The following is a 105,560-nucleotide window of genomic DNA, read 5'->3' as shown; positions in this document are numbered from 1 at the left end:
GGTGGAGATGCTTACTGAAGAAAAATGACATTAACATTAACACTGTGTCAGATGTAGTGCTAACCTGCTGCGTTCTGCATAATTTCTGTGAATTCCACCGGGAGCAATACCTGGACAACTGGGACTGTCCCCAAGAATGCGTGGAAAGACCTGTTGTTGACAACAGCGATGACAGTGTGTCTGCTGTTTCCATTTGTGATGCCTTGCTGTTTGCAGGAACTAGTTGCTGTATTAATGTAAAACTTTAAACGTTTGCTCCAAAAAATTTAAACATGTAACTTTAATGAATTCAGCGAAAATGTTTTTAATGTAATTGTTATATTTGTTTTGTTCTGTTACTTTTTTTTATTTTATTTTTTTATATAAAACTGATTAATACAGACAACTACAATAGAACAGAAGTCTGAACAATTGAACAAATAGGCTACTACAAGTATGTTGTTTTAGTCACAGAACAATACATAATACAGTAAAATATTTACAACATTCTATAAATACATAAATAATTTTAAAACTATTAAATAAATTCATTCAAACATTAATTTGTTCATGAACAGTACTCATTTTTTTTCATGCTTAAACATTTCAGGCTTCAGAACTTAGTTATACCGGATAAAAAAAAATTGAAATGAGAATATGCATAAATCAAGTCAAATGCCTGCATTACAAACATGTCTAGTCACCCAAAACTGAAAAAGTTGACATCATTTACTCACCCTCATGTTGTTTCAAACTCTGTATCCAAAGTCATGCATACATGAGGGTGAGCAAATGATGACAGAATTTTCAGTTTTGGGTGACTTGTCCCATAAAACCATCAAGGTTTTATAAGTAGGTCATCACCCTTTCAAAAGGCTCCTCCTCATCACTATAACTGTGTGGCACTGTGGATGGTTTAGCATCTCGTGAGACAGCATGAACTGATGATGTTCCAGGCCTCCATTGGTGAGTAAAGGGCTGACGGACAGTTGACTGGGCACCATGTGGAGGAAATATACTTGCTAAGATGTTGACATTGCCCGCATCTCCCTGGTCATTTCCAACACTGTTTGTCTGTGCTGAAGTTCTACCTCCTTCTCCCACTCCCTCTGCATTTGCAGCAGTTGCTCCTCTCTGGCAAATAACTCATTGCCTGAGCATGGTCTGCCTTAGACATTTTTCTTTTTTTCCGCAGGGGGATGGCTTGTCATTTCTGGTGTACCTGAAGATGAGAAAAAAAAATTAAGACAATGATTGTACACAAGTTAGATAGGATTTGACTAAACGTCACATGCATAATAAATGATCGTTTTGATTTGAAACACGTTCAGAATAATTGCTGTTTATATAATTAATAATGAGGTTCATCAAAATAAAGCACATGGAAATTTACTCCGCATTCATACTGTTACGAACCCGGTTCGTGGCCTTCCGTCTGATCGCCACCAGAGGTCACCCTTCCATCATATTGACTCTCACACTACACAGACTGTTTCACATTACCTTGCACTACAATTCCCATCAGCCATTGCACTGACGACACACACAGCTGATTGCACTGATCACACACCCTACATAAACCATGGACTTCTTCTTCCTCTTTGCCGAGTATTGTATAGTGTTTTTCACTGTCCAAGCGATAGCTACTCTACGGAGCCCAGTTTGTTGTCATAGTCTTGCCTTGCCTGTTTTTCCCGTGTTTTGATTCTAGCCTGTGTTTCCTGCATTAACCCTTGCCTGACCGTTCGGACTCTGTTTGCACCTCTCTTGGTTTATAGCTTGTGTACCTGGATTATCTCTCTGCCTTGCCCCATTGGATATTGTTCGCCGATCGAAGACCCACGCTTGCCCTAGGACTACTCTTTGTCTTTTCCCTGCCATACCTATTTGCCGTTGTTTGACCCTGCCTGTGATTTGACTATATGTTTATTAATAAAAGCTTGCACTTGGATCCGATTGCCTCTCGTCTCTTCGGCTCCGTTACACATACATTAATGTATTAAGCTAATGAAATTCAGTGGGAAGAATTTCTAATTTTCCCCAATATGTGTTTATTTGTCCAGTTGTAAATAAATACAATTATATTCATAAATAAGTACATATGGTTTTAGAATAATTTACTTTAGGCCTGCATCGCACAGATATATACATGCGAATATTAACTTGTTGGAGTGACAGTGAAAGAAAATAGTATAATTTTAGTCATTTTAAACTAGCCATTTATGATATATTACAATTTTCATCTTAACGTAAGAGTAATAAGTGACTGAAATCAGAAAACTTACTCCTTGTTGGCAGACAAATGTCTTCATCATCTCCATCTTCGGTGGTGCTGTCAGTTGGAGATTGTGCTCTTTCCTCTGTCTGTGTCAAGCATCCAACAGCATTTACCGGCAAAGCACAGGGACGATGTCCCCAGATATTATCACACATACTTGGCAGTCATTCCACTCGTGTTGTTGTGGTCTTTGGGTTTTAGGTAAAAACTTTTCAGACTTTTGAGCTTAGCTGTAACCTGCTTCTTATCTCTCTGCACACCGCGAAGTTGAAGTCTCTCAGCAATAATACAGTATACATTGCTGTCTCTTACAATTCCGTCAATTTGCCTGTTAATTTCTTACTCTGCTCTTATTAAAATAAGCTCTTTTACTTCTTTGTCTGACCAGTTGTTTCCCCTATTGGTAGACATTTTTTTTTTTTTAAATTAATGTTACAAACAAATGGAGCTAGCTTACTGTAGGCTACGTGTTTTTGGCTAGAACTGACAGGCGTCCTTTGGGTTGTCATGACAACGACGCTGCTTAGAGCGGCACTGTTTCGAGTTTTATTTACACTGAATCAAAACAGAATTGCGTCGCCTTTGATACTAGGGACTGAGGTGGGTCAGACCCAGATTATTTTAGGTCTGCTTTTATGCGGCATTGCGTCTTTACACTGAATTCTGAGCAGACACAGACCCTTTAGAGCAGCCTTAAATCGGCTGTGTAAAGATGCCTTAAGATGTTGAAAGTACATCCACAAGGACTACAAACTAAATTGATGTGGATGTCAATGATAATTTGTCCCGATCGGGGGTTGTGGCCCGATCCATGGCTTGTCGCAAGGGATTTTTTGTCCTTAAAATCCTCTATTGTGTGGTGTAATTATGATTATTTAACTGCTCCCGATTGAGACGGACCCAGTCAACAATTTGATCTCACAGTGATGTCACCATGATCTCCCAGGATACTCGTGATGAGGTCACAATGTGAGGTCACAGTGAACTAAAAGTGTAACCTCACAGCGCCCTCACTGTGTGCTCATACTATGGTCACAATGTAAGGTAAAAGTGCACTCACTGCACAGCGACTAGATACCCAGCATGCATTGCAGCATGAAGCATTTGATTGTCACCATTGTTGAGATTCATACACCGATTATTGATGTCTCTCTTTGTTTTTAAATGGCACCATAGTTCAAAATGTTTGTGACTTATGCTTTTAAACTCATTCATAAATTACACTTTTTGACCCTATACTGTATAATCAAAAAGCTGTTATATTAAAACATTCAGATTAATAACATTTCACGAAGACTGCATAGTGAATCTAGGTGATGATTTTGTTATTATTAACAACAACCAATATCATCTGGTTGCAGTCTCTTTTTGGTGTTACTTGCCATAACAAATGTGCTTTACAAACACAGTTATAGCAGCACAAAAAAATATAATGTTATAAAGTCAAGGGTCAAGAGCCCAACTAAAGCAAACACTACTCACTTTGATGGTAACATCAAACAAAACAATAAAACATCTAATTCTCAATAAGCGCTTTTGTAGATATCATAAATAAAGTCAGTCTGGTTAGTAATGAGTGGAGCTGGTGATGCTGTTTGTGGAGTTGTTTAATCTTTCTCTGCTGAGATCATGAGAGATTTAATGTCTTCTTTTATTTCAGTTGATTTCATCGAAGGCTGTGTCTGGAAGTCAGTTGTATGTTTGGAGAAGGTTCTTATAACAGAAATCTGTTAGCTGGGCGTGCACTCATGAGCTCATCATGTGAGAGCACTGTAATATCTGATGATAGTGATAGTGTTGAGAAACAGGAAGTAGAATGTCCCCCCGGTGACTGATATTTGAACTGCCTCCTCTCAACCTGCTCAACATTTTGAATTCACAATGAGCTCACATATTACTCACACTAGGCTTGTTTGAGATGAGCAAAATCTGCGCAGAACCGATCACCGCAAGATGCATACCGGTTAGAAAAGTGTCCGAGTTACGTCCGCCTTGCTCTGATGTCATGCTGACGTGTGCCAAAAAACTTGTGTGTGTCGGTTTGAGCAATTGAGCGCAGTTGTTCTCCACCGACTGTGCTGATCAAAAGCATGATAGGAAACAACTGACTGACGACACAGCTGAATGCTCATTGGTTCAGACAACCGTGATGCTGCATTCTCTTCTAAAATGTTTTACTTTTAAAATCTGATTTCATGCTATTATGTATTTAAATTGTGCATGAATATTCCCAAACACTGACAGTTGTGTGAGATATGTGACAGTTGTCATATTTTCTATAAAAATCTAAAATACATGTTTGAATTAAAATAAAAATGGACGATAAATACGCCTTTCGTATGGAATTAAATAGCAAGCACTTTCTTGTTCATCATATTTATATTCATATAGAAGCAACAGAACTGAAATTATATCATGTTTATCAGCAGCACAGCATATGAGTGAGAATAACGTGATATCTGCCTTTGATCTCGTTGGTATCTGTTCTTCTTCGAGAGGTCAGAACTGTCCGTCTTGACTGCACTTATTTCACTCCTCCCCTCACTGCAGCCGCCTACTCTCACCTACATTTCAGGCGAGGCGCATCTCAAACAAGCCTATTGTGAGTATCACCGTATGAGAATGGTGTGATCTCACGTGTTGACTGGGTTGGATTACATAGCTTTAGTTATTACTAAACTAATAAATAGAATGTAATGCATATTTAAAAACTGGATATTTTAAACATTCAGGAAACATTCAGAAATGTTTTCATAACATATATTATTGTTCGCTGGGTAGTCCCAACACAAAAGAATTTAGAAAACTACCATTTTGCATATTTAAGTTCTAATTGAATTAGGTTGTGTAATGCCACACCAGCAGAGGGAGCCCTTGCCCAAATACTGACTGTTACCACTCCCTGCTTCCTCTATGGTGACTTCCTGTTTGGCAGCCATATAAAGAGGGCCATGCCAAACAGGCCTTTGTGGACCTTTCTTTCTCTTCTCATATTTCAGACTCATCACCTATGTAAGTTTATTTGATATCCAGTACAGTAGGTGGTGCTAATGCTCCTAAAGAGTTAGTCGCTATTAAACAAGAAGAAGAAGAAGAAGAAGAAGAAGAAGAAGAAGGCCTTTGCGGAAAGGTGTTTGTTGCAAGAGTTTGTTGGAAGTAGGAAATATAGTAATTATTTTGTTAATTTAAATCAGTGGGCTAGGAAGATGGGATTGGAACAGGGAGGTATTGCAGAGCATATAGGATGGTTACCTATGACATATTGGGTGATGCCAGAGTTGAAAATTGAGTTTGCTTTTTCTTCAGGAAAAAGATAAGATGGAGGTGATTCCAAGAATAGTGGTATATCTTAATTCAATTAATCAGAGTAGTATAATCATTTTTACAGATGGGTCTAGAGATCCAGTTAATGGGAGAGCTGGGTTTGGGGTGAATGTGAAGATAGGGTTGAAAATTGGCCGACGTATTTTGAATGGAAGCTCTGTTCTTACTACTGAGTTAATGGCAATGGTGGATTGAAGAAGCCAGACCGAGAGAAGTTTTTATCTGTTCTGACTCTGCAGCAGCTCTGGAAACTTTAAGAGCAGGAAAATCTAAAGTTTGACCTGATATTGTAAATTACATCTTGAGTGTGTTTTTTTTTTTAGAGTTGGGTTTGCTTGCAATATCACTTTCTGTTGGGTGCCTGGGCATGCTGGGGTGATAGGGAATGAGCAGGCAGATTATATAGCGAAGGAGATCTTAGGAAGATAAATAGATATCCATGTATCCTTGGGGAGGGTGGAATTGAGGGAAAGAGTTAAAGTGGGCTTAATAAAAGAATGGCAGAGAGGATGGGAAAAGGAAATCATTATTTTTCTATGCAACCTAAAGATAGGAAAATATGTTTTTGTACTTGTCCATCCCGTAGGGACTCAGTTAAACTGTGTAGATTGAGGTTGGGGCACTGTGGGTTATATTGTAGGAAGGCATATTCCTGGATTATGTGAATGTGGGTGTAGGGAGTGAAATTATTTCCTTTATGAAAATAACTCCTCATGAAGCCAAAACTTAGGAACTCTTACAATGCAAATGTCAGGCCACAAAACAAACTCTTCAATCAGGCTTTGATCTCTTTGTGAAGCCAAACACCCAGAAACTCTTACAATGCAAATGTCATGCCGCAAGACAATAAACTCTAATCAGACAAGAAGATCTGAGAGAAAGACCATTTGATCATCGGTCCATTGACCCATCCTTCCCCCCTGGGCTCATGGTACTGGTTACTGAAAGTTGACAAAGAAATGCCGAGAACTCAAGTTGCTACACTTACATAAAATATTTACTATATCTTAAGAATTAATGATCTTAACCCTTTCATGTTTGGTATCATTTTAAAGGTCTCTGTGTGATTGGTAAAATGGCCTTAATTTCACAGTAGTCACTTATATTATGGGAAATATTGGAAACTTTGGGGGCGATCTCCTTTCAAAACCTGATAAAAAAAACATTGCTCTACAGGTGTGACCATTTGGGGCATGAACAGCTCCTACTGAGGTTTCTCATCCCCCATACACTGATCTAATCTGTTTTGGGGCAGAGAATAAATGTTTATGGGCCTTTTGTTCTGGTAGTATTTAAGGGAAAGTTGCAAATCAGTCAGCACGATTCTGTAGCTAGAATGAGCCCATAGTGTGTGGTGTGTCTCTACACTCCATACTATGTATTTTCTAAAGTCTGGTATGCATCATTTACTCTTAGATTAATCTTTGAGAATTTGATGTTCTATATTGAGATGATTTGATATTTTTGAATTGGTTATATAATTGGCGTGATTAGGGTTGTAACGGTATACCGGTATGACGGTCTATCGCGGTTTGAACGTGCACGTTATCGTAAACAATTGCATATCTACTATTAAAAAAAAAAAATAATAATAATAATAATCTCACCCGCGTATATGCAATTTATTTCGGCTGCTTCACTCTGCATTCATGTGGCTTCTTATACGCACTTGCAGCGGAGGAAATAACAGAGACCGAGATTATATCTAATCTCCATCCCCCACCGAAAAAAAGTTTAAATCTGCAGTAGGGGTGTAACGATACACGAATCGCGGTTGAACGATTCACGGGCATTTTCCAAATGGAAGTGATCATCCCTATCCCCTTGGAGTGGGGACTTGGGAGTGAGCAGGGCACGTGCGTGTCATTATGTAGTCGTTTGGAATGCACTTGGTGAAGGGAGCGTAATTTCCTCATTATCTTCAGCTGGGATGTTCCCGTGACAACGCAGCACGGTGTGCGTCAGCAGATGTCGCTGTTTAAATGTCAATAGTCTTTTTATTGTTGTTAGCATAACTGTTGCAAATAAACATGCATTTTATATTTTAAAAAGTTTTTAAAATATGCTATATAATATATAAAATAATATATATATATATATATATATATATATATATATATATATATATATATATATATATATATATATATATATATATATATATATATAAAAACTTAAATATTTATTTTTTATGCGGTTGTCCGCCAGCGAATCTGCTGACGCACACCGTGCTGCGTTGTCACGGGAACATCCCAGCTGAAGATAATGAGGAAATTACGCTCCCTTCACCAAGTGCATTCCAAACGACTACATAATGACACGCACGTGCCCTGCTCACTCCCAAGTCCCCACTCCAAGGGGATAGGGATGATCACTTCCATTTGGAAAATGCCCGTGAATCGTTCAACCGCGATTCGTGTATCGTTACACCCCTAATCTGCAGTATGGGAATACTTCGGATATATAAAAAAAAAAAAACGAACGTGGGGTTGTCCTTGAGGACAGAACCAATTGGCAAAAAAATGTGGACGCAAAGTGGCTGCAAAAGTAGGCAATACATCCAACATGTTCGCTCGTATTCGCGGACACCATCCCTCCGTGCAAATAAAGGTATGTCGCATTTATAACAAGTTAAAAGGCCGTATAATTTCCGTGATGCAGAGGGAATCCTGGTGCAGTCGTGAACATGGGATTTACAGTATAAAGTTAACGAGGTTGTCACGTAAAACGCGCTATCTGATGGATGGATAAATCAAAAGATATGAGTGGCGCCGTTTTATCTACTACATATTGAAGTATGCATGCATGACACTAATGGTGTTTTCAGCGTCTACATAAACATGAACATCAGCAGAGCTGCTCTGAGAGAAAACCTAAATAAACATTTCCCAGTTTTATTTGAGACAAACCATTGTCAAATACACTCTGAAACTCAAAGGTCCGCTACAACCCGTCAAAATAAGTCATGACTGAAATATATTAGCATTTTACAATGTACTTAATTTATAACAACAATAATAATAATAATAATAATAATAATAATATTCTTTATAATAATTAATTTATTTAAACATTATTTTTAAGGAATATCATGTTTGTCCATGTTTTAACTTAGTATACCTCTGTTGTGCAGCAATTTGCCGAAAATAAAAGTTGTTAAATTTTAATTTGATAACATTTTAAAACATTAATTAAAATGTTAAAGTGTGATTATAGATATACATAAGGCTTAGCTTTATTTAAAAAACCCCCCAAAAAAACAATAATAATAATTCACAAGGGAGACTTACTTTCATTAAAATCGTTTCAAGTTTGTTGCAATAAAGGATTTGTTCACTCAAATAACTTCTTATTCTTTTAAGAGTCATTGTTACTGATAAGAATTATTGTTTAATATATACTGTGATACCGTGATATTTTCTGAGACGATTATCATACCGTGAAAATGTCATACCGTTACAACCCTAGGCGTGATACAACTTTACCTGACCAATAATAAATTGTTATATTTGACTTATTCTGATCTCTTCTGAAATCATTTTTTTCCAGTAGATTAGAGTTGTAGTCTAGTGTTTACACAAGTCTGCGTCCAGGACAGATCATACTTAAGTACCAATGAATGAAGCGGGGGCTCGTCATTAGGGATCTTCTGATTTCTGTCTGTCACTGACTTAACAAGTTACAGTTTTCGTGATTATAGAAAACGTACACTTTTTATTATGAGCTAGCAGGGTGCAGCCTATTTAAAGGTATTATAGTCACCCCTGTATCCTCTGAGTAAGATCAACTGGCGAGTTTGTGCCGTGCGTTCACAGTTGGCCAGTGAATTGCTAAGCGACACTAGGTCGCTAATGAACGAATAATTGAAAGTATGGGATTTCCAGAATTATCAAATATCTAAATTAATATACAATCGATATCGGTGATCAGTTTTTAATTAGAAGTACAGCCTAAATTGAATCACTTGAAACTGGAGTCAGATCAAGCACGGAGCTAGACTAAAATTGAAACTAAATTCAGAGGTGCAAGTAAAAGACCGACCATGCATTAAACCTTCGACCAGGCCGCTGGATTCCGTTGTTTGGAATAGCGGGTGGATCCTTGCATGGGAATATGGAAATAGTAGGGCATGTTTTCTTGGAATGTAGGAAGTATAATGTAGAAAGAAAAACTTTTTGATAAATTGGCAGAACTTGGAGTTGAAGTGTTTTCTGTCATTTCTTTGTTTGGTCATAGTGACAAGCATAAACTGATCTCTGAGGCAGTTCTTCAGTTCATGCATAATACAGGACTATACATAAGAATTTAGTTCAAACGTTGACCTGTGGAGGGCAGTAATATGCCCAGCAGCGTATTAACTGCCGGAAAAATAGAAGAAGGTCTTTACGAAGTCTTTTTCAACAGTTATTGGACACTGCTGAGTGTTTTCTTTGTCTTGTTTTTGCCTTGCCTGTGTTTTAGACTTTGGACCGTTTCCTTGTTTTATAATTGTTTGCTGCCTGCCTCCACCACCGCCTATGTTTTGGATTACTCTTTTGCCTTGCCCTGGATATTGTTGTTTGCTGGTGTTCGACCCTGCCTATCTTGACCACGATCTGTACAATAAAGCTTGCAATTGGATCTTATCCCTGTTGTCACGCTCCAGTTGTTTTTTACAGGTTGTTACAAAATTTTAAGGAGTTGTGTCAAGCACTGTGTTGCAAGATATACACAAACACGACTATAAAGGTAAAGTCAGTTTAATAAATCCACAGTTGAATATTGCACACAGAGAGAACTGCTCACAACATATCTTAATATTGACAAGACCCAACAGGAACTGAGGAACTTAAGTACAGGTACAGAAAAGGATTATTAAAAAACACAACTGAACTAAATAAAGTAATAATCTGAAACGATGACAACTAACAACAAGCAGGAAAATAGAACAAAAGAATCCAAGAAACTAATAAAAACAAACTAACATGACCGAGACATAGTGTTGCATTAGCTGATTTAAACAGGTAAACTAAAGCAGCATGAGACAGACATTTCAGTCAACAGGCTCTTCTGAAGATTTCTGCTATCTTCACAGACATGATAAACATTCTTTAAATACATACCTGTAAAGAAAATGTCCTTTTCAGAGCCAAAAAAAAAAAAAAAAACAGTTTGTCCTGAAGCGATGTGTTCAAAGTGTTGTTCGACCTGTTCTGTCATATCAAGAACTTTGCATGAAGTTTTGCTTTTTTTTTTTTTTTTACTTTTGGAAACCAAAGTTGTAGAAACCAAACCTGTTTAGTCTGTCATGTTTTGTGCCTTTGCAGTTCATGATCATATTAATGAACATAATTATTTCACAATCTTGTTTCACTTTTGTTTAATAAATAATGTGTTGGGTCACCACCCAGGTAAAAAAAGAAATACACTTCAGTACTAATATCGATGCATTTATTATATATTAATTGTACATGTCTTTTAAGTTCATCTTAAATGTGTTATTTTGGAACAACCTAAGCATGTTCACTGCTATTTAAGATAGGCTTAAGATCAATTTTAATTCAATTGCAATATATACTGCTTAAAAAATAAATAAAGGAACCCTTTGTATTTAGAGTATAGCATCAAGTCAATTAAACTCCTGGGATATTGATCTGGTCAGTTAAGAAGCAAAGGGGGTTCTTAATCAGTTTCAGCTGCTTTGGTGCTAAAGGGATCATCTTATACCCATTTTCCATAAGTTGATATGGTTGTTTAGGGTCTTAATGAGAAGTCTATAACATACTTTGTTTAAAATTTCTCAGTGGCAGTGTAAAACAACACCTGTTTAACCCATCAAAAACAGCTCTGTTCACAGCAAGCCGTTATGGTGCATTTCCCTTTAAATGCTAATGAGCTCCGCTCACCCCGCCCTTCTCTTCCATGGGGTGATGTGCAGTTCTTTGAGAGACTTTAAACTTTAGCTGCATTCAACATGAAAATTTCAATTTGCAAAATTCATTAAAAAAAAACGTATACTAACTTCCGCTGGAGGTGAAGCTGGATCAAGAATTATTCAGAGGCGTCATGCCCATTCTCAGATTTCTGAGCCAAGTGGATTTTGAATGCCACTTCCAAAAGACAAAAAATAGCCAAATTATATTTTTTATATTTGATACAATCACACCGGAGTGATTAGATCGTTCAGTGCAGCACATCACCAGCTGCTAAATTCAAACCTTCGTTCGCTGACTGGCGCTGAGCCAGACGCATTTCCCAATCACACATTATTCTGTTGAGCTTATGAATGCAATGGCCAGTCAGAGGCGTTCAGATGAGTCATCATGTTTTATTCACTCACTCGCTGACTGAATTCTCTGGCGAAATCTTTCATCAGAAACAACAAAGTGCAGATGTGCGTACGAATGTAAGTAAGATAATAATTTCAGTGTAAACAGCTTCAGTGATTTTAATGGGAGTTTTTGAGAGAGCCAGAACTCTGGCTAGACTGAATGAAAATATTTTTTGATAATGTAAATGTTCTTTGCTCTCTGTAAAATGAAAGTGTTATAATTAGTAACTTACAATATTGTTATTAAATTCACATTAAATACAAAGTCAGTCATATTAAAAATATTTTACGGCATGACACCCATATCTGGTACTTAAGTAAAAAGACGTGTTTTTATATGTAGTTAATAGATTACACTATTAGTGTACTTTACCCATCACCCATTGTAGCTCAAATAACAATCTATAAAGGTGCAAAACACATTTACCTACACATATTTGAGACATTTCCTGATTGGAAAAAGAAATAAAAAATTAGCCTATATCAGTGCTATCATGGCTTCTGTGTGCCACATGACAAGCCCTTCCCAAACCCCAGATGTCGGGAGTAAATGACAACTGCTATGTCATTATTACATCCAACAGCAGAACACCTCAATCGTTTAGGTGACATTCTTGTCTACTCCTGCTCCAGCGTCGAAAGGGTCTAAGGTAAAACACCAGCATCAGTCGACAATTGTGAGAGGGGCCTTGGCCTGTGTGACATCACACAGCCAAGAATCTGAGAACAGCTTGATTTTAGAAAGGGGTCATAATTTATCAATATTTAAAAAAAACAACAAAAAAAAAAAAAACACTGGGTGTATTTTTATCATTATAGGGAGGTTGTGTACATAATCAGTCAGTGTCACTACTGGTAGCATGAGGCAATACCTGGACCCTACAGAGGTTGCACAGGCAGTCCTACTCTAGGATAACACATCAATACGTGCCATTGCCAGAAGGTTCGCTGTGTCTCCCAGCAGTCTCAAGAGCGTGGAGGATATTCCAGGAGACAGGCACATTCTCTAGGAGAGCTGGACAGGGCTGTAGAAGGTCCTTAACCCATCAGCAGGACTGGTATCTGCTCCTTTGTGCATGGAGGAACATATTGAGCACTGCCAGAGACCTACAAAATGACCTCCAGCATGCCACTGGTGTGAATGTCTCTGACCAAACAATCAGAAACAGACTGCCTGAGGGCCCAACGTCCTCTAGTGGGCCCTGTGCTCACTGCCCGGCATCGTGGAGCTCGATTGACATTTGCCATTGAACACCAGAATTGGCAGTTCTGCCACTGGTGCCCTGTGCTTTTCACAGATAAGAGCAGGTTCACCCTGAGCACATGTGACAGACGTGAAAGGGTCTGGAGAAGCCGTGGAGAACATTATGCTGCCTATTACATCATTTAGCATGACCGGTTTGATGATGGGTCAGTGATGGTCTGGGGAAGCATATCCATGGAGGGACGCACAGACCTCTACAGGCTAGACAATGGCACCCTGACTGCCATTAGGTATCGGAATGAAATCCTTGGACCCACTGTCAGACTATACGCTGGTGCAGTCGGTCCTGGGTTCCTCCTGGTGCACGACAATGCCTGGCCTCATGTAGCGAAAGTATGCAGGCAGTTCCTGGAGGATGAAGGAATTGATACCATTGAATGGCCCCCACGCTCGCCTGACCTAAATCCAATATTAGAATACCTCTAGGACATTGTTTCGGTCCATCCGACGCCGCCAGGTTGCACCTCAGACTGTCCAGGAGCTCAGTGATGCCCTGGTCCTGATCTGGGAGGAAATACCCCAGTACACCATCCGTCGTCTTAAACTGGCTGCACACTAGACAATTTAAAAAATCTTAACCGATTTTAAAACATGGGAGACCACAGAGATGAAGACAGTTTCAACCGATTTTTTTGCCTTATAATCCTCTGAACGTGCACACTAGACTGTTCGACCAGACCACGAGACCACACACTTGATGACTGTAGGGACGATTTCACAGTGACACGAGATCTCAAGATCAAATGAGACAATTTACATTGTCAGCTGGCTCTCCTGGTGTACATTCTGCTTCACAGTGAAAAACAAAGTATAAAAAAAAGAATATGGGCGACGCATTCTGCTTTTGTGGCATTTTTGTGGCTGCCAATTTTCAGCTATAGAGGCATGCAACATCCGGTAAGTGACGCTTGCTCGCTCTCATTGGCTATCGTGGGTATCACGTCAGAGGCAGCCAGATCAAGAGTCGTAAATATCAAACATGTTTGATATTTACGATTTGAGTTTGGGAACGCTCCCCAGTCGACACGTGAGATCACACGATGATCACAGTGATATCACACCATTCTCATTCGGTGATCCTCACAGTGTGAGTAATATGTGTACTCATTGTGAACTCAAAAAGATGAGTGGGGTTCTTATTTCTGTTAGACATCTACAAAAGCGCTTATTGAGAATTAACAGAGATTTAGATTGTTTTATTGTTTTGTTTGACGTTACCATCATGGCGAGTAGTGTTTGCTTTAGTTGGGCTCTTGACCCTTGACTTTATAACATTATATTTTTGGGGCTGCTGTAACTGTGTTTGAAAAGCACATTTGTTATGGCAAAGAAAACCAAAAAGAGACTGCAACCAGGTGATATTGGTTTGCTACCAGTGGTGTCAAAAGTATTCACATTCATTACTTGGGTAGAAGTATAGATACTACGGTTTAAAAAGACTTCTGTAGAAGTTGAAGTATCAACTCAAGCTTTTTACTCAAGTAAAAGTGTAAAAGTACTGGTTTCAAAACTACTTAAAGTATAAAAGTAAAAGTAACGTAAGGGGAAAAAATGCCATTAAGGACAAAAGCTTAGGCCGCGCCACAGGGGCCTATTGTGCACTACCCCACCTGCTCAAAAAAACATTTTTCTAAAGGCCATAATGGCTATAATGTTATATTAAAATGTTAATGTTGAAAAATTTGGGGATGCACTAGGCTACCTGTTTCAGCTGCATATATGCCCATTGAAAATTAACACATTTATTACAATGCAAGTACATTAAAGAACCATATATGTGTACTACTGAGCATTAACATGTTTCATGGAGCGGAAGATATGATGACTAGTTGCCTATAAGTATTGTTATGGTGCAAAAAGTCAAACTTCAGAGGCATGTCATCAATAACCTTTATTGGAATGTAAATGTACATCCAAGCTTAGCTGCAGGAATCTGTGAGGGCAACGGACAAGAAAATTGGTGTACCCAGGGCAGGCTTAGTAACAGTTACCCTTGTATGGTTGTCCATGTACAATAAAAGTGATTAATCAAAAAATACAAATGGCAACAACAGGGTAATCTACATCAGGATCTACATCAGTTAAGCACAGAACATGCAACAAAGAGTTACCAATAGGCTTTGAGAACCAGCTGATTTTGCGGCTGAACAAAGTTCTTTGAGCCAATGCATGCTCTTCTTGGCCTGAAGATCAGCCCTGCAACACTAAACAGTCTTTCACAGGCTGCTGAGGCAGGGAGTGCCGTATTAAGCTTAAGTGATAGCTGGCACACAGCTGGGAAGGACTTCAGTACCTCTACTGTGTCTCCTGGGCACCCCAGGTACGCATCCAACTGCTGGGTTGTTTCAAGAGGGCCGGTCTTCTTCAAGGAGGAAAATAAGTCCTCTTCCTCAGATGATTGGGAGCCCTCACTGATGTGATTCTCGGCCTGACAGTCCAAGTGGCTTCTGATATAGTCAAGGCCTGTGGAATAAAAAAACAAAAATCAGGACAATTTAGACCATATGACAGTATTGTAATTGAAATGACATTTAATGACACAAACACATACACACACTATCCAATAGACAAACTCATTTCACTGTCTCCATAGAAATTACACGTATTAAGGGGAAGTTGAGAAGTGAGACACTTACCAAGTTTGAGGATATTTTCGTCACTTGTCCAGCAGGTCTTAAATTTGGGAACTAGAATGGCTGCGGCTATCAGCTCTGGATCTGCAAGCATCTCGCCAAAGCGTTTTTCAAGGCCTGAAAGAAGTGCGGCAATCAAAGGTTCACAGAACTTGGAGGCGACGTGAAGGTGCTGGAGCTTGGTCCTTAGTAGAGTTATGGTGGGGACCAACCATCCCATCTGCACACTGGTTTCTCCCTGAAGAACATCCAGTGCCTTTGCAACTGGGCTCATTGTCTTCGCATATTCTGCAAGAAATGCAAGTTCCACTGGAGTAAACCTGTACAAAGAAGAAAAGAAAAACACAACATTGAACATTTAGCCTACGTGATGTAGCACCTTCAACTGGAGGAACTGATAATTAAAAAGGAAAAATATTTTCATCTGAGACTTTTAGTTGTGTTGCTACAAAATCACATCCAGAGTAAATATGGGGACTGTATATTGGCATAGTGTATACGTGTGTTCTACATTATTCAGTTTTAAGTATAAAACTATGACTTAATCTATTGTTAATCACTTCGTTAACTGAAAGGCAGAAAAACAAGCACTTACTTAGGCGTGTCTAGTTCACTGCAGACAGCTGCAAAGGCTCCTTCGCCTTGTTCTCTTGTTATTCTCACTATTCTTTCTACGGCTGAGAAGAGTGAATTCCACCTTGTAGCAACAGGCCTTACAAGTTGGAGTTTACAGTGGTCTTCAATTACTTCAGATGCAGTGGTTGATCTTGAACTTTTGTTCCACAGGCTAGAGCATTTGGCAAATGTGGACCTTGACACGCGCTTGTACAATGAGTTGACCTCTGCTTTTGAAGCATCAACTGTGGACACTAAATTGAGGAGGTGGCAGGCGCAGCGATGGTGCTTGGGTAGCTGGTATTCCAAGTAGTCATCTTCGTCCAACAGGGTTCCGGCATCAACAAATTCAACACCCTCAACGCTTTCCTCTTCTTCATCATAATCATCATTTTGGCCACCATCATCCTCTTCTCCATCACCCTCTCCTACAGGTTCAGGGTTGTTGTTCTCGTCAGTCTGCCCATAAACTCTGAAGGCTTTCAGGAAGTTTGATCCATTGTCAGTTGTAGTGCGAACGATCTTCTCTCTTATATTGAATTCTGTGTGAATATCATTTAGGGCACCAGCCAGGGCAGAAAAGGTATGGGACCCTTTAAGTTGCTTGCATGCCAGGGCAGCACAGGATCTCTGCATGGTCTGGGGGTTAAACCAGTGCGCAGTGACACCAATGAAACCGCGACGGTGTGCCGTCCAGCAGTCTGTTGTTGTTGCTATGAAATCAATTTCACTAAGCGCAGCTTTCAGTTTTCTTTTCATTTCAACAGAGGCCTTTGTGACTTTGTTTACAACAGTATTGCGTGTCATGACATTTGTATTTGGCTGAAGATGTTGCACAAGATTAATGAAGCCCTGTTGCTGAACAATGTGTGGTGGGTGCAAGCCTTGGAAAACGAATTGGAGGACTACTTTATCCACACTTGCCTGGGACACACTTCGAGTCTCCCACAGCTTGGTTTGTTTGGAGGGTGGGGCCAAAGAACCTTCAGTGGATGACTTCCTTTTGAGGGCTGCTGAAGTAAGTTGCGCGTACCTCTCTAGACGAGTGGGGTGTTTCTTCTGTGGAGAAAATGAATGCACAGGCACATATTGAGATTCATATCATTTCTCTCAAACCACAAGCTCAGACTATCTAGGACTTCCGCTGTATTAATGTCATGCTTGAAGTTCATGAATGAAGGTCAATTATGTTGAGCAGACCAGAATATTGCCACTTAAAGCTGTTTTAGGACCACAAGCAGCTGCTGGCATGACTGAAAAGTAGCATTAAATTCATTTTAAACAGCATTTGGCTGATAGTTGGTAGTTGGGCCTATTACCTCTTTACAAGGACCCATAGGGCCTGCCCCACACAGGCGCGCATTCTCATACACAGACAGGATCATGACTATCCTTAGTACATGCTTTATCAACCAGCAGTAGCCTACAGCTTTGCACAATTAACTTACAAATATTGCATATAGTAATAATATAAGTTCAGATAACATTTGGTTAAAGTGGAATTTCAAATCTCACATAGAGCCCACCAAACGAGTTTGCAACGTTGAATCATAGCCTACTGCTATCAAGCAAACCATGGCATGTCTTGGCATGTACCTAGCCATAGCAAACATTGCAAATTTACCATTATTAGTACATTACTAGGTCACTACAATATTGTCAATAATCGACTGATAATAACAAAAACTATAGCTTTGCACAATTAACTTAGAAATATTGCATATAACAATAATATAAGCCCAGATAACATTTGGCTAAAGTCGAATTTCAAATTTGTCACTAATCGACTGATAATAACAAAATTTCAGCTTACCTCAATATGCTTTTTCAAATTAGACGGCGAGTTTTTGAAAGCCATTAGCTTGTGGTACTTGGGTGCGCAGAGCTTGCAGCGCATTCGAAAGGAGTTGTTTTTGCATCCAACCATTTCAAAAAATTCTTCCAGGTACGGCTAAGGATGTATAAGGGTTGGCTGGTCATCCTGGCTACCAACCTCCTCGCTGGTGCTTGGTTGGGACATTTCGCTCGAGTTCTCTTCTTGAATGTCCTTGCTGGAGTGTGACGTGATTTGTGTCATGTGCAGGTGCGATGGATCGCGTACAAACCAATAGGGTGTCGGAATGGTATATGTTTATACTTCTCATCCAACCACAATCAAATTCACTCTATCCGGATGGCGCGATTTATCTGGATAGGTTTTTTTTTTTTTTTTTTTAATGATGACAAGCCGGAATGAAAAGCCGAAATGAAACAGGAGTAACGAAGCTATTTTTAAAATGTAAGGAGTAGAAAGTACAGATAATTGCGTAAAAATGTAAGGAGTAGAAGTAAAAAGTCAGCTGAAAAATAATTACTCCAGTAAAGTATAGATACCCCAAATTTCTACTTAAGTAAGGTAACGAAGTATTTGTACTTTGTTACTTGACACCTCTGTTTGCTACTGATGATAACAGTGCAACCATCACCTAGATTCAGTATGCAGTCTTCGTGAAAAGTTATTAATTTAAAGTTTTTAATAATAGCTCTGTGGTTATACAATATAGGACCCAGCAGTGTCATAATCGTTTATGAAGGATTTTAAAAGTATGATAAAACACAAACATTTTGAACTACTGTGTCATTTAAACACAAATAGAGACATCAAGAATCAGTGTATGAATCTCAACAATGGTGACAATCAAAAGCTTCATGCTGCAATGCATGCTGGGTACCTAGTCTCTGTGCATTGAGTGCACTTTGACCTCACATTAGTATGAGCACACAGTGAGGGTTACACTTTTAGCTCACTGTTACCTCACATTGTGATCTCATCACGAGTATCCTGTGAGATCATGGTGAGATCACTGTGAGATCAAATTGTTGACTGGGAAATTAATGGAAATTTTATTTGATTTAATACTTCAATATTGAATTTAGGCTTAAACAGTGGTATATACCCTCATTCACTATTTCCTCAGTGGTTCCCAACCACACACACACACACACACACACACACACACACATATATATATATTTAAATTCATGTATCATTGAACATAGTGTTCCATAAGATATGTAGCATTTAGGTATTAATATTTACACTTTAGGTACTAATATGCACATTTAAGAAACTAAAATGCACTCTTTACGGGAAAATAAGGTACAAAGGTATGTCTTTTGAAAAAGTACACGCCCCATTGACAGCTTGCGTATAAGTTCACAGTACTAGCCCTTCCCTGGAACCACATTCCACCATACATTTTGTCATGGTTCTCTGTGCTATATTTCCCTGGCAATAAAAGAGTAAATATGTTGACACTCCTGTTATTGTGTTCCTGCTTTTTTTTAACAGACAACTGCTGAATTTTAGCTCTGTGATCAAGAACATCTATAATCTACATTCATCTAAAGTAGAAATGAAACAAAGCTAAAGCTAAAGTGCTATTACTGAGGACAGCTGTGTTTGTTCAACTGCATGTCATGTGGGAACGTCGTTTTCAGAGCGGTATGGACATGTTCTTCACTCACAAGCTGACATAAAATAGGAGAACAACAGACATGGTCACGCCATCTAAGAAATCAAAAGCACCAGGTAATCATGAGTTTATGGACATTATTACATTTCAAAATCGTTTCATGTTTTGAAGGATTTCGAAGTTGATCATTTCCATGCATTATCAGTCTGCAGGTTAAGACCCTATGCATTACTACAGGCTTGTGCTCTTTGGACATTGTTTTGTTTGGTAAGTTTGTGAGACATTTTAAAGCAGATGTTAAAATAATGATCAAATAAATAAGCATTTTATTTCTGCCTAAAATAATCAAATAAGAGCTTCATTTCTGCCTTACAAGTTAAGACTGTGTGGCATTCAACTCAATTTGAACTGAGAAATGTATTCTTAAATTCCAATTGAATTTATAAATCTGAATTTAAGCATCATAAGCAAACAAATGCACAATTTGAATGTGTAGTAATTTGTTTAACAGCTGTAATTGTGGTTTTAAAGTAAAATAGGCTTTAGCAGGAATCAATGAAGTTGTATGTTTGATATACGCATGCACTTTTTGAAACATTTGAGATGTTTTGTTTGTTTGTTTTTCTCAGCTCTTAATTACATTGCACAGTTGGATCATAATTTGTAGGCTAAATATTAGAAAATCACGCGATTATTTCTGTTTAACACACAGGCTTCGCCCGGGGGACAGCGTAATGATTTTGACTAAATACTTTGCCTAATTTGTTTCTTGTTAGACATTAAACGCGGGTGTAAAGGAATCTGTTTTCTGAAGTTAGGGGGAATGCTAGTCCACTACAGAACTCCAGCAAGAAGTGTGACAGGAGACAGATGATTGTTCAGTTGTTTATCTTCAGGATGTGTCACTTTACATTACATTATCAAGCATTGTACATTCATTAGGAACAGAGGTGGTAAAATGTGGTTTAGTCTGAAATAAACAAAAAAGATATATCAGAATCCGTTTGTAAACAGTAAACAAACATTTACCTCAGTATACATCTTTTTATGTGTTAATGTTAAATACAACATGAGAAATGGCGTTAAACATATTCATGCAAATTACACGCACATCACTTCTCCACATGAACTGAACTACAGTATGGACCGATGACAACAATTAGACATGCAGCGGTAACATTATTACAATATGACAGATAAATAAAGATAAATGAACTTACATTCATGCACGCACATTTAGGGTAGAGTGGGGGAAAACGCAAAAAGCCCCCATGGGTGGGGTATAATGCCCCCCAGTCAAACAAAGCAATTTGCTTGAAACATTTACAGCAAAATCAGAGTACATGCAGTTTTAGCTTAAAATAATAATAATAAAAAAAGAATATAATCAATAATTATGGATTACAAAATTATAATAGCCTATTTGAAAAAAAAAAAAAAAAGCTGATGCTAACTGGTTTGCTACCTGATGCTAGCTTGAGGTAATTTTAAATATAAAGTCCATATATTTTGATTCAACTAACTAGTTAGAATATATTTGATGGAAAAACAAAAGTATTTGATGCTCAGAACAGAATAACTACAGTAATTGCCCATTGCCCCATGGGGGCGTTTTACCCCACCTGGCTGGGGGCGATTTACCCCATGTTTGCGAAAAAAAAAAAAAATGTAATTCTGAAAATATAATTATATTTTTATTAAATAACACCTACTCCCTATCTACAGGCCCAACTGTTCTCATATCATATATAACTGTGATGTTCAACAAAACAACAAACACTTTCTTACTTCTGAAAATTATGTAATATTGACTTTACTGTTTTTCCCAAAATAACCACAAGATAGTTTTACCCCATGGGGGAGTTTTGCTCCACCCTAAACCTACCACTCATATGGCAGGCAGAGAATGAAACCGAAAGTAAGCTGGAACCGCTCTGGCGGAAAAGCTACAACTAGGTCAAATGCGTATTGACAAGACTACCCTTACAAATGATTATGGAATGTAGTACAGTGGGTTTAAAATTATACATGTAAGACAAGTAAATGTGTTTTATGAGAGCAGTAACAGTAAAGGGACTTAAAGGGATAGTTCACCCAAAAATGAAAATTAACCCATGATTTCTTCTCACTCTCAAGGCATCTAGAGATGTATATGACTTTCTTCTTTCAGATGAATCCAATCAGAGTAATTTTTAAAAACATCCTGCCTCTTCCAAGATGTATAATTGCAGTGAATGGCTGTTATTGGATTGGTGAATAAAGGCCTCCTGTAGTGAATCAATGCATTTTTGTAAAAAAAAAAAAAATCCATATTTACACTTTTTACAAACAGTAATCTTTAGCTTCTCTTACCTAACTGTTGTACACGCATTCACAGTAGAACGCCATTCCCGACGGATGACGTAGGACGTCAGTGTAGCATAAGCTCCGATGAAAGATGACGAACGCGGAAGCGCAGAAGAGAGAGCAAAACAAAACACTGATTTGGAAAATGAGGATTTGTAATGAAAAATGTCTGACTGTTTACAGGAGCAAATAAAGCAAAGTTTCTTTTAGCAAAGAAAAACCAAACGTTGTTTCTTGTGAGACTAGCATTTTTTTCACTGGAGCTTACGCTATGCCTACATCCCAGCTAACAAAAAAGAATGCCCCCTAAATTACCTTTGTGAACCTCTGTGACCTCTGTCCCCTAAATGACTCGGAACGTCCTTTAATGGCTCGTTTCCACCGAGCGGTACGGGTCAGTACAGTACGGTACAGTACGTTTCAGGACGGAACACCCTGATCAGGCTTGCGTTTCCACTGCCAACAGTACGCTAACTTGAAAGGCGTGGTGTATGCTGGAAAGCAACGATCGACAATAAAGCGCGACAATAAGCACAACTCTGCCTCTTTTTGTTAAATGTCAGTTTTAATAAACAATAATAGCCATTATAAAAGTATAAGTACAAAGTATAAGAGGCTTATATAAGAGGGAATAAAGACAAAAGCAAACAACTCAGTCAAACATATGCTACAAAGTCAACGCTGTACTACGGTAAAATTCAAAATAAATATTTAAAGTTAAACATAACTTTTGTGCTCAGCCAAAACAATGACCAGGAACAAATCATAGATTCATGAGACTACGAATGCCTGTTAAATATACCCAAAACGAATTGTATCTCATGGTTAATCACTACAGAGACATCAGAGCCAGCGGCAAATGTCGGAAGGCCTAGCCGTGCGTAAGGCTGCTCTAGCCTGGAGCTCCAAAATCGGTATAGCAAATTTCCAAATAGGCGCTATCTTTATACATTTCATGACACGATAACAGTAATATTTTGAAAATTATGTGGGTTTTTGGGCAATGACGTTTCACAAGTCCACAAGAACAGACAAGAACGTATATTGAGAAATGGCTATTGTCTGTGAAAATATAAAATCATAAAATACACTGTTATATTTTCTTGTGTTTGCGCACTCTGATGTAAATATGCCAAACACGGACAGCAGAGCGGAACGAGTGAAGGAGAAGCTTTATCCCCTTCAACCAATCAACTTCTGCAGTGAGTTTAGCTCCACCCTTTTGGTACCCTTTGCTGTGCTAGGTACCCCAACGGAAGGGTACCAAAAAAGTACAGTTCGCTATTTTGGTACCATTCACAACTTCTGACAGTGGAAACAGAAATAATTGCGTACAATTGTAAAGTTGCGGTGCTCCTTCCGTGTGCGCATGCACATTTGTCAGCTGTCATTAGTCCGTTGGCAATTTTTCCCATTGTCTTCTAACCAAAAAAAAAAAAGGAAGACATTTAGCAGTGTTATGATTTTATATGTCTAAGAGTATTGTTTGTCCATTGAAAAATAAAAAATAAAAAATTGAAAAGACTGTTGACAATTTGGATTTAGACCAAGCGCTCCAAAGATTAGTGCACATATGAAGATAGGCTGTCCCAAACGGGCTTTCTGCCGTGTCTCAGTGTGTATTTTTACCATATGGAAATTCAATACTTAAGTTCAATATCTGTCGATATAGATACTTTTAATCATTTAAGCTTTACATGCTAACGTTAGCTTCGAAAGTGTTCATATAGTGGTCAGCAGCTGTACATGACGGACAACTTCAGCAAACGTTTAAAAAGGTAAACTTTTCATAAAATGTAAACATTACGAGATACACAGTGGTTACGGTAGCTAATGTCTACAAATCTAAAAGTAAAAATACGAAAGCGAAAACTCAAGGCCGTGTCAGAGTAAATCACCGGGAGGACTGTTAACTGTCACTATGCAGCTGAGCACTGCCATGAATACATGCACGTACCCTAAAGTGAAGTCATGCGTTTGATTGTGCATTTGATTGTCACTTGCTTGTATTTCCCAATGTGGCTATTATATTACACTTTTTTTTTGTTGTTGTTGTTGTTATTTGAGCTGCACATGCTTTACCAGTCTTAACCCTGAAACAGGCAAGAGTGGAAAACGATCAGCAAAAAATCATTTCATGTCACTTTTTATATCATCTGGACTTTTTGTAATATTTGATATATTTTGGATTTTATGGGTTGTATCTTCCAGGTCACGTTGCCTGTTTAGGGTATAAAAAACAGCCCGAGTCATCAATAATTCTATGATTTATTTAATGCAAACAAATATGGATTATTTAAAATATGCTGCAGGTATGACATGTCTAAGTGTCCTAAAATTGAGGCATAGACATTTTTTGTATTTTTAAATTTTTTAACTGTCTCATCTTTATCCTCAGGCGTGGGCAATTCCTTGAGGTCCACTGTCCTGCACAGTTTAGTGCCATCCCTAAACAATCATATAATGTAATTTATGTAACAAAATATAATTTATGTAATCCTGAAGACTTTTGTCAGATTTTTCAGATGTGTTTGATCAGGGTTGAATCGAAACACTGCAGGATGGTGGCCCTATAGGAGCAGGGTTGGACACCCCTGTTCTACCATAAAATAAGCTGTGTGAAACCCTGCAAGAGAAAAATCTTGTTAAAAATGCAAATATGTAATCAACTAAATGTAATATTATCCATTTTACATGCAAATGCATTTTACATTGCACAATTTTTAAACTCAAGATAAATAGAAAGGGGACTATTAGAATAAATAGAATTGGGGGCATATTTCAAAATGCGATAAAAAAAAAACATGAACAACATGACGACTCAATTTTCTTTTTCAACATCAAGACAATGTTCACAATTAATACTAATAGTTGTATTGCATTTTTTTTGCTGAAAAAAGATTAATGTATGCCTACTTTTTACATTTTTTGAATGCCCAGCCCCATGGGTGGACATGTTGGCTTTAGGTCAAACTGACAAAACGAGCACATAAAATTTGAACCAAGTGATGTGACCCCCATAGTCCAAACAACCTCAACTATGATAATGATAACAGTATTGGATGAAAAATTCTTCCTCGTGCCTCCTACAAGAGACTAAAGAGTATGTATCTTGTGGTACACGTTGCCTGTTTTAGGGTTAAGTGCAATAACTAAAATAATAATTTTCCTAAAGTAAATTGCCTTACTAAACAGTTTTACAGTTAACAGTTTTATTTGTCTTACCCGTGTTATTTTCCACTTTCTTATCCAGCAATGTGCTTTTCCAATTCTTCATGTTTTCTTTGGCTGCATTCATCAGTCGACCTTATTTTCTTCATGCGTGGGGAATACATAGCCTAGCCATGCATGAAGAAAATAAGGTTGAAACCCAGGAGCTCTACAAGCATGTTAGAGTGATGAATGCAGCCAAAGGAAACTTGAAGAATGGAAAAGCACAATGCTGAAATCACTATATCCCAGCTTACAGGTGCGGTAAATGTATTTTAACACTGGAAAAGGTACAAATTCAGCTTTAAGTAATCTCATAATTAGTAGTTGGGAAGTGGATGGCACGTTTGACAAGCATTTGGGGGCTCGAGCCCCTGCCCTTTTTCAAAATTATTCAAAAGTGCCCCTCTCGGACAAATAGCAATGATACTGTGGTCACTAAAACAAAATGCATTTGAATTCTAATTAACATGACAATTTGTACAAAACAGTAACTAATCGCTCAAGTCGGAAAATTCCTGTTTATCTTTTACATATCTGTCAATCTGAGGCGTAGCTATGGGTTTTGTGTGTTTTGCTCGACTGGCTGATATTCCAGTCTGTTCAGAAACCGATTCTCGAGCCATATATGGTTCTTTCAGTGAGTGCCTATGGGTCAACGGAAGGAAAAAAAAACAAAGCTAGTGTGTCGATTTAATTAAAAATCCATAATTATATATTTTAGAATAGGCTATTACATAATTCAATAATGCCCGTTTGTCATGTAGCCTATAATACACCAGCCAAGCATGATCTGGCACAAGAAGTTCACATTTCATTTGACAATAATGTGAAGTGGAGTGGTTATTTTTATTTATAAATCAAATTACGAATGGTGATATTTATGCAGCATTATGAATGTGTCTTATGGTCATCAAGCCTGCATTTATTTGATCAAAAATCCAGAAAAAAAAAAACCTGTAGCCTAATATTGTGAAATATTATTACAATTTAATATAATTTTTTATTTTTTTTTAAATATACTTATACTATTTTAATAAAATATCACTTATTTCTGTGATTCAAATCTGAATTTTCAGCATCATTACTCCATTCTTCAATGTCCTTCAGAAATCATTCTAATATGCTGATTTATTATCAATTTTGGAAACAGTTGTGCCGATTTATTTTTATTTATTTATTGGAACCGGTGATACTTTTTTGGGGTTCACTGATAAATAAAAATGAAAAAGAACAGCATTTATTCAAAATAGTAAAGATTGATATTGTTAGAAAGCATCTCTATCACGGTTTCTATCAATTTAACAAATCCTTGATGAATAAAAACGATGAAAAAAAAAAAAGTACTGACCTCAAGCTTTTGAATGGTTGTGTATATGGTTACAAAAGTTATATTTTAAATAAATGCTGTTCTTATTTAACTTTTTATTAATCAAAGAATCCTGAAAAAAAAGTATCACAGGTTTCCAACATTGCTAATAATTTTAAACAGTATTGCATAAAATGCATTAAGTAAATAAAGTAAATGAATAAAGTATATTAACATTTTGATCAAATAAATGTAGGCTTGATAACTATAAATGACTTCTTGCAAAAATATAAAATAGCAATGTATCCAAACTTTTGACCTATAATTTTATTCGACCTGGTCTCATGGCATTTACGGACCTCGGTGCACTTTTTAGCGTGACATGAAATACGTACCAATAAGTACATATCACTGCAGTTTCACACAAATTTACAGAGTTGCGATTAATAAAGCGTAATTTTCGCACAATTACTTGAAGAATATAATGCTATGACTTCAAAAAAATATTAATATGCTGGGATATTTGAAAACTGATGCTTTTGAACATTAGCATCGCACACATCCAGCTTCATATCTATGGGTTTTCATAGGTGACAAGTTTGTTCGGTAGCTCACGGAATACGGAGACGGACTTAGGAGACGAAAAGCACCGCTTCGAATCCCGTGTAACTACGGTTCGACAAAGCAGTTAAAATCTGCGTAAAAGGAAGTTCAGATGGCACAGTTGCATCAGCGAATACGTTTTTATATCAGTTTTGCATTTGTTAACACTATCGGGTAGGTTTAGGGCTGGATTTGGTGTAGGGCATATTTCCAACATGATAGAGCATTAACCTTTAGCGACAGTCCCCGGATATTTGAATTCTGAACCGCCACAATACGTATCTGAAGCAACGTAATAAAAAAAACAGCAATACGTATCAATATCTACGTAATAAAAACGTGCCAGGGTTCGCATGTTGAACCTGTGTTTTAACGCTACTCAATGGACATTTCTATTTGAAACCGCGGCGAAATGAGCATGAAGGTACATAAAACGGTGTCGCACAAAAAGTGCGCAAAAGGTACGTATTTTTATGAGACCAGGTTGATTTTATTCCCTTCATATTGCCCCTTTTTACATTTGAGCCCCTGCTCCTGAGGAACTCTCTGCACGTCCCTGGTGAATAATATCTTCGTCCTCTCTCAGGCTCTATGGGCATTGCATGATGGGAACCACATCAAACTATTTCAGCCCACCAGACCTAAACCAGTTCAAAATAACAGTTCATCCATAATATCCGCGTTTGACATGGGAATCAGTGATGAGGAGTGGGAAAGACTACAGAAGGCTATTGACTGGCCTATTCCAGATCAAGAAATCACTCGTCTGGATCAGAGCACGAGTCCAGTCCACTCAACTTTCTCTATTGTGGGACTCAAAGAGAGTTACAAAGTGGGAGAAAACATCTATGTTACTATCACAGCCAGAGACCACAACAAGAATCTGAAAAGATATGGAGGAGATTTTTTCAAAGCAAAACTTTTCAATCTAGAGTTAAAGGTATGTTATATTATAATATATTATTTTAAAAATACATTTTTTTTTTCGTATTTAAAAAATAAATATAGTGTTTCACTTGCATTAATTGTTGATGTATTAGCAAAATATTACACATTATGTTTAGGTTTAAAAGCTTGAAAAATGTATTTGCCAACATATATCAGAGGTGGATAGTCCAGGGGTCAGAAAGTAAAAGTCCTGCCATGTGTTTATTCCACCCATGAACTCAGCAGCTGATTTCACCAGAGGAGGAACCAAGTCATTCCTTTCAAGTCAAAAGCAACGTTAATAACGTTAACGTTAATGAGATAATTAAGTCTAATTAAATGATGATTGTGCATTAGTGATGAACACCTGCTGTTACTGAGAATTACAGAGGATCAGATGTTGATGTTTTATTGGTTAAAATGATGCCACCATCATGGAGATCAGTGCTTGCTTTAGTTGGGCTCTTGACCCTTTTTAATAATTCAATATAATTTGCTTTTAAACAATTGCGATATTGTTTCACAGCAAACATTTGTGCAATGCTGATTTAAAAGCAGATGAGTTTACACTTTTTGCTTTTCAATCATTTGCATGAACATCATGGAGGTGTCTCAGCTGACTGTCTGTCAACAAACCAAACTATTACAGAACTGCGAAACAAGTCCTATTAAACACTATAATGCTTAAACATTGGAAAAAAGAACTGTATTAGCTCAAGCTTTTAGACATGAACACTTATCATATGATTCTCAACAGTGGTGACACTATTTATACTGCAGTGCATGATGGGAGTTTTTACTATGTTGTTACCCAGCACGCATTGCAGCACAAAACATTTTGCTGATTGTCACCATTGTTGAAATTCATATGCTGGTTCTTGATGTATGTGTGTGTCTAAATAGAACGAGAACAAAGTTATTTTGGCTGTAACCATCCATCTCATATAAAAACAGCTAACAGCTGTTGACTGTAGGGCACTCTTCTTTACAACAGCACATGCATTGCTATAGAGTAAGCTCTAACACAGGATTCAAAAGTCCATCTAAAGCAGACACTGCTCTCCGTGATGGTGGCATCATTTTAACCAATAAAACATCAATATCTGATCCTCTTTAATTCTCAATAACAGCAGGTGTTCATCACTAATGCACAATTATAATTTAATTAGTCACTTAATTATCTCATTAACTTTAACTCTTTGAGAACTTTGACTTAAGACTTGCTTGCGACTTGAAAGGAATGATTTGGTTCCTCCTCTGGTGAAATCAGCTGCTGAGTTCATGGGTGGAATAAATATATGGCATGACTTTTACTTTCTGACCCCTGGACTATACACATCAGCCAGACATCTAGCGTCAGTGTCAGTTTTGGCAGATCATGTTAGTCAAGCTTGCATCAGCTGTCTCTCAGCTGATCCACATCTACCTATAGGGATGCAACACCCATCACAGCATTCATATATAAGGTCCATCAGTTTTATCACCAGCTCCACATTGCTCAATAGCTAATTACCCACCTCCATCCCCGACTCCTCTTGTCAGTGAGGATTCGGCCTTCTGAATCTCATTTGAATCAGACTAAGTTCTAAAATGTTACATTAGATAAATGTATTGCAGATATCATTAAAATTCAATGATCTGTTCTGTTTACCCTGGGGTTTATTGCTGCTCTCCCTGCTCTTATCCATGCTAGGCTGCATGGTTGCGGAGGGAGTTTTTGCCCAGAACAGAACCATACCGCCAATCCAAACTGTATGCTAATTGTCAGTCATCTTTGACGATAGCAGTCCTGACAGAAATTAGTTTTCTGCATTACAGTTGTTCTTTTCCATTCTTCTTGAAGGCGAGTGTGTACGGGGAAGTTGTGGATCATCGTAACGGGACTTACTCTGTTGCGCTTCTTCTGCCCTGGGAGGGTCAGGCACAAGTTTCTGTACGTCTTGAGCACTCCAGTGAGGTTGTGCAGATTCTTAAAAAATACAGAGACTCTTCATTCCCACGCAGCCACTATAATGGCTACTTTGAAGGGCCAGGACTCAATAAAACCAGGATCAGTGAAGTAGTAGAATGTAATCTTAAGTGGGGTGCAGATGGAAGTTGGAGGAAAGGCGACTGCTGCTGTGAGTATAAGGATATAAGAACAGGGACGGTGTGGCAGTGTGAGAGACCGAAGGAACTTTCCTGTGACAAACTGGTTCATCACTCATACGGACATTTGGAAAGCCCATTAAATCATTTTGAGCAGCAGCTTTTTACAAAGTAATGACTCAAAATAAATTCTAAAATAATTGTATAACAAACAAACAAAAGTGTGCAACATGTGTCTGTTTTTTTTTTTTCTCCACAGGAACTTAACAAATATTGCTATTAGCGGAGACAAAAACATCATAAATGTCCTTCCCAATACTGCATCCATTGGTACGTTTAATGGTCTCTGAACATTTTGACCATCTCATTTCCTGTTTGAAAAAAAAAAAAAGAAATAATCCCAGTCAACAATTTGATCTCACAGTGATGTCACCATGAGCTCACAGGATACTCGTGATGAGGTCACAATGTGAAGTAACAGTGAGCTAAAAGTGTAACCTCTCAGCACCCTCACTCTGTGTGCTCATACTAATGTGAGGTTAAAGTGCACTCACTGCACAGAGACTATACCCAGCATGCATTTCAGCATGAAGCTTTTGATTGTCACCATTGTTGAGATTCATACACCGAATCTTGATCTCTCTCTTTGTGTTTAAATGACACAGTATTTCAAAATGTTTGTCTTTTATCATGCTTTTAAAATTCTTCATTAACAAGTATGACACGCTGGGTCCTATACTGTATAATCACAGAGCTATTATAATTAAAAACTTTAGATTAATAACTTCTCACAAAGACTGCATACTGAATATAGGTGATGGTTGCGCTGTTATCATCATTAATAAATCAATATCACCTGGTTGCAGTCTCTTTCTGGTTTTCTTTGCCATAACAAGGGTAACTTCAAAAACAATAGCAACCAAAAAAAAATACAATGTGATAAAGTCAAGGGTCAAGAGCCCAACTAAAGCAAACACTACTCACCATGATGGTAACGTCATACAAAACAATAAATCATTATCATCAAAATCTCTGTTAATTCTCAATAAGCGCTTTTGTAGATGTCTAAAATAAGACATCTACCCCCAACCCCAACATTTTGAATTCACAATGAGCTCACATATTACTCACACCGTATGAGGACGGTGTGATGTCACCGTGATCACTGCATGATCTCACGTGTTGACTGGGATAGCTCTTTTTTTTTTTCCAATGGCAAACCATAATTAGGCTTGAATTCCTCTTTTTGTTTATTGTTTGCAAATTGGTTTATGGCATTAATATTTGTCATTGTTTACACATTTAAATTGTCGCACATATGGCGTTTCAGCAAATTAAATATTTAAAGGGGTCATGAACTGCCTTTTGTTATTATTTTGTACTATTCTCTGAGGTCCACTTATAATGTTGTCAAGATTTTTTTCAAAAAATATCATTAAAAAGTAATTTTCCGTCCTGGTTTCGACCCCCTCATCAGAACACTCTGTTTGAATATGGGTGGCAGAATGTAGATTCGTAAGTAAACGCCCATTGCTATAATTGGCTAACAGTTGTGTATATTTGACTATCTACGTCCTTCACAGATGCATGGACGCCTAAATACTCAGTGCATATCAAATGATAGGTAATAACAGACAAAGCAATAGTGACCACATTAATAAAAAAAAAAGTTACTCACACTTGTGTGTTGCGACATTACTGTCGAATCCAATAGGCACAGCATTCTCTTTTAGTTCCAGTCTGAAAATCCTGTGTCGAATTGTGCTTCGTTTTTTAAACGAATCCAAGTGGATATAACTGCAGACCGGAGATCTCCAAAATGGGGCGTTAATTCCAAAAGTGGGCAGAACCTCCAAAATGGGGCGGGGTCTCTTTGCACAAAGACTTTCACCATTGGCTCTGGCTTCAGCCAATTGTTATTGACTTACATTTCAAAATAACACTTTATAAATTAAACATTGTTTCTAGTTTTATCTAAAATAAAATATGATATATAAATCAATATTCTCCACGAGAGCAGAGCCCAAAGCTCGTGGCCAGTGGTGTTCGGACCCGAGTTTGAACCTCTGCTTAATGATATAAACGAGAATCACTCACAAGCTCTCCCGCGAGCAGTCTCAGTGCAGCGCAGGGGAAAGATTTTACTCTATCACTTGGTTTTAAGCAACGGGGGCATCCCGGGTAGTGAAGCTGGGTGTAACTAAAAAGGTGCCATTGTCCGGTGAGGTCCGGTTGGGGAGTTATGAACGGCTCGGCTCAGATCTCATATCGCATAATCATATTAACTGCTTATCTCCTGAACTGCATCTTTCTTTTCAGCGCCAATCCCGCCATGCAGCCAGTTTCACTGGGTAAGGTTTGAGTAAAGTGTGGGGTAGGTTTAGGAGTTAGCATTTTTTGTAGCATAGTGTAGGAAATTAAATTAACACTGTGAGTGGCACAACCAATGAAATCTTTAGAATCAGCTGTGAGGCGGAGTTTGCGCTGAAGTTGATTGGGAGAAAAAAAATTGCACATGCGTGTCATGTGCCTGTCTGTCAATGGGAGGAAGCCACGCCCTATTTGGGAGCTCCCACCCCGTTTTGGAGTTCCCGCCCTCATTTGGAGATCTCCAGGCTGCAGTTATACCCTTCTCAACGAATCTGTGGTAAAAGAACAAAGGACCAAGTTCTTACTGATCTTCATTAAAAGTTCATCCATGCACAGACTATGTTTTTCCACAACTTTCCGAAGACAACCAGATGTTATATATTGGCGAGTCTTTATCGTTTGGTTTCTGCATAGACCTGCATTTGCCTCTCTCGTTATTTACACTATGCGTTTGAATCAGTGGGCGGGGTTAAACAGGCCACATTGTAGAAGCACACGTTGTGGACATACACATCTTATTTAGGGAACGCTCTGCCTCTATTAAAACTGCTTCTACAGTGTCTGAATTTAAATCTTTGTTAAAAACTTTGTTTTAACTGTTAGATGATCCGGTTGTTTTAAGGTTATTTGTTTGTTGTACTTATGTACTTAGCCTATGCAATACTAAATGCAGCGCTTAGATTTGTCAATTTTTTTAGATGTTTATGTTTAGGTTTATGTTTTATGTACAGCACTTTGGTCAACTAAAATTGTATTAAATGTACTTTATAACTAAAATTGTATTAAATGTGCTTTATAAATAAATTGAACATTGAACATCTGCGGTGGCAGTGTTTAGCTACAGTATTACATCATATGGCACTTTTCCACTGCGTGGAACGACTCGGCACAGCTCAATAACACAGGTAGTGACAATTCTCTCCCATCGAACAGGGAATGGTACGGTTTCCTTGACACATTTTGGTAACGGTGCGGCTAACTTAGCTGAGGTGGTACTAAAAAAAAAAAAAAAGTACCAGGTACCGTACCCAGTGGAAAACCCCCCAAAAGTGAGCCGCACCGAACAGCACCATGCCGTACAATGGAATGGAAAAGCACCAATAGAGGCACATTCCACAACCTGTCATTTTGGCAGATTGGCTTCGATATAAGCCATTTTAGACTAACGAGAAAGTTTTGAGTTCTGAAACTTACAGAATGTTTTTTGAATACAATGACCTCTTATATGCCAAAAGATCAAGAGATTTTTGATTTCTCAGTTCATGACCCCTTTAAGCCATAATAAACACAATGATGGTTTGAAATAAACTAAAATGTCACATGAAGTAAAAACATATATGAAACCAATTACAAATAAGAAACATTTTATATAATGACATATATCTTTGCCATAGAAATATGTTATATATCCTCAAGTCGGGACTCAAACTCGGGTCGCTCGAAGCATAATGGCATAAACATACGCACACATTAACATACAGATTTTTGTATGCATGTTGCATATGTAAACAAAAAATATATTGTTGACATGGTTGCTGCATATAATATCATATAAAAAAATCATTATATATGGTTGACAATTATACTATGGGTATGTATGTTATACAGTACATTTATATCTTCATCTACCCAGATGATTTATATATGTGAAAATTACAGGTGGCCTTATAGATAACATATATGGCAGTATCATTCTTCGTATACAGTAGGGCAATATGTCATGTTACATTTCTGTAAGTGTTTCTTTATTTTGTTTTCCAAAAAGTCATGGTCAAAACATACATGGACCACATATCAGAGGACAGATATCATCTGAAATCAAATGTAGTTTCAAAAGAATTCATATAGCTACAACAGTCTGACTTTTTTGAATGTTTCTTTGTTTAAGGCACAATGGAGAAATGCAGGTCTGGCATGACAACACCAGTTCCTGCGGGATTTTATTTGAAAGATGTCTGGAAGTCTTTTGTATGCAACACTCGACAGTTCAGTCCTGCTCAAATGGGATACTGTCTTAAAAACAAGATTGTCTATTTGATGGGAGACTCCACCACAAGGCAGTGGTTTGAGTACTTAGAAAGAAATGTGCCAGGCAAGTGTGACTCAGTTTTCAATATTCAATTTAAGACTTCATAGCATGTATATTATAAATTAAACAAGGTACTGACATACAGAGGCCCTGCAAAGTATATGACCACTTAAAGGATTAGTTCACTCCTGAATTAAAATTTCCTGATAATTTACTCATCTCATTTTCTCCTCCAACGTCAAAACACTGGGTCGGTACTTCTGCCTACGTAACGTGTGACCTTTCCAACGTGACTATGTAATGCATGAGAAAATGACCAATTATTTTGCTAGATAAGACCCTTATTCCTCAGCTGAAGCTGCATTAAAACTGCAATTTGCAACTGCACATTGATCCCAATGGAAGTCCACTATATGGAGAAAAATCTTGGAATTTTTCCTCAAACCTTAATTTCTTTTCGACTGAAGAAAGAAAGACATGAACATATTGGATAACATTGGGGTGAGTAAATTCTCAGGAAATTTTAATTCTGGAGTAAATCAATCCTTTAACACAAAGATGTATGAATATAAAAATACCCAAAACTGCTGAACTTTTAAGGCAAAATTGCAAAATGTTGTTATGAAAATGGCATATAAAGGTGAAGTTGGTTCTGAAAAAAGCTCATGTAGATCTTGTTTGCAGACGCTACTTGGTTTAATATTTTGTATCTAATGCAATTTTAACACTTCCCAGCGTGCAATAATGAATTCACAAAGGGTGCTTGCACATTTAGGGTGGACTTTATTCTGAAAAAAATATGAATTCATAGTTTTTAGTTGCAGCACTGATGGTTAACATGCATTACTCTCACTCTTGAACTCTCTCGAGATTCAGCATTTGTATTAAAAATGACATTTTAACACATTATACCAAGCACAAAATATTTAGAACAACATATCTGCTGTATTCTCAATAAACAATATTCGTGTAATCACATGAACTCATGTTAACACGTGCAAACTTGTAAATCAACGCATACCACAATTAATACAACATACATTTGCTTCACTTACTATTCAAACTTATCAGGAAATATACACACAAAATTATAAATATTAACCTTCATCCTTCCCTCGGGTCATTTTGACCATTTTATTTTTTAATTGAGTGTTCATCTGAGTGGCACAAGACTTTAGAATTTAGAACACACACAAGAGAGAGAGAGAGAGAAAAAAAAAGAGTGAATTTAAGGATTTATGTCAGTATACTTAAGAAAATTACAAATCCTTCCCTCGCAGGTTATTTTTTACCCGACCATAGGAATGAATGGAATGTCGAAAAAACTTTTTTTTCCCCAATTTTGTCACACTTGAACATGGATCACACACACAAAAAAAAAAACAGAGTGGATTTGAGAAATTTATGTGGGTGTACAACCCGAATTCCATAAATGTTGGGACATTTTTTAAATTTGACTAAAATTTAAAAAAATAATAATAATAATAATAATTTTCCCTGTAGTTTCAAGCCCATCCAATGCTGAGCACTTTGAGTTTTTCTTAGATGAAGAAGTGAGACTCTTACATTATAGGTCGATAGTTGACGAGGTGTACCTTCTGTGTTGAGTACCGCTACACAGTATAAAAAACAAAACAAAAAAACACCAGTGTTAAATCAACTCTCCCAGTGTTTATATAATCCACACTCAGAGTGTTAAAAAAGTAACACTGAAGCAGTGTTAAAGTTAATGAGATAATTAGTTTAGTAATTGAGTGATGATTGAGCATTAGTGAAGAACACCTGCTGTTAACAAACTGAATCACTGAAAGAAAGAAAGAATATCAGAAAAAAAAAAGAGATGAGACGAGCAGAAATACAAGAACTACAACTGACATCAGTCACAGCCTTAGATGAAATCAACTGAAGATAAAAGACATTAAATCTCTCAAAATCTCAGCAGAGGATGATTAAACAACTCCACAAACAGTATTACCAGCTTCACACGTTACTAACCAGATTGACTTTAGATGTTTATGTTTTACTTTTGTTTGAATTACCATTATCGAGGTCAGTGTTTGCTTTAGTTGGGCTCTTGACCCTTGACCCTTGACTTAAAACATTACAATTACTTTAGCTGCTATACCTGTGTGTTTGTTTAGACATTGGTTATGGCAATCGGTTGTTGATGGTTAGGTTTCAACGAAGAAATCATCAGCATTTAGTGACTTTCATAACTGATTTTTTTCAGAGTGTAGTCATTGATTGGTTAAAATTTTAGATTTTGCTGACATAAGCTTAAAACTGATGGATCAAGCTTTATATTTAAATTTGAAAGACTTTCAAAAGTAAATTGGCATTAGAGGCTTAAAATTGCATTGTCACCATTGTTGAGATTCATACGCTGAGTCTTGGTGTCTGTATGATAATCAACATATTCAGATAAACAGATTCACTGTGAACATTACAAAACATTCTACTAAAAGTCACAACAAAATAGCAAAACAAAAGGAAATAGTAAGAATAAAAGGAAATACTAAGACATTTGCATAATTTATTCATGTTGCATTACATGCTGGGAGCCATGGATGAGTTTTGATCGGTGCTCCCAGAATGCACTGCAACATGGAGCTTTATTTTGAGTGTCACCATTGTTGAGATTCATATGCTGATTCCTGAAGTCTGTTTGATGAAGAAAAGCAAAACTTTCAGTGCAAAATAAGTTTCAAAAGTCTTTCAGATTAATATGAAAAGTGTCACATTTTAAACTATGCATATAGGCTCCATAACAAAATTAACTAATAAATTTACCAGTGACTAATACTCCAAATTACATCCGTTACTCAAGCCATTATATGCTGATTACATCTTTATTGAAACATAACCAGCCCTGATCACATTTTCTATTAGATGTTTCTTTTTTTTTTTTTTTTGCCGTAACTAACATGTCTAAACAAACACACAGCTATAGCAGCCAAAATAATTGTAATGTTTTAAGACAAGGGTCAAGAGCCCAACTAAAGCAAACACTGACCTCGATAATGGTAATTCAAACTAAACTAAACCATCAACATCTAAAGTCAGTCTGGTTAGTAACGTGTGAAGCTGGTAATACTGTTTGTGGAGTGGTTTAATCATCCTCTGCCGAGATCTTGAGAGATTTAATGTCTTTTATCTTGTGTTGACTTCATCTAAGGCCGTGGCTGAAGTCAGTTGTAGTTCTTGTATTGTAATCCGGCTGGTTTGATATCCAATTTTTTTTAAAAATCATAAAAAAGCCACCATAAATATAAAAAAAAAAAATATATATATATATATATATAGGCCTTCGGGTCATTTTGACCTGTGAGGGAAATATTTGTTACAAAATTTGAGGGAAGGATGAAGGTTAATTTACTACGCTTAATCTCACACATTTTTCACCAGCTTACTAGTGATGTGACGTTCGGCACAGAGGCTTTGAAGCTTGTACCAAAAAAACTAAAGATCTCACAGTGAAGCACTGTGCCAGAGCTTGATTCATTTTGCCATAACCACATGATCTGTGACCAAGGTTATTTTCGTAAACGAAAATGATTGATGAAAAAACAATTTGGTAAACTGAAATAAAGTAATAATTAAAACTATATGATCGTTTTCGCAATCATTACATTCTCACCCTTTGACGGAAAAATATATGAGCTGTGTGACGGTTAAGGGAAATAGGCCTACCTGTAAATGGCGCATCACTCACATGGGGTTATCTGACGGAGAGACGCAAAGCAGTTTAAAGCAGAGTCCTGCACGGGTCCTGATTGTTAAACATGCACCGGCAGTACACAGCAAAATCCCCAGTGTTAATTTAACACTCTGAGTGTGGACTCACTGAACTCATATAAACACTGAAGCAGTCTTAAAGTGAATGAGATAATTAGGTGATTAACTGAGTGATGATTGACCATTATTGAAGACAGCTGATGTTAACAAGCAGAATCACCAAAGGAGAAAATCTAAATTTCATTGGCTCCCTTCATGCATTCTGATTAATGCATTCATGTATTCATGAATAAATTATGAGCTGATTTGTCTTTGTAATTTCTTTTATTCTTATTATTTTCTTTTATTTTTGCTGTTTTTATGTGACTTTTTAGCAGCTTGTTTTGTGATGTTCAGAGTTGATCTGTTCATCTGAATACGCTGTTTGCCACCGTAGTTGAGATTCATACGCTGATTCTAAATCAATAAAGATAATATAGCTCAGAGATCAGACTCTAAATAAGTTAAATGATTCAAGTCAAATAATGATTACGTTAAAACATAATCATCACCACCCGATGACTTTTGCTCTTGGTTTGTCTAGCTGTTATAACTCAGTTACAGCAACTAAGCTAAATTTAAAATGAAAGGGTCAAGATCCCAACTAATGCAAATACTGACTACTATAATGGTGACATACAAATTTTGATTTTCTTCTTTGGTGATTCTGCTTGTTAACATCAGGTGTCTTCAATAATGGTCAATCACCACTCAATTAATCACCTAATTATCTCATTCACTTTAACACTGCTTCAGTGTTACTTTTAACACTGATTCGGTGTTTATTTGAGTCCAGTGAGTCCACACTCAGAGTGTTAAATTAACACTGGGGATTTTGCTGTACAGCAGACCCGTTATCTTAGAGCAGCACTAATTTATTTCTATACCAGGCCAGAACCGTTTGACCAAAAGACCTACAACATCAGGTAGGCAACATTATTTATTTTCCCATGTAACAAAAACAATCAAACCAACATTAGGCAAGTTGGTTCTTTGAGGAAAAACAGACACACAGCGCAAAACATATTAATGAAATTAATACTGAAATTAATAATGAATTTTACAATACAGTTTAGGGCAGAGGTCTCAACTTCAATTCCTGGAGGGCCACAGCTCTACAGAGTTTATCTCCAACCAGCTCCAAATCACACCTGCTTGGAAGTTTCTAATATTCCTGAAGACCTTGATTAGCTGCACAGTAAAACCTCCAGTGTTAAATCAACACTCCCACACTCAAAAAAATGATTTGGTCTAATTTGCGCCAGTGTTCATGTGTTTCCACACTACAGAGTGTTCAAGTAGAATTGAAGCAGTGTTGAGTTAAGAAGATAATTATGTGATGATTGATCATTAATGATGAACACCTGCTGTTATCAAGAAGAATCACCGAAGGAAAGAGAAACACAAGAACTACAACTGACTTCAGCCACAACTCTTTTTCACTTGGCTTCGCTGGTTAAGCTAAGTGTGTTTTAAATTATCACACAATTAAAGCAATCAGCGTAATATTAACACCAACATGTCAAGGGTCAAGAGCCCAACAAAAGGAAACACTGGTCTCTTTGATGGTGATGTCAAACAAAACAATAAAGCATCTAAACCTCTGTTAATTCTCAATAAGAGCTTCTCTAGAAGTCTGACAGAAATAAAGTCAGTCTGGTCAGTCTGATGCTGTTTAATCAGATCTTGAGAGATTTAATGTCTTCTTTTTTTTCAGTTGATTTCATCTTCAGCTGTGGCTGAAGTCAGTTGTAGTTCTTGTGTTTCTCTTTCCTTCGGTGATTCTTCTTGATAACAGCAGGTGTTCATCATTAATGATCAATCATCACATAATTATCTCCTTAACTCCAGCACTGCTTCAATTCTACTTGAACACTCTGTAGTGTGGAAACACATGAACACTGGCGCAAATTAGACCAAATCATTTTTTTGAGTGCAGTGTATATATAATCCACACTCAGAGTGTTACAAAAGTAACACTGAAGCAGTGTTAAAGTTAGTGAGATAATTAGTTTAGTAATTGAGTGATGATTGAACATTAATGAAGAACACCTGCTGTTAACAAACTGAATCACTGAAAGAAAGGAAACAAGAACAGAAAAAAGAGACGAGGCGAGCAGAAATACAAGAACTACAACTGACTTCAGCCACAGCCTTCGATGAAATCAACAAAAGATAAAAGAAGACATTAAATTTCTCAAGATCTCAGCAGAGGATGATTAAACAACTCCACAAACAGTATAACCAGCTTCACACGTTACTAACCAGATTGACTTTAGATGTTGATGTTTTAGTTTCATTTGAATTACCATTATCGAGGTCAGTGTTTGCTTTAGTTGGGCTCTGGGCTCTTGACCCTTGACTTAAGAATTCATAATTCCTTTGGCTATCATAGCTGTGTGTTTGTTTAGATATGTTAGTTATGGCAAAGGGGTGTTGATGGTTAGACTTCTATAAAGAAATCACCAACATTTAGTGACTTTCATAACGGATTTCATAGCACAGTCATTGATTGTTTAAAACTTTTGGTTTTGTTCACGTAAAATAAATAGCTTGATTCTTCAGCTTCAAAATTAATCTGAAAGACTTTCAAAAGTAAATCGGCACTAGAAACTTAAAACAGTATTATCATACAGACATCAAGAATCAGCGTTATGAATCTCAACAATGGTGACAATCAACAAATTCAGATAAAAAGATCATCTGTGAATAATACAAAACACGCTACTAAAAATCACAAAATAGCAAAACAAAAGGAAATGGTAAGAATAAAAGAAAATACTAAAACAGCTGCATAATTTATTCATGTCGCATTGCATGCTGGGAGCCATGGATGAGTTTTGATTGGTGCTCCCAGAATGCACTGCAACATGGAGCTTTATGTTGATTGTCACCATTGTTGAGATTCATATACTGATTCTTGAAGTCTGTTGGATGAAAAAAAAAGTTAACTTTCAGTGCAGAATAAGTTTCAAAAGTTTTTCAGATTAATATTAAAATTGTCAGACGTTAAACTATATCATAAGCTAAATTAACTAACAAATCAAGGGGAAAGCCTTGGAGCTTTTTGGGTTCAAGGGGAAAGCCTTGGAGCTTCGCAAAGCTTCCTTTCACAATCACTAGCAGGGATAGTTCACCCAAAAATGAAAATTTGCTCATTATTTTTTACACACTTGCTTTTCCAAAGCTGTATGAATTTCTAAAGCTATGATTATAATATTAGTTTCATGTATCTTTATTAGGCATAAAGAGAATGGACCTCCACACTCCTCCTGCAAATGGCCCACTGATGGCTGTTGAGTTGGAAAATAACATCATTATTCACTGGAGGCCACACAGCGTTCCTGTGCGATTTAGTAAAATGCCTATTACTAATCTGCACTATATCAGCAATGATATTGATGAATTAGCCGGTGGGCCTCATGTAGTCATTGTCTTCACTTTCTTTGCTCACCTGGTTTTTCATCCAATAACATTTTACGTGTATGAAGTGGCCAAAATCCGCCAGTCTGTGGTTGCACTGCTGAGCCGCGCTCCAGAGACCACCGTTATCATCAAGTCTGCAAACACTGCTGGACTAAAGGTACACTTGCTCACTTTCCAATCCTACCTTGTTTTCAACAAGAAAAACAGTATGGTACTTGTTATGGTATTTGTTGTACATGAAAGTCTACAGTGTTGGGGAAACTTACTTTAAAAAGTAATGCATTACAATATTGTGTTACTCCACTAAAAAGTAACTAATTGGATTACTTAGTTACTTTTTATAAAACATAATGCATTAAGTTGCTTCTACTATTGTTGTCTGGGCTGAGCTTGCTTAATTGTCTTTAATAACAAAAAGCCCAAAGATTATTTTTGGCAATCTTTCACACCAAAACTAAAATTAATAAGCCTCAGGCTGAAGGAAGTGCCTCTGCACCTCGGTTCACTCCGAGCAGAATCAGTGTTTTAACATTTCTGTTCTTGTGTTCCTTCTGTACAATTACCATTCTGAAACTTGTTTCAGTACACTGTTACGCCCGTTTCACACCGCAAGCGTAAGCTTCGTGGCAGCGTCACGTCAGCGTAACTACAGCGTCACTGCAGCTGCAGACTCGTCAGAGTATTCACACTGGAAGCGTTTGTTCAGCGTCACAGCAGCGGCTCCAAAGCGACATATTTCTTTACAAAGACAACTATAAATTTGTTTTTAGAAGTTGGTAAGTTATAAACTTTAAAGTTTTGAAGTCTTGGGGATTAGCGTGTAAATGGTCAACAACAAAATACATACTCAAATACAGAAAGTTTATACTGTTGTTTTTTTTCTTTTTTTTTTTTTTTAATAATATATACTTTTACCCATAATCTCCATTTCTTATAGAAGCTGTCAATAATGAATGAATAATGAATTTCTTATGTAGGCCTACTGTATATACTCCATTGTAACTTAAGATCCTGAGCAAGATGAATTGTCCATTGTGAGTTTGATAAAATGCTTTAAGTTATAATTTGCTTATGGCAATTAAAAATGAAAAACAAGTTAAAATGGGTAAATCTTCTATACATATTTTTGATTGTTCATTTTCTTTCCTGCCATACTCCAATTCATCTTAAAACACACTAGACATGCTTATTCTGTGCATTTTTAGCACGTTTTGTGTGAAATATTTATTGTCCATCAAAAGTGTGCTGTCATTTTAATTGAGCGTGAGCGGCACAGCAAAAATAGACTCGGCGCTGAAACCATCGCGCTGCTCCTGCTCCCAGTGTGAATGCACTAATTTGTTAACATGGGCGGCGAAACGAAATACGCACTGCTCACGCTTGCGGTGTGAAACGGGCGTTAGACCGTAATATATTGGCAACACTGTTGCCAGCTAGTTACTGTAGGTCAAACATCTACACTAAAACCTTGCCCTGTAAATTAATGCTAAAATACTGGAAACACTGTTGTCATTAATTTACTGTTAATTGTGCAGTTATTTACCGTAGTCTAGTTTACAGTATTGTACTGTAAAGATACAATGGACTAAATTAAAACTCATGTTAACTAATTTCATTTTTAGAAACTGAATTCCTTAAATTAGCCAACTGCCAATTAAATTCATAAACTAAATTTTTTAACATGAACATATTAATACTTTGAACTTATTTCATTTGAGTCTACTTAGAAACATTATTTCTTAAAGCGAAAATAACTAAAGAATACACAACCATTAAAATATCAAAATCAAATTTATTCCAGATAATAGCTTTTAACCACAGCACCCATGCATGTGCAACTGGAGCTAGCTGAAAGATTTTCACTGCATCAGCAACTACACAATGACTGTCTTTAAATAAAACAATATTAATCATATTATCAGTGTCTTTTGGGCTTCTCCTGGACTGAAGGACAGACTCTACTCTTCAGCACAATGGTAACCTCACAAAACTCAGACAAACAGAAACTCTTCACAGTAAAACCACAAACTGACTCATTGAAAGAGAGAGAAACAAGAACAGAAAAAAAAGATGAGCAGAAATACAAGAACTACAACTGACTTCAGCCACAGCCTTAGATTAAATCAATGCACGATAAAAGAAGACATTAAATCTTTTAAGATCTTGGCTTAGGATGATTGAACAACTCCACAGACAGCATTACCAGCTTCACACATTACTAACCAGATTGACTTTAGATGTTGATGTTTTAGTTTTGTTTGAAGTTTCCATTATCGAGGTCAGTGTTTGCTTTAGTTAGGCTCTTGACTCTTGACTTTAAATCATTAGAATTACTTTGGTCTCCATAACTGTGTGTTTGTTTAGACATGTTTGTTATGGCAAAAAAGCCAAGCGAAAATGTTTTCAGGTGTTGGTTATGCTTCAGTAAAAACATAATCAGCATATAGTGGCTTGACAATTAACATAAAGCTCCATGTTGTAGTGTATTCTGGGAGCATCAATCAAAACTCAGCAAGCAGTGCGACGTGAATAAGTTATGCTGTTGAACTGTCTTAGTATTTTATTTTATTCTTACTATTTTTACTATTAACAGGGGTTTAAATCTAATGCTTGTTTCATATGAGGTCACCATAATGGTGATTCGTGTTTCAGTTAGTTGGGCTCTTATTATTAATCATTTGACTTATTTGGCTGTTGTGACAGTGTGTTTAACAAACGCATTTGCAGTCCATGATAGTTTGCTATGGTTCACAATTATGGTGTAATGGCCTGATTCACTGAAGTCATTTGAATCTATCAGCTGTGCAATTTAATGCTTTTACGTTATAAACCCTGTTACTGCAATGTGAGTTGCAAAATCAGTTTGAAAGCTAAAAAAAATTAGCATGAAGAGATATCAGCAATCAGCGTGTAAATGTCTACGGTGCAGTTTTATACAGCAAACATGTTATTGGCACAACACAATCGTTTGAGTCAAACAGCATTAATGAATCAGGCTATTTCATTATGTTTGCAGAACCATCAATAGCCGACTATCGTTACCTGATCTCATTTGGTCTTTATTTGCTACTATAAAAGTGTTTAATAAACACACCATCACAGCAGCCAGCAAGACAAACTAATTGTAATAAGAGTTAAGAGCCCAACTAATGGAAACATTAATCTCCATTATGGTGACTTCAAATGAGACAAACGTTAGATTTTAAACGCCTGTAGATTCTCAATAATGACTTCTGTAGACATCTGAGAGAAAGCCAGTCTGATTAGTAATAAGTGAAGCTGGTAATGCTGTTTGTGAAGTTGTCTAATCCCCCTCTGCTGAGATCTTCAGAGATGTAATGTCTTTTATCTTCAGCTGAATTAATCTAAGGCTGTGGCTGCAGTCAGTTGTAGTTCTTGAGTTTTTGTTTGTCTCTTTTTTTTCTGTTCTCTTCTTTCCTTCAGTGTTTTTGCTTGTTAACAATCTTAGACAAGCTGAGAGGACTCGGTAACACTTTAGAATAGGGAACACTTATTCACTATTAACTACGACTTTTCCCTCAATAAATTCACACTCTTGAGTGTGGTCTCACATGTACTCCCAGGAGAGTTAATTTCACTCTGGATTTTTTGCTGTGCAGAGGCAGCAGGTGTTGGGCCACAACCTGTAAGTAAGATTTAATCATTTTAAATGTATTTGCATGTATGAAAATTCAGACGTAATGTTTTAGTTTTATCAAGGACGTAAACAAATGCCAACGCTGCACAGCAAAAAAAGAGTGAAATTAACTCTCCTGGGAGTACATGTGAGACCACACTCAAGAGTGTGAAAGTGTTAAAATAAGAGTGTTAAATTAACACTGAAGCAGAGTTAAAGTAATGAGATAATTAAGCGATTAATTGTAGTGATGATTGGCCATTATTGAAGACACCTGATGTTAACAAGCAGAATCACCAAAGGAGAAAATCTAAATTTTTATATCACCATTATAGTGGTCAGCGTTTGCTTTAGTTGGGCTCTTGACCCTTATCTTTTTAATATTGTATTTTATTTGGTTGTTGTAACTGAATTACAACAGACAGACAAGCAACAAGAAAAAGGAAAAAAAAAAAAATTGTATATTATTTTTTTCTAAATCTCTGAGTTAGATTTACATTGTTGATTATAGCAGTCCTGTGATTCATTAGCATAGGATTTCTAGCATGTTCAATACAATCAGAGGAATTTTTTAAAAAGGTGTTCGTTCAAAAATCTTTGAAAAGAGTCTTTCATTTAGACACACAAACATCAAGAATCAACCTGTGAATCTCAACAACGGTGACAATCAAAAAAGCATGTAGCAGTGCATTCTGGGTGCCACCAATCATAACTCATCCATGGCTCCCATGATGCATTGCGGCATGAATGAATTGTCTTAGTAATTTCCTTTATTCTTACTATTTTATTTTTGTTTTTTATGTGACTTTTAGTAGCTTGTTTTCTAATGTTTAGAGTTGATCTGTTTTTCTGAATATGCTGTTTGTCACCGTTGTTGAGGTTCATACACTGATTCTTGATGTCTGTGTGTGCCTAGAAGAAAGATTTCTCTTTTTTTAATTTTCTGAACAATTTTCAAGAAATCCTTTTAATAATTGGATACTGTAGAGTCACAGGGCTGTTAAGAGCAACAAGGTAAATCTGACTTTTTTAGGTTCAGGCTCTAAATGAGTTTGGTGATTCAGATTAAATGATTATGTGAAAACTCAACCAACATCACATGAACAGTTTTTTTTTTTCATTTCTTGTCTGTCTGATAGAACTCAACTACAACAACCAAACAAATTCTAACTTTGAAACTGTAAGGGTCAAGAGCCCAACTAAAGCAAACGCTGACCACTATAATGGTGACATGAAAATTTAGATTTTCTCCTTTGGTGATTCTGCTCGTTAACATCAGGTGTCTTCAATAATGGTCAATCATCACTTAATTAATCACTTAATTATCTCATTAACTTTAACTCTGCTTCAGTGTTAATTTAACACTGTTATTTTAACACTTTCACACTCTTGAGTGTGGTCTCACATGTACTCCCAGGAGAGTTAATTTCACTCTGGATTTTTTGCTGTGTGGCTTTAGTAGCCAGTTAGTTAAATGCTATTTCGTGTGTCTATGACAAACGCGTACAAACATTTTGGACCCGAATTTGTAATTGTGTACTAATTTTGTAAATGTATTTTCCATGTATACTTTATGACGTAATTTTTCGATTTGATCAAGAACGTAAACACAAGCCAACGCTGTTTGGTTATAGTAGCCAGTTAGTTCGATGCTATTTTGTGTGTATAAGACAAACGTGTACAAACTTCAAAAAATTATATGTAATCACAACAGCAAACTTCCATTCAGAAACGTTTGTAAGAGCCGTGCTTGCGGAAGTTCTGCTTGACTCTCTTCATTACCGCTTTCTGGGTCTGATTCTGACTCAAACTGATACAGCAATATTGACACCATTATTTACATTTGACCGCAGCACATGCAACTGTCGCCCGTGAAGGTAATGGGCGTGACTTTCCGGACAATGTGCAGTACGCTGTTTAGCCAATCACAACACACCGGCCCAAATAACCAATCTGAGCGCATAGCCTGTTTCTGAGGGAGTGGTTTCATAGAATCAGGAAGTCAACCGGTCGTTCAAATGACAGAGGAGAAAGCGGCTTACAATAAAGGTGAAATATATGAAAAATAAGGCGTTTTTTAACAAACGAAACACGAAGACATGTTATATTGCACCCCATAAACACAATCAAGCAAAGAAAAAAAGCAGTAAACCACCCCTTTAAGTTTAGGTATTGGGTAGGATTAGGGATGTAGAATAAGGTCATGTAGAATAAGGCATTAATATGTGCTTAATTACTACTAATAAATGGATAATATTCTCTTAATTTGCATGCTAATAAAGTAACTACACTGTAAAACCCAACAGTTAGGGTAACTCAAACCGTTTGAGTAAACCGATTGCCTTAAAAACCTGACAAGTTAGGTTAACTCAAACCGTTTGAGGAAACGTATTGTCTTAAAATATTTAAGTTTTTTAAAACTAATAGTTATGAGTACTCTGAACTTATTTCAGTTGAGTTCACTAAATAAGATATATGCCCAACAAGTCACGGTAACTCAAACCGTTTGAGTAAACCAATTGCCTTAAAAACCCAAGTTAGGATAACTCAAACCATTTGATGAAACTTAGATTTAAAATCTTAAAAGTTTTAAGACAATAACAATTATGAGTACACTGAACTTATTTCAGCTGAGTTCAGTTAATTGATTAATTAAGTGCTGATTGAGCATTAGTGATGAACACCTGCTGTTAACAAACAGAATCACTGACAGAAAGAGAAACACAAGAACAACAACTGACTTTAGACACAGCCTTAGATGAAATCAACTGAAATAAAATACATTAAATCTCAAGATCTGATTAAACAACGCCACAAACAGCATCACCAGCTCCACTTATTAATAACCAGACTGACTTTATTTCTGTCAGACATCTACAGAAGATCTTATTGAGAATTAACTAAGGTTTAGATGTTGATTTATTGTTTCAATTGTTCAACCATGTGTTCTTCGAACATATTTGTTACAACTCAAAAGCCCAGAGAAAATGATTAGTAGTTGGTTGTTATGTATTTATAATGACAATCATCTATTAGTGGGCTGATCTCATAGAGATTGAACATAGACTCATTGTGTCTAATTTCTGATCGAATGAACATATTGATTATAGTAAAAGTGATTCTAAGAGCCACTGGTTCTGTGGTAGTCAGTTAATAGAAAGGACTTTCTAAACAGTTTGACTCAATTAGACTCACACAGACATCAACAATCAGCTTGTGAACCTCAACAATGGTGACCATTAAAAAATAAATTTAAAAAATCATGCAGCAATGCATGCTGGGAGCCATGGATGAGTTTTGTACTATGCTAGTACCCAGCATGCATTGCAAAATTATTATTATATTTTTTTAATGGTCACCATTGTTGAGGTTCACAAGCTGATTCTTGATGTCTGTGTGAGTCTAATTGCTACCATCGATTAAAACTTTTTGTGGACAAACTGTTTAGAAAGTCCTTTCTGTTAACGGAGTATCCCAGAACCGGTGGCTCTTAGAATCGCTTTTACTATAATCAATACATTAACTTAACCAGAGGTTAGACACACAATGAGTTGTGTTTATTCTCAATGAAATCAGCTCAGTAATAGATGATTGTCATTATAAATATATAACAACCAACTACTGATCACGTCCTCTGGGCTTTTGAATTGTAACAAATATGTTTGAAGAACACACGGTTACAACAGCCAGGGAAAACAAAAAAACTATTCACACAGACGTCAAGGGTCAAGAGCCCAACTAAAGCAGACACTGATCTCTAACATGGTTACTTCAAATGAAAATAAATCAACATCTAAACCTTAGTTAATTCTCAATAAGATCTTCTGTAGATGTCTGACAGAAATAAAGTCAGTCTGGTTATTAATAAGTGGAGCTGGTGATGCTGTTTGTGGGGTTGTTTAATCAGATCTTGAGATTTAATGTATTTTATTTCAGTTGATTTCATCTAAGCGTGTCTAAAGTCAGTTGTTGTTCTTGTGTTTCTCTTTCTGTCAGTGATTCTGTTTGTTAACAACAGGTGTTCATCACTAATGCTCAATCAGCACTTAATTAATCACTTAATTACTTAACTGCAATGTATATCTTATTTTAGTGAACTCAACTGAAATAAGTTCAGTGCACTCATAATTGTTAGATTTAAAAACTTAAAAGTTTTAAGACAATAAGTTTCATCAAATGGTTTGAGTTATCCTAACTTGGGTTTTTAAGGCAATTGGTTTACTCAAACAGTTTGAGTTACCCTAACTGTTGGGTTTTACAGTGTATGCTGTAAAAGCTGTGCGGACGCGACTCCATGAGAGATGCGTTCGTAAGCGAAACGTGAAGTATACCCGGGCCTTAAAGAGATAGTTCACCCGAAAATGAAAAATCTGTCATCATTTACTCACCCTCAAGTAGTTCCAAACCTGTGCGAATTTCTTTGTTCTGCCGAACACAAAGGAAGATATTTTGAAGAAAGTTTGTAACCAGGCTGTTTTGGGGCACCATTGACTTCCATAGTAGGAAAAAAAAAATACAATGGAAGTCAATGGTGCCCCAGAACTGCTCTGTTTCCCACATTCTTCAGAATATATTCCTTTGTGTTCAGCAGAACAAAGACATTCATACAACTACTTGAGGGTGAGTAAATGATGCCAGAACTTTCATTTTTGGGTGAACTATCCCTTTAAGTGTTCATTTAAAACTGAGGATTTTTCTGTGAGGTTTAAAGGGTTAAAGATGTAAGATGAAGAAAAAACAACAACAATAATAACAACAACAACAACAACAAAAACAGCATGATACATAATTTAACAGTCATAAACTGTAATTAATTTATGGCTACAAGCTGTAGAAAAAAAGTAGCATGCTGGCAATCTGAGCTGCCAGTAGATTACTGTTATTTATGTGTTTTTGCACAAGAGAGATCTGTTAGTTTAATTTAGTTTTGTGGGTCACCATTGTGCTGGACAGTAGAGCCTGTGCTTCAGTTAATGATGAGCCACGAACACTGATGTTCTGCTGCTTTATTTAAAGGCAGTAAATGTGGATTTGTTGATGCAGTTATGATCTCTTTGCTAAGTAGTTTAATACATAAATGTTGATGACATACTGCAAAGATTTGAGTAAAATTCATGTTTTGTTGTTTCACAATTACACATTAACCTCTTAACTGTCACCGTCCACCCTGTGGGACATCTACCTTTACTTCACTATTTTACAATTAAATCCTAATCTAATCATGACAAACTATATATCGTTGGAAAGGTCTAAGACTCCTAAATAGGTATTTTACCACTTTTTCTGTTAAAAAATTATGTAGGAAAAGTAATAGATTAATTTATGACCAGAGGTGTCAAATCCAGGGTCAGAAAGTAAAAGTCCTGCCATGTGTTTATTCCACCCATGAACTCAGCAGCTGATTTCACCAGAGGAGGAACCAACTCATTCCTTTCAAGTCACAAGCAAGTTTCGAGTCAAATCCCAAGACCTCAACGAGTTGAGGTAATTAAGAGATAATTGAGAGACTAATTAAATGTTGATTGTGCATTAGTGATGAACACCTGCTGTTATTGAGAATTACAGAGGATCAGATGTTGATGTTTTATTGGTTAAAATGATGCCACCATCATGGAGATCAGTGTTTGCTTTAGTTGGGCTCTTGACCCTTTTAGTAACTGAGAATGGATTGCTTTTAAGCAATTGCAATATTGATTCACAACAAACATTTGCACATTGCTGAATTAAAAGCTTGAGGAAGCAGATGAGCTTACACTTTTGGCTTTTATGTCACTTGAATGAACATCTTGAAGGTGCCTCTCTTTGGTTTATTTACTGACGTTCAGCTGTTACAGAACTGCAGGAATTTACTATTAAACAAATGCCATCGTAATATTAAATATTGGAAAAAATTAAGAATTATATTGCTCAGGCTTTTAGACATGAACACTTATCATACGATCCTCAACAGTGGTGACAATAATTATTCATACCGTGGTGTTACCCAGCATGCATTGCAGCATGAAGCATTTTGTTGATATTCATACGCTGGTTCTTGATGTCTGTGTGTGTCTGAGTAGGACTGGAGTTTAAATATTTAAATGCATTAGATTTAAAATTCTTACTCTATAACTGCTACAGCAGTAAATTCATTGCGTACTGTGGTTTCACAGAGTTGTTTATTCAAAAGCAGAACATAAATTAAAAAAATTAAAAATGTTGTATGTGTACATATATATATATATATATACACACAGTATATTTGGATGCAAACAGGTAAGCACCTGATGATTACCTCATCATATGAAAACAACTAACAGTTGCTCACTGCACAGCACTGATCTCTCCGCTTTACAACAGCACATGCATTGCTACAGAGAGATCTAACACAGGAGTCAAGGGTCAAGAGCCCAACTAAAGCAAACACTGATCTACATGATGGTGGTATCATTTTAACCAATAAAACATCAACATCTGATCCTCTGTGATTCACAGTAACAGCAGGTGTTCATCACTAATGCACAATCATCATTTAATTAGTCTCTCAATTATCTCTTAATTACCTCAACTCATTGAGGTCTTGGGATTTGACTCGAAACTTGCTTGTGACTTGAAAGGAATGAGTTGGTTCCTCCTCTGGTGAAATCAGCTGCTGAGTTCATGGGTGGAATAAACACATGGCAGGACTTTTACTTTCTGACCCTGGATTTGACACCTCTGTTTATGACAAGAGTGCACCTGAAAAAAATCTACATCATGACATGAATTCTGACCTTTGTCACAGAAAGTCTTCTTAGTTGCCTTTTTCTCTATCACGAATTAGAAATCATAAGAAATTATTTATCAGTAGAAAACTTAAAATTTCAAAATTCATCCTTTGAAACCCATTTTAAAATCAGACATTGCATTACCATGTAAATGGTACATTAAAATCATGTTACAAAATATTTTCATTCATGAATTATAAAAAATTAAGTTTGGATAGTGCACTATAATGTCTCTGTTCAAAACTGTGGGTGACAGTTAAGGGGTTAACTGATTGCAGATTTATAGTAAAAACATTTATTTTTAGTGGACTCAAATGAAATAAGTTCACAGTAACAACACTGTATAAATACTAGTTTTTTAAAACTCAAATAGTTTGAAGCCACCAGTTTCCCAAATGAAATGAGTTACCACATGGTATTATAATGGTATTATACTGTTAAAAAATAAGGAGAGCTGTAAATTAACGGTTGAAAGCTGTAAATTAACAGTACAATATGGTTGCCAGCATTTTTACCATTATTTTATAGTGCAGTTTTTTTAGTGATTGTTGAGTATTAGTGATGAACACCTGCTGTTAACAAGCAGAATCACTGAAGAGAACAAGAACAGAACACTGAAAATAGACGAGCAGAAACACAAGAACTACAACTGACTTCCAGCCATTACGCATTATTGTACTTATTAATCATTTTGAATTTGTCATACGTCTACAGAAGCTCTTATTGAGAATTAATAGAGGTTCAGATATCTGTGTTTTATTGAAGATGTTTTTGTCTGAATTACTGTTTTAGTAGTCAGTGTTTGCTTCAGTTGGGCTCCTGACCCTTGACTTTTTAATATTAGTTATTTCTTTGGCTGTTATAACTGTGTATTTACAAAACACATTTGTTACAGCAAAAACATAGTAAGATGATCAGTGAATGCTGATTATATATTATGGTGAAGTGCTCATCATGTAGTTCCTTGATTCACTAATTTCATCCAATGTCTAATTACACTTTATTTTGATAGTCCACGTTAGACATTCTACTAACTATAAGTAACTTTGTAACTACATATCAACTACGTGTCAACTAATTCTCATTAATTTGCAGCTACATGTCTACTAACTGTCAGAGTAGACTGTTAGGGTAGGTTTAGGGCAGGGATGTCAAACTCAGTTCCTGGAGGGCCGCAGCCCTGCAGAGTTTTGTTCCAAACCTGCACCAACACACAAACCATGTAGTTTTCAAATAAGCCTGAAGGACTTGATTAGCTGGATCAGGTGTGTTTAATTAGGGTTGCATCTAAACTCTGCAGAGATCCGGCCCTCCAGGAACTGAGTTTGACACCCCTGGTTTAGGGTTAGTAGAATAAGTTGATATATACTTGCAAAGTTTCTCATAGTCAGTATGTTGTGCACCCATCAAAATAAAGTGTTAGAAGTTATAATGCAGACAGTCTACCGATATTCTAATGACTGCTAGTTGACATATAGTTGCAAAGTTACTGACTGTTAGTAGAATGTCTAAAGTGGCAATAAAGTGTTACCCTGTACTACAACAAGTGTTACAACAGCAATCAGTTATAATGAAGGATTTTTGAACACATTGTGACACAAAAAAAACTGAATCATTGAGAAACACATAAAAAAAAATCAGCATATGAATCTCAACAATGGTAGAAATTAAAAAAACAAAAAACAAAAAAAAAATAAAAAAAATAAAAAAATAAAAATGTTTAATATCACAAAACAGTCTACAAAAAGTCACAACAAAAACACCAGCAAAACAATATATGCAAATAATATTAGGGTTGGAACTAAAATCTGCAGGACACCGACCATCCAGGAAAAAAAACAAAAACTGCCAAATTTTAACAGTAACATACTGTATTTGTCATTTTCGAGGAAGTAGCCAGCTGCAATATACCGCGAATTAACAGCATTCAAAGTTGACGCTCAGAGGGTGTGTTTCAAATCACATCCTACACCCACATTCACTATACCCTACATGAGTTTACTAATGTATAGTCCACCTGGCAAAGATAATGAACATGTAGGGTCAAAAATAATCAAAGACTTCTACTTTCCTGTCCCTAACATATCTTGAGTAACAAAAGGGCCATTTGGCATTCCTGAAGGCACAGGGGTGTTGATAGTGCTCAAGGCCTGTAGGCCAAGATGTGTATACATCGGGGGTCTGCTAATTGTCACACATTTTGCACAGTGAGTGCAGCTGTAATCTGCTGATTGGTCAGTTTCAATGTCTCACATTTGGTTTTTGGTCACATAGTCAAGGAAGGGATAAAATAAGTTTGTGACTGTTGCTCTGTCTCTTTTCTTTGCTGGAGCTCTTCTTGAGGCTCTGCCCTCTCTCTCTCTTTTTCTTCCTCTCTCTGAAGCACTGTAGGGAAACCTAGGGATGGGCAGATGAAGCTTCATGAAGCCTCATTAAGCTTTTCAGCTTTTCAGCCAAGTGGTCCACAAAAGGGTTAATTTCTGGAGCCTTCATTTGCTCACAATACCACCTGATGGCCAAATAGTGTAAAACAAGCAGATATATTACAGACAGAGGTGTAAAGTCCAGGGGTCAAAAAGTAAAAGTCCTGCTATATGTTTATTCCACCCATTAACTCAGCAGCTGATTTCACCAGAGGAGGAACCAAGTCAGTCCTTTCAAGTCACAAGCAAGTCTCAAGTCAATTCCCAAGTCCTCAAAGAGTTAACGTTAATGAGATAATTAAGAGACTAATTAAATGATGATTGTGCATTAGTGATGAACACCTGCTGTTACTGAGAATTACAGAGGATCAGATGTTGATGTTTTATTGGATAAAATGATACCACCATCATGGAGATCAGTGCTTGCTTTAGTTGGGCTCTAGACCCTTGACTTCCTGTGTTAGATCTTTCTTTGTAATACTGTATGTGCTGTTGTAAAGCAGAGAGATCAGTACTGTACAGTGAACAACTGTTAGTAGGGGTGGGTGTATCAATGCCGATGTTGGTATCGTATCAATACTAGCCTGATAAGATCAAAATTTTAAGTTAATTTTTTTTCCTAAACACTTAATACATTGTTTAATACATCCAACGAATTGTAGACATGTCTGTGGGTGTATATTCTGCTCTTTTCATATCTCGTATGCAAACATCGCTATTCCTCCCCTGCTACACTGTTTTGTTGTCATGCCATCACGTGACCCAGCGGCTCAAGCGCAAGCGGATACAGCGAGAGATGGAACGGTAGAACTCTGAGCTACAGAAGAAATGAAAAAGGGAGGAAGGAAATCCTTCACATAGTGCATATTGTATATAATTGTATACCGAATTTGTCCTTTTTATGCAGTATCACTGTAAGGTGTATACTGAGTTTGGCCTTTTAATATTATTTCTTAATGCATTTAGCCACTTTAAATGATTTCATTATAACGTTTTCTATGGGAGTAAAATGCTTAACATGTAATTTAGCATGTTTGCATATATATTCTGGGCTCAGCTGCTTGCCACATATTGTATTTTATTAACAAACTGTATACCGAATTTAGTCTTTATTTATTTATTTGGTCTTTAGCACGGTCTTCCTTCATTGCACCATATTAAATGTTTAATATAGGCCTATATATTTTTATAAACTATACCGAATTTGGCCTTTTCATATCACAGTTTTTTTTATTGCAATAATAACAAACAAATATTACAGTATGTATAAAACAAAGAGAAAATACAGTACGTACGTAACATCCAAAAATCCTTTCAATAACGAGTTATGGTTTAATAGGCCTAGTTCTTTGTCATATCACTATCTTCATTCAATAAGCCACTTACATTAAACTTATATATATGTTTTTATATAACTTTTATATATATATAAACATAAACATTTATATGTTCATGTTTTAAATAACCAACTCTGTGAAACTACAGCATGCAATGAAAGTACTGCTGTAACAGTTATAGTGAATGAATTTTAAATCACTCAAGTGACTTAAAAGCAGAAAGTGTAAGCTCATCTGCATCTTAAACTTTTAATTCAAAAATGCGCAAATGCACAAATGTTTGTTGTAAAACAATATTGCAATTGCTTAAAAGCAAACTATTTTCAGTTATCAAAAGGGCCAAGAGCCCAACTAAAGCAAACACTGATCTCCATGATGGTGGCATAATTTTAACCAATAAAACATCAACATCTGATCCTCTGTAATTCTCAGTAACAGCAGGTGTTCATCACTAATGCACAATCATCATTTAATTAGTTTCTTAATTATCTCATTAACTTTAACTCTTTGAGGACTTGGAATTTGACTCAAGACTCATTTGTGACTAGAAAGGACTGACTTGGTTCCTCCTCTGGTGAAATCAGCTGCTGAGTTCATGGGTGGAATAAACACATGGCAGGACTTTTACTTTATGACCCCTGGACTTTACACCTCTGTCTGTAATATATCTGCTTGTTTTACACTCTTTGGCCACCAGGTGGTATTGTGAGCAAATGAAGCCTCCAGAAATTAACCCTTTTGTGAACCACTTGGCTGAAAAGCTTAAAGCTTCATGAGGCTTCATCTGCCCATCACTAACTACAACTGACTCATCATCTATAGGCCTAATTCACTTGATCCCATTCAATTTGTAACTATATATGAGCATTATTTTATGATTAAGACATACCTGTAGTGCCACCACATAAGATCAGTCAGAAATGATCAACCACAAATATGAACAAATATCAATTTTAAAATAATAAAACTGTTTGTGTCTAAATGATGTAGGAGTTCAAACTGAGACATTAATAATTAGCATATAAATCTTAACAATGGTGACAATCAAAAACTTCATGCTGCAATGCATGCTGGCTAGCAGAATAGTACAAAACTCACCCATGACTCCCAGCATGCTTTGGGGTATGGATAAATTATGCCGCTGAATTGTTCACTTATTTTCTTTCATTCTTACTATGTGCTTTTATTTTTATTTTTGTGATGAGTTCTAGTAGCATGTTTTGATGTTCAGAATTGATCTGTTTATTTTTTTGATTGTCATCATTGTTGAGATTCATATACTGATTCTTGATGTGTGTGTCTAAACTACAAAGTAGCTTTTTTTTTTTTAATGATAGATGTGTTTTAATGGTCTTTCATAACTGATTGCTCAGCAGTGTTTGTTCTTTTGCTCTAATTAATATCAACATTAGGAATGGGTGATACCACGTATTTTGTTTTCGATACGATATGATACTTTTCAAGGCCAGTATTGTCGATACTGATACAATACTTCTAAACTGAACTTTTAAATTATGATAATTATTAAATTACTAAGAACAAAATGGGTAATGATACCCACTTAACTTTATATTTAAAATGCATTCTAACATTCAATATGCCTTAATTGTAACTTATTAGGTTACATTTTTGTTTACACATGGTTCAGATATGTTTACTGTAGAGGTAACCATGGAAATCTACAAATACTACAGTTGAACTTTGGTCACTTCAGTCAAACCATGGTTCATTTTCATAAGGGACTGCCAGTGACAGGCTGTTGTGTGTATAAAATGCAGCCTTTTTATTGTGACAGTGTATGATTTATATTAACATTACAGAATAGAACGTGATCAAGACTATCTTTTAACATTTAATTTAAATAAACGCAATTGCACAAACTATGTAGGCAACAACTTCAATTTGTTTATTGTGAAATAACAGTAAACAATATTGCAATTGCTTAAAAGCAAATTACTTTGAATTTCTAAAAGCGTCAAGGGACCAACTAAAGTAAGCACTGATCTTCATGATGGTGGCATCATTTTAACCAATAAAACATCAACATCTGATCCTCTGTAATTCTCAATAACAGCAGGGGTTCATCACTAATGCACAATCATCATTTAATTAGTCACTTAATTATCTCACTAACTTTAACTCTTTGAAAGTCCCACCTCTTCTCAATTGATTAAAAACTAGGACTCGGACACAACACTGCATGGCACTGCGACCAACGTAATATTTTACAGAGTTTAATGTAGCAATGTGGTTGCTCAGTGTTTCTAGATCAGTTTTAATTGTGTAATAGATTTGAACAATCAACAGCAAACTATCATGTACTGCAAATGCGTTTGTCAAACACACTGTCACAGCGACCAAAGAAGACAAATGATTGATAATACATGTTAAGAGCCCAACTAATGAAAACACTTAATCATCATTATGATGACTTAAATGAAACAAACGTTAGATTTAAACCCCTGTTATAAAGAACTTCTGTAGACCTCTAAAAGAAATAAAGCCAATCTTGTTAGTAATAAGTGAAGCTGGTAATGCTGTTTGTGGAGTCCAGGATCCTTCTCTCCTAAAATCTTCAGAGATTTAATGTCTTTTATCTTCAGTTGATTATTTCTAAAGCTGTTGCTGAAGTCAGTTGTTGTTTTTGTGTTTTTTTGTCTCTTTTCTGTTCTCTGCTTGATAATGGACTTATTAAGGCTGAGTTGAATCCATATTTAATATACACAGATTTCATGGTTTATTTCTTTGCTCTTGGCTGACATATGGCATTGCTTTGGCCTGCTGGTGGCCCAGATCTGGCAAACAGCAGCGGCCCACCCCCAAAGTGCCATCATTCCACGCCACATGCGGGTCAGATCATCATTCCACATGTGCCAGATGTGGGCCGGATCTGGGCCGACACTATGTTGCTATCTTGGTTGGCAATAAAGTTCTGATTCTGATCTGTGTTTTTACAGAATATTTATCAAAGTGACTGGCACATGTTGCAGTTGGACACAGTGATGCGGGAGATGTTCAGAGACATTGATGGAGTCATCTTCTTAGATGTCTGGCAGATGACTTCCTGTCACTATCTACGTGAACACATTCACCCAGGACCTGTCATCATTGCTAATGAAGTCAACATGTTTCTCTCATATGTTTCTCCAACCTGCAGCCTGTTCAAGTTGATTTTGTTCCATAAAGAAAATGGGAAACTAACCTGGGCAAGGGAAGGCTAACTGTCTGACTCTCTGGCAGGCTTCAATATTATTTGACTTTATTAACCACTATCAGTTCAAAAATTAAACTAGTCTCCCTAAACCAGCTGAAATTCAGAGAAGGTAGTTTTGAATCGTTGCTCAGTATGATGAGCACTTTGTGAGGTGTTATTAATCGAAAGTTTATAATTACAATAGCTCTATGATTATACAGTACAGGATCCAGCATTGTCATAATTTATGAAGGATTTTAAAAGCATGATAAGACACAAACATTTTGAACTACTGTTTCATTTAAACACAGAGAGACATCAATAATCAGTGCATGAATCATCATAATCCATCGGCACGTCACATGCCACTCTCCATTGACACACGTCAGTGAAAACCGGAAGTGTCAAGGGATGTGCCACTGAGCAAAAGTGGCATGTACCAGTGGCTTCCGTGCGTCAGATGCCATGTCACTTAATGCTAAGACAGCTTCTGTCCAGGAGGGCTGCATCAGTGTTCCACTACAGCACCACAATGGTCAAACTGCGTTATTGCAGGCCTTTACATTAGGTCAAATGACATCAAAAGACTATTCGACAACAACATTTTTTTTTTGTTTAGAGCATTGTCGATAATGTCAACTAATCGTTCCAGCCCTAAACACTGAGGAACGATATCACTGGGATATCCCCCCTCCCCTCTCCCCCAAATGATGAAGATAAAAACACTGACAGCCAATCAGAATCTACCTGACTTTAAATCGCACGATAACATGAAGTTATTTTACTTTGTGACATCTGTCTTGTCCATCTCATGTCCAGTATTTTCCTGCTTAAATGTATCAAATAAAGAGGAGCATCTCAAAATCATGTCATCGGCGTTGATGAGGTGAAATTGTGCAGTTATTGTCAAGTTAATATACAGAACAAAACCATCAACATTCAGCAAATAGAAATTTAACAAATACAAGTATTTCTAATGTTAGACATGAGTAGAACATCACCAAAAACACACAATTATATTATAAACTTTATTAAAATCTTAAAATAAACCAATATATTAGACATGCATGAAATTATGTCAAAGCATCAAACATGTTTTATGAAATATGAAAAAGACACAAAAACGGATGCTTACTGAAGAGTGAATAAGACACGTAACATCGAAACTGCAGTTCATGGAAAATTACGCAAATCTTTGGAAACATTACAAAACATGCTATTAACAGAAAGTGTTAGACAGGCATTTAAATGCAGCTATTTGAGGTTTCCACACAGACACACCAAACCACTAACCACAGTCTTAAAAAAGATCTATGACCACCATGGACATTTTTCTAGTTTATGGTATTGGCACGTCTGACCAGTACTTCCTTTTCAACTACAGATAGGGAGAAATGTCATGTGACTTGAAACACATTTCATTCACTATTATAAACATTATCATGAACTGATTCAAAGCTGCATTATCTGCAATATATTTACACTTAACTGGAGTCCAGCTTTATTTTCAATCTATTTGACGGGTCCTGGACCATTTGACTGTGCTGTAAATCACTGATTTACCCACCATCGCACCGGATCTGTGAAACAGCATAATCAAATATGAAGTGTGGATGACCATTTAAGATCCACCACAAGTAATGCAGGAGCCAATCAAAATTAACTCAATTCTAAGGGATCATGCAATTGATACATTTCAAAAATAAGTTTCAATATCACACAAGAAAATGTGTCTCAAACCTATTTTGTTTCTCACCTCGCAGCAGAATCAGGATGGTGCACTCTCAGATTCTCATAGTTGCTTTCATTGTTTCTGACGTGTTGGACAGTTGCGTACTTGATCATCTCAGAATCTGTGGATTCAGCAGTTTCTCCTGCGGTCTGATCTGTTATGGGTCTCTTGGGTGAAACTCGAGCATACAGACCATCATCACAGTTGTTTCTGTCAGAGCCAGAAGGTTGTTCAACCTGAAGAAAGAAGCCACAACCTTCCAGAAAAGTGACGTATAAAAGTAAAATCACCTGCATGACATTCATGTTCCTGTAGACTTTTGTCCCCTTATAAGAACGTTTTCTTAAACACACTGATTTCTCTTTCTTTGACATGACATATTCAGATACAAAGCTATTTGAAAATAAATTTCATAAATCACAACATAACTAAGTTTATCACTAACAAGTGTCATCACTAACACTAATTTTAATGACCGAAACAGTTGGATATTTCCACTCTGTGTTCTGACCTGCTTTTGCCGGATGTCTGACACACCACTTTCTTTCCTCCTGTAGCACAAAGATAAATGCATAAACACATAAAAAATTATGAATGAGTAAAAAAATGCACATTGTTAAAACCAGAGATCTCACCTCACGAATATGACGATGCAGAAAAGAAATAAAACTCCACATCCAGCTGCAATCGTAACAGCTGCATACAGGACTACAGGACCTAAAAGAGAAAATTCCTAAAATACGATGTATTGTCTGCATAACAGGAACATTGCTTTTATTATCACCAAAATTGAAAATGTTTGATGGCATTATGCAATTAAACAATTATGCACAATTTATTTAAAAAGTTGTACTACTTTTGATTGTAAATGTACCACTACTCTAATAATTATGTAAAAAACACTTAAGGAGATGTGGAAAATTTGTCTTGTTAGGTCTACACTGTAAAAAATGATTCACTATATTTACTCAATAAAATTGTGTCAACAGATTACAAGCAATATTATTAATTAAATTCAACACAAAACAATTAATTAGAATTAATCAAATGAGATGCTTATAAATTATCCATTCAAAATGAATAAAATAGCACAAACAAATTAAGTAAAATTTAAACAAAAATATTGGTTTCATTGGACAAAAAACACTATGCTAGTGATACTATGTTATGCATGCCAGGCCAGTAGTTGGCGATCAAGAAACACTGCGCAAAAACATAATATGCATGCACATGACGTCACCTTTTTCACAAATTCATGTTTTTGTTGTTTACATGGAGATGATACAGGCATCTTGTTCAAAAGCTTGTGTTTCCAGGCCCCAAAAACAGTTATTGAAGACACCTGATGTTAACAAACAGAATAACTGAAGGAGAAAATCTGAATTTTAGGTTACCATTACGGTGGTCAATGTTTGCTTTAGTTGGGCTCTTGACCCTTGACTCTTTTAACATTAGATATTGTTTGGCTGCTGTTACAGAGTTAAACAACAGTTAGACAAGCCTAATGAAAAGGTGGTCTGGTGTTGTTGATTATGCATTGTCATCATCATTTGCCCTGAACCTCTGAATTAGATTTACTTTGATTACAGCAGTCCTGTAATTCTACAGTATAAGATCTGAAATTTTCAGTATAATCCAAAGGGTTTCTTAAAAATTGTTCTTTTAGGCACACTCTGACATCAAGAATCAGAGTATGAATCACAACAACGGTGATAAACAGATCAACTCTGAACGTCACAAAACAAACTACTAAAAATATGCAATGCATGATGGGAGCTATTGATGAGTTTTGATTGGTGGCACCCAGAATGCACTGCAACATTTGATGGTCACCATTGTTGAGGTTCTCACGCTGATACTTGATGTCTGTGTGCCTAGATGAAAGACTTTATTATTATTTGACCAGGAGAGCTTTTAATAATCTGTTTATGTTGAAAATTCCATGTATTACACTGTACAATCATAGGATGGCAGAAATCTATACGGTAAATCCAACTGAGAGATTCAGGTCAGATGATGATGTCAAAACATAAGCAACACCACCGGATCACCTTTTCTCTTGGCTTGTCTTAACTGTTGTTTAACTCTGTAACAGCAGCCAAACAACATCTAAATGTTAAAGAGTCAAGGGTCAAGAGCCCAACTAAAGCAAACATTGACCACCGTAATGGTAACCTAAAAATTCAGATTTTCTCCTTCAGTGATTCTGTTTGTTAACATCAGCTGTCTTCAATAACTGTTCTCCATGTAAACAACAAAAACATGAATTTGTGAAAAAGGTGACGTCATGTGCATGCAAATTACGTTTTTGCGCAGTGTTTCTTGATCGCCAACTACTGGCCTGGCATGCATAACATAGTATCATTAGCATAGTGTTTTTTGTCCAAAGAAACCAATATTTTTGTTTAAATTTTACTTAACTTTTTTGTGCTATTTTACTCATTTTGAATGGTTAATTTGTAATCATCTCATTTGATTAATTCTAATTAATTTTTATGTGTTGAATTTAATTAATAATATTGCTTGTAATCTGTTGACACAATTTTATTGAGTAAATATAGTGGATTACTCAATTTTATTGAGTAAATATAGTGGATCACTTTTTACAGTGTATGGAGGACCAAACCTGCAAAAACTATAAATAAATAAATGTGCAAATAAATACATAATAAATATATAAATAAATAAATATATAAATAAATAAATGTGCAAATAAATACATAATAAATATATAAATCCACATATTCCTGTATAAATAAATATATAAATAATTAAATGTGCGAGAAAATAAATAATTAAATAAATTAAACGAATGTTGGGGGAAATAATAAAAAAAAAATTCTAAAGGAAATGCTAAACTGAAAGTTTTTTTTCTCCCCTTTCAAACGTTTATTCATTTTTGAATGTAGTTCAGTATTTATTTTTCCTCAGCTCAGCTGCTAATGAGGGGGTGTCTATCAAGCATCAGAGAAGGCGGTCTTTATGCCACCATTGGTTGATCGTTATAAAAGTTCTGCGTTCGATTGTTTGCCTGCGCAACATATAACCTTGTATGAAAATATTGCAGTAGAACAGTTTGGCGGGAGTTTGTAGGTCCATCATGGCGGAAAGAATGTCGATTGCCCAGTTGCTCCGCGAGGCATTGACTACGTTTACATGGACATCAGTAATCTAATTATTTACCTTATTCTGAATAAGACAATATAATGATTAAGGTGTTTACATGAGTTGCTTTTAGAATAATCCTTTCATGTTCCTGTTTTACATGTTACAGTACATAGATCGATTAATGGCATGTGTCATTACGTCACCACGCGACGCTATCCGACGTCCTCCAGAATTTCACGCATAAACATATAGTTTGTCTTCGTGATGATGCCATATACAGTTTTGGGTGTTTCATTTTTAATTTTATGAAAGCTTCAAGTGCAGTTAATTATATGTACATGCATACAGACGATGGCGGTGTTGAATCTCTTTTGTTTGCCTTCAAACGGTTGAACACTGCCATGTGTGTGTCCTGTTTGCAAACTGCGGCGAAAAGTCCTACACGACGGTAATAGTTTGATTATTGTGTACGGTGTCCTGAGAAGCCCTTACCTGCATGTGGTGTCTGTCAGACATTAGAAGACTGTTTACAGAGGAAGGAGGTTTTGAATGGCCCCATTTTGTTGACCATCAATAAATAATAATCACAATCACAAAATTGTCTTACTGTATAAAAACTTGTTTATGAAGTTTACATTAGATATATATCAAGCATATCTGCATTTATGGTTAATTCAATTCAGTTTTGTTTATACAGCACTAAATCATAACAAATGTTATTTCATAGCACTGTTAATATCCAACCAAAAACACAACATTGCAGATGTTAATTAACAAATATATATTTATATAGATATAGATGCACAAAACATATTCTACCGAAAGAAAAAATATACCATCTGACCCATTTAAAAACATTTAACAATCTTTCAGTCTGGGTATCACACTAATGTGTTGTTAACGTGTGTTAAATGGTGAATGCTGTGCTAGAGACACGCCAGCAGCCAGATCTTGTTGATCCTCTGGAGTGATCTGGAAAGAGGAGCAGGTGTAGTGGAAGACAGTCAGTGCTGTGTTCTCCTGGTGACCTGCAGTATTCCTCTCTCAGACGGGAGCAGCAAACACAAGTTTAGATCACATTCACTGCTGACCATGCTTCTCCACTCGGCCTCCATCACATCTGTATCTCCGTCAGGAGTGAAGCTGCAGTCCAGTAGAGGTGTTAATAACAGCTGGCCTCCATCGCATCTGCATCTCCGTCAGGAGCGGAAGCTGCAGTCCAGTAGAGGTGTTAATAACAGCTGGCCTCCATCACATCTGCATCTCCGTCAGGAGGGAAGCTGCAGTCCAGTAGAGGTGTTTATAACAGCTGGCCTCCATCACATCTGCATCTCCGTCAGGAGTGAAGCTGCAGTCCAGTAGAGGTGTTTATAACAGCTGGCCTCCATCACATCTGCATCTCCGTCAGGAGTGAAGCTGCAGTCCAGTAGAGGTGTTTATAACAGCTGGCCTCCATCACATCTGCATCTCCGTCAGGAGTGAGCTGCAGTCCAGTAGAGGTGTTAATAACAGCTGGCCTCCATCACATCTGCATCTCCGTCAGGAGTGAAGCTGCAGTCCAGTAGAGGTGTTATAACAGCTGGCCTCCATCACATCTGCATCTCCGTCAGGAGTGAAGCTGCAGTCCAGTAGAGGTGTTAATAACAGCTGGCCTCCATCACATCTGCATCTCCGTCAGGAGTGAAGCTGCAGTCCAGTAGAGGTGTTTATAACAGCTGGCCTCCATCACATCTGCATCTCCGTCAGGAGTGAAGCTGCAGTCCAGTAGAGGTGTTAATAACAGCTGGCCTCCATCACATCTGCATCTCCGTCAGGAGTGAAGCTGCAGTCCAGTAGAGGTGTTAATAACAGCTGGCCTCCATCACATCTGCATCTCCGTCAGGAGTGAAGCTGCAGTCCAGTAGAGGTGTTTATAACAGCTGGCCTCCATCACATCTGCATCTCCGTCAGGAGTGAAGCTGCAGTCCAGTAGAGGTGTTAATAACAGCTGGCCTCCATCACATCTGCATCTCCGTCAGGAGTGAAGCTGCAGTCCAGTAGAGGTGTTAATAACAGCTGGCCTCCATCACATCAGTAGAGGTGTTAATAACAGCTGGCCTCCATCACATCTGCATCTCCGTCAGGAGTGAAGCTGCAGTCCAGTAGAGGTGTTAATAACAGCTGGCCTCCATCACATCTGCATCTCCGTCAGGAGTGAAGCTGCAGTCCAGTAGAGGTGTTAATAACAGCTGGCCTCCATCACATCAGTAGAGGTGTTAATAACAGCTGGCCTCCATCACATCTGCATCTCCGTCAGGAGTGAAGCTGCAGTCCAGTAGAGGTGTTAATAACAGCTGGCCTCCATCACATCTGCATCTCCGTCAGGAGTGAAGCTGCAGTCCAGCAGAGGTGTTAATAACAGCTCCTCCATCACATCTGCATCTCCGTCAGGAGTGAAGCTGCAGTCCAGTAGAGGTGTTAATAACAGCTGGCCTCCATCACATCTGCATCTCCGTCAGGAGTGAAGCTGCAGTCCAGCAGAGGTGTTAATAACAGCTGGCCTCCGCTGCTTCAGATCTTCACACTCTCATCATCCAAAGCCTTATAAACACATCGCATGACAAAAAATGACCAATTAGCTGTGCAAATAATGTTACGAAGCTGTCACTAGACTTGATGGTTATAATATTAGCAAACTAAGGTTAACTTATCACCTATGTCTTCTCATATGGTAACGTTTTTACACGGTTTTTAAAAATATAACGATATTGCTATGCTTATAAGCTAACGTTAGCTGCGGTGCTTTACAACAACTTATATATTATATACATCTCGTTGTGTCTCATTATTTAAATAATTATGTTCACTGATATGGTAGTTAGCAAATGTTAAAAATGAAGTCTTACGGTGCACAGCTGACATCTTCGTGGAGCAGCATCTCTGACGGATCCGTGAGCATCATGTCTCCCGCCGGCGGCCGAACACAGGCGGACCGGGACCCGATGAAGCTGCTGTGTGCACCGAAGAAACTGCACCGAGTCTCACTATAGGCTCTTGCTTCGGCAAGATGCATCATATCTGCATCATATCGCCGGGATGATAATCTTCCGGTGTAAAGTGATCGCAGCACCTCGTTGTTTGAAGCAGATGCATCAGTGAAGTCCGTCTATTCAGCTGCACAAACAGGAAACCTGTGGACTCGATGTCCTGCAACCTTCACAAACACAATAATTTACCACGACGATGATAAATTGAAATGAAAATAACTACCGAAAACGCACTGAATGCCAGCAGCGCGCGGCACGCGACTCCCTCTCGTGACGTAATGTGACGCGATGTTGAAAAAGAGAACACTGTCAAGGAAACCGTCACTTTTTCTTCTAAATTTGTGCCCTCACGCCTTGTAAAACATTTTCAAACCCTGCAATAACGATTCATATGGCATTTTCATACAAGGTTATATGTTGCGCAGGCAAACAATCGAATGCAGAACTTTTATAACGATCAACCAATGGTGGCATAAAGACCGCCTTCTCTGATGCTTGATAGACACCCCCTCATTAGCAGCTGAGCTGAGGAAAAATAAATACTCAACTACATTCAAAAATGAATAATCGTTTGAAAGGGGAGAAAAAAAAACTTTCAGTTTAGCATTTCCTTTAGCATTTTTTTTTATTATTTCCCTCAACATTCGTTTAATTTATTTAATTATTTATTTTCTCGCACATTTAATTATTTATATATTTATTTATACAGGAATATGTTGATTTATATATTTATTTGCACATTTATTTATTTATATATTTATTTATGTATTATTTTGTGGATTTATTTGCGTATTTATTTATTTATTGTTTTTGCAGGTTTGGTCCTCCATACAGGACAGTGATAAACATCTGCACACAACATTGCAGCACACACGCTAAACATTCATCATATTATGGCCAACTTGCACTTCCACAAACACTCAACTTTAAAAATCATTATTTTTCTATCAAAGGTTATGGACAGATATTTATCTGACCTTTAACAATAACCGTAACAACGCCTGATCTCTGAGATCCATGTTGATTGTGAGCCTCACAGTAGAAGCGTCCACTCTGTAGAGCACTGAAACTCTGTCCAGATCCAACAGCTGAGCTTTGATTCTCCTTAAACCAGCTGAAGTTCAGAGCAGGTGGGTTTGAATCACTGCTGCACATCAGAGTCACTGAACCTCCTTCCCAGAACTGACAATAATGAATGATGGACACTGCGACACTCCTAGGAGGGTCTAAGGACAAATATACAAATTCACAATAAATATTGCAAAATTATGAATTTGGAAATTCATGTGCAGATGATCATAAACTCACACATGACGTTTAAAGTCACAGCAGCAGAGTATTTCTCTCCATGTTCATTGATGGACTTGCACTTATATTCTCCACTGTGATCAGAGCTGATCTTTGAGATGCTGTAGATTTTTCCAGATCCTACAAATGTTCTTCCTTTAAACCAGCTGATTTCTGCAGGTGGGTTTGAATCACTGCTGCAGCTCAGAGTCACTGAATCTCCCTCCACTATTTCACCAGATGGACTGATGGACACTGAGACGCTCTTTGGTGGGTCTAAAACAGAAAATATAGATGCCATTAACAATCAAAAATAATTGGAAATCAGATATGTTTGGATGATGTTTAAACCACTAATAAACCATCATTAACTTTTGTTTGTTGCAACAACAAAACAAATTCTCACATTCTGTCAACTTTCATTCTCAGTCCCAACTCATAACATATTATTGCTTGCTCAGGACCCTTTGACATCACTTTTTGATGCACAGGGTACCCATTTAGCATCATTTTTCAGCATGCAGGGTCCTCCATTGCTTTAAATAAGAAACCTTTGACGTCAATATGCAGACACAAAAGGAATTGGGAATTTTATCGTCATGATTAAATTATATATTGGGCAATAATTTTGTTATTATTACATATATGTTGAGATGTGATTTTTCAATGTAAACAGTCACAGTAGTTTTATTTGCATTACACATTTATGAACACAACCTCTACCCCAAAACCTAACATTTGTCATTAAAACACAAGATATAACAGGCAGATACAACTACCGTCATAATTTATTCAAAAAGTATTATTATTCCAAGTCTTACGAGGCAAAACGATTGATTTGTGAGAGGAATAGACGTGATCGCCGTCTCCATCCGCCGTAAAGCTCTTCTTGTGTGCGGTCTCTGTGCGCAAATTCAAAAAATGTTGCCAGAAGAAGCCTTACGTCAGCCTTGGTTGTGAAATGCTGTTGGCTATTGTGTGTCTCATGACCAATTGCATCATGCTAGGTAGTATGCTTTTGAATGAGATGTGAGCGTGTTAACGGAGCGGGATCATTTTCAGCGATTAAAACCTTATGTTTTACACTCTTCTTCGCATAAAGACTTTGTATGCCTTCAGAAGACTTGAAATGCAACACAACTTGTTTGTAATGCTTTTATACTGCTTGTTTATGGTCAGTTTTTGCAATAAATACCTGTGACTGCACATTTATTAATTGCCTGTTACGTGTTTTATATTGTTCAGAAGTGGATAGGTTTAGGGTAGGAGCAGGGTTAGGTGCTGGAGTGAAAGTATAAATTTATGTAAAAGTATTTCTATTTTTTACAAATGCAAGCAAACCATTAAATTAACACAAACAACTGAAAACAAAGGAAGACCCTTCAAGTCGAAAAATGATGCTAAAGGGGTACAAAAAGCGAAGCCAAGTGGTCCTAACCAAGCTTCAATATATGACGAGTTGGGAGTGAGAACGTGTTGGTCATAGGTATATTTTTCATCTATAAATGTTAAAATGTCATGCAAACATATCTATTTTGCTGTCAGGAGTGGGCGAGGCACACAAGAGCAACAAGTGCTGCTGCACGCATGCGCGTTATGGCCCTTTCACACAGGACGCGGCATGCGCTGCACTAGCCGCTTGGTTCAGTGCAGCCCTTGAGATTCAAATCGATTTGCGCTACGCTGGCCAGAGCGAAATAGGCGGAGTTTTCAAAACTTTTACCGGGAATTCGATTTGGATGCCCCATTTCTATTGGCCGCGCGGGTAATTGTCACAGAGCGCAGCGCAAAAGCTGAACAATTTTGAACTTTGACTGTGGCGTGCGCGTAAGCTCGCCCGCATGCGCTTTGGTCATTCCAGACATTCCAGACAGACTGATGATTATCAGATCAGATCTCTCTGTGGAGCACTGGCGGTTATCAGACAAAAATCTCTAATTATTGCTATTAATGGCAAAATGAATGTTTGGAAATGTAAACTGATATTTCCTACTGACACACTACTAAACACTGGATTCATGCCATGATTAATGCATTTTGATGTTGATATAAAAAAAATGTAATGTCATTGCCCCTTGCTTTTTTATATCAATATGGTATGTTTAATAGTAAGTTTAAAACAAGTTAGAAAAACAAAAGTTATCTAAAAGTAGCCAGAATTCAACTAAAATGAAATAACCTAGATTGCATTCCCAGTCAACAATTTGATCTCACAATGATCTCACCCTGATTTCACAGGATACTCATGATGAGGTCACGATGTGAGGTAACAGTGAGCTAAAAGTGTAACCTCACAGCGCCCTCACTGTGTGCTCATACTAAAGTGAGGTCAAAGTGCACTCACTGCACAGAGACTAGGTACCCAGCATGCATTGCAACATGAAGCTTTTAATTGTCACCATTGTTGAGATTCATACACTGATTATTGATGTCTCTCTTTGTTTTTAAATGAGAGGATAGTTAATAATGTTTGTGTCTTATGCTCTTATCTTTCATAACTGATTATGAGACTGCTGGATCCTATACTGTATAATCACAGAGCTACTATATTTAGCAACTGTCGATTAACAAAACCTCACCAAGACTGCATATTGAGTGTAGGTGATGACCATGTTGTTGTTATCAATAACATACCAATATCACCTGGTTGCAGTCTCTTTTTGGTTTTTCTTGCAATAACAGATGTGCTTTACAAACACAGTTAGAGCAGCCCCAAAAACATATAATGTTATGAAGTCAAGGGTCAAGAGCCCAACTAAAGCAAACACTACTCACCATGATGGTAACGTATGTTTCACTTGTATCTTATAACAGAAATCTGTTAGCTGGGCGTGCACTCATGAGCTCATCATGTGAGAGCACTGTGATATCTCTGTGATAGTGTTGAGAAACAGAAAGTAGAATGTACCCCTGGTGACTGATATTTGAACTGCCTCCTCTCAACCTGTTCAACATTTTACATTTACCAGACGCTTTTATCCAAAGCGACTTACATTGCATTCAAGTTACAGTTTTTTACATTTTATCAGCTCTTGCTTTCCCTGGGAATCGAACCCATGATCTTGGCGTTGCTAGCGCCATGCTCTACTATTTGAGCTACAGGAAAGCTTTTTGAATTCACAATGAACTCATATATTACTCACACTGTGAGTATCAACAGATGAGAATGGTGTGATGTCACTGTGATCATCGTGTGACCTCACGTGTTGACTGGGTTACTAACTACAGTTTTAATCATGTAATTTGTGATCAGTAATGGACTTCAACTTGGAAGTAATCTACCCAGTTCTGAAAACAACAAGGTGACTACTGGCTGATTTTTTTGGGTGATACCAGGGCACTTATTGTTCACATAAAATTAGACTTGTGATTACTGACACGCAATACATCAGGAAGTATTTCATTTCTCATTTGATGATGCCTGAATATAATGAATATGGAACTTATGTTTATAAAATAACAAGTAATGTGCTAAATAAACAACAAATTTCTTTAATTGTTAAAAAAAAAAAGATTAATTATTTACTCACATGTGACATTCAGATAAACAGTAGTTGATGTGTGATTGTGTCCATGTACAGCACATTTGTAGTTGCCTTTATCCTCTCTTCTGACTTGACTGAGGATGAGTTTGTTTTCGGTAGTTCCTTTAGTTAATAGCTGTGAGTTTCTGTACCAGATGAATGTTGCTCCGTCAGTCAGAGCGCAGCTGCTTTTACATGTCAGACGGACTGAATCTCCCTCTGTCACTCTCTCAGGAGACTCCACCTGAAGATCTGAACACAACACACACATTATATCTAGTGCTGCTGTCATACACTGGTTATTATTCAACATAATGCACAGAAGAAGAGTGAAACCTCATCAAAGTCACCTGTGACAGTAAGAGTCACTCCTGGACGACCAATCCATATGCCATCAGGTTTATCAGTGATGAATCTGAAACAGTACACGTGTGCATCTTTCTGTGTCACATGACTCAGTCTGATGGTGCAGTTCTGCTGTTTATCTCCCAGATACTGAAGCCTCTGACTGTATTCAGGGTCCTCAGACAGATCTGGATGCACTTCACCCTTTACAGGGTTTTTGGCCCAGAACACTTTCTTGATCTGATGTCCAGTAGGGTATGTATAAGTGCAGTTCATTATCACTGATGAGTTCTTTAGTGCACAGATGTGTGAATGACTGTAACTCACACCCAAACCATTTTCACTGAAAACATCTGAAATTATTTTATTATTAATGCTACAGTTATTATCAACATGTGTTAAGAACAGACACATAATGAAGATGATTTTGGCATTACATTAATGAGGAAAGCATTGGATGGACATTAGTTGAACTAATTTAACATAAATACAGATGAGCCATGAATGACATAAATGTAACCACAACAAAACATCGAACAGAACATACAGAGGAACATTGAGACTTACGGTGAATCATGATCAGAAAGATCAAAGAAAGAGGAGGAGCCATTCTGACTGACATCACCATAGCAACACCTACAACATAGAAATTCCAATGTTCCAATATGAGACTGTGAGATTTTATAAAACGGTTAGTTCCATTCCTCGATTCTGATTGGTCAGCAGCTGTGTTTTATTCACGATACAGCACGGCTATGACCGCTTGACCCAACCTTTCTGTGTATCACTGAGCAACACCCTTAGCAACATAAACAATCAATAGCTCATTAGTTTAATAGTTTAATGTATTACCCAGCCAACATGTCCATGTGGGCCCCACATGGGATTTATCTGGGCTATATGGACACCAACTGGGCATGGGCTCAGAGTGGGCACATTGATGGACTGAATGTGGGCCCTAACTTGGATAAAGTTGTGGGCCCCAGTTAGGTTGCCCATTATTGTTTATTTGTGGGTCCCACATTTGGGCTATATTAGGATATATTTATAGTTACATAAATTTAGTTTTTTTTTTTTTTTTTTGCAGCTAATTTATTTGTATGCAATTATGGGTAATTAACCTTAACAATTAAATAAATTGATTTAATTTTATGTATTTCATTAGTTTTTTATATCATGAAATAAGCATTATTGCTTGAATAATACATAAATTTATCCACACCTAACATGTAGTAAAGTATCAACAAATTGTTCATACTTGATGTCAGACAACACAGAGAGTGTAATGAGTTGCATTTTAGGTGTTATTTAGGTTAAGCTCACAAGAGTGTGGTAAGTTAACTTTAATTTTCAACTTTTTTATCTCTTTATACATTTTATTCTGATGATGTTTGCAAGATATAAAGCTACATTAATTTTTATAAGAATATGTGAGGAAACGCTCAGTTTCTGAGTCAAGCTGTGCTAACTGGCCTTTTCCTCCCACAGCATGGCTGTCAGGGGGAGACTCGTCGTGAAGTCCTAAGAGTATGTTAAATTGGTAGGTATACGTTAAAATACATGTATACAGTTTTCTTCAGCATCATGGACGTATTATTGTAATTTTACTTGCTCACTTTCCTAGTAAACTAGTATTTTCCTCCCGCAGCGGCACTAGCAGACCAATGGGGAGACTTGTGAAGATGAAAAGTTGTACAAGTACGTTAAATAGGTAAGTAGGTGAACTTTAAAACACTTGCAGTTGTCTCATTTGTTTTATCAATTAAGCCGTGCTAACTAGCATTTCCCTTCCGCAGTGGTGCTGGCTGACCGTGAGGCAGACGGAAGAGTCGTCGCCATAAAGAAGACCATTTTAAATGTTTTGAGATGATATGTGTTCTCTGATTATTGTTGTATAGTCTTAATAATTAAGTACATTAACTCTTTAAACTTTTATTTTTATATTTACAGGTGCATCTCAATAAATTAGAATGTTGTGGAAAAGATCATTTATTTCAGTAATTCAACTGAAATTGTGAAACTCGTGTATTAAATAAATTCAATGCACACAGACTGAAGTAGTTTAAGTCTAATGCATTTAAATATTTAAACTCCAGTCCTACTCAGACACACACAGACATCAAGAACCAGCGTATGAATCTCAACAATGGTGACAATCAACAAAATGCTTCATGCTGCAATGCATGCTGGGTAACACCACAGTATGAATAATTATTGTCACCACTGTTGAGGATCGTATGATAAGTGTTCATGTCTAAAAGCCTGAGCAATATAATTCTTAATTTTTTCCAATATTTAATATTACGATGGCATTTGTTTAATAGTAAATTCCTGCAGTTCTGTAACGGCTGAACGTCAGTAAATAAACCAAAGAGAGACACCTTCATGATGTTCATTCAAGTGACATAAAAGCCAAAAGTGTAAGCTCATCTGCTTCCTCAAGCTTTTAATTCAGCAATGTGCAAATGTTTGTTGTGAAGCAATATTTCAATTGCTTAAAAGCAATCCATTCTCAGTTACTAAAAGGGTCAAGAGCCCAACTAAAGCAAACACTGATCTCCATGATGGTGGCATCATTTTAACCAATAAAACATCAACATCTGATCCTCTGTAATTCTCAATAACAGCAGGTGTTCATCACTAATGCACAATCAACATTTAATTAGTCTCTCAATTATCTCTTAATTACCTCAACTCGTTGAGGTCTTGGGATTTGACTCGAAACTTGCTTGTGACTTGAAAGGAATGACTTGGTTCCTCCTCTGGTGAAATCAGCTGCTGAGTTCATGGGTGGAATAAACACATGGCAGGACTTTTACTTTCTGACCCTGGATTTGACACCTCTGGTCATAAATTAATCTATTACTTTTCCTACATAATTTTTAACAGAAAAGTGGTAAAATACCTATTTAGGAGTCTTAGACCTTTCCAACGATATATAGTTTGTCATGATTAGATTAGGATTTAATTGTAAAATAGTGAAGTAAAGGTAGGCGTCCCACAGGGTGGACGGTGACAGTTAAGAGGTTAAATAAATTGATTTAATTTTATGTATTTCATTAGTTTTTTATATCATGAAATAAGCATTATTGCTTGAATAATACATAAATTTATCCACACCTAACATGTAGTAAAGTATCAACAAATTGTTCATACTTGATGTCAGACAACACAGAGAGTGTAATGAGTTGCATTTTAGGTGTTATTTAGGTTAAGCTCACAAGAGTGTGGTAAGTTAACTTTAATTTTCAACTTTTTTATCTCTTTATACATTTTATTCTGATGATGTTTGCAAGATATAAAGCTACATTAATTTTTATAAGAATATGTGAGGAAACGCTCAGTTTCTGAGTCAAGCTGTGCTAACTGGCCTTTTCCTCCCACAGCATGGCTGTCAGGGGGAGACTCGTCGCGAAGTCCTAAGAGTATGTTAAATTGGTAGGTATACGTTAAAATACATGTATACAGTTTTCTTCAGCATCATGGACGTATTATTGTAATTTTACTTGCTCACTTTCCTAGTAAACTAGTATTTTCCTCCCGCAGCGGCACTAGCAGACCAATGGGGAGACTTGTGAAGATGAAAAGTTGTACAAGTACGTTAAATAGGTAAGTAGGTGAACTTTAAAACACTTGCAGTTGTCTCATTTGTTTTATCAATTAAGCCGTGCTAACTAGCATTTCCCTTCCGCAGTGGTGCTGGCTGACCGTGAGGCAGACGGGAAGAGTCGTCGCCATAAAGAAGACCATTTTAAATGTTTTGAGATGATATGTGTTCTCTGATTATTGTTGTATAGTCTTAATAATTAAGTACATTAACTCTTTAAACTTTTATTTTTATATTTACAGGTGCATCTCAATAAATTAGAATGTTGTGGAAAAGATCATTTATTTCAGTAATTCAACTGAAATTGTGAAACTCGTGTATTAAATAAATTCAATGCACACAGACTGAAGTAGTTTAAGTCTTTGGTTATTTTAATTGTGATGATTTTGGCTCATATTTAACAAAAACCCACCAATTCACTATCTCAACAAATTAGAATACTTCATAAGACCAATAAAAAAAAAACATTTTTAGTGAATTGTTGACCTTCTGGAAAGTATGTTAATTTACTGCCCAGTTAACAATTTGATCTCACAGTGATCTCACCATGATCTCCCAAGATACTCGTGATGAGGTCACATTGTGACATAACAGTGAGCTAAAAGTGTAACCTCACAGCGCCCTCACTGTGAGCTCATACTATGGTCACAATGTAAGGTCAAAGTGCACTCACTGCACAGAGACTAGATACCCAGCATGCATTGCAGCATGAAGCGTTTGACTGTTACCATTGTTGAGATTCATACACCGATTCTTGATGTCTCTCTTTGTTTTTAAATGACAGCATAGTTCAAAATATTTGAGACCTATTCTTTTAAAATCATTTATAAATTGTTACACTGTTTGATCCTATACTGTATAATCAAAAACCTCAAATTAACAACGCTTCACAAAGACTGCATACTGAATCTAGGTGATGATTATGTTGTTATCACCTGGTTGCACTGTCTTTTTGGTTTTCCTTGCCATAACAAATGTGCTTTACAAACATAGATACAGTAGCCTAAAAAAATATAATGTTGTAAAGACAACACTGTAAAAAAATTCTGTAAAATATACGGTAAAAAAACGGCAGCTGTGGTTGCCGGAATTCTACCGTAAAAAATACAGTAACAACATTTTAGGTTTTAACTTAAATTTACAGTTAAATACCGTAATTTCATTAACTGATATAATGTTAATATACCAACCTATTAAAGTACTGAAATCTGTTTTGTACCTTTGAAATACACTGATAGCCACCAAATGCAGGTGGTGATGAGGAAATCACATGATGAACCAAAGCCCATCACAAGCAGCTTTTAAATAATAACATATATAGAAGGTGCACAGTGTCATTCACACAAACACTAAACACCATCATGGTGAGACTTATTAAACTGAAATATGCAATAAACATTAATTTAACAACATTAGATGTAACATACAACCCTAATAAACATAACTGTTTCTTCTTAGTTTTTTCTTATCAGTTATTTCAAAGAAAAAAACATCAAATTCAAACAAAATTTGAAATGCAACGCAGAAAATTTTGGGAATGTAAGTTTTACGTTTTTCTCCTGCAAATTTTACAGAAACTTACTGTTAACCATTTAACATTTTTTTACCATTAAAATCACGGTCATTTTTTACAGTGAAGGGTCAAGAGCCCAACTAAAGCAAACACTAATCACTTTGATGGTAACGTCAAACAAAACAATAAAACATCTAATTCTCAATAAGCGCTTTGGTAGATATCAGAAATAAAGTCAGTCTGGTTAGTAATGAGTGGAGCTGGTGATGCTGTTTGTGGAGTTGTTTAATCATTCTCTGCTGAGATCATGAGAGATTTAATGTCTTCTTTTATTTCAGTTGATTTCATTGAAGGCTGTGTTTGGAAGTCAGTTGTATGTTTGGAGAAGGTTCTTATAACAGAAATCTGACTGATATTCGAACTGCCTCCTTTCAACCTGCTGAACATTTTGAATTCACAATGAGCTCATATATTACTCACACTGTGAGGATCACCATATGAGAATGGTGAGATGTCACTGTGATCATCGCATGATCTCACGTGTTGACTAGGTGTATATGTACTCAATATTTGGTAAGGGCTCCTTTTGCTTTAATTACTGCCTCAATTCGGCGAGGCATGGATGTGATCAGTTTGTGGCACTGCTGAGGTGGTATGGAAGCCCAGGTTTCTTTGACAGTGGCCTTCAGCTCATCTGCATTTTTTGGTCTCTTGTTTCTCATTTTTCTCTTAACAATGTTCAGGTTCAGGTCTGGTGAGTTTGCTGGCCAGTCAAGCAGACCAACACCATGGTCATTTAACCAACTTTTGGTGCTTTTGGCAGTGTGGGCAGGTGCCAAATCCTGCTGGAAAATGAAATCAGCATCTTTAAAAAGCTGGTCAGCAGAAGGAAGCATGAAGTGCTCCAATATTTCTTGGTAAACAGGTGCAGTGACTTTGGTTTTCAAAAAACACAATGGACCAACACCAGCAGATGACATTGCCACCCCAAATCATCACAGACTGTGGAAACTTAACACTGGACTTCAAGCAACTTGGGCTATGAGCTTCTCCACCCTTCCTCCAGACTCTAGGACCTTGGTTTCCAAATGAAATACAAAACTTGCTCTCATCTGAAAAGAGGACTTTGGTCCACTGGGCAACAGTCCAGTTCTTCTTCTCCTTAGCTCAGGTAAGATGCCTCTGACGTGGTCTGTGGTTCAGGAGTGGCTTAACAAGAGGAATACGACAACTGTAGCCACATTCCTTGAGTGTGTGGTGGCTCTTGATGCCTTGACCCCAGCCTCGGTCCATTCTTTGTGAAGTTCACCCAAATTCTTGAATCGATTTTGCTTGACAATCCTCATAAGACTGCGGTTCTCTCGGTTGGTTGTGCATCTTTTGCTTCCACACTTTTTCCTTCCACTCAACTTTCTGTTAACATGCTTGGATACAGCACTCTGTGAACAGCCAGCTTCTTTGGCAATGAATGTTTGTGGCTTACCCTCCTTGTGAAGGGTGTCAATGATTGTCTTCTGAACAACTGTCAGATGATTGTGTAGTCTAGGAAACCAAACTGAGAGACCATTTTGAAGGCTTAGGAAACTTTCGCAGATGTTTTGAGTTGATTAGCTGATTGGTATGTCACCATATTCTGATTTGTTGAGATAGTGAATTGGTGGGTTTTTGTTAAATGTGAGCTAAAATCATCACAATTAAAAGAACCAAATACTTTTTCACGATTTTCACAATTTGAGTTGAATTACTGAAATAAATGAACTTTTCCACGACATTCTAATTCATTGAGATGCACCTGTACACCATTTATTTTCCACTGGCACAGTGTGTTATCTGTGATTTTACTTTTAGGCTATATGTATGTTCACTGATTAAATATGGTTAATATGCTGGTAATTCTGTGTTATTGAAGTTCAGCTGTGAAATATAAAAGATGATTTGTGAATAAAGCTGTTGGTGTGAAGTAATAACTTGTGTTATTGAATATATAACAAAATAAAATAAAAAAATAATAGTACACTTAAAACTACTGTACTTAGTTTCACAGTAATTTTACTGTGGTATGAAATACTGCACCGACTGGATAATTGTTGCCAGTAAGTTACTGTTAATGTGACAATAAACATTTTACTGTTATACACTCTTTTGAAATCAAACTGCGTTGCGTTATTGTGTAGGCTGTCTCGCACCAAAATTGCTCCTAGAACATAATTACATTTCTAAACTGAATAGTGTCACTTTTAACTTGTTCATATTACCTTTAGTAGTATAACTATCCCTTTAAGTGACAGTTTTGTCACTTAGGCAGAAATGTGAAGTACTGGCACGGCTTAATTATAACCATGCATGCTTTTTAATGCTTTTGTGAATGTTTTAGTAGTATTTTAAAATAATTGCCTTTTCTGTTTTTCTTTCTTTACTGTTTTTTAGGTATGAAGCTGAGACGTCTGCACAGGCCCATTTCATCCTTTTCTGCTCAAGTATTTTTATCCAGTTTTTATCCTGTTTTGTTTTATTTTGTTTTACCCAATAATTTTTTTTTTTTTTTAGAGATTCTGAGTTGAAGTCATTTTCTTAACAGTTGAAATATTTTAACATGTAATTTAAAATGTATTGAGCACCACATAAAATCAACTGATATTAGGTCAAAAAATATTGTAATTTAGAGTTTTATTGCATATTAGCACATTCATTTTATCCAGAGGAATTAATAAAGAAATATAAATGGGGCCCAGATCTGACCCACTGTGGTTCCACAAAAACCCCATATATGGGCTTTTTGTGGATTCAGTGTGGTCACCCATTTGGGCCCCATAAGGTCCCAAATGTGGCCCACCTTGGCCCCAATTAATATAACCCAATTAATATAACCCATTTGGGACCCATGTGGGCCCATATAATGAAAATCTACATGGGCCCCACTTGGAGCCCACTATGGACCCATCATGTGCCCCTATGGGCTAACACACATGGGGCCCAAGTGGAGCCAATGGACAAAATTGTATGGGTCCCATTTGGGTTGGGAATATTACTGAATTTATTAGTTTACTGTTTCTGTATGATTCTGTATGTCCATCGGTTTACACTGTAATTACGCTTGCAAACTTGCGCTGTGTCGCAAATCGGTCTGTTTTAAAACTAGAAGATGGAAAACAGACATTTTCTCATGCTGAGAGATAAGCAGATGTATGTGTGTGAGAAAATATTACATATGGTGTTAAAAAAATAAATGACAGCGGATGATAAGAGCGTCTATTCTCTGTTTTTATTTAAGCTCCATTAGATGAGAGGCATGTTGGGAACACTCTCTTGCCGTTTACTGTTGCTGTCAGGAACTTTTTTTTTTTTAGCGGAAGGACAGCATTTCTCCGTTTCGCGTCGTGCCTAACAACGCCCTTCAGCCGTGATTTATTCATGATACAACAAGGCCTCGAGTACCTTATTGCTTTTATAAAACGGTTACCACACAGTAAAAAATATTAAAACCCAAAATTTATGTATTGAAATGTTACTTTTTTGAAGCAAGTTCGTTAAATGCTGTCCTTCCGCTAAAAAAAAAGTTCCTGACAGCAACTGTTCAATAGTAGTTGAACAGTTTTATTTTTCTTGAACTTTCTTGAACCTTAACTAGTAGATAATTAATAGTAGTTCTTCAGGAGGTAGGACAGAATACATTAGTTATTGATTAGCAAACTGTTACTTAACACAATCATAAAATTGTATTACATACTGATTAGTTAACACATTCCTTAGTAGTTAACTAGTGAATTAAGTGTTAATGAATAATTACCTGGTAGTTCTTCAATAATTCATTATTAGTTATGCAGTAAGTAAGAAACAGTATTCTAAAGTGTTACCGTTATTTGTGAAATTTACAGCCAATTTCTGAGTGAAAATTGTTTCAAGGGAAATTCTACATTGTTTTGTTCAGTGTAGAACCGCTAAAAATATATCTCTTCATAAACAAAACAAACAAACAAACAAAAACTTTAAAATAATTGGTCATACCGTAGTGCAGGGAAACCTCATCAGATGAAACCAAACGACGCAAAAATAAGGAAGGTTTGCTAGACTCATTTATAACCAGAACGGTGTCATTTCCTCTTCATCTCCTGCATTTTTTTTTCTAACCTCATTAACAGGCAAAATACAACAGTGGCTTTTTTGTTGGTGATTCTTGTTTCACATGCGCATGCCCGGAAACTGGAAGATCTCCAGTGTGTCGAAACACATCTACAAAAGTTTTGTGGCTTTTTTTTTCTTTGCATGTATAGGATTTATTTTTACACAATTACAATCTGTATCATTCATGTTACCTTTATTTTTTATTTATTTATCTTTTTTGGTGTAACCAATTTATCTAGGTTGATTCAGTGGTGTTAAATAACATTTTTGACTTGAATAAAATCAATTAAAATATATGTTACAACATAAAACAAATTTAGGTTGCTGTTTATTCAGTGCATGTACGTGTCCATATTTGAGTAGAAAGAGGATGGGCAATCAGAGGTTTCACTTCCTTGATATATATATAAATATATATATATATATATGTGTGTGTGTGTGTGTGTGTATGTATGTATATCAGTGGTTTGCAGTGGTGTTTTAAAATGAGGAGGCAGTTTATATATATATAGTGGGTACGGAAAGTATTCAGACCCCCTTAAATTTTTCACTCTTTGTTATATTGCAGCCATTTGCTAAAATCATTTAAGTTCATTTTTTTTCCTCATTAATGTACACACAGCACCCCATATTGACAGAAAAACACATAATTGTTGACATTTTTGCAGATTTATTAAAAAAAAAAAAACTGAAGTATCACATGGTCCTAAGTATTCAGACCCTTTGCTCAGTATTTAGTAGAAGCGCCCTTTTGATCTAATACAGCCATGAGTCTTTTTGGGAAAGATGCAACAAGTTTTTCACACATGGATTTGGGGATCCTCTGCCATTCCTCCTTGCAGATCCTCTCCAGTTCTGTCAGGTTGGATGGTAAACGTTGGTGGACAGCCATTTTTAGGTCTCTCCAGAGATGCTCAATTGGGTTTAAGTCAGGGCTCTGGCTGGGCCATTCAAGAACAGTCACGGAGTTGTTGTGAAGCCACTCCTTCGTTATTTTAGCTGTGTGCTTAGGGTCATTGTCTTGTTGGAAGGTAAACCTTCGGCCCAGTCTGAGGTCCTGAGCACTCTGGAGAAGGTTTTCGTCCAGGATATCCCTGTACTTGGCCGCATTCATCTTTCCCTCGATTGCAACCAGTCATCCTGTCCCTGCAGCTGAAAAACACCCCCACAGCATGATGCTGCCACCACCATGCTTCACTGTTGGTACTGTATTGGATAGGTGATGAGCAGTGCCTGGTTTTCTCTACACATACCGCTTAGAATTAAGGCCAAACAGTTCTATCTTGGTCTCATCAGACCAGAGAATCTTATTCAGGTGTTTTTTAGCAAACTCCATGCGGGCTTTCATGTGTCTTGCACTGAGGAGAGGCTTCCGTTGGGCCACCCTGCCATAAAGCCCCGACTGGTGGAGGGCTGCAGTGATGATTGACTTTCTACAACTTTCTCCCATCTCCCGACTGCATCTCTGGAGCTCAGCCACAGTGATCTTTGGGTTCTTCTTTACCTCTCTCACCAAGGCTCTTCTCCCCCGATAGCTCAGTTTGGCCGGACGGCCAGCTCTAGGAAGGGTTCTGGTCGTCCCAAACATCTTCCATTTAAGGATTATGGAGGTCACTGTGCTCTTAGGAACCTTAAGTGCAGCAGAAATTTTTTTGTAACCTTGGCCAGATCTGTGCTTTGCCACAATTCTGTCTCTGAGCTCTTCAGGCAGTTCCTTTGACCTCATGATTCTCATTTGCTCTGACATGCACTGTGAGCTGTAAGGTCTTATATAGACAGGTGTGTGGCTTTCCTAATCAAGTCCAATCAGTATAATCAAACACAGCTGGACTCAAATGAAGGTGTAGAACCATCTCAAGGATGATCAGAAGAAATGGACAGCACCTGAGTTAAATATATGAGTGTCGCAGCAAAGGGTCTGAATACTTAGGACCATGTGATATTTCAGTTTTTCTTTTTTAATAAATCTGCAAAAATGTCAACAATTCTGTGTTTTTCTGTCAATATGGGGTGCTGTGTGTACATTAATGAGGAAAAAAAAAAGAACTTAAATGATTTTAGCAAATGGCTGCAATATAACAAAGAATGATATAATTTAATTTAATACTTTCCGAACCCACTGTATATACAGTGAGGAAAATAAGTATTTGAACACCCTGCTATTTTGCAAGTTCTCCCACTTAGAAATCATGGAGGGGTCTGAAATTGTCATCGTAGGTGCATGTCCACTGTGAGAGACATAATCTAAAAAAAAAAAATCCAGAAATCACAATTTATGATTTTTTAACTATTTATTTGTATGATACAGCTGCAAATAAGTATTTGAACACCTGAGAAAATCAATGTTAATATGTGGTACAGTAGCCTTTGTTTGCAATTACAGAGGTCAAACGTTTCCTGTAGTTTTTCACCAGGTTTGCGCACACTGCAGGAGGGATTTTGGCCCACTCCTCCACACAGATCTTCTCTAGATCAGTCAGGTTTCTGGCCTGTCGCTGAGAAACACGGAGTTTGAGCTCCCTCCAAAGATTCTCTATTGGGTTTAGGTCTGGAGACTGGCTAGGCCACGCCAGAACCTTGATATGCTTCTTACAGAGCCACTCCTTGGTTATCCTGGCTGTAGAATGCTCTAACTGAGGGAAGGAGGTTGTTCCCGAAAATCTTGCAATACATGGCCCTGGTCATCCTCTCCTTAATACAGTGCAGTCGCCCTGTCCCATGTGCAAAAAACACCCCAAAGCATGATGCTACCACCCCATGCTTCACAGTAGGGATGGTGTTCTTGGGATGGTACTCATCATTCTTCTTCCTCCAAACACGTTTAGTGGAATTATGACCAAAAAGTTATATTTTGGTCTCATCTGACCACATGACTTTCTCCCATGACTCCTCTGGATCATCCAAATGGTCATTGGCAAACTTAAGTCGGGCCTGGACATGTGCTGGTTTAAGCAGGGGAACCTTCCGTGCCATGCATGATTTCAAACCATGACGCCTTAGTGTATTACCAACAGTAACCTTGGAAACGGTGGTCCCAGCTCTTTTCAGGTCATTGACCAGCTCCTCCCGTGTAGTTCTGGGCTGATTTCTCACCTTTCTTAGGATCATTGAGATCCCACGAGGTGAGATCTTGCATGGAGCCCCAGTCCGAGGGAGATTGACAGTCATGTTTAGCTTCTTCCATTTTCTAATGATTGCTCCAACAGTGGACCTTTTTCACCAAGCTGCTTGGCAATTTCCCGTAGCCCTTTCCAGCCTTGTGGAGGTGTACAATTTTGTCTCTAGTGTCTTTGGACAGCTCTTTGGTCTTGGCCATGTTAGTAGTTGGATTCTTACTGATTGTATGGGGTGGACAGGTGTCTTTATGCAGCTAACGACCTCAAACAGGTGCATCTAATTTAGGATAATAAATGGAGTGGAGGTGGACATTTTAAAGGCAGACTAACAGGTCTTTGAGGGTCAGAATTCTAGCTGATAGACAGGTGTTCAAATACTTATTTGCAGCTTTATCATACAAATAAATAGTTAAAAATCATACATTGTGATTTCTGGATTTTTTTTAGATTATGTCTCTCACAGTGGACATGCACCTACGATGACAATTTCAGACCCTCCATGATTTCTAAGTGGGAGAACTTGCAAAATAGCAGGGTGTTCAAATACTTATTTTCCTCACTGTATATATATATAAATTCATGTCCCTGTTACACTTAATGTTTACACTAAGTGTAAATAGCTATAGATTATATTTACATCTAGGATTTTCTGCTATTTATACTACTTATAGCAAATAGTGGCAATTATCTGCACCTCAGTATTGTAGTACATTATAAAACAGTATGCAATAATAACATATTGAGTGTTGTTATGGCCAGTAACCATTTTAAGGCTTGTTAATTCAAACAATATTAGATAGGCTAAATAGATAGGCTAACATATAAAAGAGTCACACACAACACCTGATGTGAATTTCAAGACACCTCCATTTAACTCAATAATGAAGTTCAACTCAAACATTCAGAAAATAATGCACAACAATACACAAAATATATTTACAAACACAATCTAATGGATAATAAGAAAGAATGGATATCAGCTCACGGGTAGGAAAGCTAAGAAAGCACAATGCCTAACTACACCTGTTCTCAGAATAAAGTTCTTATCTGACTCCCGAAATAAAAATAAAAACAGGTGAGTCTTCCGGGGGATACACGCTTTTTGGCAGGGCTCCCCTGGTAAATTTTGCATTTCAGGGGCTAAATATCACGTTATTTGGGTTGCTTCAACCCGCAGACATGAAAAACAACCCGCGGCAACGGTGTTAAAGTAGCCCAGTTCGACTTTGCAACACTGCTCAAGGAGGCGATGAGAGAGACACAAGCCGGGTTTCCATCCAAAGTTGTGAATTTAACAAATTTGGAATATCGCATAAAACATTTGCGAACGAGCACCGTTTCCATCCAACGAGTCAAAGAGAACAAAATCGTCACTTCCTGGTAAACTGGCACTAAATAGCCTATAGAAAACTAGGATAAGCTACTGAATATAATAATTTTCATATACGAAACATTAATTGCGCCTCAGTGCGAGCAGACGGAACACAATAAATGCCGTCATGCTGCTGTTTGGGAACACAGTCGTGTAAGACAATTATACAGAAATACTCTGATGACAGACTTTGCATTTCAGAATGACCATAACAACATTTCAGATGCTGTGAACGAGATCAGTCCGCTGCTAGCCAAGTTATCCCATCTCATAGCGCAAAGTCACATGACTCTTTTGACATACTTGGAGGAATTTATTCGCAAAATGCATTTCCATCTCCCATTATTCGCATTAACCCTTTTTCGCACAAGTCAAAAACCACCTCAAGCGAGCGTAAAAACGTTTTTACGAATTAAAGGGATTTTTATTCGAAATTTGGCGTTTCCATCACTCGTTTCTCATGCGATACTTCAAAATGTGCAAAATGTGATGGAAACCCAGCTACAGACTTTGTCCCGCAAGAACAAAGCGGAGCGACAGAGAGAGAGAGCGTCATTTTTCTTCTTCTTCTCTTGTAGATTTTTAATGGCGGTTGGCATACAACACTTTCACTATTATACATTGGGCATTTCATTATAACATGTTCCACAGTTTCCTCTTGATCACAATGATCACATTTTCCTGTCTGATGTTGCCTTATTTTAGTCAAGGTACTGTTAAGTGCTGTATGTCCAAATCTAAGCCTAGATATAATGGATTCTTCCTTTCTATTTCTCCTTGTTATTCTACCTTTACCCACATTTCTTTGGATGTTATAAAGCCATCTTCCTGTTCTTTCTTCCTCCCATTGTTTCTGCCATCTAATTTTCTTTTCTTTTTTTTCTCCTTTTTTAATTTTATTTTTATTTATTTATTTTTATTACAAATTTTAAAATAAAGGACATACAAGGTCTATAACATTTAAATTAAATCAAAACAAATATTATGAAGAAAATTAAAAAGGAAAAGCAATTAGAAAATCACATGTCTGTAAACAAGTTCAAATAATTACAAATTATTCAAAAGATCTGCCAGCTAATTTTCACAAGTTGTTTGAGAGAGCACCATTGTCGCCTTGCAGCCAATTTATCCGGAATCCTTGAATCACGTGACTCTTACGGAATGGGAACCCCCCACAACGCCACCTATGGACTCAGAATATAAGTGTCACACAGATACATGTAACAAGTGTAAATTATAATTTTAATTCAAATTATTAAATGGATGTCACTTTATTGGGACAATAAATCCCTCCCTACACCTACAATAACCCTACCCGATACTTTAAGTTCAACTTTTAGATTATTTCCTTCATTATTATTGAAAATACATGCCTTTCCGACGTGATATCTGATTTGAAAAGGTAAGAAAAAAAGTTAGTCAGAATGCAGATTCGAACCCGTGTCGATCGTGTCAAAAATGACTTCAACACGTACTTCTCCATACGTGCCACTGAAGCGAGATGGCCCTCACAGCAGAACACAAGATCCAGGGGATCCAGATCCAACTCCTCCCACCTTCCATATACCTGAACCCACCCATCTCCACCCCTAAACCATCTTCACTCCTAGATGTGGATCCAACACCGACCCCTGGATCTTCGTTCTGCAGTGAGGGGCTACTGACTGAAGCTGTTCTTGAAAGATTAGGTGTGTTCGACTTGAAGCGCAGAATGATCAGTATATGACATCAAAGTACCGCGAGAGCATAAGGAAGCATAAGGATCCATCTGCTCTCTTATCGCTCTCGCGGTACTTTGATTTCATTCACTGATCATTTTGTGCTGCCCTGCTTCAAGTTGAACACACCTATGGTCTTCTTTAATGCTTTGTAATCACACGTTGGTGGGCGGAGTTAATGTAAAAAACCTCTGCCAACAAGTCGGCCTGTTTGCACTTGTAAATAGATACTCCATTTTTATTTGTGAACTGATGTTCAGCTGTTCTTTTTAAAAGTCAACTTATTTTCAGGTCATCATCATAAAAGCCCTGTCAAAAACATTGTCACAGGTACGCAGATACATCTTTCATTTAATCAAGCTGAATGCTCACTAAAAACTGACAATCATCACATTTTGAAGCCATTTCATGTTTAATTTTGCCCAAGATGAAGCCCGTGTATTACTTTCAGGTACGTTCGTAATCCTGTGAAACTTTTTGCCTGTCGACTTTAATAACGTGTTATAATGTCGGTATAATTTTACCATCACCGGCACATCTGTTTTACTATTCTAGTTTCCATGGCTTAAAATCGGGTGTCTCACTCGTCCTTAAAAGTGAAGCTGCAGGCTCTTTGATCGCCCCCTGGTGGCTGGCTGCAGTACAGGTCATAAACTCCGCCCTCTCCATGTAAACGAATGGGACTTCAGTCAAAACAAAAAAATAAATTACACTTCCAATACAATTTTCCGAAATATGGTTTTGGTCATTTAAGGTAGTTGTTATCATGCTGATATATGTTCAATTGTTCGTTTTTGTGATACGTTTGATTTTAGCTAGTAATTTGATGCTATAAAAACGGGGCATGTTGTTATGGTTGATTGGGTCTGCAGGAGTTTGGGCGGGAGTTTGATTCCGCGGCTCCACCTCACGACTCTACTGCACAGACTCGGGCTCCAAACGAATCTCTACTGCGCAGACTCGGGCTCCAAATGACGTCATTTACTCAAGATGGCAGCGGCCATACTGAGATGTATTCACTTTACTTTTCTATAGTGGAAGGAAGTGGAGACGCGTCGTCCATCTTTTTTACAGTCTATGCGTAAAATGCATTAGGCTATTTCACGAGTTCATACTTACATATGTGACCATGGATGACAAAACCAATCTTAAGTGTCAATTTTTCGAAACTGAGATTTATACATCCTCTGAAAGCTAAATAAATAAGCTTTCCATTGATGTAGGGTTTGTTAGGATCGGACAATATTTGGCCGAGATACAACTATTTGAAAATCTGGAATCTGAGGGTGCAAAAAAATCTAAATATTGAGAAAATCGCCTTTAAAGTTGTTAGTTCTTAGCGATGCATATTACTAATAAAAAATTAAGTTTTGATACACTTACGGTAAGAAATTTACAAAATATCTTCATGGAACATGATCTTTACTTAATAGCCTAATGATTTTTGGCATAAAAGAAAAATCGATAATTTTGACCCATGCAATGTATTTTTGGCTATTGCTACAAATATACCCCAGCGACTTAAGACTGGTTTTGTGGTCCAGGGTCACATATAATAAACAGAGTAAAGGTTATGCATAGTTGGCATGCTGTCCGAGGGTAGGGCTTCAAGCTCGTAATTTTGGCCTGAAGCCAGAGTACCCCACAAAAAGCAACAGAGCAAAGGACAGCCACCCGACGAACAAAATAAACCCCTCAAAATGAGCGCTGAAAATTTGGCGGGCTGGCGTTTCAGGAAGAAACTTCCAGGACAACCCGGGACAAACTCCGATGGGAGCAGCTCATGGTGCTGGGCGGACGGGCCCTACTGGCCATGGACGAGGAACAGTGCGGTGGAGTGGTGGTCCTGGGGCCGGCAGATTGCAGAATTCAGGCTCATGGTTGGACGAAAAAAAAAAAAAAAGTACAATTCTGCTTAGGGCACCCATTTGGCCAGCAGCAGTCCTGTTTATATACCTTAATGACAGAAATGGGCCTTAACAGTTTGAAATAATTAATTCCATGTAACAATGGAAAAACTTCAAGTCATCTGCATTGTTCTTGGTAAATGTGACATTTCTACACTTTCAAAGAGTACTTGGGTGTTTGGCCACTATAAGTTAATGTTTCAAACAAACTAAAAATTCTAGAAGTATCCATGTGATATGAAAGACAGTATTATTGACACAATCAGGTCAACGAGGAAAAGGTAATTGCATGTATTGCAACATGTATCCCTTACGAAAATTAACCATGGTTTTATTATAGTAACCATGGTTTTTGGCTCAAGTCAAATCCCAAGTCCTCAAAGAGTTAAAGTTAATGAGATAATTAAGTGACTAATTAAATCTTGATTGTGCATTAGTGATGAACACCTGCTGTTATTGAGAATTACAGAGGATCAGATGTTGATGTTTTATTGGTTAAAATGATGCCACCATCATGGAGATCAGTGTTTGCTTTAGTTGGGCTCTTGACCCATGACTCCTGAGTTAGACTTTTCTGTGTAACACTCCATGTGCTGTTGTAAAGCAGAGAGATCAGTGTTGTACAATGAACAGCTGTTAGCGGTTTTCATATGATTAGGTAATTGTCATGAACTGGCCTGCTTATAATCAAAATTGTTGTTATATTTGTATGTTTAGGTTTTAAATTACCAACCCCGAGAAACTACAGCATGCAGATAAAGTGTTGCTCTAAAAGTTATATTGAATACATTTTAAATGTAAGTAATGCATAAAAACATTTAAACTCCAGTGCTGTTTAGACACACACAGACATCACTTACCAGCATATGAATCTTAACAATGATGACAATCAACAAAATGCTTCATGCTGCAATGCATGCTGGGTAACATCATAGTAAGAACTCCCATCATGCACTGCAGCATGAATAATTAGTCACCACTGTTGAGGATCATGTGATAAGTGTTCATGTCTAAAAGCCTGAGCCTATACAATTTTTTTCTTTTTTTTCAGTATTGAAGCATTACATTGGAATTGTTTAACAGTATTTATTTATCTTTTTTTGCAGGGCAGTAATATCTGAATGTCAGTCAATAAACCAAAGAGAAACAACTTCAAGGTTTGATTCAGCAATGCACAAATGTTTGTTGTGAAACAATATTGCAAATGCTTAAAAGTAAATTACTTGAATTATTAAAAGGGTCAAGAGCCCAACTAAAGCAAACACTGACCACAATTATGGTGGCATCGTGGTTTAAAAAAAAAAAGTCAGTTGTAGTTCTTGTATTTCTCTTTTCTTCAGTGATTCTGCTTGTTAACAGCAGGTGTTCATCACTAACGCACAATCATCATTTAATTAGTCACTTAATTATCTCATTAATTTGAACTCTTTGAGGACTTGGGATTTGACTTGAGCCAAAAAAACATGGTTACTATAGTAAAACCATGGTTAATTTTCGTAAGGGATGCTAAGATAAATTTGGATACCATGCACAGGTCATTACAGGCTTTGTATAATTTCCACCAAAGGCTTTGGCAAATAATTTCTGTTGACAATTTTTTGTCAAAAATCTCTTTAGACTGAAATGACAAGAATAGTTCCAAATATAGTTCCAAAAATGAATCTGCTTTTACTAACATTTTGTCAGGAGGGTCTCTAGAGTCTCTAGAATTCAGGATTTCAGAAACATCCTGATCCTCTGGAGGAGATCCAGTGAGAGAAAATGCCGTTTGCGAAAACATGGAATAATCCAGCTCTTAGATAAAATTTAAAAAAAAAAGAAATGAAAATCCAGCATCAGACAAGCAGTGCCACAGTCCCACCACACGAGGGCGATGTCAACATGGAGATCAGTTTTCCCAGGAACAGTAATTTCACCAAACTGATCTGTTGATTATTTGACTGTGCTGTAAATCACTGATTGATCCTCCACCATCTGATCAGAAGATCTGTGAAATTAATATAGATATTGCATCAATGACCTTTACAGGTGCCATTTAATACAATTTCAACCAATGCAGGAACTGCATTCATTGGTGCTCAAAAGTGTTCTGATTCAATCTAAATTCTTATGTTATGAACATGCCATGATGTTTCTCACCTCCTGGTAGCATCAGTCTGGTATTTTCTAATGTTGTCGTACTGGCTTTCCATCTCTTCTGGTTGGTTCATCTCTTTGTTTCTGTGATGAAGGACAGTTACATACTGGATCTCTTCTGTTTCTTCAGAATCAGATGCTTTTCCTTCAGTCTGATTGTGACTAAAATTGTTGAGAGTAATTAAGGAATACAGCGCATCGTTTTTATTCACGGCATCAGATTCAGACAGAGATCCATCGTGAGCTGATACGTTGACATATAGATCATCCTAAAATTAGTGAAAATTATTTTTATTTATGGCAAAAAGAATGAATACCTTTGTGTATAACATTTGCTTAATGCTCATTTGATAATTTGATTTACCTGCTTTTGTGCGATGTGATTAGGTCTCTGTTTTTTCCTCCTGTAATACAGAATCATCTAAAATGCATTTAGGAAATAAGCTTGGTATACTAATGTGTTTCCTGACAGAAAACATGAACTTACATGAGCAACACAATGATGAAAATGAAGATTAAACCTCCCAATCCACCAGTGACTCCAGCAACTGCATACAGGAACTTCCTTCCTACAAGACAAGTGACAAGACAATTATTTTATCTTTATACACTATGAGAAAACAAAACCATGATTCATAGTGTACAGCTGGATTTCAACACAGATACATTTATCTTCATTTTTTTTTCCTCGGTCCATTCGCCGTGGGGCCCCCTCACAGCTCACGAGTACTCAATTGCATTCTTTTTTTAATCTTCTTGCGCTTGAACAGACAAGTACACAGAGCACAAATTACATGTATGTGTCACCATACTTGACCACATGTCACTTCACTTTCACTTTTTCAAATACAAAATTATGTCTTGGTGAGTATCCTCAAAAAATTTCAGTTATGTCTTAAATTAACGTAAACAGTTGAGAAAGATCTGAATCATTATATTGGATCCATGAATTGTGTCTTAGTGCACTAAGGGCGTGTCCGAATCCACTTTTGCTAGTTTAACGACGGGAAAACGGACGGTGCGCCCGCAAGCATGGTCTAAACGGGTTGTCCCTATTCTCTTAATGAGTAATGGGTGTTTTTTGGGCTTAACGTGCAATAAACCAATCAGAGTCTCATCTCCCATTCCCTTTAAGAGCGAGTTGCACTCGCGCCATGGCGGATTCACTATTTAAACAGTGGAATTGTAAGGTGTACAGACTGAACGCAACTCCAGAGAGCAAACGGATCTGCTCATGCTCGAGCAAATAGGTAGGCTAATTCTGATACACGCAATGACTATCCATTATGACATGTGTGACATTTTTATATTTATGTAGCCTACACAATGATATTCTTTTACACTGTAATCCTTTAATTTTTAATATTTTAAATGTTTGTGTGCTGCTGCATTTTCTACTAAAGCGCTCTTTAAATAGCTAAAAAATATTGTGCCATTGACTTTAGACCAGATTTGAGTTGGTCTAGGGCGCAGTCTATTTTCAGTTCCTCAAAATAGCAATGTGCCAACGATGCGCCTGAACACACCTTGTTTTCAGACCAGCACGCCCATGGACGCACAAATGGGTGCAAATGCATTTGCTATTTAAACAACACGGCGCAGGCAGGGAAAATGAGAACTGCGTCGGGCTGAAACTAGCAAAAACACTTGCGCCCCGCAAGTGACTGCTCCAACTCCAAACTGAGCATGCACCAAACTTTGCTGTGTTTAGGAAATATTATAAATACATTGATACAATTTATTATTTTAAATTAATATTATAATTGTTGATTCACCCCCACACATTTTCTTCTTTTCATAGCTCATCAGTAGCAAAAATACTCATCCAGTCACAGAATGACTCAGTGATACACACCATGTACAATGACAGTAACAGCGTCTGATCTCTGAGATCCATGTTGATTGTGAGCCTCACAGTAGAAGCTTCCAATCTGTTGTGCACTGAAACTCTGTCCAGATCCAACAGCTGAGCTTTGATCTTCCTTAAACCAGATGAAGTTCAGAGCAGGTGGGTTTGAATCACTGCTGCAGATCAGAGTCACTGAATCACCTTCCACTATTTCAGCAGATCCATTTATAGACACTGAGACACTCTTTGGAGGGTCTAAAAAAAAAAAAAAAAGAAATGTTACAATAAATGTTAGAAAATTATAAATTTCGAAATGTTGAACAATGTACAAATGATCATTAGCTCACACATGACGTTTAGAGTCACAGCATCAGAGTATTTCTCTCCATGTTTATTTCTGGACTTGCACTTGTATTCTCCACTGTGATCAGAGCTGATGTTTGAGATGCTGTAGATTCTTCCAGATCCTACAAACATTCCTCCTTTAAACCAGCTGATTTCTGCAGGTGGGTTTGAATCACTGCTGCAGCTCAGAGTCACTGAATCTCCCTCCACTATTTCACCAGATGTACTCACCACTACAAAAGCTCCCTTTGGAGGAACTAGAGGACCAGTATGTAGAATTTTTGCATTCTGCATTTCTAACCAATTTTGTTGGTGAAACTTCTACAAAATTTGAATTCTCTATGTGATATCTGAATACATTTACTCAAGTGGCCAAAATGATTGAATGTGTACTCACACGTGACACTGAGATAAACAGCAGGAGAGATGTAAGTGTATCCATGTAGAGCACAGCTATATCTGCCTGCATCCTCTCTTCTGACTGACTGCAGCAGGAGTTGATTGTTTCTGTCTCTTCTCTCAGTTAATGGCTGTGAGTTTCTGTACCAGATGAATGTTGCTCCGTCAGTCAGAGCGCAGCTGCTTTTACATGTCAGACGGACTGAATCTCCCTCTGTCACTCTCTCAGGAGACTCCACCTGAATATCTGAACACAACACACACATCCCAGTCAACACGTGAGATCACGCGATGATCACAGTGACATCACACCATTCTCATACGGTGATCCTCACAGTGTGAGTAATATATGAGATCATTGTGAATTCAAAATGTTGAGCAGGTTGAGAGGAGGCAGTTCAAATATCAGTCGCTGGGGGACATTCTACTTCCTGTTTCTCAACACTATCACAGAGATATCACAGTGCTCTCACATGATGAGCTCATGAGTGCACGCCCAGCTAACAACTTTCTGTTATAAGAACCTTCTCCAAACATACAACTGACTTCCAGACACAGCCTTCGATGAAATCAACTTAAATAAACAAATCCACAGCTTCACTCATTATTCACTCATGATGTTTTATTGTTTTGTTTGATGTTACCATCATAGTGATTAGTGTTTGCTTTAGTTGGGCTCTTGACCCTTTACTTTATAACATTATATTTTTTGGGGCTGCTGTAACTGTGTTTGTAAAGCACATTTGTTATGGCAAGGAAACCCAAAAAGAGACTGCAACCAGGTGATATTGGTTTGTTATTGATGATAACAACACAGTCATCACCTAGATTCCATATGCAGTCTTGGGAAGTTGTGGCCTAATGGTTAGAGAGTCAGGCTCATAATCCGAAGGTTGCGGGTTTGAGTCTTGGGCAGGCAAGGATTGTAGGCGGGGAGAGAAAATGTCCAGCGCTCTCTCCACCCTCAATACCATGACTGAGGTGCCCTTGAGCAAGGTACAGAACCCCCAACTGCTCCCCAGGCGCTGCAACATAAATGGCTGCCCACTGCTCTGGGTGTGTGCACTTTGGATGGGTTAATTGCAGAGCACAAATTCTGAGTCACGTCACTTTCATAATCATTTACGGAGAATTATGAAAGCATAAGACACAAACATTATTAACTACTCTGATTCTTGATGTTTCTCTTTGTGTTTAAATGACAGTGTATGAATCTCAACAATGGTGACAATCAAAAGCTTCATGCTGCAATGCATGCTGGGTACCTAGTCTCTGTGCAGTGAGTGCACTTTGACCTCACATTAGTATGAGCACACAGTGAGGGCGCTGTGAGGTTACACTTTTAGCTCACTGTTACCTCACATTGTGACCTCATCACGAGTATCCTGTGAGCTCATGGTGATATCGCTGTGAGATCAAATTGTTGACTGGGATTATATCTAGTGCTGCTGTCATACACTGATTATTATTCAACATAATTCACAGAAGAAGAGTGAAACTTCAGGAAAGTCACCTGTGACAGCAAGAGTCACTCCTGGAGTGCCAATCCATTTGCCATTATGTCTAGTTGTGAATCTGAAATAGTACTCGTGTTCATCTTTCTGTGTCACATGACTCAGTCTGATGGTGCAGTTCTGCTGTTCATCTCCCAGATACTGAAGCCTCTGACTGTATTTAGGGTCCTTAGACAGATCTGGAAACTTATTATCAGCATTTTTAACATTTGTTTTGGTCCAGAACACTTTACTGATCTTATATCCAGTAGGGTATGTATAAGTGCAGCTCATTATCACTGATGAGTTCTTTAGTGCACAGATGCGTGAATGACTGTAACTCACACCCCAATCAGCACTGAAAACATCTGAAATGATTTATTTATTTTTCCATTATTATTCAAATTAATGGCATCTGTAGAGCTGGAGGATGTTGAAAAACATAAATAGTTCTGACTCACTGTGAATCATGAGCAGAAAGATCAGAGGAAGAGGAGGAGCCATTCTGACTGACACCATCATAGCAACACCTGCAACACAATCAGTGTGCAGTGCCTTATTTTAATCTCATGAAATCCATCAAGAACAAGATCAGCCCATTGTGAGATTATTGTCATTAGAGTAAAATAAAACTCAAGAGCCCATCATCAAAAGTTTTTTTTTTTTTTTTTTCGGCAACTTAATTTTAAGGTGTCCTTGTTGCACATGTACTTACTATTAAAGGGGTCATCAGATGCTAAATTCACTTTAACATGTTGTTTGGACATAAATGAGTGTTAGCAGTGTGTGTACACATTTACCCTATAATGATAAAAATCCACCCAGTGGTTTTTATTTAATCCCTAAAAATAATATCCCCTTTTTCAAATCAAGCCATTCTCAAATTCTTGTCTGTATCACACAGACCCAGGCCACTCCCACAATAGTTGATTGACACTAGCATTTCAGCACATATTGGACTGGTGTTGGAGCTGTAAAAGTCCAACTGCCATTGTTTTACCGCTGGAGCAGATGCAGACAAGAATGGCTTCATAGCGATTGAGGTGTTTTGTTGTTGGATGTAATAATGAACATAGCAGTCGTCATTTACTCCTGACATCTGAGCTGCTGAAGACACAGTGGATTAAATTTGTTTTTAAAGGAAATGTGCCCCTGATCTGCCTAAATGTGTCTATGTTCGCACAAATCATTCGAGATCCAGCTTCACTTACAGCAGAAGTGAGTATAAGGGTTTTTATGAATCTTTGCAATCGCTATTCCTAATAACATGATAGTTAGCAAGTTTTGCGGCTAAATATGGCTGAAGTAAACAGACTCTCAGAGCACGGTTTGTCACCCCACCAAAGAGAGGGGTGGGGTCAGCAGAGCTCATTAGCATTTAAAGCAACATGCAACAGTTAAGTCGTCAAGTCACCTTTATTTATATAACGCTTTTAACAATACAGATTGTGTCAAAGCACTTAACAGTATCAAATTGGAGGATAGAGTGTCAGTAATGTATAATGATAAGATTAAACACTAAATTTTTAGTTAAAGGCATTTTATTATTGAATTCATTGATATCATTGTCTAGCTCAGTTTAGCTTAAATAGTATCTGTGCAATCAAATCGACGATAATCACTAGAAATTAATTAAGTGTCCCCAACTGAGCAAGCCAGAGGCGACAGCGGCAAGGAACCAAAACTCCCTCTGTGACAGAATGGAGAAAAAAAAAACCTTGGGAGAAACCAGGCTCAGTTGGGGAGCCAGTTCTCCTCTGGCCAGACGAAACCCGCAGTTCAATTCCAACCGCAGCCATGTCAGATTGTGTAAAGGGCTTATCTGATTCCCGTGGTCTTGTCCCGATGGGGCATTTTAATTCATAATTTAATGTATTTGTTATATTTGTGTCTTATTCATTATTTGAAGTTCTTCATTTATATGATTTATTCATTTGTTATAATTGTAAAGTATAGTTTAATGCATTTATTGTTTCTCTGACTATTTTTATAATATATATTTATTTATTTGTTTATTATAATTTAAATTTATAGTTTAATTAATTTTATATATTTCTGTTGTGTATATATATATATATATATATATATATACAGCAAAACCTCCAGTGTTAAATCAACACTCCCAGTGTATATATAATCCACACTCAGAGTGTTAAAAAAGTAACACTGAAGCAGTGTTAAAGTTAATGAGATAATTAGTTTAGTAATTGAGTGATGATTGAGCATTAATGAAGAACACCTGCTGTTAACAAACTGAACCATTGAAAGAAAGAGAAAGAAGAACAGAAAAAAGAGACGAGACGAGCAGAAATCCAAGAACTACAACTGACTTCAATCATAGCCTTAGATGAAATCAACACAAGATAAAAGAACACATTAAATATCTCAAGATCTCAGCAGAGGATGATTAAACAACTCCATAAACAGTATCACCAGCTTCACAGGTTACTAACCAGATTAACTTTAGATGTTGATGTTTTAGTTTTGTTTGAGTTACCATTATCGCGGTCAGTGTTTGCTTTAGTTGGGCTCTTGACCCTCGACTTAAAACATTACCATGACTTTGGTTGTCTAAACATGTCTAAACAAACACACAGTTATGGCAACCAAAGTCATTGTAATGTTTTAAAACAAGGGTCAAGAGCCCAACTAAAGCAATTTGTGTTCTGTCATGCAGCACTCCAAATGGGGGACAATATAAGCCAGTTCGACCATAAATTAACTTCTGAATCATTTTATTGTATTTTATTTTATTTTATTTTTTGTTTTTTTGAACTGGCTCATTAAACTCATCTATCCAAAAGAACCTTTTCGTGGAAATGAATCAGACTTCTAATCCCTTTTAGCGAGCATGAGGCGAAGGGCAATAAAAATATAAAAATGAAATACATATATAAAAAAGAATGATCTTTTATCTCACAACTCTCCTAATTACAGATTTTCTCGACCATGAGGGAGGTGAATGGTGCTTCTCAAACACAAGGCTGCATCCTCAAATTCAGATGTTTCAGATGTTAACAAGCAGAATCACCAAAGAAGAAAATATACATTTTTAAGTCACCATTATAGTGGTCAGTGTTTACTTTAGTTGAGCTCTTGACCCTTGACTTTTTAATATCACATTTTACTTAACTGCTATAAGTGAATTCTAACAGCTAGACTTTTGCAAAGAGCAAAAGTCATTAGGTGGTGATGATTAGGAGTGTGCCCGAAGTCGAGTACCTTATTCGGAAAGGCATGGATAATGGCTTATTGGCTTTTAAAACGAATAACGAATAATTCCACCAGAATATTCGGGTGAGGCTGCAGCACGTGTTTGTTAGATTCACAGGTGAGTCAGGGGATCAGCGTGATATTTTACACAAACCTCTAAATTCACGGAGTGATGAGTGTGTGCAGTGAATGAATGTAAACTTTATGGAAGAAGCTTGCTGTTGCCTCTCCGTGCATCTGTCATAAATCAGAGCTTGGCAAGAGTAATATAACCTAAAATAATACATCATACACATTCTAGTATGTGTGTATATTTAAAAGGCAATGATTTAAACCTTATAGGCTACAATATGATAGGCTACATGAATGGAATAAGCACAGTGTGATCACCAATCTCTTCAAGTAGATATGACTGCAGACCGGAGATCTCCAAATGGGGGCGGGAGCTCCAAAACAGGGTGTGGCCTCCTCGAATTGACAGACAGGCACAATCATAGCACGCTAAACAAAGGGATAATGGTGGTTCAGGTAAGCGGTCAGTCATATGATAGAACATAGGCTGAAGTTTATTTTGGCTTTAATGAAAAAAATATAAACGTAGGTTTGTTGTGTTCAGGTGTGAAGTTGGTATTAATATTAAAGGATTTTTACACTATTGATGAATCGGCTGCATTGTTCATGCAGTTTGTACCGTGTGTGTGTTTAGCACTTAAGAAACGTAAAGTATGTAGTATGTGTTGTTAATAGTGAGTAATAAATGAATATAAAAATTCAATGAGTGTAATATGTTGGTGTATTTTTATTAGGTACATGGATCAATCATTTTTTTTTTCTGGACAGACACTTTCTCTACAGTATAAGAATGGATGCTTCCACTGTCCTGACTGTCATTACCATACAGAATATGAGTGCCAGGGAAAAGCACATACAATTGTGCATTTTAATATATTTTTGGACTATAAAGGTAAGAGCTTCTTGTACAAATGCAAATTCACCAGTGTGTCAAAGAATCACGTATGATGACTTAGATAAATATCATTACCACCTCAAGTACTACACTTATCTTATTTTCCATTGTGCTGCAAAACCTTTTTTTAACCCCTGTGTAGGTTTCAGAATATACAAATGACACCAAAACTGCAGGGTGTCGCCCCATTTCCATTGCCCAGGCTGTAAATACACTAGGATAAGGAGAAAATATTTCTTTAGTCATTTATCGAACTGCCCTGTGAGTGTCTCCACATTGAAGCCTGGCAGCGTCTCCACCTTGAGCCCCGGCTGCGTCTCCAACTTTAGCCTAGGCAGCCTCTCCACTTTTAGCCCAGACAGCATCCCCACCTTGAGCCCCGGCTGCCTCTCCACCTTTAGCCCAGACAGCATCTCCACCTTGAGCCCCAGCTGCATCTCCACATCGAAGCCCGGCAGCTTCTCCTCCTTGAGCCCTGGCTGCGTCTCCTCCTTTAGCCCAGACAGCATCTCCACCTTGAGCCCTGGCTGCGTCTCCACATCAAAGCCCGGCTGCGTCTCCACCTTCAGCCCAGGCTGCGTCTCCACCTTTAGCCCAGGCAGCGTCTCCACCTCGAGCCCCGGCAGCGTCACCACATCGAGCCCTGTCTTTAAGGACCAGCCTGGTAGTATTCATAGTGAAAATGTGACCCAGCGTCCTGTTAGAGATAATAAATTAAGCCAAACGATTGTGGAGTATCCTCACTGCAATATGTCTTTGCATATGGCGCTTCAGATTTTTCAAATACAAAGAAAGCATTCTTCAAAGTTCCCAGATATCACAAAAGAATACCAAATACAGAGTCAGCCCATAGACCCACAATCAGGCATTTATGCAGTGGCAAAGGCATTTTGTGGACCCCTGTTCCTATTCATGTCAAGCATAGCATTCAAGGTCCAAAACAACACATCGAGTGTGAGCTTGAGGAGTGTTGCCTCTACTCTGAAGTTGCTGGTAGAAGTGGACACCAGACATTTTGATGTTGCCATCTGCGATCACTGGATTATTGTTCTGTGCCTTCCAGTTATTGTACTCAGGAAGAAAACACATTGAATGAAATGGTGGCTGCACATTGGTTTGGGGATGAAAAAAAAGCCATGTGTTTAGAACGGCTTAAGAATTCTGGCTTTGCTCCACTTGCTGTATCTGTGTAATACCTGAAATACCCGTATAGTTCATAAGATTAAATTTTCTCTTACCAATTAGTCAATTGTACATTTGTGTGCACTTCCCAGTCAACAATTTGATCTCACAGTGATGTCACCATGAGCTCACAGGATACTCGTGATGAGGTCACAATGTGAGGTAACAGTGAGCTAAAAGTGTAACCTCACAGCGCCCTCACTGTTTGCTCATACTAAAGTGAGGTCAAAGTGCACTCACGGCACAGATACTAGGTACCCAGCATGCATTGCAGCATGAAGCTTTTGATTGTCACCATTGTTGAGATTCATACACCGATTCTTGATGTCTCTCTTTATGTTTGAATGAGAGAGTAGTTAATAATATTTGTGTGTTATGCTTTTATAATCCTTCATAACTAATTATGAGACTGCTAGATCCTATACTGTATAATCACAGCGCTATTATGTTTATAAACTATTGATTAATAAAACCTCACCAAGACTGCATATTGAGTGTAGGTGATGATTTGCGTTGCAACACACCAATATCACCTGGTTGCAGTCTCTTTTTGGTTTTTCTTGCCCTAACAAATGTGCTTTATAAACACAGTTAGAGCAGCCCCAAAAAATATAATATTATAAAGCCAAGGGTCAAGAGCCCAACTAAAGCAAACACTACTCACCATGATGGTAACGTATGTTTCACTTGTATCTTATAACAGAAATCTGTTAGCTGGGCGTGCACTCATGAGCTCATCATGTGAGAGCACTGTGATATCTCTGTGATAGTGTTGAGAAACAGGAAGTAGAATGTCCCCCAGCGACTGATATTCGAACTGCCTCGTCCCAACCTGCTCAACATTTTGAGTTCACAATGAGTTCATATATTACTCACACTGTGAGGATCACCAGATGAGAATGGTGTGATGTCACTGTGATCATCGCGTGACCTCACGTGTTGACTGGGTTTACAATGAGTGTTTTTGCAGTAAATGTGGCAGGAGTTAACATCAACATGTGTGGACACCAGTCTGAGGCTCTCACTCAAATAGCAAACCTCAGGACCTGCAGAGATACGTGGACACTGAAGGGACATCTCCTTCAAGAACAAATGGTACTTCAGAAGGTTTTTTTTTTTCTTTTTTTTTTGTCATTTTCAGATCAACTATGTCTTGGATGTGAGTAAACCAGCCAATGAGCTGATAGTTAAGGAGGGATCAGTTTGCCTTACCCGAGACAATTTGTTGTCTCTTGGTCTGCAAAGGAATATGGACTCATTTGTGGGTACCACTCTTGTGGAGTCATCACCCTATTCGAATTTATGGAAGTAATGCTAAAAGCAATATTAACTATATATAACTTTTTAAACAGGTAGGAGATGCATGCTTGGATGTTGTGCGTAGCATGGCACAAAATCAAGTATGATTTTGACTACTTCCAACATGTAACAGTGTAACCAATCGTTTACTCTGTATGGATGTTTAAAGCCTTGTATTGTTTGTATTATTTTGCAGGGAAAAAAACATGTTTATTTTCACATTGCATATCCCACCAACTTGGCTCCCACATGCACACTGTGGTCCTCTAATATTTATCCCAGTAAGTTGTGCTAAGTACAACTCACATCTGACTTTTTTTTTTAAAACTAAGACTAATTTTTTTTTGGCCGATGCTTCTAAGAAAGAAGCTCTTTTTTTCCCACTATGGGTTCCAGGACACTACATGCTATGTGTAAGTGGTCTATACATTCCCTCCTCTCCTCTTTAGCAATCAAGCGGGAATTGCATGTCTGTCAAACTATATTGTATTAATGTTTTTAAAGTATATGTGCAATTTTAACTTGAAAGGTCTATACTATGAAACATGCCATTTTTTTCTAGTTTAGACTGCATATTCCCTGCATGTAGGTGATGAGGCCTCGACAGAGAGAGTTGGTCTTTCTGAACTCTATGTACTGCAGGAGAATTTGGAGACATGTCCTACCAAAATGTCCTAAGGTTACTTAATGAAGACATGCGTTTTGGCAGCCATGTTCCCCTGGCCAGCCTCTGTTTGGTTTCATTGGGTGGTCATGTTCTCTGGCCTGCAGTTTACAGGGAACACTTTATGTGTGACTTTAGTGTATGTTCATGCTTCAGTTTGTGTTCTAGTTTTCCAAGCATGATAAATCAAAACAGAGGACTTAATTCACCATCCTTTCTTTTTAAAAGAAAACTTGCACAGGATATTGTCCCTGGAAAGTGGTCAGAAAAAACTGGAAGTGATTTAAAGGTAAATATACTGTAACTTAAATTATATTTTTTTGGTGTGCAAGTTTTTTTTTTTTTTTAGATCTAAATAAAACCTAGTATGTGTTCGTTCCTGTCAAATAAAAAAAAATAAAAAATAGTAGTCTTGTGTGTGTCTTCATGGACTGTAGAATTATATATATATACATATATATATATATATATATATATATATAATTGTTCTTTTCTCGTTGTGATAAAATGTCATAAGCCTTCAGATATTTAAATATATCTATTTTATAATTTTAATTAAAATATGTGTAGCAGGGTTATGTTGTTACACCAGATTATAAATTTGTTATTTATTTTATTTTATTTTTAATCATTATTTGTTAGGGGGTATTTTATTTTGAAAGAAGGTTGTGCGCTTTTATTAAAGGTAATAGTCACAGTATGTACGTCGGCTGACGTCAATCAGAGTTAGTCCTCTTTCCTGCAATGCCACTAGAGAGGAGAGGTACGACTTCATGAGCTCTGTTCATCTGATGTTAAACTGTTTTATAGGTGTTCATTTCATGTTTAAATGATCAACTGTGAAAAGGTAGTCCATGTGATGTTATATTTGACTGAGTTCTCAGTCGGTTAAATGAAGTTTGTTTGAGTGCTGTTAATGGGTGAATAGTATATTGCATGAAATGGCGTCCTGGTGTGTGCGTCACGAGTGTGTTAGCGGTTAAGCGGCTAACATTTGATTAAATGTGTATGTATTTATATAGATATATATGTATAATTGTACCTATATAACGGTGTATATTTTGTAAAAATACTAAAGACATATTCTAGTTTATTAACATGATGGACATTGCATCAGTGTGTGTTTTGTGGTTGACTACCTGGTGTATTTAAACACGTATTTTGTGGTTAACAGGCAAAAGAGAAAGTCTGGCAGATAACAGTGCTTGTCTGTGTGTTTTACTGTACAGAAAGGAGAGAGAGAAGGCGCTGCAATTAAATCACCTTTGGCACAACCAGATTTGTGTGGAAAATCTTTTATTATTAACATCAAAATAACACAACGCAGAGGAACAACCGCTACATATGCTTAAATTTTATACAAGATCAGTTAAACTTAAAAGTGAAACTTAAAGCAAGAAACGGCATTTAATTCACAAACTTTTATGTTGAGATGCCAATCAACAACATGGCGGAAGCTAAACGTCTGGAGACCCCGCCCACTTTTGGAGGTACGGCCCACATTTGGAGTTCACACCCTGTTTTGGAGATCTCCGTGCTGAAGTTATTAGTGATGGGAAGTTCGGATCATTTTACTGACTCGGACCTTTGAGTCTCGTTCAGCAACATGAACGAATCTTTTTTCGAGTCATTTCGTTCATTTTAGCAAAATATAATTAAAATGTTACGTGCTACTTCCCTAACACATCTACTACTTATGCAAACGTTGATCACACTACAAACTATAATGCTATAAGAAACAGAAAAGATTAATTCATCGTTTACCTGGGTCTTGATTAGCTCACCTCACCTCTTATCTGACAAGCATTCGGGTTTGAGTCGTTCGTTCATCACGTGACAGCCTCATACACTAACCTATGCAGTCAGAGCCGGAAAGAGAATTGATTAGTTCACCTGTTTCGAGTCATCGGGTTTGAGTCGTTCGTTCTTTTATCACGTGACGTGACAGCTCTGGGCAGAGAAATTAGTTAATTTACAACCTTCCTTACAAACGGGTGCATAGTCATTATTATTATTATTATTATTATTTACTCGTACAGTTATGTGATGCATTTCTGGTCTCAAATTATTGCTTTTAATCTCTGTCACAATGGTTCTTTTCCATAATACTGAATGTAGTAATAAAGATAATAAAGAGTTGGTTATGCTTTAATTTATTTTTTTTATTTTTTTTGGAGTCTAATCTTCATAAAATACAATACCTTGTTGTATTTATGTCTTTTGAGTTAACCCTTTAGATTAGACTATAGTGTTATACTTTTGTAACATATGACACTTTAGACATTAACACTGTGTACACACTCTTGAATTGTTTTTTATTGTTTATTTTTGTGCCAGAAAAGCTTTAGCAAAGAGGATAA

At 37.2% G+C, this 105,560-nt stretch overlaps 3 protein-coding genes across 7 annotated transcripts; 1 reads left to right on the top strand and 2 right to left on the bottom strand.

Moving 5' to 3' along the window:
• The first annotated feature begins 19,440 nt into the window (after window positions 1–19,440).
• LOC131536619 (NXPE family member 3-like) lies at window positions 19,441–60,132 on the top strand. 3 transcript variants are annotated; one of them, XM_058769657.1, is made up of 10 exons: window positions 19,441–19,974; window positions 20,064–20,125; window positions 27,913–28,266; window positions 30,097–30,512; window positions 30,601–30,671; window positions 34,600–34,803; window positions 41,757–42,097; window positions 43,863–43,916; window positions 45,561–45,586; window positions 59,041–59,222. In XM_058769657.1, the coding sequence occupies exons 1-10, from the start codon at window positions 19,941–19,943 to the stop codon at window positions 59,084–59,086; spliced, it is 1,608 nt and encodes a 535-aa protein (XP_058625640.1). In that variant the 5' UTR covers window positions 19,441–19,940; the 3' UTR covers window positions 59,087–59,222. The 3 variants fall into 3 exon arrangements, with proteins under 3 accessions (XP_058625640.1, XP_058625633.1, XP_058625627.1); XM_058769650.1 differs by lacking the exons at window positions 43,863–43,916; window positions 45,561–45,586 and having other exon boundaries at window positions 41,757–41,870; window positions 42,006–42,097; window positions 59,041–60,132; XM_058769644.1 differs by lacking the exons at window positions 43,863–43,916; window positions 45,561–45,586 and having other exon boundaries at window positions 59,041–60,131.
• A 7,964-nt stretch (window positions 60,133–68,096) lies between these two features.
• Window positions 68,097–72,939, bottom strand: LOC131536976 (B-cell receptor CD22-like). The gene is made up of 4 exons (XM_058770193.1): window positions 72,304–72,939; window positions 71,960–72,205; window positions 68,451–68,705; window positions 68,097–68,368 (listed from the first exon to the last, which is right to left on the bottom strand). The coding sequence occupies exons 1-4, from the start codon at window positions 72,710–72,712 to the stop codon at window positions 68,097–68,099; spliced, it is 1,182 nt and encodes a 393-aa protein (XP_058626176.1). The 5' UTR covers window positions 72,713–72,939.
• An 18,165-nt stretch (window positions 72,940–91,104) lies between these two features.
• On the bottom strand, window positions 91,105–98,398 carry LOC131536639 (sialoadhesin-like). 3 transcript variants are annotated; one of them, XM_058769687.1, is made up of 9 exons: window positions 96,337–98,398; window positions 95,896–96,243; window positions 94,381–94,629; window positions 93,986–94,240; window positions 93,645–93,893; window positions 92,277–92,358; window positions 92,154–92,193; window positions 91,793–92,058; window positions 91,105–91,640 (listed from the first exon to the last, which is right to left on the bottom strand). In XM_058769687.1, the coding sequence occupies exons 1-9, from the start codon at window positions 96,395–96,397 to the stop codon at window positions 91,586–91,588; spliced, it is 1,605 nt and encodes a 534-aa protein (XP_058625670.1). In that variant the 5' UTR covers window positions 96,398–98,398; the 3' UTR covers window positions 91,105–91,585. The 3 variants fall into 3 exon arrangements, with proteins under 3 accessions (XP_058625670.1, XP_058625651.1, XP_058625662.1); XM_058769668.1 differs by lacking the exon at window positions 93,986–94,240; XM_058769679.1 differs by lacking the exon at window positions 93,986–94,240 and having other exon boundaries at window positions 95,896–96,449.
• Window positions 98,399–105,560: the final 7,162 nt, after the last annotated feature.

This window comes from Onychostoma macrolepis, chromosome 01 (assembly GCF_012432095.1).
Source record: "Onychostoma macrolepis isolate SWU-2019 chromosome 01, ASM1243209v1, whole genome shotgun sequence".
Taxonomy (NCBI): Eukaryota; Metazoa; Chordata; class Actinopteri; order Cypriniformes; family Cyprinidae; genus Onychostoma; species Onychostoma macrolepis.
The sequence above is the reverse complement of the archived record's forward strand: the minus strand, read 5'-3'. Positions and strand labels throughout refer to the sequence as shown.

Bases quoted from the DNA above. Each gene is read 5' to 3' on its own strand.
- LOC131536619 (XM_058769644.1), top strand. From the start codon at position 19,941: ATGGTCACGCCATCTAAGAAATCAAAAGCACCAG. The intron at 20,126-27,912 runs GTAAGTTTGTGA...GTCCTCTCTCAG, and splicing joins TTTGGACATTGTTTTGTTTG to GCTCTATGGGCATTGCATGA. The intron at 30,513-30,600 runs GTAATGACTCAA...TTTTCTCCACAG, and splicing joins GAGCAGCAGCTTTTTACAAA to GAACTTAACAAATATTGCTA.
- LOC131536976 (XM_058770193.1), bottom strand. From the start codon at position 72,712: ATGTGTCTGTTCTTAACACATGTTGATAATAACTGTAGCATTAATAAT. The intron at 72,206-72,303 runs GTGACTTTGATG...TGTTGTGTTCAG, and splicing joins AGTGACTCTTACTGTCACAG to ATCTTCAGGTGGAGTCTCCT. The intron at 68,706-71,959 runs GTGAGTAAATAA...TTTCTGTTTTAG, and splicing joins TGTTTATCTGAATGTCACAT to ACCCACCAAAGAGCGTCTCA.
- LOC131536639 (XM_058769687.1), bottom strand. From the start codon at position 96,397: ATGATGGTGTCAGTCAGAATGGCTCCTCCTCTTCCTCTGATCTTTCTG. The intron at 92,194-92,276 runs GTAAGTTCATGT...TCTGTATTACAG, and splicing joins TTCATCATTGTGTTGCTCAT to GAGGAAAAAACAGAGACCTA. The intron at 92,059-92,153 runs GTAAATCAAATT...CACTAATTTTAG, and splicing joins ATCACATCGCACAAAAGCAG to GATGATCTATATGTCAACGT.